We start from the raw sequence: 144,179 nt of genomic DNA, 5'->3' as shown, positions 1-144,179 counted from the left end.
GTTGTTCCAGTCCCGTATAGTACTGAGTTACGAGGGGAATGCTTCTATGTAGGTGGACTGTGGGACTTTGGGAGGTGGTGGGAGACTGGAAAGATAAGGCACAGGAGATTTTTTTTTTTTTTGTTTGTACAAGGTTGGGAGTATAATTATGGTTAGTGAAGGCTTCAGTGAGACCCTCACTATATTTTCAGAGGGACTGCTCATCACTGCAGATGCAACAACCATGGATGGCTAGGCTGTATGGAAGGGACTTATTTGTATAGAATAGGTGGCACCTGTCGAAGTGGAGGTGTTTCTGGTGGTTAGTAGTTTGATATGGATGGAGGTATGGATGTAGCCATCTCTGAGGTAGAGGTCAACATCTAGGAAGGTGGCTTGTTGGGTTGAGTAGAACCAGGTGAAGCAAATGGGAGAGAAGTTGTGAGGTTCTGGTGGAATGTGGATAGGGTATCCTCACCTTCAATCCAGATAGCAAAGATGTCATCAGTGAATCTGAACCAGGTGAGGGGTTTAGGATTCTGGGTTTTTAGGAAGGATTCCTCTAGATGGCCCATGAATAGGCTGGCATAGGATGGTGCCATGCGGGTACCCATAGCCATAGACCGGATTTGTTTGCAGGTAATGCCTTCAAAAGAGAAGTTCAAAATGGCTCTGAGCACAATGGGACTTAACATCTGAGCTCATCACTCCCCTAGAACTTAGAACTACTTAAACCTAACTAACCGAAGGACATCACACACATCCATGCCCAAGGCAGGATTCGAACCTGCGACCGTAGCAGTCACGCAGTTATGGACTGAAGCCCCTAGAACTGCTTGGCCAAAGGAGAAGTATTTGTGGGTGAGGATATAGTTGGTCATTGTGACTAAGAAGGAGGTTGTTGGTTTGGAATACATAGGGCATCTGGAAAGGTAGTGTTCAATAGCAGTAAAGCCATGGGCATTAGGAATGTTAGTGTACAGGGAGGTGGCATCAACAGTGATGAGCAGGCCACCGTGTGGTAAAGGGACAGGAACTGTGGAGAGTCAGTGGTGGAAATGGTTGTTATCTTTTAAATAGGAGGATAGGTTCCGGGTAATAGGTTGAAGGTGTTGGTCTACGAGAGCAGAGATTCTCTCAGTTGGGGCACAGTAACCGGCCATAATGGCTTGTCCTGGGTGGTTGGGTTTTTGGACTTTAGGAAGTATGTAGAAGGTGGGGGTGTGGGGAGTGGTAGGGGTAAGTAGAGAGATGGATTCTGGGAAGAAATTCTGGGATGGTCCTAAGAATTTGAGTAGTGACTGGAGATCCTTCTGGATTACAGGAATGGGGTCACTATGGCAAGGTTTGTAGGTGGAAGCATCTCCGACAGCTGACAGAGTCCTTCCACCAGGTAATCCTTGCAGTTCAAAGCAACAGCGGTGAAGCCTTTTTCTGCAGGTGGGATTATAAGGTTGGGATCAGTTTTTAGATGGTGGACTGTGGTTCTTTCTGTGGATGTAAGGTTAGCTTGCATTTTGAGGTATTTGGGGAATGAAGGTGAGGCAAGGTTTGAGGTTAAGAAACTCTGGAAAGTTAACAGGGGGTGGTTTGGAGGAAGTGGGAGTGGTTCACGCTTGGATAGAGGAGTGAACTGAGTTAGGCAAGGTTCAATATTGGTCTTTGGTTGAGTCTGGCTGGTTGGGTGGATGGTGAAAAGTGAAGGTCATGCCAATTGTGACTCAGTATCTTCACTATATGGTGTGTAGCAACTTTCCTTCTCTAATATTGTTACATTCCATCCTGGATTTTCCATTGTTCAAGATTTTGAAAGATGAAGGTGGTAATTACATTTAGTTGAGTGGCAATATATGACAAGCAAAAAGGTAAGATTGTGAAATGTTAAGGTGGTTTTTACATTTAGTTGAGTGATTGTAAAAAGGAAGCACTAATGACACTGAAGAAGTAAACCATTCAGTGACACAAAAATCTAGGACATCTGAATTTCAGTTATCTGAAGAAACAACCAGAACTGTGTGATGTTATGGAAAAAATTGTATCAGAAGAGGACATGCTGTGTTGTTAAACTTGTATTGTGGCAAAGTATGTAGGAAAGCCATTCAACACTATATGGCACAGAGCAGCAAGACCTCTCGAGATTATTCACACTGATGAAAATGACAAATTAAGCCGAAAAGCCTACCAGTTCATCTCAGTGAAGAATATTATTTAATGTGTCTTGATGATTGCACACATTTCTTGGAAGTGTATCTTTTATGCACAAAAGCTAAGACAGGACACCACATCAAGGAATACATAACTAAAAGTGACGCTCAATTCAATTGCTTCTTTGGTTGAATAGAGGGAGGGGACCAAACAGTGAGGTCATTGGTCCCATCGGATTGGGGAAGGATGGGAGAGGAAGTCAGCCATGCCCTTTCAAAGGATCCATCCTGGAATTTGCCTGAAGCAATTTAGGGAAATCATGAAAAACCTAAATCAGGATGGCCCCCCCAAATGCGAGTCCAATGTGCTAACCATTCCACCAACTCACTTGGTGTCATTTCAGTGTGACTGGACCATGTAATTCTTCATGAAATATTGCTCTACTAATAATTTTGATATTTTACATAAATTTGACACATCCACTATCAGTATATGAGGGAAAAGAGAAAAAAAATTATCTAGGGGTAGAGTAGTAACAAATGGAGTTATACCACTTGCTACATTTCAGATTTACAATTTAATTCATAATTTACGTCATTCATTGCATAGTATTTTATTATATTTATTTATTTTATTTTGTTTTATTTTTTTATCTTTTTTTTTTTACAAATTTCATAAGTTTACCATGCATAAATATTTTGAAAACACAGTAGGAAATTGTAATTTGTCTCTCCCACATTTTTTTATAAATGGGATTTATCTTAAGGCATTTTCAATAGCTTCATCAGGGAAAGTACATGCTTGGTGTGAACAATTGCTTAAGTCTAGGTAGTTCAACTAAGTTTAGAGCACTCTTTGTTAAGATGTAGGGACATCATCAATGCCTGCAAAGTTGGCATTTTCTACTCCTTTTATTGCATTTGGTACTTTACTTTATGTGACAATGCTGATGTACAGTGACCTACTACATGTAGTTATTTTATATTTATTGGACTGAGGATTCTTATTTATTGATGCTTATTTATGCTTGATTTCATCACATTGTCAAGTCATATATTTTATATAGTAGTCTCTTCTTCTGGTTTGTGGCCTTATTCTCCTGGAGTTGTTGACAGAACCTGCAAATTTTCTAAGTGGATATGGTTAGAGGCTGTAGAAGCATGTGTATTAGGAGAAAGATACATGCCATGTAAAGGAAAATTAGAGACCTTCAGAGAAAAGAGAGATCAGCTTTATGATTATCAGTAGCTCAGATGACAAGCCAGTACTATGCAAGGAAAGGAATACTGAAACATGGAAGGAATATGTAGAAGGGAAATTAGCTTGAAGACAGTATTATAGAAGGAGAAGATGAGTTGGGAGATGTGATACTATGAGATAAATTAGACAAAGCACTGAAATACCTAAGTCGATACAAGACCCAAGGAGTAGATAATATTTCCTCAGAATCATTGAGATCCTTGGGAAAGCCATAAATTATAACATTATTCCACAGTGTATGCAAGATATATGAAACAAGCTGAATGCACTCAGAATGCAATGCTAATACTGCAAAGAAGGCAGGTGGTGACTGGTGTGAATATTACTGAAGTATCAGTTTAATAAAATTTGATTGTAAAATATCGACTCAAATCATTTACAGAAGAATGGAGAAACTGGTAGAAGCTGACTCCAGGATGGCCTGTATGGTTTTGGAAGAAATGCAGCAAAATGCAAGGAAATACTGACCCTATGACTTAATGTTAGAAGATAGGCTGAGGAAAGGTAAACCTATGAGTGTGTGTTGAAAAATAATGCCTCCAATTTTTTTATGTGAAAGCTCTTAAAAGTTTTTAAATAAAACATACTTTATTAACATTCTAAATCTTTATTCTTCATATCTATGTATTTATTTCTCACCATTGTCATCCTGCAATGAACGCATTTCCCCCAGACCATTTTGTTGATACCATCATTGTAGAATGTTAGAGTTTGTTGACTGAGCCATAACCTCACCTCTGCTTCTAAGGCTTCATCACTATCAAAGTTAAGTCACTGAATGTGCACTTTAGTTTTGGAAACAGATGAAAGTCCAATGGGGCCAAGTCAGGATGGTACAGAGGATGATTGCTGACAGTGAAACCAAGGCATCAATTGTTGCAGATGTTGCAGCATTTGGTTGTGGTCTGGCATTGTTGTGCTGAAGAAGAGGGTTCTCTATGCTTGGACAAACTCTCTGCATTCATGTTTTCAGTTTTCTGGGGGTCTCTCATACACTGACATAGTTACTTTATACACTGCCACGTCACTACAATTCAGAGCCCTCTCGTGGCAGAGGGTTGCAACTTGCATCAGCAAAGTGGTAAAGTTGGCCAAGTAATATGCATGACATTTAATACCTCAACCAGTTCTGAGAACAGAATAAATAATTTGGAGGCATTACTTTTCTCATGCAGAACTTCCCAGAAGTGTTTGCCTCTTTGCCAGTTCTTGATTCTATTTTGTCATCTAGAGAAAGATCTGACATTTGCAAACCAAGGTTACAGAATTTTACAGCTGCATTCAACAAGGAGCCATCTAATCTCATGACAGGCATATCTTTGTACCTTTGCACCATAAGCAAAGTCTTCACAGACATGGAAAAAAGCTTGGAGGCAGGAGCAAAATTGCCTATAAGTTTTTGAAGGTCATCTTGAGAATGTGCTAGGAGGTGTTCATCCAGGCCATGTATAGGCTCACCCTTTTTTGGCATATTCTTTATGTTACTTCTCAAAGTTACTTTCAGTGAAACAAACCTGGGCATCCATCTACATACCAGGGCTGACAGGAAAATTAAAACGTTCTCATTACTCAGTTAGAAGCACTATTGCGAGGATTTACTTGTAAGCAACCTATTAATCATTGATGATGCAGCGATTTAGAATACATTTCACCCAGCTGAAGGGCTTACTCATTATTATTTAGGTCTCATAACAGAATATACACAATAGTAAACTTCCACACAGCCACAAAAACACCAACTGCAGTGACTTAGTAAAAGTAAGCCACTTCTGGAGTACTTTAGAAAGAACACTAGACTATATTCAACCTTACGATTTCATCACATTTCTTTTTTAAAATAATGCTTCACTATTACTTCTCTGACTGGACAGTTTCCCATGGAGATGCACTATTTACTATTTGCAGGTGATACATAAGTTGTAACCAAATGAAAAGTGGCAAAAAATTCCAGAGAGTGTTGAAACATTTTTAAAATTTTGGATCTTGGAATAAAACTGAAAGCCACAAAAACTTAAATTGTGTGGTCGCCACTGTAGCATTATAATTGAGATATGTAGCTTGCAATGACCAGGAGATCACAGAAACAAAGCATGTTAAGTTTTTAAGACTAAATCTTGGCAAAAATCTAAATTTGAAGGGACACATAGACTATAAGGCCATTAAATTGAATAGTTTAGCTTTTGCAAATGTATTTGGTATGGTGCCGCAAACACAGGTGCCTAAACATGGTCTATCACTGTTACTTTGAATCAGTTGTTCACTATGGCATAATGTTCTGGGCTGAATTAAACAAATGTAACAAGGCTCTTTGTTAAAAGAACACCTAATTTGATTACCTATATGACATGCAACCAAACATACCATAAATTACAGGCATTACTCACCATTATTCACTAATATCATCATTACTCCTTCCTTGGAGAAGTCTGCATCAGAGACAGACTCATTTCATCATACCCCATAATCCTCAGTGTCATTCCAGAGCACACCATCTTCACTGCCATTCAGAGTATTTGAAATACACCATTTCTTGAATGATTTTATGATCATTGGTACTTTGATGGTTTTCCAGGCAGCCAAACCCCAGTGTGCTGTAATGTGGTATGCAGCACACTTAATTTTTCCTTTTAGAGTCAGTTCACAAAATCACTTTGTTTTGCAAAATCATTTTTCATACTGTTCCTTAATGTAACCTTTGGAAGGTTCATTTTTACTAACATCCAGGGGTTGTAACACAGAAGTCATTCTTCCAGGAATAACAACAATGATAATGGATGGACTGTGGATTTCCTTTATTGTGTTATCAGTGAGATGAATATGAAATGCATCAAGAGAAAGCATCGATGGTAGTTTGGAAAGCCCACCAGGATGGAGGTCTCATAATTCAGAACCAGTCAAGCATTAAAGTTTCAGTCATCCATCGCTTCTCTTGATCTCAAACAATGACATCTTCAGGAAATAGCTTTTCATGTTTAGGGGTCTTGAGGCTTATTTTCCACTTGAAGATTAAGATAGGGCAAAATTTGAGCCCATCTAACCCACTGTGATTGCCAACATTACAGTTACACATTGTTTTCCATACACTGGTTTTCTGAAGGTAACTTCTTTTGTCCTCTTCTCATCAGTTGTGAAGTTACATAGCATATCAGACCAGACTAGCATTTCATCAGCATTGCCTATTTGGCCCATTGACAAATTCTTCTACTTCTGAAACAGGATAACACACCACTGAAATTCTTGAAGTTTTTTCTCAAAATCGTGTGGAAGCTTTTGGCATACTGTTTTATGATGTCACAGAGATAAGCTCATCATTTCATAAAGTGATCAACCCACCCACAGCTAGTCTTAAATTCTTCCCTCATTATATTAAGTATTCCAGCCACCTCTCCTGTTTTTATGTCACTAGTCAAAGGTTGCTCATTCTTCCTCCTCTTATGGATGAATTCCAAAACTTTTACGTCAAAGTCAGGATGTCTTCCTTTGCAAGAGCCATTGAATTTCTTTCTAATAGAGGCAACTGCAAGTAATGCCAATTTCTGTTTCTTTTGTAAGCTACACTGAACTCTCATCCTGCCCTCCTATTGCCATAATTTTCATCATAAAGAATTACTTTATGCTTGAAAGTAGCATCATATGAAGTTCTTCTCCACTTGCCTCAAATTTTGTGACTACCTAATGCAAAAGTACTACATGTTAATAGGGCAACAATAATGTAACAAAGTTGAGAATTACAACAATGCGTTTTGACACAAGGAATAATATCTAAATTTCAGTGACATTGCTGGGGAATGGCAGATTCAACTTGGTAGTCAAATGTAATTTACCACTGAATCTAATGCTCACCCCAATTGTGAATACTGTTGTCACGTGAAAGTTGAGCTTCAAAGGTCATTGTGGCCAGCAAGCTGTTAACACATGAAAGTGATTCATGCATTGCCACTAAATCAGCAACATCACAATCACCACAGCTGGAATCTAATTGTACATTCAGCAGGGAAAAAGACTACTTGCAAAACTTATTACCAAAAGCATTGTGTACAAGCACAACAGGACCTGACCAATCCCAGTAATAGTCTACACTCGAAGAAGACCTGTTTTTAATGTGAAGAACAAAGCTATCCACAAAGTAAATTTGAGAGTTTTTGATAATAATTTACCCAATGTGAAATGGAAAAGTAAGGAATCTGTCAATAGGAAAAACATATCATCAGAATATAAGAAGTCTCTTTAATAAAATAGAGGGGCTACTACTTTCTCTTCAAGAAACAGGAGACATAAACGCACAACTGCTGATATGCTCTGCTTAACTGAACACTACCTAAAAACAGTCTACAAGGTACCAGCAGAAACGCACCAAAATTCCCTTCCACACTAGACATAGTTTTTTATAAAACTTTATAGAGCCAGCAGCCAGATTGCAGTATGTGGAGCTTTTAACATTTGTTTTCTTTCAAATAATAGCAATCATTAACAGCTGGAATCATTATTGTTAACTTTCAACTTACTGCCTATGATTTCAGTCCCAACAAGAGTAGACCGAACCCAGTAAGATGATTATTGACAATCTGTTACTGGACTCTAATTGTTCTAATGAAGTAAAAACACAGCCTGTACTAATAGCCTCTCTAATCACAATGATCAAATGACCAATTTAAACCTTTCCAGCAGGAAAACAGCCAAAGATAACAAACAAAATACTCATACTAGGACAATGACTACTGACTAGTAGTATGTTTAATAACAATTTACAACAAAAACAAGGAAGGGAACTTTGCCAAAAAGATGCAATTTCATTCTTAATCTTATTTCTCAAACACTTTTACGACTGCTGCAAAATCTTTAAAAAAGCAAAGCCTATTATGCATTAAAAATACAATTCTAAAATAGTAAAAAACCACATGGAATCTCATAAGTGGGAAGAATAGGCACACAAACACAGAACAAGCAGGGATGTTATAGTTCTCTTCTAATAAAACAGACCATAATAATCAAAGTGTTGGCCTCAGGACTCAATTAATTTTTCCTCACTGTACTGAAAAAAGTCTCAATAAATGTTCTCCCTCAGAAACAATGTAGTTCATTGTGTAATTATATAGCTTATGGTTAGCTGCACCCAGTACTGACTCATCCTTCATTCAGTATACAAAGTAATATGACAGTCAGTTGGCCTTACACAAACTTCTGTATCAGTCTGAATGTCAGTTCACTAGTTGAAGTGTTTAGCTAAAGTGAGCATCGCAGTCAAAGGCATATTATTTAATTAATTGTTATGTTATGAATTACTACTTGTCAAAATTTGCTAGGCTGCTTAGACTATATGCAAGCTGTTACCTATGTTGTTCTATACTGTATGTTTGCTTAAGCCATTGACTTGAAGTTGAACATTGTGTGTTTTTAAAAAAAAGTTTGAATGAACGAAAAAGTGAACTTGACAGTATTGTGTTGAATCATTATTAACTGTTTGAATCTCCTAATAATCAACAGAACAATGCTTGCCAATGTAGAAATCTTTGTAGCAGAGGAGAAGTGGGTTTCAGTGTGTCAGGTGAAATGGTCAGACAACACATGGAATGAGTTTATTCGAGCCTGCTTAGACATCATCACTATTGCTGCCCTGACAGAGAAAACCAAAAGCTAGTAAAATATTGCCAAAGTGTAAGTCATCTTAGCCTGAGACTTGCACTAACAAGGGAAAGCCCCATCGCACCCCTCTCAGATTCAGTGTAAAATGGCCTGTCAAAAACTGAACACAGATCAAGCATAAAAACAGGAAGAAGTTGTACTGTACTGTGAAACAAGAAGCAAAATAGAAACGTGAATGGTCAAAGCCTAATATGTGCAACATCGAGAAAATTGTAAGAACTACAGTGTTGTGGTTGTATGGTCACGTGTTATTGGACTGCAAAGCAAAAGATTTCAGTTCAAATTTCCCTCATGGTCCACTTTTTTTTCTCTTTTATTTTCTTTTTACCCACAGAATTATGAGCTTTCTGTCCAGCCATTGATTTGTCTGTTCTCTTTCTGTAGTCTTGACGATTGTCATGCTATACATTGGTTATAGAATATGAGTCATGTGGTAAGTGTGTATTACTGTTGCTAGTAAATGTAATGATTGGTGAGAGCATGCGAGATGACACATAGTCCTCTCACAGAAATGAAAACAACAAATAAATGGGTGTGAACTATGTTACAACAAATGAATTGAAGAGTCAGTACTTCCTAAATGGAATGCAAAAATTATAACAAATAGGCAGTACATACATATGTACGTCTCTTCCTTACATCTTGATGTTGCAAACGGATGTTACACCTCAGCACAGACACAAGTTTGTCAAACATTGCAACAACATAACCATCACACACTATGGCTATTCAATCCACTCAATATGGCTTATCTTCAGGTTGGGCCATTTCCTGTTTATATTTAGCTTCTTTTTCACAGCTCGGTACAGCTTCTTCCTGTTTTCATGCTTGATCTGTGTTCAGTTTTTGATGGGCTATCCACTGGGCAATCTTACCACTGAATACAAGGAGGGTGCAATGGGGAGTTTCCCTTGTAAGTATGTTTGGGCAGAGAGAACAGTTGGATGCATCCTTTCTGTAATGCTACAAGTATTACGAAGGCAAGAGGTTTTGAGATTTCTTCTAGGCGCACCTTCATAATTGCACTGAAGATGACATCCCATCCAGATGAATATTTTTTTTTCTTTAGCAAGCATATTAAATTGCATACTTCCTACTCATTCTCCTCTACAAATTCTTTTCTGAGGTGACATGAGGTCTTTACTTGTACATTTATAATAGAAAAATTTATGATAAAGAAAGCGTTGAGTCATAGACAGACACAATGAAAACAAATAGTAGAAATATATTTGGTATTCTATTTCATTTTGCGTATCTGCACCTCAACATCTCCTCTATGTGGTGAGTAGCAGTCTATCCTTTCCATATGGTCATCATCCCAACCTGGACTTTCCATTGTTTTATTAATATTTGGGCTTTTCACACCTCAAATGCAAAATGATTCTGCAGTCAATTTCTTGGGAGCCTTACAATAATTGTCAGTTTACTTTCAGGATGCTTTACCTACATTGTTAAATTGGTCTATTGCTTTGATGTTAGTCTGTTTCCGAAGATAAGCAGTTTTAGTTTTATAATTTTCCTAGGCTGAAGTGTATTTTTTCTGAAAAAACTGTAGGTTATGAAGCAATACAGACCAATTCTCATTAGGGTCTTCCTTGGTAGCACCATTCTTTATTACCATACTACAAAGCCAATAGTCTGCATGAATGTGGGATGATGTTTGTTCAAAAATTAACACACACATTCAATCTTCACTAAGTTCAACTATTAAGAATGGTGACCAGTTTATCAACTGTAAAAAGTTACTAGCACACAACCAAATCTGCACCTACATTTACCGTTTTGAAATAATCTATCAGAGAAAAATACAATGCTCTACTTCTACCAATTCAGTCCCCAATGAGAGTCACCATGTCCAACAGTCACTAGTTTTGATGATAATAACAATTCACACAATTAGTAATCACAAAGTAGTTTAGCTAATATGTTACATAATTTGAGATACTGTAATCACTCAAAAGTCTTTAAGCATTAATATTAATGAGTCTCACAGTTGTTGGAATAAGTATATTTATGAACAAAACATGCATAATTGTGGTATGAGCTAACACCAAAAAAGTGCACCTGACATTGACCTTACTCATGTGCTGACTAACTGTAAACTGCCAGTTCTGCCAATTTTGAGGAGGTGGAGCAGGAGATTAGTGTTTAACAACCTGTCGACAACAAGGTCATTAGAGATGGAGCACAAGCTCGGATTAGGGAAGGATGGGGAAGGAAATTGGCCATGCCCTTTCACAGGAACCATCCTGGCATTTGCCTGAAGTGATACAGAGAAATTGTGGAAAACCTAAATCAGTATGGCCAGATGTGGATTTCAACTGTCGTCCTCCCCAATGCGCTGCCAATTTTGGATGACTTCAAGCTACTTATAGATGGGCACAAGAATAAACTGTTTTTATGAAACTAAATTATTCTTTGAAAATTGGGTAGGGTGGATTTTCCTGTTTGTGCTGAACTACAAAAACTAATACAAGGTCAGTTAAAAGATTCCAGAATATTCGTAATTTCACACAAATGATGTGTTGGAGCAAAATGTGGTTGGCATCCCTGCACGCACCTGTGCTTAATGTGCAACTGCCAGAAGTTTCAATGTAAAATATTAACTTCCAAGGCCTGAAATGTCACAATTAATAAAGTGTTCTGGACCATTATGCCATGATCGAATGTATTTCGCTTTAAAACATGATGTGCTTTCCCCATCTGTGGAGGACATTTTCAAGGGGTATCGTAGCTTTGTTGAATGTCCAATTCACACTCTGTCTCACTACTGACTACAGTAAAATTCTGCTTTGGCAAACTTCAGTGCAGTGGTGTGACGTTACATGTTTTGAATACGCGAATGCAATTGGCTGTTGTTGATTGCTGTCATCCTCTATTGCTATCATCCCATTGTGGAAGACTGGTCACATCTTCTTCAGCACTGGAATCCAATGTCATTCAATTTCATGCCCTTCTCTGTCTTACAGAAATTCCTGGGGTGTTTTGCACTCTCTACGGTCTCTCTGTATAGCCTTTCATGGTATCCGTTTGTGAGTACCAGTACTTGAGTCCTATCAAAATGATTGTGGTGGTCTTCTGGCTGTAAGGCATGTTCAATAACAGCTGATCAGTCAATCTCCCCTCCTCTGCAATTGCTCTTGTGATCTGTCATTTTTTGACAGTTCTTTTTGTGGTACCCAAGTACATCTCCTGACAACTACATGGAATCCTATAAATTACAGCTTTTTCCAGTGGTTGGTGGGCACCCTTGGCTGATTTTAGGTCTTCTTGTATCTTCCATATAGGTGCATAGATTACTGCAATGTTCCACTTTTTCAGGATTTTTTCCTATGCGGTCAGTCATATCCTTAATAAATGGCAGGAAAACTTTTGATTTCACCAGCATTTGAGCATTGCTATAATTTCTATATAGTGGTCTTATCGCCATTTTCACCTCAGTGAATGAATAACCATTCTTGAGCAATGCATTGGTGAGATATTTTAATTCTGTGTCAAGCACCTCTGGTTTGCGGATTTTCCTTGCTCTACCTGCCAGCGTTTTTTTATGATGCCTCACTTTTGTTCTGGGTGATGGTTCAAATCCCGGTGTAGGTCTGTATGTGTGGGTTTTTGGTAAACCATGTGGCCCAAGCTACCATCTTCTTTCTTGAAAACTAGTACATCAACAACATTTATCTTCCTCCTGCCTCCTCCTTCCTAGGTAAACTGAATCTTTGGAGTGATCCTGTTCAGATGTTTGTGGAAACAATCCAGTTCCTCCCTGCCATGCCACCACAGAATGAATGTATCATCCATTTAATAGAACCAGATATTCAGTTTCTTGTTCACAGTTTCCAATGTGTACTCCTTGAAATTTTCCATAAAATAGTTTGCTATAACCGGGATTAAGGGGTGTCCCGTAGTGACATCCTCTGTCTGTTCATAGAACTCTTCATTCTATTTGAAATACATAGTTGTGAGGCAATATTTAAACAGTTCTCCAACATTGGCAGGAAAAATCCAATTTGGTTGTTGTAACACTTCATTGAGGGACCATACTGAATAGTGACACCACATCAAAAAACACTAATATGTACTCCAGCTGTACCACTATGCCATTCAATTTACTGATAAAGTGTGCTGAATTCTTGATATATGAAACCAATTGGCCCAAATACAATGGTAATAATGTTGTCAAGAACTTGACAATCAAATAGGTGGTGGTTTGGGGGTCAGTGCAATGCACAGTATAGAGCATCTGCTCAGAGCTGTCTTTGAAATAACCAATTTGTAACAGTTCATTGTGTCAGTGTGTTGCCAACCGCTGCTCACTTTGCTGCTGCAGATGCAGCACAATGCTCCAGAGCCATACGTTGAACATGATGGTCTTCCCTTTCGGTAGTGTCATGTGGCCATCCAGAGCCAAGTCTTTATGAGACCGTACATTCCTGTGACCACTGCTGCCAGCAATCTTGTACAGTGGTTTCACTCCTGCCAGGTCTGTTTGCAATGTTGTGAAAGGAACATCCAGCTTCTCATGGCCCTATTGCATGGCATCGTTCAAACTCAGTGATGTACTGAAAATGGCATCTTTGTCACCTTAAAGACATTCTTAACAAACATCAACTTACCACATTCAACCTCAAAGGTAACTTACACTCACTGATGTTGCAATGTGTATTTTAAGCAAACCTGGTTTGCATCCTCATTGTGGCATTATTAGCACCATCCTTATGGGACTGGTTTGAAATTTGAATAGACATCATCTTTCAGATGTAGATACACGCCTACCAACTTTCATTAATGTTGCACAGCTCCTTCTTGGTGTTGCAGTTTTTTTCTGTCAATATATATAATTAAGGTGAGGGTGGCCAGTGATCCCTTCAGTGCAGATGCACACCAAGCTTGAACCCTTGAGAGAATCAATGAAATCCTATGAGTAACAAGAATAATGAGCAAGGAACACTACATCAATAGTGGGGAGATAAGTTGAGAATTTGGATCTGACAGAAAGCATGCTAAGGTAGTCCAAGTAGTTGGGATGACCATTGTGTCCGAATAGTATAGTGGTCAGAGCATCTGCCTAGTAAACAGGACACGATTATCGCACAAATTTTCAACTTTCTTCATTAATTTAAATCAGTGACCACTGGCAGCTAATGTATTTAATTCATTGTGTCTTGGTATATAGTGGCTGCAAGATCAAAATGGTGTTTGTTCTTTCAGACATGTACAAAAGAACAGACACCACATATATACCATACTTAAATTTTTGTTTATATATTATTTTTCCTTAAAATGTTAGTACTAATAACAAATTTTTCTTCATGGATAGCTACTTTTTTTATATAAGGGCTGGTATTAGCTTGAAGCATGTAGTTACTGTTCAGTAGTTTGTTGTGTTGTTGTCACTGAGTTGTTGTGGTGAGTGGTGGATCTAAGAATTTGCAGTTTGTTGTTGTTGTCATCATTGTTGTTTTTGTCATTGTCGTCATTATCTTTGAGTTGATGTGGTGAGTGATGGGTGTAAAAAGTTGTGGTTTGTTTAGTACATCTTGAGTGAAAGCGGGGACAAATGTAAACACTTATAGCAAAAGTGTTCTTTATCTTGTTGAAAAATCAATATAAACATCAGCTACATTTGCATCACACAGAATGAGCTGAACACCCTTTTGCATCACACTGGCATAATGTACCATAGTACTAGATATTAGGTATAAATGATAAGGTCAAACAAAATAAGTTTGACTGGAGAGGCTGGAGATAGTGGCCATGTGTGTGCATGATGTTATCTTGCTTCTGTGTATGTTTGTGTATTTCCCCTTCTGAAGAAGGCTTTTGCCAAAAGCTCAGTGTGTAACAATTTTTTTGTCGTGTCTGTCTGCAGCCCAACATCATCATCTTTATGGTGAGTAGCAGTCCATCATTTTCATAATATTGTTGATAAGTTAATATAATTATTTACAGCATTCATACTCAAGTTAAAATTTAAGTTCTAACAATCGCCTCTTTTCTTCAACAATTAAAGCACCTGAAGAACAAGGGTCAAACCATTTCTCAAATGGGGAAGAGAGGTTTGAAATAAACACTGTAAATTTCAAAATCAATTTTAGAAGATAGAGTTGTATAATTGGATTAGAACCTGAATGTAACTTCATAATACTATTGTTTGATTATTAGTGATTGGAAGATAATTTAATTCATAATGATTATGAGTGAAACACAAAGGTGAAGAAAAATGAGTGATATTGAGGAAAGGAGTAATAATGATTTGGAGGAAGGAAGTAATGGAAATTGTGAAAATGGTGATGTGAAGCTTAGGGGACAAGACAGCCAAATATATGACTCAGTAACTGAAGTATATGTAGTTAGTATTCTGCATTTTTTTAAAAAAGGAAATAGAGGCTATTCATTAACCTGAATATTAAGGAGACACTGAGGAGGAAGGTATCCCAAATCTACCCACGATGAGCATGAAAGGAACTGGAACAAGGAATCTCAGGTAATGAAAGGAAGAAAAAAGAAAGAGGCACTTGAGTTGCTGATCAACTAGTAGCACTGTGGAGAGATGCAGGTGGGAGATGGGATGTTTTTGCAGGACATGTTGTAGTGATAAGCACAGTTCCTTGGGAAACTATCTGATGGACTTTGCAGGTGTCATGAATACTATAGTACATGAGAGCACTGGGTTTGTGTTGTATGAAGTAATGAACAGGGATCAAGTGCCAAATTTGTTAACTGAGAAAGTTCAGTTTCCACCTAGAGACAGCTTCAATGGTGGAAAGAAACAATAGAGAAGAGTCATGATCAAAGAATATGACCTTTTGAGTTTGAAACTGGAGACCATGCTTTGGTTAAAATGATGGAAAAGTCTAAGGAGACTAATTCCAAAATATCAAAGTTATTTGGAAAACAAACCTGAATGCCTACTGTCTGCCCAAAGTCTAGATTGAAATTTGACAACAGCCATATAGCAGAGGTGACACTGTACAAGAATCCTGTAAATACTACTTGAAATATGATATAATACTATTTTTTATGATTTTTCCAAGTAAATGTGTTTTTATTACTATTGGTATAAGACAAATTTTTTGAGAGTAATGTCATATCTAATGGTTAGATTCTCATAATGGGAAAGTGAGGAATTTGCAAGTGAATTGACATACAGGGCAAAATATTTTATGAATATATTTCATGTGCAGCCAAATGTCAATTTCAAAATTTGTAAACTTTCTTTTGTGTGCTATTAGGTGTTTTAATTTTTTATGAAATTTGATATTTGGCCAGTATACTAATATTGTTGTGTCATCTTCATCATCATCATTCATCCCCATTACGGTTGAAGGAAGGTAATGGCAAACCACCTCCACAAGGACCTTGCCTAGTACAGTGGTGTGGGTTTCTCGCATTGTCACCTATGCTCCTCAGATTATGAGACCTCATCATCATCATCTCTCCTTCTTACTCTGTTAGAAAAACTCAAGTTTTACTGAAGTGACAGCTTTACACTGGTTTGAATTGTACTTGACAAAGAGAATTCAAAAGATTGAGCTGAATAATTCAGACAATGTCAGAAGGGTAAAGAATTTTAGTGACTGAGGAAATTAAAAAAAAAAAATCACAAAAGGAGTGCACAGGGTTCAATTTTGGGTCCACCCCTATTTCTTACAATTATGTGTGAAAGTTCTTCTGCTTAACATTCAGCAATCAAAATTGATACTTTTTGCAGACACTGCTAGTGTTATAATAAATCCCATTACACAGAAAGCAACAGAATAGTTGGTAAATGATATTTTCCAAAGAATTATAAAGTGGTTCTTCAAAAATGAACTCTCCTTAAATTTTGTTAAAACATGCTATATTCAGTTCTGTACAACAAATAGTCATACCAGCAATTGACATAGCACATGAGCAGGTGCCAGTAAGTAAGGGAGAATGCTTTAAATTTTTTGGTGTACACAATGAAAACCTGAAAAGGAAGAAGTATATTACTGAGATACTTAAAGAATTAAGTTCAGCTACTTGTGTTCTCCATGTAATTACTAACCATCCAAACATATGTGTCCAAAGCGAGGAGTAAGAACAATACATAGTGTTCACCCACAGACATCATGTAGGTACCTCTTCAAGGACTAGGCATTTTAATTGCACCATCACAATACATATATGTTCTCTAATGAAATTCATCATGAATAATCCATCACAATTTGAGAAGAACAATGATGTACTTACCTACAACACTAGAAGGGAAGAAGTAACATTTATTAGCCATTATTTAAGCTGGGAGTTACTCAGAGAGGAGTTCTCTGTATAGCAACAAAAATTTTTGATCATTTGCCCCATAACATAAAATACCTGAAGGTAGTGGAGTGAGTTTTAAGTATAATTTAAAAATCATTTCTTCTGGACAACTCCTTCTATTCCATTAATGAATTTCTTATTAAAACTGGTTTTTGTTGTGGTCCTCAGTCCAGAGATTGCTTTGATGCACCTCTCCATGCTACTCTAACCTGTGCAGCTTCTTCATCTCTAAGTAACTACTGTAACCTACATCCTTCTGAATCTGCTTAGTGTATTCATCCCTTGGTATCCCTCTACAATTTTTTCCCTCCACACTTCCCTCCAATACTAAATTGGTGATCCCTTGATGCCTCAGAACATGTCCTACCAGCTGATCCTTCTTCTAGTCAAGTTATGACACAAATTGCTCTTCTTCCCAATTCTATTCTGTACCTCCTCATTATTTACATGAGTGACCCATCTAATCTTGATCATTTTGAAAGCTTCTATAGTCTTCTTGTCTAAACTGTTCATCATCCCTGTTTCACATACATACATGGCTACATTCCATACAAATACTTTCAGAAATGACTTCCTGACACCAAAATTTATACTTGATGTTAAAAAATTTCTCTTCTTCAGAAACACTTTCCTTGCCATAGGCAGTCTACATTTTATATCCTCTCTACTTCGACCATCATCAGTTATTTTGGTCCCCAACAAGCAAAACTCATTTACTACTTTAAGTGTCTCATTTCCTAATTTAATTCCCTCAGCATCACCAGATTTAATTTGACTGCATTCCATTATCACCATTTTGCTTTTGTTGATGTTTGTCTTGTATCCTCCTTTCAAGACACTGACCATTCTGTTCAACTACTGTTCCAGGTCCTTTTCTGTCTCTGACAGAATTACAATGTCAGCAGCAAACCTCAAAGTTTTTATTTCTTCCTACTCCAAATTTTTCTTTTGTTTCCTTTACTGCTTGCTCAATACATAGATTCAATAACATTGTGGATATCCTATAACCCTGTCTCACTCCCTTCCCAACCACTGCTTCCCTTTCATGCCGCTCAAGTATTATAACTGCCATCTGGTTTCTGTACAAATCGTAAATAGCCTTTCACTCCTGTATTTGACCCCTACCACCTTTAAAATTTGAAAGAGAGTATTGTAGTCAACATTGTCAAAAGCTTTCTATAAGTCTACAAATTCCATAAACATAGGTTTGCCTTTGCTTAATCTATCTTCTAAGATAAGTCGTAGGGTCAGTATAGCGTCGAATGTTCTAACATTTCTATGGAATCCAAATCGATCTTCCCAGACATCTTCTTCCATCAGTTTCTCCATTTGTCCCTAAGGAATTTGCATTATTATTTTGCAGCTGTGACCTATTAAACTGATAGTTCGTTAATTTTCACACCTGTCAACACCTGCTTTCTTTGGGATTGGAATTATTATATTCTTCTTGAACTATGAGAGTATTTTGCCCATCTCATGCATCTTGCTGAGCAGATGGTAGAGTTTTGTCCTGGCTGGATCTCCCAGGGCAATCAGTAGTTCTAATGGAATGTTGTCTTCTCCCACTGCCTTTTCTTGACTTAGGTCTTTCAGTTTTCTGTCAAATTCTTCACGCAGTATCATATCTCCCGTTTAATCTCCATCTACATCCTCTTCCATTTCCATAATATTGTCCTCAACTACATCGCCCTTGTATAGACCCTCTATACAATCCTTCATCCTTTCTGCTTTCCTTTCTTTGCTCAGAACTGGGTTTTCATCTGAGCTCTTGATTTTCATACAGATGGTTTTCTTTTCTCAAAAGGTCTCTTTAATTTTCCTGTAGGCAGTATCTATCTTCCCCCTAGTGAGAGAAGCCTCTACATCCTTACATTTGTCTTCTAGCCATCCCTACTTAGCCATTTTGCACTTCCTGGCGATCTCATTTTTGAGACGTTTATATTCCTTTTTGCCCGTTTCATTTACTGCATTTTTATTTTTTCTCTTTTCATCAATTAAATTCACTATCTCCCTGGGCCTTGTTTTGACTTGAGTCTTTCAGTCCTCTGTCAAACTCTTCATACAGTATCATATCTCCCATTTCATCTTCATCTACATCCTCTTTCATCTCCATACTATTGCCCTCAAGTACATTGCCCTTGTATAGACCCTCTATATACTCCTTCCACCTTTCTGCCTTCCCTTCTTTGCTTATAATTGGTTTTCCATCTGAGCTCTTGATATTCATATAGGTGGTTCTCTTTTCAACAACGATATCTTAAATTTTCCTGTAGGCAGTATGTATCTTACCCCTAGTGATATATGCCTCTACATCCTTACATTTGTACTCTATTCATCCCTGCTTAGTCATTTTGCACTTCCTGTTGATCTCATTTTTGAGGTGCTTCTATTCCTTTCGCCTGCTTCATTTACCGCATTTTTATAGGACGAGGAATTCCGCCTTATGCAAGATACCTTTTCCGATTTGTTTTACCCAGACATGTTTCAGCACTTTTTGTGCTATCTTCAGTGGGTTATTTTTTATTTTCTTGCTGTAAAATTGTTGTTGCATATCAACATTTAGCAAAAATTTTGGTACATTATATTTATAATTCTGAAGGAATAATTGTAAAATATTATACATCATTTGTTCATAGTTCACTGTTGAGCTGTGTATTAATGACTTCATGCACTGTGTGTTGCTTATAACATTGTGTCTTAAGTTCTGGTTATAGCTTAATTGGCAACAAAGTAGATGAATCTATCAGTTTATGTACCTTACATGATGCTGTTGGACGTTTATCTTGGTAGCTAGTCTGCTATACAGTCTACAACTTCTCATCTGCAAACAGCAAAACATAATTTTTATTTTTCTGTTTATAATGGATTTACAAACAGAAGTGAGTATATATATGTATATCACATTTTTTGTATGTATCGTATGGGTTTGATGTTGTAGTACCTTCTCGTATGTTGTTGGTGAGGTGGATAGGCTGATTTCCTGACCTATGGTCACTTGACGCTACACTTTCTCTGGTTTTTCAAAATATAGGCTCTGAATATTGAACTATGCAGATTGCATATAGAACTAGCAAATCGTATAAAGCATCCGCCATTTTTTGATGAATTAATGTATAGTGTTAGAACATACACATATACAATAATAGGCATAAACATACACTCCAACAAAAAACTCATCAAACTGAATTCACAATCTACAGAAAATCCACAATCACCAGCACCATTATTCATAACCAATCCAATCCCCCATAACTCACAAAGAAGTCAGCTTTGGATATTTGCTACACAGACTGAACAAAATACCCATGAACAAACATGATTACACACAAGAACTGAACACAATAAAACAAATTGCACAGAGAATGGATATGATGCAAAGAGAGTAGACAAAGTAAACCACAAATTACAAAAACAAACAACACATAACCATGAAACACAAACACAAACAAATACAACACAACACACAACAAATCAGCAGACAGTAAGCAACAAATGGCACATAATGACTTACAACAACAAAGTCACACACAGGGTGGGTAATATACTAAAGAAACAAGGACTCAACATAGCATACAGAACCAACAACACAATACAAAGCAGACTTGGAAGAAACACCACTAACATTGACAAGTACCGCCAGTCCAGTATATACCAACTTACTTGCAGCTGTTGTCAATCTGTATGTGTGGGTCAAACATACAGGAATTTCAGAACAAGGTATAAAGAACATCTCAGAGCACTGAAAAGCAATAGGTCACACTCAACATTTGCAGACCACCTGATAGCACACCATCACCACCCAACAAACACTGAAACTGACTTACACATCCTTAAAAGCAGTTTACACCAAATGCTCTTCAAACTCGCATGCCTCACCCAATCAAAAACGCCACAAAACAAATGAATACTACACAGCCACAAAAACACGTAATGAGAGCAAAAACTCAGCCTATGTTTTGAAAAATTGGAGGAAGTGCAGTGTCAAGCGACCATACATCATGAAATCTGCGTGACCACCTCCCAAACAACATATGAGAAAGTACTACAACATCAAACCCATACATTACACACAAAAAACATGATATATATTGTGGTGTGCGTACTGTAAGACCTTCAGTACACACACCATCAGATTATTTGACTTGTCGCTCTAACAAAGTAGGCGAGTGTCAGCAATATGTCTCGTGGTCTTATCTTCTGCCGTTAGGTCAGATGATAGAAATGCCACTTGCACGGTTAGAGTAGCAGATTGACGGTGACCAACTTTAAACAGAACTTGATTAATTTTCACACACATTTATTAAAATAATAAAAAGGCATAGATATTATGTAACTTGATTCTGGATGCTGTTTACAATGGACAATCTGAAGTTCCTTTGGTCTTGGTACGTTAATCTTATTCTCACATATCTCTGATACTTGACAAAGCATCTATACATTTCTCTTCATGGCTATGTACTGGAATATGATAATCTTATTAGGCGCAGACTGAAACTTGACTATAGACTGGTACAGACAAATGCAGACTAATGCAGACTGACTAATCGGAGGTCTGTACACTCGTTATAATACCTCGCGCGTTCAGGTATCACTGCTCGAGTGTGATCCGCAAGGAGAAAAGGTTCTACGTTAGCAGCGATCTCATTGCCTGCGTTACATATTAATACATGGATCGGCGGAAGCAGAATTTGGTCCGTCTCTAAGACAGCGCCATCTCGTAGTGCGGAGACAGACGAGCGCTGCGCCTGCTCTGTTGTGCTTAGCGGGGCGCACTCTAGTGGGAAAGTTGTGTACTTGCTGACTAAGTGGAACTATATACACAACATATATACCCATTCCTGTTTGTAAGTCCATAATAAACAGAAAAATAAAAATTATGTTTTGCTGTTTGCAGAAGAGAAGTTGTAGATTGTGTAGCAGACTAGCTACCAACATAAATGTCCAGCACTACCATATAAGGTATGTAAACTAATGTATGCATCCACTCTGTTGCCAATTAAGCTCTAACTAGAACTTAAGACATAATGTTATAAACAACACACAGTGCATGGTCATTAATTCATATCTCAACTGTGAACTATGAACAAATGATGTACAATATTTTACAGCAATTATTCATTCACAGTTGTAAATATTATGTATCAAAAGTTTTGCTAAATGTTAATATGTAACAACAGTTTTACACTAAGAATATAAAAAATAACCCACTGAAGATAGCACAAAAAGTGCTGAAACATGTCTGGGTAAAACAAAACTGAAAAGCTGTCATGCATAAGGCGAAATTCCTTGTCCTATTTTCATAGCAAGCACAGACATATGAAGAAGAACTGCAACACCACAAGATGATTATGCATTTTTATATCTTTCCTTTCATCAATTAAATTCAGTATGTCTTCTGTCACTCAAGGATTTCTACTAGCCCTTTTTTTTTTTACCTACTTGATCCTCTTCTGCCTTCGCTATTTCATCTTTCAAAGCTACCCTTTCTTCTTCTACTTTATTTCTTTCCCCTGTTCTGGTCAATCATTCCCTAATGCTTTCTCTGAGACTTTGTACAACCCTGGTTCTTTCAGTTTATCCAGGTCCGATCTCCTTAAATTTCCACCTTTTTGCAGTTTCTTCAGTTTTAATCTACCGTTCATAGCCAATACATTGTGGTCATAGACCACATCTGCTCCTGGAGATGTCTTACAATTTAAAACCTGTTTCCTAAATCTCTGTCTTACCATTATATAATCTATCTGAAACCTTCCCGTGTCTCCAGGCCTCTTCCACATATACAACCTTCTTTCATGATTCTTAAACCAAGTATTAGCTGTGATTAAATTATGCTCCGTGTAAAATTCTACCAGGCAGCTTCCTCTTTCATTCCTTACCCCCATGCCATATTCACCTACTACTTATCCTTCTCTTCCTTTTGCTACTATAGAATTCCATTTCCCCATCACTATTAAATTTTTTTCTGCCTTCACTATCTGAATAATTTCTTTTATTCCATCATACATTTCATGTCTCGTAATCATCTGAGGAGCTAGTTGGCTTACAAACTTGTACTACTGTGGTAGGCATGGGCTTCATGTCTGTCTTGGCTACAATAATGCATTCACTATGCTCTTCATAGCAGCTTACCCATGCTCCTATTTTTTTATTCATTATTAAACCTACTCCTGCATTACCCCTATTTGACTTTGTTTTTATAAACCTGTATTCACCTGACCAGAAGTCTTGTTCCTCCTGCCACCAAACTTTACTCATTCCCACTATGTCTAACTTTAACATATCCATTTCCCTTTTTAAATTTTCTAACCTACCTGGCAGATTAAAGGATCTGACATTCCACACTCCGATCTGTAGAATACCAGTTTTCTTTGTCCTGATAACGATGTCCTCCTGAGTAGTCCCCACCTGGAGATCCGGGAAAAATTACGACTGTAGTTTTGCCTTGCTTTCAGCCGTTTGCAGTACCAGCACAGCAAGGCTGTTTTGGTTAATGTTACAAGGTCAGGTCAGTCAATTATCCAGACTGTTGCCCCACCAACTACTAAAAAGGCTGCTGCCCCTCTTCAGGAACCACATATTTATCTGGCCTTTCAACAGATACCCCTCCAACACAGTTGCACCTACGGTACAGCTATCTGTATCTCTGAGGCACACAAGCGTGCCAATGGCAAGGTCCATGGTTAATTGGGGAGGGTAGTTAAAAGCTGGTAGCCAGTAAAATAATAATAATAATAATAATAATAATAGCTACTACTACTACTACTACTACTACTACTACTACTGCTATTATTATTATTATTATTATTCTTTACTTTCTCAGACGTTTTTAAGTCTGGTTAAAAATGAAAAGTGACGCGGACCTTGATCAGGCGTCACTTCCTTTTAACTGTATGGTATGTGTTATATTGCATTTAGGAACTTTCGGGTAATTGAACATGTATCAATAATTACTGATTTCTGTAGTTGTATATATACGTTTGGATGTAGCTCTATTGCATTGATGTACTGGTGGATATTCTGTGGTATGACTCCTGTAGTTGATAGTATAATTGGTATTATGTCAACTTTATCCTGATGCCACATGTCTTTGACTTCCTCAGCCAGTTGGATGTATTTTTCAATTTTTTCTCCTGTTTTCTTTTGTATATTTGTTGTATTGGGTATGGATATTTCGATTAATTGTGTTAATTTCTTCTTTTTATTGGTGAGTATGATGTCAGGTTTGTTATGTGGCGTTGTTTTATCTGTTATAATGGTTCTGTTCCAGTATAATTTGTATTCATCATTCTCCAGTACATTTTGTGGTGCATACTTGTATGTAGGAACTTGTTGTTTTAAAAGTTTATGTTGTAAGGCAAGCTGTTGATGTATTATTTTTGCGACATTGTCATGTCTTCTGGGGTATTCTGTATTTGCTAGTATTGTACATCCGCTTGTGATGTGATCTACTGTTTCTATTTGTTTTTTACAAAGTCTGCATTTATCTGTTGTGGTATTGGGATCTTTAATAATATGCTTGCTGTAATACCTGGTGTTTATTGTTTGATCCTGTATTGCAATCATGAATCCTTCTGTCTCACTGTATATATTGCCTTTTCTTAGCCATGTGTTGGATGCGTCTTGATCGATGTGTGGCTGTGTTAGATGATACGGGTGCTTGCCATGAAGTGTTTTCTTTTTCCAATTTACTTTCTTCGTATCTGTTGATGTTATGTGGTCTAACGGGTTGTAGAGGTGGTTATGAAATTTTAGTGGTGTAGCCGATGTATTTATATGAGTGATTGCTTTGTGTATTTTGCTAGTTTCTGCTCGTTCTATAAAGAATTTTCTTAAATTGTCTACCTGTCCATAATGTAGGTTTTTTATATCGATAAATCCCCTTCCTCCTTCCTTTCTGCTTAATGTGAATCTTTCTGTTGCTGAATGTATGTGATGTATTCTATATTTATGGCATTGTGATCGTGTAAGTGTATTGAGTGCTTCTAGGTCTGTGTTACTCCATTTCACTACTCCAAATGAGTAGGTCAATATTGGTATGGCATAAGTATTTATAGCTTTGGTCTTGTTTCTTGCTGTCAATTCTGTTTTCAGTATTTTTGTTAGTCTTTGTCTATATTTTTCTTTTAGTTCTTCTTTAATATTTGTATTATCTATTCCTATTTTTTGTCTGTATCCTAGATATTTATAGGCATCCGTTTTTTCCATCGCTTCTATGCAGTCGCTGTGGTTATCCAATATGTAATCTTCTTGTTTAGTGTGTTTTCCCTTGACTATGCTATTTTTCTTACATTTGTCTGTTCCAAACGCCATACTTATATCATTGCTGAATACTTCTGTTATCTTTAGTAATTGGTTGAGTTGTTGATTTGTTGCTGCCAGTAGTTTTAGATCATCTATGTATAGCAAATGTGTGATTTTGTGTGGGTATGTTCCAGTAATATTGTATCCATAATTTGTATTATTTAGCATGTTGGATAGTGGGTTCAGAGCAAGGCAGAACCAGAAAGGACTTAATGAGTCTCCTTGGTATATTCCACGCTTAATCTGTATTGGCTGTGATGTGATATTATCTGAATTTGTTTGGATATTAAGTGTGGTTTTCCAGTTTTTCATTACTATGTTTAGGAACTGTATCAATTTAGGATCTACTTTGTATATTTCCAATATTTGTAGTAACCATGAGTGGGGTACACTATCAAAAGCTTTTTGGTAATCAATGTATGCGTAGTGTAGAGACCTTTGTTTAGTTTTAGCTTGATATGTCACCTCTGCATCTATTATCAGTTGCTCCTTACATCCTCGCGCTCCTTTGCAGCAACCTTTTTGTTCTTCATTTATAATTTTGTTCTGTGTTGTATGTGTCATTAATTTCTGTGTAATGACTGAAGTTAATATTTTGTAGATTGTTGGTAGGCATGTTATGGGGCGATATTTAGCTGGGTTTGCTGTGTCTGCTTGATCTTTAGGTTTCAGATAAGTTATTCCATGTGTAAGTGTATCAGGGAATATGTATGGGTCTGCAATGTAACTGTTAAATAATTTAGTTAGATGTGAATGTGTTGAGGTGAACTTCTTTAGCCAGAAATTTGCTATTTTATCATTTCCAGGGGCTTTCCAATTGTGCGTAGAATTAATTGCTCGGGTGACTTCATGTTGCAAAATTATCACTTCAGGCATTTGTGGTATCATCTTGTATGTATCTGTTTCTGCTTGTATCCACCGTGCATGCCTGTTATGTTGTACCGGGTTTGACCATATGCTGCTCCAGAAGTGTTCCATGTCTCTTATGTTTGGTGGATTGTCTATTTTTCTGTGTGTGTTATCTATTGTTTGGTAAAATTTCTTTTGGTTTGTGTTGAATGTTTGGTTTTGTTTCCTTCTATTTTCACTTTTTTTGTATCTTCTAAGTCGTTTCGCCAAAGCTTGTAATTTTTGCTTCTTTTCATCTAATTGCTCTATTGCTTCTTGTTGTGAGATTTTACCTAACCTTTTTCGTTTTTTGTCTGATATTTCATTTCTTATAAATTGTGTTAACTGTCCGATGTCTTTTCTCAGTTTTTCTATTCTGATCTGTAGCCTGTGTTGCCATGCTGGTTTTGTGGGTTTCTTCTGTGTGTTGGTTGGTTCTGATATCTGCCTAGTGTGTATATTTAGTGTAGTGAGTGCTCCTACATAAACCAGTAGTTGTAACTCTTCCATAGTTGTGTATTCATTTATTTTGTTGTGTATGATTGTGTTGATAGTTTTTATTGTTGTTTCGACTTGTGGGCTATTTGGTGGTCTATGCAAGAATGGTCTAATGTCTGTATTTGTGTCTTTGTATTCTATATATGTCAACTGAAATTTTTCTTCTATATCTAACATGTGTGTCACTTCGTGTTCTATTTGTGCTTGTGCTGGTGGCTGTCTTAAAATTTCATTTTCCTCTGATTGTTTAATTGATGCGTGTTGTTCTTTGTTTGTTTGCTCTGGGATGTTTGAGTCCATTACTGTATTTTCTTCTTCTTCTAGTTGCACATTATTTTGTTCCAGTATTTGTTGTACTTGTTGTTTGATGTTTTCTAATTCTGACTGGGGTATCCTGTTATTTTTTATTATTACACGAATCTGATCAGCTAGACGTTGTTCTGTTAAAAATTTTAATTCTGGGTATCTGGTAATAAATGTTGTGTATACTTGTGATCTGTATCCAGTTGTGTTGGTTCCTAGGTTTGTTGCTTGGTAATAACAGAACATGAGGTGTCGATTAACTTCATCTGACCATCTCATCCTCTGTCTTTGTTTTCCTTCTAGGGTGGTTGCAGGAAGCATATCCTGCAAAACACCTCTATTTGGATTTAGATCATTTTCCAGTTGGCTAGCAGTGTCATTACCATTGTGGGCGGGCATAGGGTTCAAGCGCCGTCCCCGACCATGACGGCGCTTGTCCGAGGCTTCTTTAGTTCTGTCCTGAACCAAGTAATCACACTAAAAGGGGGGTTAGCCCTATTAGTGGTTTGTTCTTTTCGTCGCCTTTTACGACTGGCAGAACATACCGGAGGCCTATTCTTTTCCCGGGCCTCCACGGGGTTTATTATTATTATTATTATTATTATTATTATTAAGTGTAGATGGTTGAGTAGGAATAAAAGTAATAATATGTTTAATAATGTGTTTACTGTTCATGCATACATATCCTGTATACTAACTCATTCCACTTCATTTCAATAAAAGAATCATTCAAATGATCTATGGAACACATAAATAGCTAACTGACTAATCTATAAATTCATGTTGAATGTAACAATGTGACTTAAGATGATGAATGACACTTTAATTCTGAGTTCCGTGAAACATGTGGCATAAAATACTTAGAATTGTGAATCTATGCAAAATATGTAGATGGTGGGTAGATGATATTAAAAGGCATGTAATAACAAAGTATGTACTGTAAACAGGAATGCCTGGAGAAGACGGGGGGAGGTGAATATCAAGTAGTTGATGTCTGACTTGTAGCCAGAGTGAATCAGTCCCCCAGAAGCATGCATCATAACACACAGTGCCACCCATGTGACAGAAAACTACCACATCATTCACTAGGGCTGTGACTACATCTCACCATACCCTGAGGTGAAGGCTATCCTACCCATCTCAACATCCAATGATGTATTAAATTACCTATCCAACTTATACAGTATATTAGTCTATCCCTACACCATCATTGTTCTGAAATTTGTGTTACATAGGTCAGTCTTGTGTGGATAATCCAGGTGCAAGTCACGTTCATTATACCCACTCATCATTTCCTATAGTGAACCAGTCATTTGCTTCATATAAAAGGCAGGGTAACATGAAAAGCAAGCTTCCCACATACCATCTGCATAGCACTTAACATGAGTATGAAATCTAACCAGCTAGACTTCTACACTTCCCATCCCATTTTCTTAACCATAACTCCATTTTTCCTCTTATGCTTACCCCTTATTACCATGAACCTTCCCATCCCCCCCAGTCCTGTTTCTGAAGTAATTTGTAAACAATGCAGACACCTTTTTGTGTGTATCACTCGTCAATAGTGGCTGTTTATGACGATTTCAGTTACACTTGAAAAAACGAAGCCTAAATTTTTATGGAAGATTTACTACTTTTGTGGCCTACCTATCTTAACAAAGTAGTGATTTTGAGTTATCTCAATCCTCAGTGTCCATAATTTTTTGTTTTTTTCTGCCTCCTCCTTTCCCCTTTCCTATTCTCTTCTGTGTTTGGTTGAGCATTATTACTGTTATTCTTCTGACAGTATACATAGCATGTTTCTCATTCTTGTATTTCAAAAGTTATTGAGCCCCTGATTCTAATGTGATGTGACAGTATTTCACATGTAGTGATTATAATCAGAAAATTCTCACTTTTTTTTACAAGTAGGGATAGTTATTGTGCATCACTACTTTTAGTTTAAAATGGAACTATTTCATTAAGAAACCAGAATGAAAATAACACATCTATGAGGTGCTATCCAAAATTTTTGGGAGTGGTGCTGCCATCTGTTGAAAATCTTACCTTTGGTCTAATGGTCACCATCACTCTCGAAGTAGTTCACATCCGCATGTACACACTGGTCCCAGCACTTCTGCCACTGCTCAAACATTTTCTGGAAGTCCTGTTCTTTGAGGGTGTTTATCACCACCAGCAATGCTTCTTGAATCCTCTCTAGGATGTGGAACCGATGGCCTTGCAACTTGAGGTTCAGTTTGGGGAAAGCACTAAGTCTCAAGCTGCCAAATCTGGTGAGAACGGTGGGTGGGGTACAACCGCCATGTTGTTTTTTGCCAAAAAGGTCCTGGTGAGCAAGGACATGTGACGGGGCATGTTGTCATGATGCAGCAGCCAGTTTCCTTGATGCCAAAGTTCAGGCCGTCGTCAACGCATGTTTTCGTGAAGCAAAACATCACAGTAGTATGTGGAGTTCACTGTTTGGTTGGGTGGCACAAGGTCTTTGTGCACAATTCTCTAGGTATCAAAGAAAATGATGATTATGCTCTTCACTTTGCTCTTCACTTGTCTTGCTTTTTTGGGTCTTGGAGAGCCCAGGCTCTTCCACTGGGGCGATTGTTGCTTTGTCTCTGTGTCACAACCATAAATCCACCTCTTGTTGCCAGAGATAACCCGAGACAAGAATATTGGATCATCAGATGCAGTCTGATGAAGGTCCGTGCACACTTCAACATGCTGTGCCTTCTGATTGGCAGTGAAGATCCTTGGCAAAATTTTGTGGCGACACAATGTATGCCCAATTCATTGGTCAACATTCATTGACAGGTCCCATAACCAATACCCACATCATCTGCAAGGTCTTGACTGGTTTGACGTCGATCTGCATGAACCAATTGTTGAAGTTTGGCAACAACGTCTGGCGTTAAGCGGCTAACGGGCTTTCCAGTGTGAGCATCACCTTCGATGTCTCTGTGGCCAGCCCTGAACTAAGCATGCCACTCAAACACACGCATATGGCTCATGCTCTGTCCCCCAAACACTTGTTGAATCATTGCAAGGGTCTCTGTAGCACTTTTCCCAAGATTCGCACAGAATTTGATACACACGCGCTGTTCTGTTCACGGATCCACCATAAAATCGCCACACACCAAACAAAGAGTATTACTGAATGCCACTGTGCACACTGACTCATCAGATATGCAGCTCTTGCCACCTAGTGGTGGAGTAGTAGTACTCCTACTTTCCAGATGGTAGCACCAGTCCCAAAAAGTTTGGATCCCAACTCATATGTTCTACAAATATACTATATCTTTTATAAAAAGTAATAAAGTTCATTCGTGTGCAACTAAGCATATTTAAAATTATCATTAGCCATCTATAAAAAATTACAACGAAGGAACAGAAAGACGTCAAACACATGAAATGTAATTTTGCATAGAGTATGCTAGACAATGTTGTTACTTTTCAGTGTATATTTTGAAGGAAGTGTATACAAATGGAAAATAAGGGCATATAAAATTTACAGTATGGTGTTCTTCAAGAATAAGAAGTTAATGTAATGGCTTTTTGTTTTACATCTGCTGATTAGATTGTAGAAAATGTCCCATTTTTACATAAAGAGGTTATTTATTGTGCATCACTGCAGTTAGTTTAAACATGAACTACAGGGTGATTCAAGAAGATTCAGCAGATTTTACAAGATTAACTGATGCAGTAAAAGTTCCACAGGATCAGCAACCACTGGAAAAGTAAAAGTATCTTCTGCATGACAAGCATCCGGTGATGCCATTGGTAGAGGATGACACAGCAGTCCATCAATACTGATGGGCCCTCCAGGGCCTATGGACAGAGTTTACATTACATCTTCTACATGAATAAATGTATAAACATTACACATTGAAATTAATAAAAGTTTATCTTGATACCAGCTGTAAGTTGCTGGCTCTTGTGGTCAGTGGTAGGGGTCTGTCTGGGCAGCTGACTCACTCATTCTCTAGCTCACTCACTTTCTCATCACTCATTCATTATCCGATGTGTTTCATTCATCAATTCATTCATAATGTTCTGCAGATCCCATCAAAAAGGAGAACGTCCATGAATATGGAATAAGTCAAGGTATACATTAACAAGCAATTGCTATACTGATTAATGCTATTTAAACTTAAAGCATACAAATTTACTTCAGTAAAATGAATAAGAAAGCTGCTACTCTGAAAAAAATGCTGCCTTCTGAGTTTTATTATACAGGTTGATTTTTCTACATGGGTACAAACTGCAAGAAACAATCCCTGAGAGGAAAGGAAGCAAACAGGTGAAGTGATCATATGGCCAAAAATGCATTTGAAGGGAGGTACACCCACATGAAGGTGGAAATAGAAGCACCATGGTGGTCTGTGCAACATACCAGAGACATAACCATTGCAACGGAGGTAGGTCCGTAGGTATTGAAGCCTGTACACTTTGTAAGTGATACGGATAGTGGCAGTTGCTGTGGAAAATGTTCAAAATTTCATTCATTGTGCTCCATCCATTGTATTCATTGGCAGGGATTCCCACTTTCTACTTCTGGTGCTAAAAGACCATTAGTGAAATTGAGAGGTTGGGATGTTGATAGCACAGCAACAAATGGCATTTTGCATTCTCTATTTCAACATGTGCAATTCAGTTACAACTGTACAGCATGACTCCTGTTGAAAGTACAGCATAAACCTCATCCAACTTAAAGCATTTGACAAAGGCACCAGCAGCATCAAATTACTGCTTGTCTCCCTTAGGGGAAATCCTTGCATATTCTCATGTGCTGTTCAGATTATAAAGCACATTCAGCAGAGCTTTCCATGTAGTCACACAAGTCTACTGGCCATGTCATCTGAGAGTTAGTCATTCCTCACGTCTAACTGGCATATTTTGTGGTGACAGTAGTATTTTTCAGCCAAATAGGACTCAGCTGCTACAATCTTTTCATGTTGGTTATAAACACCAATTTTCAGAATTTTGTGGGTTCATTGGGGGCATGGAAAAGGAAGTTAACTGTTTCCTTTCATGTTTAGTCTTCAGCAATGAGGCAACATTTCAGTCTAGAGATGGAAACATGAACCACTGGAATGGAAGAATGTGATGATCACAACACCCACACATCACAATCAAGCTTGAGGGAGATTCTCTTAAGTTCTCTCTGTGTTGAAGGTTGAAATATCAACAATGTAACGAAAAGGACAGATTGCTATACATCATAAAGATGACACACTGAGATACAGACAGGCATAATGAAAAGACTGTCACAATTTAGCTTCAGAAAAGAAAACAACCACACATACATTCATGCAAACCAACACATCACATGCACGTATGACTGCTATCTCTGGCAGCTCGGATCGAAAGGATGGCATACTGGTCTGAGCTGCCAGAGGTGGCAGTCGTGTGTGTGTGTGTGTGTGTGTGTGTGTGTGTGTGTTGCCCTTGAAATGCTAAGGAAGAAGTATTGCTGCCATGTTCTGTTAGTTGATATCAGCAATTGATGATAATGAAAACCATTGAAACATTCAGAAGAGGACTTACTTGCTAGTTGCTATAAGGTGGTTGGTCCAAGTGTGGGAAGAGATTCCAGACATGTCACTTGTAAGTTGTTAGAAAAATTTTTATTCCATGAAGGTGGACATTTTAACTTTGAATCCATGTATGAAACAGAAGTCAAAGATGCAATTGATGATATCGGATCATTGCTCAAAGATTTACCGGGCAGTCAGGGTGTCAATGCAGAGGTTGTCGTATAATGTATGGCAAATGATGTAAGTTGATGAACTAATTGAAAATCAGGGTGTGGAAATAGTGACACAGGATGAAGTGACACAAAAGCAAGAGGCAATACTTAGATGACAGGAGAAATCTCATCCCATATTCAGGAGGATTCAAGATGATTGAGTCACTGTTCCAGTACATATGAGCAGGAGGAAGAAAGGCCAACTGGTGTAATATGTTTGTGTAAGTGTTTTTTGTTAAGCATGGTTTTATGGTTTTTCACATAAGTAGCATGTATTACATAAGAAGTGAGAAAATGCTAATAGAAATGGGTTTTGGTATGAAAAAAAAAGGGTGTTTTGAATTGTACGACTGGGGGCGATAGAGAAAATTTATAGAACTCCAGCTTGCCTTGCCTTTTTATTATCCTGCTTGACCTAGTGCCACATTAGGCTGGATAGTAAAGAGTCTACTGCATATAGAGATGGTTGTGTGCATTCTTTAAGAAGTGTGGGAGGGACTGAAAGATTTTAAAGAGAATATGACTGAGTACTTTTTTTTTCCTCTTGCACTGACATATGGTGTGCAGCAGGTATCATTGTTTCAGTGCCTCCATGCATGCTGTAATTAAACTACTCTTGGCCTCGTGACCTCTAGTGGAGCAGTATTTATGGGGATGTAGTGTATTCTTAGTCATCATTTAAAGTTGGTTCTTGCAACTTTGAAAGTAATGTTTCTCAGGATAGTTTATGTCTGTTTTCTAGAGTCTGCCAGTTCAGTTTCTTCAGCATCTCTGTAATACTCTCCATGGATTAAACAAACTTGTCACCATTTGTGTTTCTCTTCTCTGTATACACACATATCCCTTGTTAGTCCTATCCAGTAAGGGTCCCACACACATGAGCAATATCCTAGAACGGGTAGCATGAGTGATTTTTAAGCAATTTCCTTTGAGGACTGATTGTATTTCCCAGTATTCTACCCATAAATTGAAATGTACCAGTTGATTCACCCACAACTGAGCCCATGTACTCATTCTGTTTCATAGCCCTTCAAAGTGTTACATCCAGGTTCATATTATGAGTTAACTGAATCCAACTATGGCTCACTGATTCTGTAGCTGTACCGTACTATGTTTTTACATTTTGTGAAGTGTACAATCTTACATTTCTGAACATTCAAACCAAGTTACCAATATTTGCAGCACTTTTAAACCTTATCAAGATCTGACTGAATATTTAAGCAGCTTCATTCAAACAGTACTTCATTACAGATAACTGCACCATTTGCAAAACTTCTGTGGTTACTATTAATATTGTCTGCAAGGTCATTAATATGCAACAAGAACAGCAAGGGCCCCAAAATATATACTTGGGACACACTCAAAGTTATTTGTACATGTGTTGATGACTCTTCCGACCTAACCTTGTTCTGTTGACATCAGTAATCAAAGTACTAAAGAAATAAGCAAGTTTTATAAGGTACTAACAGTACATTTATTTGCATGGCAACTGGAATTTGGTATGGGAAAAAAGATATTGAACAATAATTGTTCATAATTATTTACTTAACTTTGTGCTCATTGATGATGATTTTCTTGTTTGGTTGTTTGTCTAGTTCATAGATTCTGCTTGCTGTGAAATGGTTGGGTTGTTACTTGGTAATATGTACATTGAAATTATATGATTAAGCAGGTTACTTTCTTCAAGACAACATTTTGTTGACCATAATATCCATACTCCATAATGAAACAACAAATTGCTTCCAACAGTATTTTACTTCGTAAATGCACAATAGACACACTTCAAATATGTGTTATGTGTTACGTCATAATAAACATTTGCAAATGGCAAATCGGTTTAAATGTTCATAAATGTGAAACTGTACACTTCACAAAATGAAAAAACAGAATATCCTATGGCTGCAAAATCAGTGAACCACACTTGGGATCAGTTAACTCACACAAGTACCCGGGTGTAAAACTTTGTAGGGGTATGAAACAGAATGGGTACATAGGCTCAGTTGTGAGTAAAGCAACTGGTAGATTTCAGTTTATAAGTAGAATACTGGGGAAATACAATCAGTCCTCAAAGGAAGTTGCTTACAAGTCACTCGTGCTACCCAGTCTAAAACATTGCTCATTTGTATGGGACCCATACCGGATACAACCAACAGGGATACTGCATGTATACAGAGAACGGAAACACAAATTGTGACAAGTTTGTTTGACTCATAGAGAGCATTACAGAGATGCTAAAGAAACTGAACTGGAAATCTCTAGAAAAAAAAATATAAACTACCCTGAGAAACCCTACTCACAAAGTTTCAAGAACCAACTTCAAATGATGATTCAAGGAATATACTACAAGCCCCTAAATACTGCTCCACTAGGGATCATGAGGAGAAGACTAGATTAATTACAGTATGCATTGAGGCATTTAAACATTGACTCTTGCCACACACCATACATCAGTGCAAGGGGGAAAAAGACTCTAATAACTGGTACAATCAGACATACCCTCTTTAAAATCTTTTTGTTCCTTTGATTTCTCTTGAGGAATGCTTACAGCCATTTTTATATACAGCAGACTCTTAACTATCCAGCCTAATGTGGCACAAGGTCAAGCAGAATCACAAGTTTTATAAATTATCACTATCGACCCCAGCCATACCATTCAAAACACCCTTTTTTCGTACCAAAATCCAATTTTATTAACACTTTCTCACGTCTTACATAATAAATTATAGTTATAACTGTTTCTTATGTGCATACTTCACGGTCTAAAAATTATTACAGGAAATATAAAACAATATACACTGTAAAGTATGAATATATGATAGTACCCTTGTGAAAAACTATGCCTAAAAAATGATGAAACCTACAGGTTTGAGGTTTTAAAAAAGTATTTGATAGATGACTGTTTCCCTTCATCAGCCCTCTTCTATGCTGCAATATCCTTCCACTTACACAAACAGGTTATATTGGTTGGCATTGCTTCCTTCTACTCATCATGGTACTGCAACAGTGACTCAATCGTTCTTGAAGCCTCCTGAACGTGGGATGAGATTTCTCCTGTCATCTAAGTCCCCAACCCCCTTTTGTGTTACTTCCCTCTGTGTCACTATTTCCACAATATCATTGTCAGTTAGTTCATCAACTTGCATCATTTGCCATCCATTCTGTCACAACCTCTGCAGCAATGTCCTCACTGCCTGGTAAATCTTTGAGCAATGAACTGATATCATCATTTCCATATTTGACTTCTGTTTCACCCATGGACTCGGAACTAAAATGACCACCTTCATGGGCTAAAGAATTTTTCAGCAACTTACAAGTGATATGTTCAGACTCTCTTCTCGTACTTTGGCCAACCACCTTATGACATCTAGCAAGTCAGACCTCTTCAGAATGTTTGCACAGTCCTCATTATTATCAGCTGCTGATATCAATGAACTGACGAGATGGCAGCAATACTTCTTCTTTAGTATTTCTAGGATGCCCTGGTCCACTGGCTGATAAAGTGCCATCACATTTGGTGGTAGAAATAATGTTTTGATATCACCATCTGTGAGTTTGTCTCTGGTGGGACGCAAAGGTGTATTATTAAGAAGGAACAGAGCTTTCCTCAGAAAACTGTTGTCTTTTAAATATTTTTCTATAACTGTTATGAATTCATTTTTGAACCAGGTTTTAATGATTTTTGAATTCAACCATGCTTTCTTTTGATGTGTGTAATGTAGTGCCAGTGACATCTGATTTTTCAGGTTTTCGAAAGCTCTTGGTTTCCACCATTTCCCTATGTTTCCATCATTTCCCCATTAATATAAGCCTAAGCTTTCAGTCACCAGCTGCTTTACTGCAAGATAGTATGGTAACTCATTCCTTACTTTCCTTGTATCCAAGTACTGCCACTTTCTTTTTTGAAGTAAGCATTTTTGTAGGAAACATCTTGCAATTTAAAGTACTCTCATTGCAGTTGTACAACTGTTCACCAGAAATTCTCTCCTTGTCAATTAACTTTGAGAGTCAGTCTTTAAACAATGGTACAGCCTCTTCGTCAGTGAATGAAACCTCTCCACTAATAGTAATATGGCAAATACAGAAACGTTTTTTCTACTCGACCAACAATCCATCACTGACAGTAAGTTCTGAATCTTCACTCATTTTTTGCCACTGAAACTCCTTATTTTTATTCGACTTCCACTAGCTTGAGAAGTACACCAACTTTCAATTTCTGCCCAATTTTTCTTCCAGTCTCGATCAGTACTTTTCCTTATCCCTGGCTCCAAAGCAATGAGTATGGCCACTACCCCAGAATCCATTTGTATTACAGCACATATATACTGATCCATGAGTAATACAGACTGTTTTTCATTTAATACCCATTTCAGACTCTTTAATTAAAACACAAAGGACTGCACAAAACAACAGTTTGGACATCTGATATGCAACTGAAGAAACAAAGAACACAGGATTGCCAATGGAGCTGCTCTCTACTTGTATTTATAGTTGTTTCTGATCACTGGAAGAGGGCTTCTATGTATCATTTGTTGAAGAGTGGTTCCAGTAATATAACTGTGACTACAGATGTGCTAGTGTGCTAACAGATGTGCTAGAAACACAAAGGATGCATAAAATGTTTTGAAAGGCCTCATAGAACTGTGGCCAGTACCCACTTGCCAGAGCTTTGGAGAAGTACATTACGTGTAATAAAGTAATACTCATTTTGTCATGGAGAAGTGTTATTATGATATTAATTAAATAGGCTAGATAGTGTGGATCCCTCATAGCTACAAGACAGATAGTTAAGAGTCTCCTGTATGTTGCATTTAGTTGCATGCCACTCAATTTCTTTTTATTATTATTTTAGAAAAGGTGGTCTTTTTATGGAATGATTATTATGATTTCTTCCAAATCTGTGAAATCCAAGGTGTTTCATAAAGTGTGTAGCTGATTCTTCCATCGCATCTTGGTAGAACGACATCATAATAAATGAGAAGCACTGTATTGTGTATCTTCTATAAGATTAATTTAATCAGTTTAACTGGTTTTTGGCTTACAAGGTTTTGATCAGACTTACACTACCTATCGTCATCAAGGAAGTTACAATGTTTGTGAACAACACTCATCTAGATAGGTATAAACACACAGTAAATGTCATTTTTAACAATGTGGTGGTAATGCAACTTAAAAGGTAAAAAGCTGAACAGTATATAAATATAAAGGGGCAAACCAGGAGAAACATTAACACTAAACTCTAAAAACAGATACAACAGTTTACATTAAATAAACAAACCCAGTAAAATAAAATTACTATTTGACAAGACTACAAGAGGTATTACACATGGAAACTGTACAGAGACCATGTAAAAGAAAGAATAAACAGCTGTAACAATAGAATATATGAAATACATAGGGAATCACAACAAAATAAAAAGAAATTAATATATAAAGGAAAATGGAGGAATAGGAAGTAACAGATAGTGTGGGGAAATAATGGAAAATAGAGAGTATTACTTGAAGTATTAAGCTGTGTCTGGTCATGTTAGATTAAATCAGGACAGTGGGCTAAATGTTTTTTGATTTTCAGTGCTCACAGCAGGATGAGTTTTTGGTCTTTGTTTGCTAAGTGAAGAACATGGAACTGTGGGTGGTGGTTGTGGTCCTCACACATGAAAGAAGTTGCTAGTGGTGGTTTATGGAATTACGTACTTTCAGTGCTATGTCTATGGCCAAAAGTTCAGATTAGTAACAGACCACACATTGCTAAACTAGTTAGTAGGATTACAGGACCCTTCTAGCAGATTAAGAAGTTGGGCACTCAAACTGAGAGAATTCAATTATGAAGTAGTTCATAAACCAGGAAAGGAGCATTAAACTCAGACACATTAAGCTGAAAAATTGGAGTTCTTAAAAAAAAAGGCAAAAGCATAGCTGGATGGCAGAAGACACAAGTGAGTGGCATAGAGTGCAAGGTATTTGAACTGCAACCACAGTTCATGATGCACGATGGCTCCCTCTGCCAACTGATGAAGCGTAGTCTACGTGCAGTGGTTCCACCAGCATTCAGGGACAAAATTTTGCAACACACACGTGATTATATGTTAGCAGGTCATGAACATCACACAACTATGGAAAGGAGAATTTCCAAGAAAGACTAATGGGAAATAGGAAACTTGATGTAGAAAAGCATGTAAACAGTTGTATACTTTGTGCACAAAGGCGTGGCTTAGCCACCAAAATGTTACATTGCAACAATTGTCACAAGCAAACAAACCTTTTGAAATGTTCAGATTGGGCAATTTAAGACATTTTAATAAAATCTCTGCAGGGAATATGTACATATCAAAAATAATAGTTCACTTTTCCCAGTACATCGAAATGGTAGCAATCCCAGACCAACAAGTTAACCGAGGAGCACAAACCTCAGTAAATAATTGTGTGCTCAAGTTCAGGAACCTGATACCATAGTAACAGACCAAGGTACAAAGTTTGTATTAGACTTAGTTAAATAGTTGTGTTTTTTGCTTCACGTCCACAAGTTAAGAGTAAATCCTTCCTGTCCTCAAGCAAATGGATGAACAGAAAGAATTCACAGATCAATTTCCAAAATTTACATCCATTACATTAACAACCACGTGGTAATTGGGACACATACCTAGCATTAACAGTTTCAGCACACCGTTCTAAAAGTTCACAACACTACCAATATTTTATCATGCATGGTTGTATACAGCAGAAAAATTCCATCCACTTTTGAAACTAACAGCAAGTTAGTAATGGAATTTGCAAAATATTTATGTGAAGACTGGCAAAGGGTAAAGCAGCCAACACAAAAGCATTAGAACATCAGAAACAGACAAAGCAATGGATAGGGAAACAAATGAAGTACAAAATTTGCCAGTGGGCCATATACATCAAAAGGCAAAACAAGAAGTTTTCCCCAAGGTATCATGAATCAGACCAACTTGTGGAAATGGCATCGCCGATAAATATTAAATTGCAGTTGCCAATGAAACATCTGTTGTTCAGATAAGCAGAGTGGAACCATGTAAAAGAGCTGTTGATGCCTTACCACGAGTTCCTTCAGTTGCATCAGTCACAAAAAAAGTGTCCAAAAATTATAGGAAACAAGTATCTGTTGCCAAGAAAGAGATAAACAATATGGTTTGTGCACTCAGAGCAAGAAATAAGAAGTTATGATCATATTCTTTAAATATTGTTTTAGAGTATGCTGTATATTTGTTATCTAAGTGTTATATGTATTTATTGATGCATAATCTACGATAGAGTTCAGAAGTTTATGTTGAGTGGGTTAGAGTTTATTTTCTTTCCGTTACATGAACACATTTTCTGAAAGGAGAGGAATTGATGAGATATTCCTTTCTCTTAAATAGTGTCCTACTATGTATTTACAGGAAGGTTGTCATAGTCCTGCTAACACTTCACATTGAAAAGGAAGGAGTACCAAACACAGTTTGGAACCAGCTGCTCAATTCTGGGATATTGTTCTCCAGTCAGCCAGATGTACCACTAACTAGTCATTGGTGGACATTAAGATTAATATTCGACATATGGGAAATATGGAATGAAGTACACAGATTACACAAGATATTCACAGAATTACTGGAATAAATGCAGAGAGAGAATGTTTTGCAGGAAATACAAAATAAATATCATAAGCTAAGACTTATGGTAGAAGCGGACCTTGGGGAAGATCAGTTTGGATTCCGTAGAAATGTTGGAACACGTGAGGCAATACTAACCTTACGACTTATCTTAGAAGAAAGATTAAGAAAAGGCAAACCTACGTTTCTAGCATTTGTAGACTTAGAGAAAGCTTTTAACAATGTTAACTGGAATACTCTCTTTCCAAATCTGAAGGTGGCAGGGGTAAAATACAAGGAGCAAAAGGCTATTTACAATTTGTACAGAAACCAGATGGCAGTTGTAAGAGTCGAGGGGCATAAAATGGAAGCAGTGGTTGGGAAAGGAGTGAGACAGGGTTGTAGCCTCTCCCCAATGTTATTCAATCTGTATATTGAGCAAGCAGTAAAGGAAACAAAAGACAAATTCCGAGTAGGCATTAAAATTCATGGAGAAGAAGTAAAAACTTTGAGGTTCGCCGATGACATTGTAATTCTGTCAGAGACAGCAAAGGACTTGGAAGAGCAGTTGAACGGAATGGACAGTGTCTTGAAAGGAGGATATAAGATGAACATCAACAAAAGCAAAATGAGGATAATGGAATGTAGTCAAATTAAATCGGGTGATGCTGAGGGAATTAGATTAGGAAATTAAACACTTAAAGTAGTAAAGGAGTTTTGCTATGTAGGGAGTAAAATAAATAATGATGGTCGAATTAGAGAGGATATAAAATGTAGACTGGCAATGGCAAGGAAAGCGTTTGTAAAGAAGAGAAATTTGTTAACATCGAGTATAGATTTAAAGTGTCAGGAAGTCGTTTCTGAAAGTATTTGTATGGAGCGTAGCCATGTATGGAAGTGAAACATGGACGATAACTAGTGTGGACAAGAAGAGAATAGAAGCTTTTGAAATGTGGTGCTACAGTAGAATGCTGAAGATAAGGTGGGTAGATCACGTAACTAATGAGGAGGTATTGAATAGGATTGGGGAGAAGAGAAGTTTGTGGCACAACTTGACTAGAAGAAGGGATTGGTTGGTAGGACATGTTTTGAGGCATCAAGGGATCACAAATTTAGCATTGGAGGGCAGTGTGGAGGGTAAAAATCGTAGAGGGAGACCAAGAAATGAATACACTAAGCAGATTCAGAAGGATGTTGGTTGCAGTAGGTACTGGGAGATGAAGAAGCTTGCACAGTATAGAGTAGCATGGAGAGCTGCATCAAACCAGTCTCAGGACTGAAGACCACAACAACAACAACAAGAAGACTTTTGTATGAGAGATAAGGATTCAGATAAACCAATTGACAGATATAATACCACAAATGTTAGTCAGGAAGAAAAGATGATGGTTAAATGCAGGAGGGAAGTTACTGAAAACCACATTTGGCATGGCATACAATTCCTGAAATTGTGCATATAAGTAAGTACACTACTGGCCATTAAAACTGCTACACCATGAAGATGACATGCTACAGACATGAAATTTAACCGACAGGAAGAAGATGCTGTGATATGCAAATGATTAGCTTTTCAGAGCTTTCACTCAAGGTTGGAGCTGGTGGCGACACCTACAGTATGCTGACATGAGGAAAGTCTCCAACCGATTTATCATACACAAACAGCAGTTGACCAGCATTGTCTGGTGAAACATTGTTGTGATGCCTTGTGTAAGGAGGAGAAATGTGTACTATCATGTTCCCGACTTTGATAAAGGTCGTATTGTAGCCTATCGTGATTGTGGTTTATCGTATCGTGACATTGCTGCTCGCGTTGGTTGAGATCCAATGACTGTTAGCAGAATATGGAATCAGTGGGTTCAGGAGGGTAATACGGAACACAGTGCTGGATCCCAATGACCTTGTATCACTAGCAGTCGAGATGACAGACATCTTATCCGCATGGCTGTAATGGATCGTGCAGAAACGTCACTGAGTCAAGGGATGGGGACATTCGCAAGACAACAACCATCTGCACGAACAGTTCGACGACCTTTGCAGCAGCATGGACTATCAGCTAGAAGACCCTGGCTGCGGTTACCCTTGATGCTGCATCATAGACAGGAGCACCTGCGATGGTGTACTCAACGACAAACCTGGGTGCACAAACGGCAAAACGTCATTTCTTCAGATGAATCCAGGTTCTGTTTACAGCATCATGATGGTCACATCTATGTTTGGTGACATCGTGGTGAACACACATTGGAAGTGTGTATTCGTCATCGCCATACTGGCGTATCACCCAGCGTGATGGTATGGGATGCTATTGGTTACACGTCTCGGTCACCTCTTGTTCGCAATGACGGCACTTTGAACAGTGGATGTTACATTTCAGATGTATTACAACCCGTGGCTCCACCCTTCATCCGATCCTTTCGAAACCCTACATTTCAACAGGATAATGCACGACCGCATGTTGCAGGTCCTGCACGGGCCTTTCTCGATACAGAAAATGTTCGACTGTTGCCCTGGCCAGCACATTCTCCATGTCTCTCACCAATTGAAAATGTCTGGTCAATGGTGGCCGAGGAACTGGCTCGTACAATACGCCAGTCACTACTGTTGATGAACTGTGGTATCGTGTTGAAGCTGCATGGGCAGCTGTACCTGTACACGCCATCCAAGCTCTGTTTGACTCAATGCCCAGGCATATCAAGGCTGTTATTATGGCTATAGGTGGTTGTTCTGGGTCCTGATTTCTCAGGATCTATGCACCCAAATTGCGTGAAAATGTAACCACATGTCAGTTTTAGCGTAATATATTTGCCCAATGAATACCTGTTTATCATCTGCATTTCTTCTTGGTGTAGCAATTTTAATGGCCAGTAGTATATATTGATATTATGTATAACAGAAGAAGCTCCTCAACATCACACAGATAGACATGTGTCAATATTAGAGAAGGAAAGTTGCTACTCACCATATAGCGGAGATGCTGAATGGCAATAGGCACAACAAAAAGATTCACATAATTATAGCTTTTGGCCATTAAGCAATAGACACACACACACACACACACACACACACACACACACACAAATGCAACTTGCACACACATCTGCAGTCTCAGGCAACTGAAACCACACTGCAAGCAACAGCACCAGTGCATGATGGGAGTTGCAACTGGGTGGGGCTAAGGAGGAGGCAGGGGTGGGGAGAGGGAGGGATAGTATGGTGGGGCTGGTGGACAGTGAAGTGCTACAGTTTAGATGGAGGGCTGGGTGGGGGGGAGGGGGTACAATAAGTAGCAGAAAGAAGAGAAATAAAAGAAATTAAAAGACTGCGTGTGGCGCTGAAATGATGGCTGTGTAGTGCTGGAATGGGAACAGGGAGGGGGCCGGGTGGGTGAGGGCATTGACTACCAAAGGCTGAGGCCAGGAGGGGTAGGGGAACGTAGGATGCATTGCAGGAAATGTTCCCACCTGGATGATTCAGAAAAGCTGGTGTTGGTGGGAAGGATCCATATGGCACAGGCTGTGAAGCAGTCATTGAGATGAGGGATATCATATTTGACAGTGTGTTCAGCAACAGTTCGGTTCACTTATTTCTTGGCCACAGTTTGTCGATGGCCATTCATGTGAACAGACAGCTTGTTGGTTGTCATACCTACATAGAATGCAGCATGGTGGTTGCAGCTTAGCTTGTAAATCACATGACTGGTTTTACAGGTAGCCCTGCCTTTGATGGGATAGTTGATGTTAGTGACTGGACTGGAGTAGGTGGTGGTAGGAGGATGTATGGGACAGGTCTTGCATCTAGGTCTATTACAGGGGTATGAGCCATGAGGTAAGGGATTGGGAGCAGGGATTGTGTAATGATGGATGAGTATATTATGTAGGTTAGGTGGATGGTGGAATACCACTGTAGGTGGGATGGGAAGGAGAGTGGGCAGGACATTTCTCATTTCAAGGCACAATGAGAGGTAATCAAAACCCTGGCAGAGAACATAATTCAGTTGCTCCAGTCACAGATGGTACTGAGTTACAAGGGGAATGCCAGACTATGGGGCTTTGGGAGGTGGTAGGAGACTGGAAAGGTAAGGCATGGGAGATTTGTTTTTGTACAAGGTCGGGGAAATAATTATGGTCAGTGAAGGCTTCAGAGAGGCCCTTGGTATATTTTGAGAGGGACTGCTTGTCACTGCAGATGTGACAACCATAGGTGGCTAGGCTGTACGGAAGGGACTTCTTGGTATGGAATGGGTGACAACTGTCGAAGTGGAGGTATTGCTGGTGGTTAGTAGGTTTGATATGGACAGTGGTACTGATGTAGCCATCTCTGAGGTGGAGGTCAACATCTAGGAAGGTAGCTTTTGGGTTGAGTAGGACCAGGTGAAGCAAATCGGGGAGAAGTTGTTGAGGTTCTGGAGGAATGTGGATAGGGTGTCTTCACCTTCAGGTCAGATAGAAAAGATGTCATCAATGTGTGCTGTCTGTGGGCAAGCATTGTCCTGTCAAAAAATAGCACCAACACTATCACATGAGAGGTAACAGATGACAAGCAGGATGTCCCTGCTATATCTTTGTGTCATCAGAGATCCCTCAATTATTACTAGCCATGACATAAAGTGGTACCTGATTGTTCTCTGTACGTTGATATTTGGAGTAACGCCACTATGCCTCCCCAAAATATTGGAAGACTGGAATCTCTCCCCAAGTCACCACCATACTCCTTATTGACGGTGGTCATTTGAGATAATGCAGAACTGAGATTCATCACTGAGAACAATGTGATGCTGTTCATAAGCAGTCCATGTTTTCTAGTCATGGGCTCACTCCAAAGTCAGGTATTTGTGTTGTGTTAATGGCATTTTATGCATGGAACAGTAATTCTTTAATCTGACTGCTGTTTGCCTCTGACCAATGGTGTGGGATGACACAGAATATTTCAAGGAGTCTATTACTTGCCCCTGGGTGGCAGGCACAGAGTGATGCAAAGTGGTCAGGATGTACTTGCGCAAAATATGGTGATGCTCCCTCATGGTGCTCAGACATAGTCAACTGAACCTCACACTCCCATACAATTCAGTATTGGGCCACTGTCATATCCAAATGCTCCACAAATCTGGATACTGCACTATTCAACCAGCAGCCAAATGGAGACCCAAAATGAGGTCCAGGTGCTGATAATGCTGTCTCCAACAAATCCGGGCATCTGCATGTTCATACTGCTCACTTACCTTTTATACCCTACAAGGTCTAGTAACAACACTAAACATGATCAACACTAATGCATTCTCTAGCTGTCCCAGAGAATTGCATTTCTAATCATCTACCTATCTGCTAATGGTGTGTGTTTTTGACTGCTAAGTTTTTCTAGCAGGGACACTTTTCACCTACAGTGAGCTATCAAAACTGACCACAACACCAGTTTGATTTTTAAAATATCTGTCCAAACATTGCTGAGACAATAGTTTATCATTCCAACATTTTCTTTCAGTCAGTAATCAACACATATTTCATGAAGGTTTCACATGTGTCTTCATGCAATTTACTCAAGGGCACCCATACCTAGAAGAGAGGGGGCACCCCAATATGGGGTAGGTAGATGTTTTTCTTCCAAGAAAATGATTTAAAAGTCAGTATTGTGCAGGTTTTTAACAGGGTTGGAACTTATTATGGCTACTTGCAAGTTGCCTTTCGTCTTCTAAAATATTAAAAATACTTCATACACCCCAGTTTGGTCTCCCCCCCCCCCCCTCCCCCTACAAAGTATGTTATCGGCACTCTTGACCAGACTCCTTCTTCTGAAAAACCTATAGTTCAGTTCTTTGTTCATGTGTATCATCTTCTAAGGAAGATAGGAAGGTTGCACTTTATCATCAATGATGATGTAATCAGAGCCCAAGCTCAGATGATGAACAAATTGATCATGTTATTTTCAGATGAACCATCCCAGTACTTGTGATTTAAGAAAACTAAGGAAAACTTAAATTAGGATGGCCAAATGGGGATTTGAACCACCATTCTCCATACTGGGAGTCCTATGTCTTACCACTTTGCCAACCCTTCGATCTATCAAAGGAAGTAAACATTTGCAATCTGTCACTTTTTGTTAAAGTGTTGATAATGAAAGAGTAGATTTCTCATATACCTTCATGTATGTTGTATGAATTACAATTCAAAACAAATAATTTCATGGCAGCACAACATTCCAATGTACACTGGTATGCAAAACATAAGAACAAAAGTAGTTTTCGCATAATATACCACTGTCATGTAACATAGCTCTATGGAACATAGACCATACATAGAAAGTACTGCTGTGGTGTTGTACAAGAGGTGACTGAAAGAATTACACAATGAGGCTAACAACATTGACACTTTTATCCAAAGACAATAATCCGCTGAAATCGCCATCGTTTATAATAGTCCACTGGTTGTTGCAAAAGGTGGGGCATGGTTCTCAATAGTGTGTGTGATCATCACAGATGGCAATGCATGCTCTGCAATGTGCTTCCCTGCCAGCCAAAAGGTTGGTAAGAAATTCTTGTAGTATGATGTTCCATTCCTACACCAGCATAAGTGACAACTGCTGGACTGTCATTGGTGTATCTGGATGAGCTGCAATACATCTCCCCAATGCATCCCACTCACGCTCAGTGGGTTTTATGTCAGGAGAAGGGGCAGGCACTCCATTTCCCAAATATTCTCTTGTTCCAAGAGCTTCACCTGCACTGTTCAATGATGTTGTGCATTGCCGTCCCTAAAACTGAAGTCAGGGCTGAATGCACCCCTTTAAAGATACATATGGAGAAGGAGTATAATGTCCCAATAACGATGACCAGTGAGTGTGCCGTGTTCAATGAGTTGGAGGTCAATACACCTATGTGTTATTATGATCCCCCACACCATAACTCCTGGACCACCAAAACCATCATGTTCGATAATGTTCCCGGGGGCTACTGAGACTGAATTTGCTCTCATCCGAGTGCATGACACCATACGTCATTCTTCCAGTCCCTACACTCTTTGCAGCATTACAAACTCTGCAGTCTTGTTAAATATGTTTACAACTGTACCCACTGTTGGTCATTGGTCCCTTCTTGCCTGTTGCACAATGTAGGTGTCATCTGCTGCAATCGCTAACAGTGTCACTCATCTGCATGGGGGTGGTCTTTTTGCCCAAAAACCAGTACACTGTGTTGTCTAATATCCAGCTGGGAGATCTCTGACAATATGCTCTTGCAGTCCATCAAGTAGTTAATGTATTCTGGTACTGAATGTATCACGTCCTTAAGTTTTGCAGAGTAGAGTATTTGAACAAACAGCCCAATTAATTTTTGTTAGAAACGTTGTGATTATGCAGGAATTGGTTTAAATATATATTGTGTATGTCTTACTGTTTAATGTTAGTGCACACGTGTGGATGCACCTGCATTGTGTTAGTGCTGTTACAAGTTATTGTGTTTGAATTACATATTCAGAGTGCCAGTATTGTTAGCAAATGTATTTTGAGGGAATACTGTGTACAAGAAGCACACATTTGTAAATGTTTCAGCATGTTCTCAGTATCAGTTCAGAACTGTCTGTGATAAGTATTTCAGTGAGATAAGACACTGTGTTTTCTGTCTAACCACATTTTCTGGTAATAGGATGCAGTCATTGGATTCCCCCTACATTACTTTTGTAAATCTAAATAACCAGATGCTTAGCAATAGCATGTGTCTAAAACAGGTCAAGTTCTCATTAATTTTAATTTCAAAGTTTACTTGAACGAATTGATTTAATCATACTAGTATCATACTTCATTGTGTTTTCAATCCTATTGCACTATAATATTTTTATTAGGCTGTGCCAAATGCAGTAAACATGGGTGTCCACAGAAATTTACTCATTTTTGGGGAGGGGGGAGGGCGATAAGATTCTAAAATTGCCATTTTTTATGTAAATGAGTTGATCAGTTTCGAGACTGTCTCACCACAAGAACTAAGGTAGCAAATGTAATGCTACTATTGACTGAATGAGACGTTTAGTGGAATCTCAGGAAATCATTTCTAAAAGTGTCTGATAATTCTCTAATGAATAAAATCTCTGTACTCCAGATTTCATAAGAAGGGGAAGTTCTCACTTTTGTCCCTCCCCACCCCAACCACCACTGCAAATGCTAATGGAGGTCACCGTCTGTCATATAGTTATTTCAATCTCACCCAAATACAAGGTCAATTGTTTATCCACATGTTTATAGTTGAGTTGGCGTTAAGTTGATCCCTTGACAGCTCTCGTGCCTGTCTTAACCAATAATGTAATGTGATTTTGTAAACTTCTTTGTGGTAGCACTTAAGTGTTGACACTTCTCTATAGATGGCTACTCCTCCACCTGCAGCTATTAACGCTTCGCAGGTTGAATGTTGGCAACAGAGCTATGAACTGTCAGGGATCGTGTTACCGGTACAGGGTCGTGACTAGGGTTATGTGTTCAAGGTCAGTGGAACAGCAATAACAGGCACCAATGGAACATTACATGTATATCACTTGTAGCAGGGCAGGACTTTAGGAATACAGTATCCTCACACGTGGTTCGTTTCAAGCATTTGTATGGCATGTCTGACTACACTTTTGATTCATTAATCTAACAATGTTACCATTTATTAATCCAGTTTCGAAAGTCAATTATATTTCTAATTTAGTGAACCATTTTATTTAAGCTTTTCAATATAAGGAACCAATTACTAGTCTTCACACCAGGTTGGTAATTGATCCAGATCGGAGTATATATTAATACCATTTGCTAGAGAATAACATTTCTCCACGTGAAGCTGCAAAATCTGCAAATAGTCTGATATTGCAAGCAATACAGTCCGCTAAATGCTTGAACAACATGAACAGTAATGGCCTTCCACACTTATATGGGGCAAACCAGAGACTTCTATGAACGACTCTCAGAATCAGAAAATGTACTGAGTTATGTACCGATAGACATGAAATTGAAATTGTAGTCGAGAAGGAAGTGAGACAGAGTTTCAGCTTAACATCTGTATTATTCAATCTGTATGCCTATGCCAAAAATATTTAATGGAAACCAAGGAGAAATTTCGAAAAGGAATTAAATCGTAATTGAAGAGATGACGTCCGCAGGGCATTCTGACCACTTCACACGTACATCCTCAGAGTCATTAATTACTAAAAAGAAAAGGTAAGATCCAAACATGGTCGCAAAGTAACAATAAACAGTAGTCGTTGTATGAAACATGAAAATAAAACAGTAAGCAAATCATTCCGAACTACTGCAAAGTGCTGGTCATCAGTTAAAACTACTTAGGCCTAAGTTACAGAAGTGTTGCTGGTGTAGATTTTACAAACCAATTGATCTCTCGATTACGTTCCATAAATGTTCGTTGGGAATTATGTCAGGCGAATTGGATGGCCAAATCATTCACTCGAACTGTCCAGAATGTTCCTCAAACCAATCGTGAACAATTGTGGCCTGATGAAATCGTTGTTTGGGAACATGAAGTCCATGAATGGCTGCAAATGCTCTCTAAATAGCGAAATATAATTATTTCCCGTCAATGGTCGGTTCAGCTGGATCAAAAAACCCAGCCCATTCCATGTATACACGGTCCACACCATTATGGAGCCACCACCAGCTTGAAGAGTTCCTTGTTGGTAACTTGAGTCCATGGCGTTGTGGAGTCTGCGCCGCACTCGAACCCTACCATCAGCCCTGAACTACTGAAATCAGGACTCATCAAACCAGGTCATGGTTTTCCAGTCGTCTAGGGTCCAACCGATAACGGTCACGAACTCAGGGAGAGTCGCTACAGGCTATGGCGTGCTGTTAGGAAAGGCAATCGCGTCGGTCGTCTGCTGCCATAGCCCATTAACGCCAAATTTCGCCGCACTGTCCTAACGAATACCTTCGTCGTACGTCCCACATTGATGTCGGCGGTTATTTCCCACAGTGTTGCTTGTTTATTAACACTGACAAATATTCGCAAAAGCTACATAAGCCACAGCTCACGGTCGGAAAGTGAAGGCCGTCAGCCACTGCGTTGTGCGTGGTGAGTTGTAATGCCTGAAATTCGGTATTTTCGACTCACTCTTGACACTGTGGATCTCCGAATACTGAATTCCCTTACGATTTCCAAAATGGAATGTTCCATGCTTTCAGCTCCAACAACCATTCCGCATTAAAGGTCTATCGATTCCGGTCATACAAACATAATCACGACCCTGGAAACCTTTTCTCACCTGAGTACAAATGTCAGATCCGCACATGCACTCCAAAACTCCCTTTTTATATCTTGTGTACACGAGGCTACTGCCATCGGTATATGTGCAAATCGTTGTCCCATAATTTTTGACACCTCAGTTCAAAAACGGTTCAAATGGCTCTAAGCACTGTGGACGTAACATCTGAGGTCATCAGTCCCCTAGAACTTAGAACTACTTAAACCTAACTAACCTAAGGACATCACACACATCCATGCCCGAGGCAGGATTCGAACCTGCGAGCGTAGCAGCCGAATGGTTCCGGACTGAAGCGCCTAGAACCGCTCGGCCACGGCAGTCGGCTTGAGACCTCAGTGCATCGTCACATGGATAATAACTTACTTCATAATAAGGTAATATTTTAAAGTAGAAACCTAAACAAAATAAAGGTTAAAATTACATACACTTAAAAGATTAGAATAATATATAATTATTTTTGTACAAAAAATTTAAGACGCACAGTCTCACGGATGAGTAAATGAAGGTAGTCACAAGAGGGTAACAGCCACAGCATCAAGCATGGGAGGATGTTCATATATGCATACAGCTGCTATCCGGTCGCACAGACCACATAAGCAGGTATTTTCACGTTTATGACAAATCCTACCTTGCACCGAGGGAGGTGACGCAGTGGTTAGCACATTGGACTCGCATTCGGCAGGCCGACGGTTCAAACCTACGTCCGGCAATCCTGTTTTATGTTTTCCGTGGTTTCCTTGAATCGCTTCGGGCAAATGCCGGGATGGTTCCTTTGAAACGGCACGGCCGACTTTGTTCCGCAATCCGGTAGGATCGATGACATCGCTGTTTGGTCCCTTCCCCAAATCAACCAAGTCTCTAAACAAAACAGTCGCATCTATTATATAAAACGAACAAAGACGTAGAAGTGTAAAACTGAGTTGTCATTAATGGTACAAAAGCATAATGAAGGCTTGCAATAAACGTGAATGTAGCATATTTACTGTGCAAAAACATTAAAACACAGTTTGAACTCGGGTGTATATTTCGTCATTATTCTGCTTCAGTCTAACAGTAATTTTAGCAGTTGCCATTCTGTAGATCATTTATTAACGGAAAAAATATTGTTGCAGACATCAATCCACAAATTCGTTAAAAAATCCGCTGACCGCCAAATGCAAAAGTTCACCTGCTGACAGTGTGTAAAATCTGTCAAATTTATAGGAAATTCCGCTAACTCGGCAACCCTGCTCTCAGCATAGCAGTTCTTCTTGACACATGCACTAACCACAACTCTATAACAGTGTGCTAAAATCGGGCTGTCGCGTGGCGTTCGATTGTTAGCCATCTGCCTACTTGCCATCTCTCCTACAAATTTATTTTCAGCAAAGCCAGGCAGATTCGTGCTGCTCAACCAGCCTCCTTTATCAGTCTTAGTTGTTCCAACACAGCTCATTAAAACTTGGAACATTGTCTTTTTAGTGAATAACATAACTGGATTTGACTAACTGGCATTTAGTAAATCCTGCAAACCATTACTTCTTACAGCACAAGAGCTTTTACTATGTGTAATTAGTTAAGCCTTGGATATATTCTTTCAACAATATCACTTTTTGCAAAAAACAATCATCGGCGAGACACGCCGCCTCTGTTCTCCCCGGCGGTGACGCACATGCTTTCAATCATAATCTGCCGTAAACCTCTCGAACAAAAAACCGTGCTCAGTGTTTAGAAAAAAACGCAAGTCACAAAAATCTACGAAAGGGGCAGCAGAAATGATCACAAAACTACTGTCCAATATCATTAACATCCAATCTTTATAGAGTCTCAAACTATATTCTGATCTCAAACGTAACGAGAATTGTCCAGCAAATTATCTCCGATAAAGAGTCATCGACAGAAGTAAAAGCAACTTCAGCTGTGGCCCAGGGAAGTGTGTTGGGACTCTTCTTGTTCATGTTGTGTATCAATGGCGTGGAAGACAATATTAATAGTAACCTCAGGTGTTTTGGTACGGTTTCAAAGTGCTGCAAAGACTGTCAAATTGTTTTAAAAGGTCAGGATTCCACAAAAGCAAAAATGTTGTATCGTATAATAACAATATCAGTGAGCCACTCTGATCAGTCAACTCATACAAGTATCTGGATGGAACACTTTGTGAGGATATGAAATAGAATGATGAATTATGCTCAGTTGTAGGTAAAGTAAGTGAAAGACTTAAGTTAATTTGTAAGATTCTGCGGAAACGCACTCTACAAAGGAGACTGCTTACAAATCATCTGTGTGTCCTGTCTTAGAATTTTGCTCAAGTGTGTGGGACTTATACCAAATGGGACAAACAGGACGTATTAAATCTCTGGAATCTGCAGTAGAGTTTTTATCCGTCACGTGATTCTTATACATTTCTAGAGGTAATTTACCACGATTCCGCTAAACCTCTCATATAGCCAGTTGTTCTTGTGGCATGACACGGTTCGAAACTGCTCCATAATGTCAGCTACGCAGTCCAAAAACATCGATAGTAAACCGAGGATTCTCTCGCCTCACGCGTTTTGGCGGCCTACAGGCCAGTAGGTGACTTTGATATGCATCCACGTATTTAACGTATAGAGTAACTGTACCAGCATTACGGTAAGTTTGTTGTTACTTAACATTAGATTGCAACAACACAACACTCGAAACTCATTTAGCATACCTTCAGTGCACGTTAAACTGCGCATGTAAATATAACATTACGAGTTATGGTATCGCGAGCAAAAGTTCATTTAAGGGACGTTTGAAGACACGAGGGCTGCAATTACTTCCTCCTTGTAGTTCAAGGTTCCAGACAGATCTAAACTCTAAATATAGTAGTTTTTCACTCATACTAGGTTTTTTGTCCCTTCTAAAAAACCTTGTTGAGCAACTTAAGGTATGGCTTCCTGGAGATAGACACATTTCAAGATTTTTTAAACAAGACACAAAATATCTCACTCAGGGAGATTCACTTTTACTGAAGACCATTTATTATTACATTTTATTGTAATTAACTTTTAATTATGCAAAGTTTAATTTACAGATTACATAAAATAATATACTTCTTTGTAAGTTATGCTATTTAAAATAAATTCTTAATGTTCAAAACCATTGTGTACATTGATTCTTAGAAGCTGATAACGAACAAGGGATAATAAATTAACATTGGTAAATAATGTAAGTAAGTGTCGGCTAGATCATGTGGGTTTACAATCCAAAACATTTTAGCATTGCCCTGGTATTTCATTTTTACCTGCTAATCATTTTTCTGGTTCATCTGAAGAAGTAATGTGAAGTACGAGTAGGAGCCGTTCAACAACTGGAAAGCAGAGAGAAGTATCAACATGCGTACAGAAATCTGTCACAGAAAATGTGTGTTAATGAGTTATAGAGATAGGATTATTATGAACTAAATCATGTTTTTCTATACTGTAATTCTGACACTTTGGAACATATTTTCCTGAACTTAATGATCAAAGCTATCGTAGTTGTGTAGCTGATGGATAAAGGAATTATTTAAAGAGTCTTGGAAAGGGCATTGAACATAATCAACAGAATAAAACTCGCAGGTGTTTAATATAGTGCAGACAGTTTTCTCGTGCTCTAGAGTGTAACGACATGAAGGCGTAATATCACAGCTTCTGTCTATGGTAAAGCGTTACACTCCACTTACCTGAACAGTAGACCGTGCAAAGACTCATTCAAGCAAACAGATCATATCCATTTTCACTGCTAAAGGAACATATACTTTAAGGGGAAAAAGATTGCAAGACCAAAAATTAATTATTGTAGAGTAATGAAATTTCAGGAATACGTTAGTCTGTGTCAAAATATGTAAGTAATTAACATTGCAGAATCACAGATTAATGTAAGCGTGAGATGAACCATTGAAAAGGTGAAATACTCATACATTAATAACGGGTATAACCGCCTGAATGTCGAATGCAAGCATGCAAACTTCCATGCTTTGTGTCGTACAGGTGCCAGATGTCAGTTCGTTGGATCGAGTTCCATGCCTGTTGCAGTTGGTCGGTCATTTCAGGGACGATTAATGCTGGTTGTGGATGACGCTGGCGTTGCGGTCCGATGATGTCCCATGTGTGCTCTATTGGAGACAGATATTGTGATCAAACAGGCCAAGGCAACATGTCGACACTCTGTAGAGCATGTTGGGTTACAACAACGGTATGTAGGCGAGCGTTATTCAGTTCGAGAACACCCCCTCGAATGCTGTTTGTGAATGGCAGCACAACAAGTTTAATAACCAGACTGACGTACAGATTTTCGGTCAGGGTCCATGGGATAACCACGAGGATGCTATTGCTGTCACACGAAATCGCAATCCAGACCATAACTCCAGGTTATGTGCAGCTGGTCCTGGCGGAGGTTTGAGTCCTCCCTCGGGCATGGGTGTGTGCGTTTGGCCTTAGGATAATTTAGGTTAAGTAATGTGTAAGCTTAGGGACTGATGACCTTAGCAGTTAAGTCCCATAAGATTTCACACACATTCGAACATTTTTTTAGTGCCATGTAGCCATCGGGAGCCCGGTCTTCTTGCGACCGTACATGCTCGTGATCACCGCTGCCAGAGACCATGTACAGTGGCTACATCCCTGTCAAGTCATTCTGCAATATCGCATAAGTAACATTCAGCTTCTCGTAGCCGTATTACACAAACTCATTCAAACTCAGTGAGGAGTTGAGAACGGCGTCTTTCTCGCCTTAAAGACATTCTTGAATAATGTAAACTCACTACGTCCAATCTCAAAGGTAACTAACGCCCCCCCCCCCCCGACCATTGCAGGGCGTATTAGTAAACCTGATTTTCACGCTTATAGCGGCTCTACTACCGCTACTCTTTGTAATCTCCCCACAAAACTATTTTTCAAATAAAAATATGAACCAGATGTAAACTCCCCACGGAAATAATAATAAAAAATGAATTTTTAAATATTGTTACTTCTGAACAAAATTGGCTTCCATTTATAATCTCTGTGCAGAAATGCATTCACATTTGATGTACTCACAAAATTCAATTCCTAAACCCGGAAATAATAAAAAAAATTCAGTAACCTGGTAAATTTTATGACGACAGCAGCGCTGCGCCACGGCCCTGTACTCTGTATAAAAAAAGCAAAAATTCTTACCTCAATAAAAAAAACTGCGAATATATCTGCTCTTACCTAAAAATTTTTTCGGCACAGCTTCGTGCAATGCTGGCCTATGCTTTTTGATTCGTGAAAGGAATAATTATCCATTGGATGAAATCTTTAAATTGAAATGAATGCTTTTTTTAAAAAAAAATTACTTTATATTATAAAAATTATTATTGGGGCATTTTTTAAAAGAAATTGATGATAGTTAACATACATTACTAGATATGCGCAAGGCTGCTTCTTTACCTTCTACAATAATACTCATCCTCCAGAGTCCTGACCAGAGCAGACTGCCGACACGCGCAGACATGCGCAGACTACCGCCGACTCACGCAGAATACTCAAGACTACTGCCCACTACTGCCGACTCACGCAGACAAGCAACAACTAACAACATACTGCTCTCTGGTCAGAGACTCTCCTAAGTCTTGCCTGTTGCAGGCAGCACATACATCGCATACCTCTTACATAACACTCCACTGGGGGGGGGGGGGGGGGGGGGCAAAAATTTGGCAGCAATTGTGAGTCAATTGGACTTGCCATGAGCAACAAATTTTTCCTAATTAACTCAGTTTACAATCACAGAATATATACATATATATAAGTGCAGAACATGAAATAAAATATAGTGCACATGCACTGAGTACAGACCATATCAAGCAAAGACAAAATGTGTACACAATGAGTACAAAACATATTAACAAATGGCAAAAGTGCACACGCACTGCAGTACAGAACATACAGCAAATCACAAAATGTATACGCAATGAATACAAATCATATTAACAAATGACATAAAGTGCACACGCACTGTAGTACAGAACATATCAGCAAATCACAAAATGTATACGCAATGAATACAAATCATATTAACAAATGACATAAACTGCACACGCACTGTAGTTCAGAATATACTAGCAAATCACAAAATGTATACGCAATGGATACAAACCATATTAACAAATGACATAAGTGCACACGCACTGTAGTGCAGAATATCAGAAAATCACAAAAAGTATACACAATGAGTACAAATCATATTAACAAATGACATAAAGTGCACACACACTGTAGTTTTTTTTTACTATTTTACAAGAACTAGGATAGGAAAAGGAAGGATTGTATCATGGTTGTAGCACATTAGGTTGCACGCAGCTGCACTGAAAGTCCATATCTTTCTACAGAAGCACAACACCAAGTGAGTCAATCTGAAGTTCTTTTCCCTGAAGTATTAATCAGTGTAGCCAAGACACTGAAATGTTGTAGTAATATTCGATGTTATCATTTTGGTAGTACATTAGGTACACCAAACAGTGGGACCATAATAACATCTCCATCGCTCAAGGTGGTGGACAGCATGTCGTGTCAACACCATGTTCTTGTAAGGTACACCAACGTAGAATTAGTGCAAAAACCAAATATAGTGCTCCATGAGCATGAGGATAGACAGGACAAACGGATATTACTGTAATTTCTGGTAATTAGATCAGAAGGTGAAGGATATTAAGTCTTATGCCAGTCATCATGGATAATTACCAGTCTATCAACTGATTTGATTAATTGGAGGCACTCATCGCCCAGTTACTGAACATTTCTGTACCATGTATGAAGTATTACAGAATAATGTTCATAATTTATCTATTTACAGAGAACATTGGCACTCATTGACCAGTTACAAACCATCAGAAGTCATCATTCAAAACAGGAGCTAATGAGTGTAGCATCAAGCTACTAGTATTCATATATATAGCATAAAAGTGACATAAGACAAATTTACAATATAAGAAACAGTAGCATTCGTTGGCCTACAAGTATTGAGTATTACACAACATTTTTCATCATTCAAGTGACATATGACATATTTAAAAATAATTATTGGCACTCAGTGGTCAGTTACAAATCATCAGAAGTCATCATTCAAAACAGGAGTTAAAGAGTGTAGAGCATGCATGCATTATTACAAAATATCATTCACTATTACTTAGAACTCATCATTTAAGTGACATAAGACATAATTAAAATGTAACATACTTAACTAATACTCAAGTCTGTGGTTGAAAAAAAAATCATTCAGGATTACTCATAACTCATTTAAATTGGTATCATTATTTGGGACTGGCAATACATTTTCTTTTTTTTTTTTGTGATAGCAATGCATTGCGTTGGGATCGATAATTAATTGCTGGGGGCATAACAATATTTGCATTTGACTTATTGCTGCAAATGAAGATGTGTAACATCATTCGTAATGAGTCAGCTGTAGCAAGGTTATGAAACAAATAGAGTATATGTGATCACATTCATGAATGACACAGGTTTAATGACCAACTGTTTATAGCACATTAATTTCATGAATAATTTCTCTTGCAAAAAATACAAAATTGATTATTAAGCTGGGAAGAAGAAGCGCATATTATGCTGAAAAGTAATGAACTTCGAATTAACAGGTAATGAAATGTGTATTAAATACACTCCTGGAAATTGAAATAAGAACACCGTGAATTCATTGTCCCAGGAAGGGGAAACTTTATTGACACATTCCTGGGGTCAGATACATCACATGATCACACTGACAGAACCACAGGCACATAGACACAGGCAACAGAGCATGCACAATGTCGGCACTAGTACAGTGTATATCCACCTTTCGAAGCAATGCAGGCTGCTGTTCTCCCATGGAGACGATCGTAGAGATGCTGGATGTAGTCCTGTGGAACGGCTTGCCATGCCATTTCCACCTGACGCCTCAGTTGGACCAGCGTTCGTGCTGGACGTGCAGACCGCGTGAGACGACGCTTCATCCAGTCCCAAACATGCTCAATGGGGGACAGATCCGGAGATCTTGCTGGCCAGGGTAGTTGACTTACACCTTCTAGAGCACGTTGGGTGGCACGGGATACATGCGGACGTGCATTGTCCTGTTGGAACAGCAAGTTCCCTTGCCGGTCTAGTAATGGTAGAACGATGGGTTCGATGACGGTTTGGATGTACCGTGCACTATTCAGTGTCCCCTCGACGATCACCAGTGGTGTACGGCCAGTGTAGGAGATCGCTCCCCACACCATGATGCCGGGTGTTGGCCCTGTGTGCCTCGGTCGTATGCAGTCCTGATTGTGGCGCTCACCTGCACGGCGCCAAACACGCATACGACCATCATTGGCACCAAGGCAGAAGCGACTCTCATCGCTGAAGACGACACGTCTCCATTCGTCCCTCCATTCACGCCTGTCGCGACACCACTGGAGGCGGGCTGCACGATGTTGGGGCGTGAGCGGAAGACGGCCTAACGGTGTGCGGGACCGTAGCCCAGCTTCATGGAGACGGTTGCGAATGGTCCTCGCCGATACCCCAGGAGCAACAGTGTCCCTAATTTGCTGGGAAGTGGCGGTGCGGTCCCCTACGGCACTGCGTAGGATCCTACGGTCTTGGCGTGCATCCGTGCGTCGCTGCGGTCCGGTCCCAGGTCGACGGGCACGTGCACCTTCCGCCGACCACTGGCGACAACATCGATGTACTGTGGAGACCTCACGCCCCACGTGTTGAGCAATTCGGCGGTACGTCCACCCGGCCTCCCGCATGCCCACTATACGCCCTCGCTCAAAGTCCGTCAACTGCACATACGGTTCACGTCCACGCTGTCGCGGCATGCTACCAGTGTTAAAGACTGCGATGGAGCTCCGTATGCCACGGCAAACTGGCTGACACTGACGGCGGCGGTGCACAAATGCTGTGCAGCTAGCGCCATTCGACGGCCAACACCGCGGTTCCTGGTGTGTCCGCTGTGCCGTGCGTGTGATCATTGCTTGTACAGCCCTCTCGCAGTGTCCGGAGCAAGTATGGTGGGTCTGACACACCGGTGTCAATGTGTTCTTTTTTCCATTTCCAGGAGTGTATATATGTTCTCTAGCTGTCCTTTCCAAAACCTTCAGTCATCATACAATGCGACATAAGACATACTGTCAAAACGAACTGCAACAAATACTTAAATAACTACATAGCATTAATACATAAACTTCAACATTATCCTCATCTACAAAGAAAAACTTCATTATCATTACTATCATCACCTGCAAAAAAAAAAAAAAACTTCATTATCCATATCAACAAAATTCCATTATTATCATCACCTGTAAAGAAAAACTTCATTATCCGTAGTAGCATATTCGTCATCACTATTCATCATCATTCATTATCATCTGCAAAAAAGTCACTTCATTATACAACTATTCATAGTATAAAGTTCCTTATTTCTAGCATATTTCATCACTAAAACTAGGATGTGTAGTTCTGTCTGACAGCCTGCATCAATCGCCTCGTATTCTGAGAGAAAAAATTAGTTAAGACTGCTATCATACGATGTGTATAGTAAATTCTTGTTAATGCTTGTTAATTCTGATCCATTTACTCTTCGTGATGAGGTATAGCATCTTCTTTCGTTCATTCCGAAGGTGAAATTCCCATTTCATAGTAATCCACTGTGGTTTGTTTAATTTATTTCTTTTACACGTCATTGCTTTCTGAAAATGATGAACAATGATTAATGTCTTGCCTTTAAATCATATACCCATTAAATAAAAGCTGGTTTCTAGTGATATAATTAAGCATACAGCGTAGCATGACAGAAAACGTAATATGTCAAAAAAACATACACAGTGTTCAGATGCAAAAATGTACACAGAGTATCACAGTGTAGCAGCACAAAAAAAATATGTAAAAATAGTCACGATGTTGAGATATCATAAGGCAAAAGGTCAAAGTCAACTGGTGTTTGTTATATCTTAAAAACAGGAAAACGATCATATATACATGAAGAATGGAAAAAGTGCACGGTCTGATGTGTAACGACAAGAAAAGCGACCTGCTAACCTTACCTTGCCGGGCACTTGCCAAGAAAAAATACGATAATCATAAGTAAGTGTTCATGTGAATATAATTGCATAAGTGATCATTAAAAAAATCAGGAAATGGCATTACAGTGTGATAAATTATAAAGTATGTTCATTCAATAAAGGGTTTGATGTTGGAAACATGGTGATTCCCTTTGGTTTTTCTGGTTCTCAAAGTTTCGACGTGTACTACATTGGGGTGAGGAATGCTGCGAATTCGATATGGACCTGCATATAGAAGCTCAAATTTACTACATCTATTTTTTTCCTCTGTTAGATAAATAATGTGTGCGTACTAATATCTTCTGTCCAATTTGAAAGTCACGGCGTGTACAAACCTGTTTTTGCTGTCTTCTCCGGCGCTCTGCTGCACGTTTGATGTTGTTCAGCGCAATGTCAATTATTTCATGGTGTCGTAGTCGACGACATGTAGGAAAGGTTACTAATTCTTTAATTTTGTTAGGTGGTTCAACATTTTTCAGTATAACAGACGGAGATAGCATAGTAGTTTCATTTGGTATGGAATTAATTACATCCTGGAATGAGAGTATATGTGTGTCCCAATCAATATGTTTTTTATGACAGTATATTCTACACAGTTTACCAATTTCTTTCATTAATCGTTCACAAGGGTTCGAAGAAGCATGGTACCTCGATATATACGTAGATCGGAGAAATGTTTCTAGCTCGTAACATACATGTCCATATAGCAGATCGAAACTGTGATCCATTGTCGGAAATTACTTTCAATACATGCCCTGCATGAAATAGAAAATGTTTTACAAATGCTTTCGAAACAGTTTTAGCAGTAGCTTTGCGTAACGGAGTGAAGGTAACAAATTTCGAAGTGAGTTCAACAACGACAAAGATGTAGCAAAACCCTATATTAGTTCTGGGAATCGGACCAAAAATGTCTACAGCGGCCATGTGTCTCAGTTTAACAGGTACAATGGGATGTAATGGAGGAATATGTGAAGTCGTATCTGACTTAGCTTTCTGGCAGATTTTACATGACGCTAAAACTCGTCGAATACGTTTCTCCATGTTGGTAAAATAACAGTTCTGTCTCAGTATAAGAAAACATTTTGTGGCTCCGTAATGTGTGTAACTTAAATGAGTTTACCAGATTAATTTGTTAACAAGTTCGTCAGGAATGCGTAATAACCAGTTGTTGCTGTCAGGGTGAGAGCGGCGAAACAGAATGTCATTGCGTACAGTGTAATGGTTTCTAATGGTAACATTATTCCTATCTTGCCAAAGGTGTTTAATTTCTTTCCATACGTTGTCTTTACTCTGCTCTTGTGCTATGTCTTGTAATGACGACGAAATGAAATTCTCAAATGCAACTTGAATGTACATGACGCTGAAATTTGCTTTGCAGAAGTTGGTTGCGATGTCTTGCTGATTGTTGCTGAGAGAACGGGATAGTGCGTCTGCTACAATATTTTGTGTACCGGGAATGTGAACAATTGTAAAATTAAATTCCTGCAAATAAAGTTTCCATCTACTTAATCTGTCGAGTGTAAATTTAGCGGAAAGTAAAAACTGTATCGCTCTATGATCTGTGTAAACGATCGTATGTCTTCCATAAAGGAAATGCCGAAATCTCGTAAATGCCCAAACAACACATAGTGTTTTAAGTTCTGTAACTGAATAATTGCGTTCAGCAGGTGACAGAATGCGACTCGCAAAGACAATGTTTTTATTTACTGTAGTCCCATCTTCTTCAATTTCCTGTAAAATGTGTACTCCTAAAGCGGTGTTAGAGCTGTCGGTGGCAATGGAAAAATTTCTAGTAAGATCTGGGTGCGATAAAAGCGGTGCATTCAACAAAGCATGTTTCAGGTTCATAAATTCAGAATGTGCTTGCTTATCCCAGGACCAAATAGTGTTTTTACCTGTCAATTGACACAATCTAGGGGTGTCTAAAGCAGAGTAATGAATGAATTTACGAAAAAAGTTAACTAAACCCAAAAAGCTGCGTAGTTGTTTCTTAGTCGTAGGAACAGTAATGTCAAGTAAAGCTTGAAGTTTTTCCGGGTCAGGCGCAATGCCTTCTGCTGAAATTACATGTCCAAGAAATTTTATAGAAGTTTTGCCAAAGTGCGATTTACTGAGATTAACTGTGAGTCCTTGTGCACGAAAAGTTCGTAACAGTTGTTCAAGAATTAGATTGTGTTCAGACCAGTTAGCTTCTGCAATAAGAATGTCGTCTATATACGTTGTGATTCTGTCTTTAAGTTCTGTCGGAAGTATTGTATTCAAACCGCAAATAAATGCTGCTGAAGAAATAGTTAAACCGAACGGTAATTTACAAAATTGATAACAGTCAGCAAAACAGAGAAAAGCCGTGTACTTTCTGCAGTCCGGATGGAGTTGAATTTGCCAAAATCCCGATTTCAAATCTAATGTGGAATAAATAGCAGTACCATGAAATTTCTGTAGTAGTTCTTCTAGTGTCTGTGGGCGATCCGTTTCATTAATAATAATGTCGTTGATGTGACGCGAATCAAGTACGAGGCGAAGGGAACCATCCTTTTTCTTAACAATATGGAGCGGGTTTATGTACGGACTAACTGCCGTTTCAATAATTCCTTGGTCAAGCATATCTTGCAATTCTTTCTTAACATGTTCTCTATGAATATACGGAATGGGATAATGATATAGTACCAGGAACGTTGTCAAAAACTGGAGCTTGCTGTAAAAGAATTTTGCCTAGTTGCGTGCATTCGTCGTCTGTATTTGTTTAACTTCATCAGAAATCATCTGTATAACGTCATAGTCGGCTTCGTCTGGAACATTATAGTTGTGTACGTACGTATTTGTGAACAATGTGGAATGACAGTCTGTGTTACGTGATGCGGAAATGACCTCTGTACGATTAATTGTTTGTTCTTCTGCAGATAAAGAGTGCTGAAATTCTAAAGCCAGTTGTACATTTTCATCCTTTAACATTAAGGAGTTTTGAAAGTCAATAATTGCGTCGTGTTGTACCAGAAAATTCGTACCTAAAATAACGTCTGTCGTCAATAAGGGAACAATCCAAAAATTTGAGTGAAATGTATGACCTGCAATACAAAATGATAAATGTGTCTGTAATTTAACATCTACTCCTTTACCAGATACTGCTCCTTTTACTTTCGTTTTGCCTAATGGTAACGTAGGATAGCTATTCTCTTTGTTACATTCGTTGAAAGTTTCCTCATTTATAACTGACATAGGAGATCCAGAATCGATTACTGCTGAAAATTTGGATGATCCAATTTTTACTTCGATGACAGGGTGTGAAATGGTTTTTTGAATAACTGGTCTTTCCTGCAAAAGAGTGTCTCGGATGTCGTCAAAAGTAATAACATTTTCGTGAACAAGATTCTCTGTGTCAAAAGTATTGCTTGCGTTACTGGAAGATGCAACCTGTACTGTATTTAGTCAAATTCTATCTGACGTGCTATTATTTTCGGGAGGATGCTGTGACATTTCAACTATTTGTACTGTTCTGTTATTTATTCCTGACGTATTACGTTCGGGATGATATCTACTGTCTGGTTCATTCATGATAATATGTTGTTGCGGATGATTTTGCTGCTGGTAAGACCGACTGTTATTAAACGTTCGCTGAAAATTGTGCTCATTACTTTTACGTCTCTCATGATAGTCATTTCTACACGCTGCACTGCGATAGGAATTGAAATATTGTGTCTTCTGTACGTAATGATTCCCTTGTTGCTGTGCGTTACTATTTGTTGGAGCTGATGCTATACGTGCACGCGGCGAAACATTAAAGCTTGGTTGACCTTGTACATTACATTGTTGGTTAGGTATGCTAACCGGCTGGTTTTGTTGCTGTTGTTGGGAAAAACCTCTATTGTTACCAAAATGTGGTTCCTGTTGTTGATAATTTTGACGATACTGATAATTAAAATTTTGTCTGTTATTAAAATTATGCTGGTAGTTCTTGCCATTTCGGGAGTGTCTAAAGAGAACTGTCACTTTCGGTAAAATTTGTCATATCAGGTTTTCTTTACACGTTCATAATTATAGATAGACCGATAGTTGAAGAGCTGTTTTGATAGATATAAAGGATAGTAGAAGAGAATGCAGCAGTGCAGAAAACTAAAGATGAAACAGCACTACTACGGCTCGGGGCCCTGTGCATGGTACGGCACATATTCATCGAAGTGTAATGAATCCCCTGAGGTTAATTACGCGCTGCAAATAAATTTTAGTTTCTGTGTTACAGGCAATGCCGGTGAAAATTCGAAAGAAAATTGTTGTATCCATGCTAATTCTAGTTTCTGCATTACAGGCCAAGCTGGTGAAAGTACAAAAATAAATTGTCGTATACAGTTCAAAGCGTGTACCTGTGCTCTGTCATTTTTAAATACCTTAGATTTTTTACGGATAAAAATTGCTTATAATCAACGTTATCGTCTCTGAATGTGTGAACAGGTTCAGGATTACGTAAGAATCTGTTTGTCTGTGTCACTTCGGATTCTAAGTCGTGTGGTCTCTGTAAATTACCTAAGTTACACTGGCTGTGTGAGTGTGACAAATGTTCGGAATGTGGTTTATGCTGTGACGTGTTAGTGACTGAAACATTTTCCATTTCTGTCACTTTAATATGTTCGTCAATTTGGCTGATCTGTCTTATCGACTTCCGTATTCAGAGAGCGTGAAAGTTCTGGTGACTTTAAATTAAACTCGTCGCGTAACTGTGTTGCGTTTTCTGAACATTGTTCAGTGACTACATTAATTTCATCTCTAAATGATTCTGTTGTGCCTGCATGTCTATTACCTAATTCTTGTGCAACAGATCTAATTTCTTCACTACTGTTATTAGCAAAAGCCTTAATTTCGTCACGTAATTGTTCTTTAGACATTGCGCGGTAACGGCTGTAATCTGTTCACTAAGTTGTTCGTTCTGTTCATTAAGGTTGTCGTGTTTTTCATTCGACTGTTTGAAATGGTTATCTAGTATTTCATTCCGCAGTTTGAAACTTTCATTTAATTGTTTGCACGATTCATTAGGTATGTCGTATTTTTCATTAACTTGTTTGAAAACGTTATCGAAACTTTCATTACGTTGTTTGTACGATTCCTTAAGTTGTTTGAAATATTCATTCCGTTGTAGCAATACTGCCATAATTTGATCCAAGCCAATATTACCTACTCTATTCTCTGTGCTGTTTGATGGCGTACCTGCAATTGTCACGTTTTGTGTAACCGTTTGGTCATTCTGTGATTCTCGAAAAGGTTTCCCAATCGGATGTGCACTGTTAGTCACTACCTCGGAATCAAATAAATCTGTCGTATTTTGAGTATGCTGTTCATTTTCGTTAAAAAAATTCATCTGTTCACAATTCAAATTTTGCATATCGGGCGTGTCGAACTGGGCACCGTTCATTGTAACAGAACGTCCCGCGTCATCAATTGTCGTTAAATTAACATGGGACACAATTGAATTTATTTGTTCATCATTAGGGTCAAAATCATTACTAGTGGTCGGTACGCATTGATTGTCTGTAAATGGAGGACTATCATTAAGACACTGAGTGTCGCAAGTGTTATCGGTCAAATTATTTGAGTCGGCTATTTCACTCATTACACATCGCGATGTACTGTTAACAATTTTTCGCGGCATTTTTCACAAATCAAAATTGAGCACAAATGAAACAAGGACAATGCAAAATGCAACAAACACAATTACAACAAAGAGCAACAAATTTCCGATGTTGTGTGAAGAAAAGAGTGACAAATTAGTAAATGCGTTGTGCCAGATGCAAACTACATTTAAGTAAATAAGAGCAGATATATGACTACTTATCAGAAGATTCACAAAGAAATACGATCCTGGCCGGATGTCGCCAAGTGTAACCTCCCCACAAAAATATTAAAAATTAAAATATGAACCAAGTGTAACCTCCCCACAAAAATACTCGTATTTAAAAAAAAATGAACCAGATGTAAACTCCCCACGGAAATAATAATAAAAAATGAATTTTTAAATATTGTTACTTCTGCACAAAATTGGCTTCCATTTATAATCTCTGTGCAGAAATGCATTCACATTTGATGTACTCACAAAATTCAATTCCTAAACCCGGAAATAATAAAAAAAAATTCAGTAACCTGGTAAATTTTATGACGACAATAGCGCTGCGCCACGGCCCTGTATTCTGAATAAAAAAAGCAAAAATTCTTACCTCAATAAAAAAACTGCGAATATATCTGCTCTTACCTAAAAATTTTTTCGGCACAGCTTCGTGCAATGCTGGCCTATGCTTTGTGATTCGTGAAAGGAATAATTATCCATTGGATGAAATCTTCAAATTGAAATGAATGCTTTTTTTAAAAAAAATTACTTTATATTATAAAAATTATTATTGGGGCATTTTTTAAAAGAAATTGATGACAGTTAACATACATTACTAGATATGCGCAAGGCTGCTTCTTTACCTTCTACAATAATACTCATCCTCCAGAGTCCCGACCAGAGCAGACTGCCGACACGCGCAGACATGCGCAGACTACCGCCGACTCACGCAGAATACTCAAGACTACTGCCCACTACTGCCGACTCACGCAGACAAGCAACAACTAACTACATACTGCTCTCTGGTCAGAGACTCTCCTAAGTCTTGCCTGTTGCAGGCAGCGCATCCATCGCATGCCTCTTACATCTTATACGACTGGCGCGAAATTTTAGTAAAAAAAGTCTTGTAGATGAAGAAATAAGCCTACTAACTTTTTTTCACACAGGTTTTTCTTGGTGTTTTTTTCCGTCAGTGTGAAAAAACATCAGCTAGTTTGTGTCCCCGTATATCAACATTGTAAGATACAACGCTTTCAGATAACTGAGATTTCAGTACATTAATCTTAAAAATGTTTCTATGGTGTCCCACGAGTTGTTGATACTACCGCTTATAATACAGCCTCAATGATAAACAATATGAGTAGGATCGGTACTTAGTAATTATCCACTGATAGCATTCTAATTTTGTAGCATCATAAAATTCGTGATGGTAGTGTACCCACTGACAGCTAGAAATGTACAAGCTATTATGATATAATACGCTCCATGCCTTAGCTTTTTTTTTTTCTTTTTTTGCAGAGGAGGGATGATGTTTGGGAAATTTCAATGAACCCTTTGCAGAAAAACATATCTGTTCTTTATTACATTCATTTTACTTGAAATTAAGTACGTTGGTAATTGTTCGGTGTTATTATTTTTTACTGTCAGTCTAATTGTACTTAGAAACAATGTGTAGGGCAGCATGGGGTATAGGAGCAAGCTGCTCGTATACGTACCAAGTTTAGAGAAAAACAAGGAGAAACTGTTGTATGCATACTGAGGTGACAATAGTCATGGGAGACCTCCTAATATCGTGTCGGACTTCCCATTTCTCAGCGTAGTGCAGCAGCTCAACGTGGCGTGGCTGTAGAAATATTGAGCCATGCTGCCTTTATAGCAATCCACAATTGCGAAACTGTTCCCTGTGCAGGATTTTGTGCACGAAGTGACCTCTAGACTATGTCCCATAAATTTTCCAATATAGGATTCACGTCAAGCGATCTGGATGGCCAAATAGTTCTCTCGAATTGTCTAGAAAGTTCTTCAAACCAACCGCGAATAATTGTGGTTCCCAAGTAGCGAAACATAACCATTTAGTCAATGATCGGTTCAGTTGGACCAGAGGACCCAGTCCATTCCATGTAAGCCGGCCGGAGTGGCCGAGCGGTTCTAGGCGCTACAGTCTGAAACCGCGCAACCGCTACGGCCGCCGGTTCGAATCCTGCCTTGGGCATAGATGTGTGTAATGTCCTTAGGTTAGTTAGGTTTAAGTGGTTCTAAGTTCTAGGGGACTGATGACTTCAGCAGTTAAGTTCCATAGTGCTCAGAGCCATTTGAACCAGCCATTCCATATAAACACAACCACACCATTATGGAGCCACCACCAGGTTGCGCAGCGCCTTGTTGACAACTTGAGTCCATGGCTTCGTGCGGTCTGTGCCACACTCTAGCTCTACAATCACCTCGAGTCTCATCTGACCAGGCCACGGTTTTCCAGTTGTCTAGGGTCCAACCGATGTGGTCACTTGCGCAGGAGACGCGCCGCAGGCGATGTCGTTCTGTTATCAAAGACACTCCCATCGGTCGTCTTCTATTATAGGCCATTAACGCCAAATATCCTCCGCACTGTCCTACGTTGATTTCTGCGATTGTTTCATATAGTGTTGCTCGTCTGTAAGCACTGACAACTGTACGCAAACGCCGCTGCTCTCGGTCGTTAAGTGAAGGCCATCGCCCACTGCGTTGTCTGTGATGAGAAGTAATGCTTGAAAGCTGGTATTCTCGGCACACTCTTGACACTGTGGACCTGGGAATATTGAATTCCCTAACGATTTCCGAATGGAATATCCTATGCATCTAGCTCCAACTACCATTCCGCGTTCAAAATCTGTTAATTGCCGTCTTGCAACCGTAATCATTCCGGAAGGCTTTCCACACGAATCACCTGAGTACAAATGACAGCTCCGTCAATGCACTTTTATACCCCGTGTACGCGACGCTATCGCCATCTGTATATGTGCATATCGCTATCCCATGTCTTTTGCCACCTCAGTGTATGCACACCGGACAAATAATAACTAGCCAAACCCCAGGAGGCATCATGCAAATACCTTGTAACATCCTATGTAGCGTTGACAATAGTATTAGTCCAGCAAGATAAGAATACACAAGTTTCTTCAGGTATGCCAGATCAGCAACGTATTCTTGCAGTCCTTCGGTCATGGCTGCTGTCACATTAGAAGAAGTGAGTGTCCACAGAATACTCATTAGGAAAATGTAGGAGAAAGGATGGCACTTGTAACGATATAGCTATGGGGAGCGTATTAATTTTATTCCTTTCCTTTTTTATTTTATAATGTTTAGTCGTGAATGTCACTGTTTCCCCTTATTACAAATGTGTATGTCAGACTATAGCACGGTACTGGATTCAAATGTGTTGACAACACATGGAACACCTCCTTCAGTAGGTACGAGTTTATAGTAAACTGTGACATGTAACGTGTTGAAGCAGTATTATATTATTTGCTAAGGTTGTATTACTATCTAAGGTTGGCCGTGGGTGAAATAGGAACCTGATTAGATGGGGACTTATTGGAAAAATCGTCATTTCAAATATTTTTATACTAACTAGGTCAACATTTCATACTGAATTTAGTGGTAGCTCACTTACGTTATATCACATTACATCAATACTTGTTCCATAGATCATGAATACGACATTTCGTTATGATGTGGAACATGTCAGGTTAACGTAAGTTTTCTTTAGACAATATAATTATTTTTTAAATTTTTTTCGCAGTTACTACTTCATATTTAAAAATTCACCTATTGCGTAGAAGGATTTGCCATTCAGAAATCCTTTTAATTTGTTTCTAAATGTTAGTTGGCTATCTGTCAGTCTTTTTGGCAAATGACCAAACATTTTTGTGGCAGCATAATTCACCCCTCTTTGTGCCAAAGTCAGATTTAACCCAGAAAGGCGAAGCTCATCCGTTCTTCTACTGTTGTAGCTATGCACTTCGCTATTATTTCTGAATTGGGATGGGTTATTAATAACAAATTTCATAAGTGAATATATGTATTGTGAAGGTACTGTGAGTATCCAGAGTTCTTTAAGTAAATGTCTGCAAGGTGATCTTTGGTGGGTTCCAGCTATTACTATACACACTTTTGTGCAATGAATACCAAAATTTGCAATAACCCTAATATCATAGGTAGTTGAACCTAACTCTCGTCAGGCCTGATAGTTTATTGACAGACCACAGGGTTCAAAATTATTTGGTTCAGTACCCGTAAATTGTGTTTACGATAAAGGCATAAATTTAATAAATACCCCTGGTCTAGGAGCAGTGTCTTTGATTAGTAATCAATACGTTCTCGATCCCGGTTTCGAAACCCTCCAGTACTTTAATTTTGATTAATAATCAGCATTGGTGGCCGGAGACTTCCGGCGTAAGAAGTAATCCTCATTCTGCCAACGGCCTTGTCAAAGAGTGAGGAGGCGCGGGTAGAGGTTCAGGGCACTCTCTTGTCCTTGGGGTGGGAAACTGCCCCTAAAGGCGGAAGAATCAGCAGTGATAAATAGCATCAGGATGTAGAAGGAAATGGAAACAACTGCATCAAAGAAACATAACGTGTATCCATAGCACATGTGATCTGTACTTGAAAGAGTGTCATGATGATCTCTGCAATGGTAAAAGATTCCGGAATAGTTCCCTTCTCGGATGTCCGGGAGGGGACTGCCAAGGGGGAGATGACCATGAGAAAAAGACTGAATTACCAACGAGTCGGGGCGTGGAATGTCAGAAGCTTGAACGTGGTAAGGAAGTCAGAAAATCTGAAAAGGGAAATGCAAAGGCTCAATCTAGACATAGTAGGGGGCAGTGAGGAGAAATGGAAAGAAAACAAGAATTTCTGGTCAGATGAGTATAGTGTAATATCAACACCAGCAGAAAATGGTATAACAGGTGTAGGATTCGTTATGAATAGGAAGGTAGGGCAGAGGGTGTGTTACTGTGAACAGTTGTTCCTATCAGAATCGATAGCAAATCAACGTCGACAACGATAGTTCATGTGAAAATGAAGAGATAGTGAAAGTATATTAGGATATTGAAAGGGTAATACAGTGTGTAAAGGGAGACGAAAATCTAATAATCATGGGGGACTGGAATGCAGTTGTACGGGAAGGAATAGAAAAAAAAAAAAAAAAAAAGCTCCGTCTTTAGGCCACAAGTGGCCCTTCCGGGACCGTCCGGCCGCCGTGTCATCTTCCGAGGAGGATGCGGATAAGGAGGGGCGTGTGGTCAGCACACCGCACTCCCGACCGTTAGGACGGTATTCTTTGACCGAAGCCGCTACTAATCGGTCGAGTAGCTCCTCAATTGGCATCACGAGGCTGAGTGCACCCCGAAAAATGGCAACAGCACGTGGCGGCGGGATGGTGACCCATCCCAGCGCCGGCCACGCCCGACAGCGCTTAACTTCGGTGATCTCACGGGAACCGGTGTAGCCACTGCGGCAAGGCCGTTGCCTAATAGAAGAAAAGGTTACAGGAGAATATGGGCTTGGGACCAGTAATGAGAAAGAAGAAAGACTAATTGCGTTCAGTAATAAATTTCAGCTAGTAATAATGCGTACTCTGCTCAGGAGTAACAAGAGGAAGAGGTATACTTGGAAAAGGTCGAGTGATGTGGGAAGATTTCAGTTAGATTACACCATGGTCAGACAGAGTCCGAAATCAGATACTGGATTGTAAGGCCTACCCAGGAGCAGATATAGACACAAATCACAATGTAGTAGTGATGAAGAGTATGCTGAATTTTAAGAGATTAGTCAGGAGGAATCAATGCGCAAAGAAGTAGGTACCAAAGTACTAAGGAATAACGGTATACGCCTGAAGTTCTCTAAGGCTGTAGATACAGCAATAAGGAATAGCTCAGTAGGCAGTACAGTTGAAGAGGAATGGACATCTCTAAAAAAGGCAATCATAGAAGATGGAAGGAAATACATAGGTACAAAGAAGGTAATTGCGAAGAAACTATGGGTAACAGAAGAAATACTTCAGTTTATCGATGAAAGAAGGAAGTATAAAAATGTTCAGGAAAACTCAGGAATACAGAAATACAATTCACTGAGGAATGAAATAAACAGGAAGTGTAGGAAAGTTAAGACGAAATTCTTGCATGAAAAATGTGAAGAAATCAGAAAAGAAATGATTGTCAGAAAGACTAACTCAGTTTACAGGAAAGTCAAAACAGACTTTGGTGAAATTAAACGCAAGGGTGGTAACTATTTAGGCCTCACGAATAATCTGAGCTAAAGGGTGAACACTGAAGTTGAAGAACTCTGTTTTTCATGTTAATTTGTACGTTTACAGGGACTGCAAGTAGATAAAGGTATGTTATGTAGACACGGGCAGCAAATGAACGTGCTGATGCCATTCTGCTGTGTTCAGCGATGACAGCGAGAAACTACTGTATTGACCATGGGGGGGGCAAGTCTTGCATACCTTAAGCCACGACACACGGCAAGAGGAACATTATTGTCTCAGCAATGCTGAACAATTCCAATGCCAAGTGTTTGCTGCTCGCTTCTGACGGCATTCTTATTTAAATGGCACTGATCGCTTTTCCCATTTTCTGTAACAACGCAACATTTCAAACCAATGCAGGCCATACCAATCTCTTACACCGCTCGGCAAAAACAAACACCTATATTTTTCTGTGCGAGCTCTGATTTCCCTTATTTTATTATGATGATAATTTCTCCTATGTTGGTCGGCGTCAATAAAATATTTTCGCATTCGGAGGAGAAAGCTGGTGACTGAAATTTCTTGAGAAGATTCCGACGCAACGAAAAAGCCTTTGTTTTAATGATGTATCATACCAGTGACACCAGTGACACACTCTAGCCTATTTCGCCATAATACAAAACGTGACGCTCTTCTTTGAACTTATGTTATGTTAACCGGGGACCTAGAAACGACGGAGAGGCTCCATCCCCGCCGCAGCCGCAGTGGTCCACAACCCCACGACGACTACCGCAGTCCACTCCTCCGTCGCCCACACCGAACCCCGAACCCAGGGTTATTGTGCGGTTGTGCGGTTCGGCCCCCAGTGCTCCCCCCTCCCCCCCCCCACCCCCCCAGGAGGGAACGTCTCACACCCACCAGACGAGTGTAGCCCCAAAGTACGTGGAGAACTTGTTTGCGCAGAAATCGCCGACATAGGCGGAATAAGGGGAACCAGCCCGCATTCGCCGAGGCAGATGGAAAACCGCCTAAAAACCATCCACAGACTGGCCGGCTCACCGGACCTCGATACAGGTCCGCCGGGCGGATTCGTGCCGGGGACCAGGCACTCCTTCGCGCTCCGTTAGACCGCTCGGCTAACCGGGCGGGCTTCTTTGAACTTACTCAATGTACTCCGTTAAGCCTATCTGATAAGGGTCCCAGACCGCTTAGCAGTACTCCAAAAGAGGACTTACAAGCGTAGTAACCGAGCGAGGTGGCGCAGTGGTAGCACACTGGACTCGCATTCGGGAGGACGACGGCTCAATCCCGTCTCCAGCCCGTTTCAGGCAAATGCCGGGATGGCTCCTTGGAAAGGGCACGGCCGATTTCCTTCCCAATCCTTCCCTAACCCGAGCTTGCGCTCCGTCTCTAATGACCTCGTTGTCGACGGGACGTTAAGCACTAACCTAACCTAACCTAACAAGCGTAGTGTAGGCAGTCTCTTTTGTAGACCTGTTGCATCTTCCAAGTGTTGTGCCAGTGAAACGCAGTCTTTGGTTTGCCTTCCCCGCAACATTTTCAGTGTGTTCTTTCCTATTTCAGTTGTTCATAATCGCAATTCCTTGATATTTAGTTGAATTTACGGCCTTTCGATTTGACTGATTTATTGCGTAACCAAAGTTTGAAGGATACCTTTTAGCACTCATGTGGATGATCTCACACTTTTTGATCTTATGATGACTTTACTAGACGATAAACGACAGCATCATTTGCGAGCAATCTAAGACAGCTGCTCGATTGTCTCCTAAATCTTATATATATATATATATATATATATATATATATATATATATATATATATATAAGGAACAGCAGAAGGTGTATAACACCTCATTGGGGAATGCCAGAAATCACTTCTGTTTTACTCGATGATTTTTCATCAGTTATTACGAGTTGTGTACTCTCTGACAGGAAATCACGAATCTAGTCACATAATTGAGACGATATTCGAGAAGCACGCAATTTGATTACAAGCCACTTTCGTTTTTTTCACTGGGTTATTAGTTTGGTAATAGAAAAAAAGTTATGGAAAATGGAATTCAGTTAAACTGCGTTTGGGTGTAAAGGTATATCTAAATGGGGATCAGGGATTAAATGAATATGCATTTATATAATATGTACCTAAGCGGACAACCGAAAGGTATGCTGAAAATGAAAACAGAAATGCAAATGCGGACATGAAATTTTTTGGCTGCAGGAAAGTGTTTCCCAACCAACTTGAAAACGAAATGGCAGAGCATTTTCTTAAACTTTAAGAGATGATGTTCGGCTAATACATGTCGAACGTAAATTCCCTTCGATATTGCATAGAGAAATAAATTGATTCCTAATTTCAGTGCAGCAGAAGCCATGGCAGGCAAAAAGTGGCCTAAATGTGTCGACCCAAAAAATATCACCGAAACGGAAGCAAATTACCCTCCTGGAAATGGAAAAAAGAACACATTGACACCGGTGTGTCAGACCCACCATAGTTGCTCCGGACACTGCGAGAGGGCTGTACAAGCAATGATCACACGCACGGCACAGCGGACACACCAGGAACCGCGGTGTTGGCCGTCGAATGGCGCTAGCTGCGCAGCATTTCTGCACCGCCGCCGTCAGTGTCAGCCAGTTTGCCGTGGCATACGGAGCTCCATCGCAGTCTTTAACACTGGTAGCATGCCGCGACAGCGTGGACGTGAACCGTATGTGCAGTTGACGGACTTTGAGCGAGGGCGTATAGTGGGCATGCGGGAGGCCGGGTGGACGTACCGCCGAATTGCTCAACACGTGGGGCGTGAGGTCTCCACAGTACATCGATGTTGTCGCCAGTGGTCGGCGGAAGGTGCACGTGCCCGTCGACCTGGGACCGGACCGCAGCAACGCACGGATGCACGCCAAGACCGTAGGATCCTACGCAGTGCCGTAGGGGACCGCACCGCCACTTCCCAGCAAATTAGGGACACTGTTGCTCCTGGGGTATCGGCGAGGACCATTCGCAACCGTCTCCATGAAGCTGGGCTACGGTCCCGCACACCGTTAGGCCGTCTTCCGCTCACGCCCCAACATCGTGCAGCCCGCCTCCAGTGGTGTCGCGACAGGCGTGAATGGAGGGACGAATGGAGACGTGTCGTCTTCAGCGATGAGAGTCGCTTCTGCCTTGGTGCCAATGATGGTCGTATGCGTGTTTGGCGCTGTGCAGGTGAGCGCCACAATCAGGACTGCATACGACCGAGGCACACAGGGCCAACACCCGGCATCATGGTGTGGGGAGCGATCTCCTACACTGGCCGTACACCACTGGTGATCGTCGAGGGGACACTGAATAGTGCACGGTACATCCAAACCGTCATCGAACCCATCGTTCTACCATTCCTAGACCGGCAAGGGAACTTGCTGTTCCAACAGGACAATGCACGTCCGCATGTATCCCGTGCCACCCAACGTGCTCTAGAAGGTGTAAGTCAACTACCCTGGCCAGCAAGATCTCCGGATCTGTCCCCCATTGAGCATGTTTGGGACTGGATGAAGCGTCGTCTCACGCGGTCTGCACGTCCAGCACGAACGCTGGTCCAACTGAGGCGCCAGGTGGAAATGGCATGGCAAGCCGTTCCACAGGACTACATCCAGCATCTCTACGATCGTCTCCATGGGAGAATAGCAGCCTGCATTGCTGCGAAAGGTGGATATACACTGTACTAGTGCCGACATTGTGCATGCTCTGTTGCCTGTGTCTATGTGCCTGTGGTTCTGTCAGTGTGATCATGTGATGTATCCGACCCCAGGAATGTGTCAATAAAGTTTCCCCTTCCTGGGACAATGAATTCACGGTGTTCTTATTTCAATTTCCAGGAGTGTATAAATGTACCCCGTACTGTAAAAATGAAGTGTTTGGAGACTCTGCGGGGGAGCCGCTACAAAAACTCAATCTGTAAACAAAACAATGATATAGAGAGTTGTGAGAGGAAGAGCGAATGGACTAAATGATCAGATGTATGACTTGAAAATTGTATATCCACGAAAAATGTGCAGTGGTTGGGAGAAGAGTGAAAAGCGCTATTGCAATGCCTGCAAATACACTCCTGGAAATTGAAATAAGAACACCGTGAATTCATTGTCCCAGGAAGGGGAACCTTTATTGACACATTCCTGGGGTCAGATACATCACATGATCACACTGACAGAACCACAGGCACATAGACACAGGCAACAGAGCATGCACAATGTCGGCACTAGTACAGTGTATATCCACCTTTCGCAGCAATGCAGGCTGCTATTCTCCCATGGAGACGATCGTAGAGATGCTGGATGTAGTCCTGTGGAACGGCTTGCCATGCCATTTCCACCTGGCGCCTCAGTTGGACCAGCGTTCGTGCTGGACGTGCAGACCGCGTGAGACGACGCTTCATCCAGTCCCAAACATGCTCAATGGGGGACAGATCCGGAGATCTTGCTGGCCAGGGTAGTTGACTTACACCTTCTAGAGCACGTTGAGTGGCACGGGATACATGCGGACGTGCATTGTCCTGTTGGAACAGCAAGTTCCCTTGCCGGTCTAGGAATGGTACAACGATGGGTTCGATGACGGTTTGGATGTACCGTGTACTATTCAGTGTCCCCTCGACGATCACCAGTGGTGTACGGCCAGTGTAGGAGATCGCTCCCCACACCATGATGCCGGGTGTTGGCCCTGTGTGCCTCGGTCGTATGCAGTCCTGATTGTGGCGCTCACCTGCACAGCGCCAAACACGCATACGACCATCATTGGCACCAAGGCAGAAGCGACTCTCATCGCTGAAGACGACACGTCTCCATTCGTCCCTCCATTCACGCCTGTCGCGACACCACTGGAGGCGGGCTGCACGATGTTGGGGCGTGAGCGGAAGACGGCCTAACGGTGTGCGGGACCGTAGCCCAGCTTCATGGAGACGGTTGCGAATGGTCCTCGCCGATACCCCAGGAGCAACAGTGTCCCTAATTTGCTGGGAAGTGGCGGTGCGGTCCCCTACGGCACTGCGTAGGATCCTACGGTCTTGGCGTGCATCCGTGCGTCGCTGCGGTCCGGTCCCAGGTCGACGGGCACGTGCACCTTCCGCCGACCACTGGCGACAACATCGATGTACTGTGGAGACCTCACGCCCCACGTGTTGAGCAATTCGGCGGTACGTCCACCCGGCCTCCCGCATGCCCACTATACGCCCTCGCTCAAAGTCCGTCAACTGCACATACGGTTCACGTCCACGCTGTCGCGGCATGCTACCAGTGTTAAAGACTGCGATGGAGCTCCGTATGCCACGGCAAACTGGCTGACACTGACGGCGGCGGTGCACAAATGCTGCGCAGCTAGCGCCATTCGACGGCCAACACCGCGGTTCCTGGTGTGTCCGCTGTGCCGTGCGTGTGATCATTGCTTGTACAGCCCTCTCGCAGTGTCCGGAGCAAGTATGGTGGGTCTGACACACCGGTGTCAATGTGTTCTTTTTTCCATTTCCAGGAGTGTAGTTGTGTGAGACCTAAAACATGGAATATTTTCTTCGTCTTGGACTAGTACCTGTCTTTAAGCTCAGGGATATAGTTTATTAGAGCGGTAAAATTTAGGCACCCACTATTAAAGACCAATTTCTAATTTGTACCATTTGTACTTTTTACGAAATTAAATGTATTGTGTTTATTTTTTCTCAGGATTTCCTTTTCTTAAATCATACACCAGGACCAACATCCTGCCGGTGAAGGTGGCATTGTTTAAAGACACCGCCGGAAAAAGTAGCACATCTGGAAAAACAACGTCGATTTTGCTCTGACGACGGTATATGCCAGCTGGAGGATGGGAGATGTACTGATAATGGTTTCAAAGTCATCCTCCAAGAGATAACGTAATGGCGTGCTATCAGAGCGCCATCTCTGTCTACCTTTTAACAGTCAGAAGGCACATTGTGGTGCAAACGTGTTAAGCAACCAGGCAACCACGCCACGGAGACGCACTCGCGCTTCCTACAGCCAACTGAGGGCGTTTGAAAGGGGCCAGATTGTAGTCTTCTGAATGGCGGGATCGTTCTTTCGGAGAGTTTCCACACAAGTTGGACGCGTCGCGTCCGTCTTCCAACGATGCTGGTATCAGTGGTCACGTAAACATCTTACACCAGCAGACGATGTTCTGGACCCCGCCACGATCGTCATATTGTAAGAGCAGCTGTGGCAGATCGTACAGATATCACAGCACACAGAAGAGGACTTGTGATCCCAGACGTGTCGACACAAACTGTTCCGAACCAGTTATTAGTAGAGGTCCCGAGTTCGAGTCTCGGTCCGGCACACAGGAAGTTTCAGTTATTAGTAGTGGGACTACGGGCACGCACACCTCTAGTCCATCTTCCACTCGCTCTACAGCATCGACGTGCACGGCTCGCCTGGTGCCGTCAGAAGATCTCGTGGAAGAGGGAATGGTGCGCCGTGGTCTTCAGCGATGAAAAGAGATTCTGCATAGGCACAAGTGATGGTCATTTGCGCGTACGACATAGACCTGGTGAGCTCTGTCTCGTAGAGTGCATTCGTCCAAGAAACACAGGCCTTATGTCCTGGGGTGCGATAAACTACAACTCTCGTTCACATTTGCTGCTGCTTCTGGAGAGGACGTTAACGAGCTTTCGGTACACGCAGAATGTTTTTACACCCATTATTTTGGCGTTCCTACAACAGGAAGGTGATGTGTTGTTCCAACAGGATAATGCTCACCGACACACTCCCCGTAAAGTTCAACGTCCCCTACAAGACTTGCAGCAAATTCCGTGGCGATCCCCGGACTTGAACCCAGTGGAGCACGTGTGGGATTTGATGTAATGACAAGTGACTCGGGCGATTCGTCAGCCAACAACTCTTACATAGTTATGTGAACTGGACGATCAGGCGTGGCATAATGTATCCCAGGACAGTATTTGCTATCTGTACGATCAACTGGATACCAGAGTCAGCACTTGTATCGCCGACCGTTAAGACTACGCCACGTACAATATGGGTGTTCCAGCGTCGCTCGATACCTGGTACCTCAGAACCGCTTGTGTTATTGATCTATAAACATAATCATTTCATGTACTCTATATGCACTGTTGCAGGAATTAATCTTGTGTGAACTGGAAATCTCTAAAAGGGTTTACTAACGTTTAATTTCAAATGGTTCTAATGGTTCTGAGCACTATGGGACTTAACATCTTAGGTCATCAGTCCCCTAGAACTCAGAACTACTTAAACCTAACTAACCTAAGGACATCACACACATCCATGCCCGAGGCAGGATTCGAACCTGCGACCGTAGCAGTCGCACGGTTCCGGACTGAGCGCCTAGAACCGCGAGACCACCGCGGCCGGCACTAACGTTTAATGGCAGTGTAATTTTTTTAACTTACTGTTTAGGCTACAATAAATAAAATGTCCAAAGTGGTACAACTTAGGCATCGCTCCGCTACAACATTAACAAAAAATACTTTCATGCTATCTATTCGCATCAACAGTGGTTACTGCCCACACTACACTCAAACACACTACATTGCTGTACTGGTGGACAGGGACCTGATCGGGATAGCGGGGATGTGGGTATCTGAAAAGCGTTTTTTCAATGAAAGAGCTCGTTCAAAGTAAATAAACTCTCTGTATTCAGTAGATGGAATACAAATTGGTGCACCTGTGCCAGTCTATGAGGCTGTTAGTTAGTCATAATTCATGAAAAATATTAATTTCTGTGTCGGGACAAAGTCCGAGGGAAAAGGTGTAGAAGAGAATTCACGTCATTACCAGTTGGATGCCGGTTCCAGGAAGAGCTCCCAGCCGAGATCCGACGCTCCAGATGGCAACCAGCAGTTAATATAAGATCTGTCTTCGGCGGTGCCTAGTGTCTATGCATAGCAATCCATAGTGGGCTTGTTGTTAGCACGTTCCACAGGAACAAACTTGGTGAAGCGACGGTCCTACTTGGCACGTAGGCCACAATGAATTGTACATTGCAGGAAAATATTAATAGAGAAAATAAAATAAAAACTTTAGCTCATACAATGAAGATTTTCAGGACCGGATGTCATAGATGCTGATGAGTCTTCGGGGTTGTATAGTCGTGATCGAAGAAACTTTTCGGTTCCTGGCGTTTCGTCCAGAGCTGTGTTGGACATCTTCGGAGGTGCTCCTGGCGACGTTGAGTCTTGCCGACTGATGAATCGGACGTCGGAGAGCGAAATAAATGCTGTGTAAATTATTTTAGACACACCACGTACACACTCACACACACACACACACACACACACACACACACAGCTGGCGATACTACACTCTCTTGAATTCTCCGTGTTGTGCTCTTGGCCCGTCTGAAAAAGCTGAGTCATCACCTAACGAGAATGAATGAGATGTAGTGCTGAAGAAAATGGAAAAAGCTTAGAATCTCTCACAGATCCTAGACTTAGGATTTTGCTGTAATAATCATTAAACAACGACAGTTTACTCTAGAATGACATTTGTTTACCGTTAAAATATGCCCAAACAGGATCTTAGACACAGCATACAGTTACGTCGTCGACGGGACGTTAAACCGTCACCCTGCAACTTTCCTTCCTTTCTTCCTTCCTTTCTTCCTTCCTTCCTGCGAACCACTGATCATTCGAGAACTCATATCGCCAGAAATATTCGTGACGACCATAGTTTTCTTATCCGAAGGGACTCACTGTAGGAGACACTGTCGTTCACATAATTCTGTCCGCAAGATTTGTTACACACTGTACATGTTCCCCTAGAGACCGTTATGCGTTCTACGCGAAAATAATCTTCACAGATTTTCGTTTAGGTTATGCTACTAAATGATAAGGTACATTGTGTCGCTCAAGTTGACACTCTGTCACGTCACCCACCAGAGGAAATCTTTGCAGTCCCCTCACACACATGCTGGCGTAATCGTCGTCGGTACTCACCAACAGAAAAGTTTCTCGAGACAGCTTGTAAAATTTACAGGCCGTGAGGCTGATGGGTCTCTGCATGCGTGCCAAACAGATTCTGAGCGTCTTCCTGAATCTAGCGTCTGTTTCTGGCCAGTTGCAACTGTATGCCGAGAACTGGAGGCTCTCGCTCTGAAACATGAACAAACAGAGCTGCAAATAGGGAGCCGCCAGTGAAGGTTGTCATACACTGAGATTTCCAAATAACCTACGACTCAAGTTGCAATAAAACGAGGACATTCGCAGACTGGAAACATGTTTTCGTAAAACATAGGTTTATTGGGGTAATATGAAATTTCAACATTGACTGCAAATAAAGCAAAATGCTTCTGTGAGATATTTGATAATACAGTCTCTGAGAAAACTAACAAGACAAGTATGTAAGAGAGTAATTAAGAATGAATAAGAAATTAATCTAGAAAAAGCGTAGAAACGGAAACGGAAGAACATATCTGACAAACGTAAATGGTTAAAAGTTTTAGAACACTTTAAACTAGATACGGTTTTGTGACATAGTGTGGAAATATTTCTGTAGCGGGCATTCGGATGCGCAGAACTGATTTCATGTTGTCAACTTACATTGCCAACGTGATCACATGATCTCGGGACGGATGAAGTTTGTTCCTAATGCGTCCTACAAATTTTGAATGTCACTCTATCGCTAGTACAGACAGACCCCGTTCGCAGGAGCTGTGAATGTGGCACAGGCGTTTTATAGACACCATAAAAATTTTCAACTTGATACCTGGAATAATTCTGAAGAGGAAAATGAAGCGGCATCACGTAACGGCACCGTCAAGTCATCGTGCGTTCATACCGTCCTTCACGTCACATCAAGTCAGTTTGCTTAGCACAGTACCGATTGGCAAAAGTGATGTGACAAAAGTCAGAGTACAGCATTGGAATTGAGGAACAAACAACTACAACGTTTAATAATGGACAAAGAAAATTTTATAGTGGATGTTCTTGATCAGTTTTGTTTGTTAAAATGTTGAGAAGTAAACAACATTTCAAAATCTCGACATTCATTTGCAAGGAAAACTGTATAATTACAATCACCTCAAACAATAGCCAGAAAGAAAGAAATGGAGCCTGTGTACCTTATCCATGCTGTTTTTTTTTTCCTCGTATAATTAGTAATGTCGTAAACAACTGTATTTTGCCCTTTATTAAAGGTGACCTTTTCACTTAAAACGTTATTTAATTAAAATAGCTTCCTTAACTTACGTTCTATACATTGTGGCTGTCAGCATTATTCCGTTATTGTGAAACCTAAATATATTTTTTTTATTTCAGATATCTGACAGTGAATGGGAATGGACATTGAATGGGAAAATATGCAAAAGATTAAAAAGACACAACAGCTCGAAATCCACTTCTATAACAAGAGTGAGCGTAGCGAAAATAGGTTAACTTATGTTATTGACAGACGACTACAACGTCAAAATTTTCTTCCCGAGAAACTTCGACGTACCACGATGTGACGTGACGGACCGTTGACAGCCTGTGTGAATGGCGCCATTTTAAATGCATTATTACATATTTTGGCGTGACGTGAACCGGTGCAACGTGAATTGATGGCCAGTATGAAATGGGCTTAAACAAAACAGCGTCGTCCCGAGATCATATGACAATTCCAGTCTGCTGTTGACAACATGCAGCGAAAGCAAAGCTCACTCCAGAGATATTTCTGCTCTGTGGTTTGTGACAGATACTGTTGCAATATCAGCTTCAGGCAGGCCTTTGTAACTGCCCAAGAGGTATGCGGGCCAGCCACTCACGTAATTCTGCAGCTGGATGCTGCGTTAGTGCTGGTACTGCAGTCTGCAACGTGGCGTTTTGCCTTCAGTGGTTGACTGGCCCGCTACATGCTGTAACACAAAACAGCGTTTCCACAGGTGACCACGTGACAGGAGCCTGCCTCTTGTCAAGCCACACTCAGCTTCGGAGTACAAATGCTCCCAGCCCAGACGATAGAGCTCGTAAACGATTACTTGGCCCGTGAGCACAAATACATTTTCGTTCTTAATGCCGAGTGAGTTTACCCCTCTGTTCCGAACGGGCGGCTGCCTCAGTTATCTGTCGCCTATTCAGCTGTGAGCTTCGTCTGTTGTGAAAGAAACAAACTCACCTGCCTTGGCTACACAGTAAGAACAGATATGTGCACACATTGGTTGCATCAGAACTTTTCTCAAACGATTTCAAAGAAAATATTTGCTAAAAAAATTGATTCTCATACATCTCATAGCCTCATTCGTTAGCATCATGATGAACTGACTATCATTTCCTTAATGGTCATAGTTATTGTGATATTTCTATATTTATTAAGATATTGTGCGAAATGCGAATAGTTTTCACTGAAAACAGGGGACACTATGCGTCAGGTCACATACTGCTGCATACTAAATGGAGATAATATATTTATTTTTTCTTTAAACTTGAGGTGAGATCTATATCTGTCACCACTCTCGGGAGGTGGATTGTTGGAAGTGCACTCACTTCCGATCATGTGTGCAAATGATAGGGTGGAGGTGAAATATCCCTCATATCTCATAAATGGTATGACATACCGCGACGAATTTTTGGCAAATAATAGCATTCAAACTGGACGGTATTTTGCTACATAGCTAATATGCAAAACTTTCTTATCTGCTGTGATATGTGAGTGACTTTGACATACAAATTTCTGTAAATCTTTACAGTTTGATGTCAGCCACTTAGGCAATCTACTCCAAATGTCTTATCGTTGTCCAGAAACACATTACTGTTCCCCTGAAACTCTCCTTGCCATGAAGAAGTCATGGTTTGACATTAAGTAGTCGCATATCTCCATTTTCTTAAAAATTCCGGAAGAATCTTGCTTTATGTCCAAATCCAAAAGGTAATAGTCGTCTATACGTAGCTGCTGCATTATTCCAGCCGGCCGGGGTGGCCGAGCGGTTCTAGGCGCTACAGTCTGGAACCGCGCGACCGCTACGGTCGCAGGTTCGAATCCTGCCTCGGGCATGGATGTGTGTGATGTCCTTTAGTTAGGTTTAAGTAGGGGACTGATGACCTCCGAAGTTAAATCCCATAGTGCTCAGAGCCATTTTTTTGCATTATTCCTCGGAGCTCTTCCATTAGAGCATCCAATTTAACGTTGCCTAATTCAACTTTACATGGTATAGCCACAGGAAGTTTACTTTTCTCGAAACGGTTTCCAGTGCTCCCTTGCCGACTTTTTCTAGAATTCCTCTCGCTGTTTCACTGCCGTTACTGTTACGAGAAAAGGTAGCTCTGCTCTGATACTGTGTCTCACTGTAACGAACTTGGAGGATTTGCTACGTAGATAATAGTTACATGATCCACACATTTCCTTAGTTAACATTACAGACCGTAAGGATGTAGAGGCTTATCTTACTAGGGGTAAGATAGATACTGCCTACAGGAAAATTAAAGAGACCTTTGGAGATAAGAGAACCACTTGTATGAACATCAAGAGCTCAGATGGAAACCCAGTTCTAAGCAAAGAAGGGAAAGCAGAAAGGTGGAAGGAGTATATAGAGGGTCTATACAAGGGCGATGTACTTGAGGACAATATTATGGAAATGGAAGAGGATGTAGATGAAGATGAAATGGGAGATACGATACTGCGTGAAGAGTTTGACAGAGCACTGAAAGACCTGAGTCGAAACAAGGCCCCCGGAGTAGACAACATTCCATTGGAACTACTGACGGCCTTGGGAGAGCCAGTCCTGACAAAACTCTACCATCTGGTGAGCAAGATGTATGAAACAGGCGAAATACCCTCAGACTTCAAGAAGAATATAATAATTCCAATCCCAAAGAAAGCAGGTGTTGACAGATGTGAAAATTACCGAACAATCAGTTTAATAAGCCACAGCTGCAAAATACTAACACGAATTCTTTACAGACGAATGGAAAAACTAGTAGAAGCCGACCTCGGGGAAGATCAGTTTGGATTCCGTAGAAATACTGGGACACGTGAGGCAATACTGACCTTACGACTTATCTTAGAAGAAAGATTAAGGAAAGGCAAACCTACGTTTCTAGCATTTGTAGACTTAGAGAAAGCTTTTGACAATGTTGACTGGAATACTCTCTTTCAAATTCTAAAGGTGGCAGGGGTAAAATACAGGGAGCGAAAGGCTATTTACAATTTGTACAGAAACCAGATGGCAGTTATAAGAGTCGAGGGACATGAAAGGGAAGCAGTGGTTGGGAAGGGAGTAAGACAGGGTTGTAGCCTCTCCCCGATGTTATTCAATCTGTATATTGAGCAAGCAGTAAAGGAAACAAAAGAAAAATTCGGAGTAGGTATTAAAATCCATGGAGAAGAAATAAAAACTTTGAGGTTCGCCGATGACATTGTAATTCTGTCAGAGACAGCAAAGGACTTGGAAGAGCAGTTGAATGGAATGGATGGTGTCTTGAAGGGAGGATATAAGATGAACATCAACAAAAGCAAAACGAGGATAATGGAATGTAGTCGAATTAAGTCGGGTGATGTTGAGGGTATTAGATTAGGAAATGAGACACTTAAAGTAGTAAAGGAGTTTTGCTATTTGGGGAGCAAAATAACTGATGATGGTCGATGTAGAGAGGATATAAAATGTAGACTGGCAATGGCAAGGAAAGCGTTTCTGAAGAAGAGAAATTTGTTAACATCGAGTATAGATTTAAGTGTCAGGAAGTCTTTTCTGAAAGTATTTGTATGGAGTGTAGCCATGTATGGAAGTGAAACATGGACGATAAATAGTTTGGACAAGAAGAGAATAGAAGCTTTCGAAATGTGGTGCTACAGAAGAATGCTGAAGATTAGATGGGTAGATCACATAACTAATGAGGAGGTACTGAACAGGATTGGGGAGAAGAGGAGTTTGTGGCACAACTTGACCAGAAGAAGGGATCGGTTGGTAGGACATGTTCTGAGGCATCAATGGATCACCAATTTAGTATTGGAGGGCAGCGTGGAGGGTAAAAATCGTAGGGGGAGACCAAGAGATGCATACACTAAGCAGATTCAGAAGGATGTAGGTTGCAGTAGGTACTGGGAGATGAAGCAGCTTGCACAGGATAGAGTAGCATGGAGAGCTGCATCAAACCAGTCTCAGGACTGAAGACCACAACAACAACACCGTTCTTTCTCTAACAGCTCCTTAGACGACATTTGATTTTAACAGCCATAATGTTATAGCAAAGCGATTCTGTAATGGGTGTAATTATTCTTGCTAAGGTGTGTGCCGTATTCGGTATAATTATTACTACCAATATCAGTAATAAGATCGTCTACGTTTTCCAGTAATAACCGCAAACCAAAGCGTTCGTTAGTTGGTTTTGTCTTCCTCCCTACTAACTGAGGGATGTTTAGCGCCTGGGAGGAATCGATGTTGACACTTCCAGATACCTCGGAATACTGATCAGTTGCAATTACCATGCATCCTTTTGTACTCAAAACATACAAGATGGTGCCACTTCCGTTCACGTAATCTTCTGGGCATGCCTACTAAGTTTGGTCGTATTTGCAATCTATGGATACCAATAACTCCATTTAGTGTCTCGCTTTCTCACGGGGGCCTCCTTTGCACGGAGTAGGTTTGGAGGCAGAGGTTCAGTCGTCGTTCGAAGGAGAATCCACATTCGGACGCTACCTAAGATCATACGTGGGTGGATCTACATGCATTACGTTTAGGATGTGTCCTAACATGTATCCACATTCGGATGCTACTCGAGACTTAACACAGTGATAAAGGGAATAACATGATCACACTAAATAAAAATGACTATATACACTCCTGGAAATGGAAAAAAGAACACATTGACACCGGTGTGTCAGACCCACCATACTTGCTCCGGACACTGCGAGAGGGCTGTACAAGCAATGATCACACGCACGGCACAGCGGACACACCAGGAACCGCGGTATTGGCCGTCGAATGGCGCTAGCTGCGCAGCATTTGTGCACCGCCGCCGTCAGTGTCAGCCAGTTTGCCGTGGCATACGGAGCTCCATCGCAGTCTTTAACACTGGTAGCATGCCGCGACAGCGTGGACGTGAACCGTATGTGCAGTTGACGGACTTTGAGCGAGGGCGTATAGTGGGCATGCGGGAGGCCGGGTGGACGTACCGCCGAATTGCTCAACACGTGGGGCGTGAGGTCTCCACAGTACATCGATGTTGTCGCCAGTGGTCGGCGGAAGGTGCACGTGCCCGTCGACCTGGGACCGGACCGCAGCGACGCACGGATGCACGCCAAGACCGTAGGATCCTACGCAGTGCCGTAGGGGACCGCACCGCCACTTCCCAGCAAATTAGGGACACTGTTGCTCCTGGGGTATCGGCGAGGACCATTCGCAACCGTCTCCATGAAGCTGGGCTACGGTCCCGCACACCGTTAGGCCGTCTTCCGCTCACGCCCCAACATCGTGCAGCCCGCCTCCAGTGGTGTCGCGACAGGCGTGAATGGAGGGACGAATGGAGACGTGTCGTCTTCAGCGATGAGAGTCGCTTCTGCCTTGGTGCCAATGATGGTCGTATGCGTGTTTGGCGCCGTGCAGGTGAGCGCCACAATCAGGACTGCATACGACTGAGGCACACAGGGCCAACACCCGGCATCATGGTGTGGGGAGCGATCTCCTACACTGGCCGTACACCACTGGTGATCGTCGAGGGGACACTGAATAGTGCACGGTACATCCAAACCGTCATCGAACCCATCGTTCTACCATTCCTAGACCGGCAAGGGAACTTGCTGTTCCAACAGGACAATGCACGTCCGCATGTATCCCGTGCCACCCAACGTGCTCTAGAAGGTGTAAGTCAACTACCCTGGCCAGCAAGATCTCCGGATCTGTCCCCCATTGAGCATGTTTGGGACTGGATGAAGCGTCGTCTCACGCGGTCTGCACGTCCAGCACGAACGCTGGTCCAACTGAGGCGCCAGGTGGAAATGGCATGGCAAGCCGTTCCACAGGACTACATCCAGCATCTCTACGATCGTCTCCATGGGAGAATAGCAGCCTGCATTTCTGCGAAAGGTGGATATACACTGTACTAGTGCCGACATTGTGCATGCTCTGTTGCCTGTGTCTATGTGCCTGTGGTTCTGTCAGTGTGATCATGTGATGTATCTGACCCCAGGAATGTGTCAATAAAGTTTCCCCTTCCTGGGACAATGAATTCACGGTGTTCTTATTTCAATTTCCAGGAGTGTAGATAAGATCGTGTCCTTCTTTAAATCTAATAATATCACAGAATTGCCTCACAGCCTTACCAATAGATTTTCAGCTAAAATAAAAAAACCATTAAAATTGTAATGCCACTCTCTCTGAACATAAAAAGAACATATATAGTAATGAATCCAAATACACCAAAATTACGAACCTAATCAAGGACACATAAACAGAACTTGCACTGTAATTAACTTCATTAATACCCATCATATTTGATAAGCAAAAAACTAAACACACTAACAAACTTAATTCTTTCAACAAAAAGTTGTTGTTGTTGTGGTCTTAAGTCCTGAGACTGGTTTGATGCAGCTCTCCATGCTACTCTATCCTGTGCAAGCTTCTTCATCTCCCGGTACCTATTGCAACCTACATCCTTCTGAATCTGCTTAGTGTATTGATCTCTTGGTCTCCCTCTACGATTTTTACCCTCCACGCTGCCCTCCAATGCTAAATTTGTGATTCCTTGATGCCTCAGAACATGTCCTATCAACCGATCCCTTCTTCTAGTCAAGTTGTGCGACAAACTTCTCTTCTCCCCAATCCTATTCAATACCTCCTCATTAGTTACGTGATCTACCCACCTTATCTTCAGCATTCTTCTGTAGCACCACATTTCGAAAGCTTCTATTCTCTTCTTGTCCAAACTATTTATCGTCCATGTTTCACTTCCATACATGGCTACACTCCATACAAATACTTTCAGAAACGACTTCCTGACACTTAAATCTATACTCGATGTTAACAAATTTCTCTTCTTCAGAAACGATTTCCTTGCCATTGCCAGTCTACATTTTATATCCTCTCTACTTCGACCATCATCAGTTAGTTTACTCCCTAAATAGCAAAACTCCTTTACTACTTTAAGTGTCTCACTTCCTAATCTAATCCCCTCAGCGTCACCCGATTTAATTAGACTACATTCCATTATCCTCGTTTTGCTTTTGTTGATGTTCATCTTATATCCTCCTTTCAAGACACTGTCCATTCCGTTCAACTGCTCTTCCAAGTCCTTTGCTGTCTCTGACAGAATTACAATGTCATCGGCGAACCTCAAAGTTTTTACTTCTTCTCCATGAATTTTAATACCTACTCCGAATTTTTCTTTTGTTTCCTTTACTGCTTGCTCAATATACAGATTGAATAACATCGGGGAGAGGCTACAACCCTGTCTCACTCCTTTCCCAACCACTGCTTCCCTTTCATGTCCCTCGACTCTTATAACTGCCATCTGGTTTCTGTACAAATTGTAAATAGCGGAGAGGCTACAACCCTGTCTCACTCCTTTCCCAACCACTGCTTCCCTTTCATGTCCCTCGACTCTTATAACTGCCATCTGGTTTCTGTACAAATTGTAAATAGCCTTTCGCTCCCTGTATTTTACCCCTGCCACCTTCAGAATTTGAAAGAGAGTATTCCAGTTAACGTTGTCAAAAGCTTTCTCTAAGTCTACAAATGCTAGAAACGTAGGTTTGCCTTTTCTTAATCTTTCTTCTAAGATAAGTCGTAAGGTTAGTATTGCCTCACGTGTTCTAACATTTCTACGGAATCCAAACTGATCTTCCCCGAGGTCCGCTTCTACCAGTTTTTCCATTCGTCTGTAAAGAATTCGCGTTAGTATTTTGCAGCTGTGACTTATTAAACTGATAGTACGGTAATTTTCACATCTGTCAACACCTGCTTTCTTTGGTATTGGAATTATTATATTCTTCTTGAAGTCTGTGGGTATTTCGCCTGTCTCATACATCTTGCTCACCAGATGGTGGAGTTTTGTCATGACTGGCTCTCCCAAGGCCATCAGTAGTTCTAATGGAATGTTGTCTACTCCCGGGGCCTTGTTTCCACTCAGGTCTTTCAGTGCTCTGTCAAACTCTTCCCGCAGTATCGTATCTCCCATTTCATCTTCATCTACATCCTCTTCCATTTCCATAATATTGTCCTCAAGTATATCGCCCTTGTATAAACCCTCTATATACTCCTTCCACCTTTCTGCCTTCCCTTCTTTGCTTAGAACTGGGTTGCCATCTGAGCTCTTGATATTCATACAAGTGGTTCTCTTCTCTCCAAAGGTCTCTTTAATTTTCCTGTAGGCAGTATCTATCTTACCCCTAGTGAGACAAGCCTCTACATCCTTACATTTGTCCTCTAGCCATCCCTGCTTAGCCATTTTGCACTTTCTGTCGATCTCATTTTTGAGACGTTTGTGTTCCCTTTTGCCTGCTTCATTTACTGCATTTTTATATTTTCTCCTTTCATCAATTAAATTCAATATTTCTTCTGTTACCCAAGGATTTCTATTAGCCCTCGTCTTTTTACCCACTTGATCCTCTGCTGCCTTCACTACTTCATCCCTCAGAGCTACCCATTCTTCTTTCCCCCATTCCTGTCAATTGTTCCCTTATGCTCTCCCTGAAACTCTGTACAACCTCTGGTTCTTTCAGTTTATCCAGGTCCCATCTCCTTAAATTCCCACCTTTTTGCAGTTTCTTCAGTTTCAATCTGCAGTTCATAACCAATAGATTGTGGTCAGAATCCACATCTGCCCCTGGAAATGTCTTACAATTTAAAACCTGGTTCCTAAATCTCTGTCTTACCATTATATAATCTATCTGATACCTATTAGTATCTCCAGGATTCTTCCAGGTATACAACCTTCTTTTATGATTCTTGAACCAAGTGTTAGCTATGATTAAGTTATGCTCTGTGCAAAATTCTACAAGGCGGCTTCCTCTTTCATTTCTTCCCCCCAATCCATATTCACCTACTATGTTTCCTTCTCTCCCTTTTCCTACTGGCGAATTCCAGTCACCCATGACTATTAAATTTTCGTCTCCCTTCACTACCTGAATAATTTCTTTTATCTCGTCATACATTTCATCAATTTCTTCATCATCTGTAGAGCTAGTTGGCATATAAACTTGTACTACTGTAGTAGGCATGGGCTTTGTGTCTATCTTAGCCACAATAATGCGTTCACTATGCTGTTTGTAGTAGCTAACCCGCACTCCTATTTTTTATTCATTATTAAACCTACTCCTGCATTACCCCTATTTGATTTTGTATTTATAACCCTGTAATCACCTGACCAAAAGTCTTGTTCCTCCTGCCACCGAACTTCACTAATTCCCACTATATATAACTTTAACCTATCCATTTCCCTTTTTAAATTTTCTAACCTACCTGCCCGATTAAGGGATCTGATATTCCACGCTCCGATCCGTAGAATGCCAGTTTTCTTTCTCCTGATAACGACGTCCTCATGAGTAGTCCCCGCCCGGAGATCCGAATGGGGGACTATTTTACCTCCGGAATATTTTACCCAAGAGGACGCCATCATCATTTAATCATACAGTAAAGCTGCATGTCCTCGGGAAAAATTACGGCTGTAGTTTCCCCTTGCTTTCAGCCGTTCGCAGTACCAGCACAGCAAGGCCGTTTTGGTTAATGTTACAGGGCCAGATCAGTCAATCATCCAGACTGTTGCCCCTGCAACTACTGAAAAGGCTGCTGCCCCTCTTCAGGAACCACATGTTTGTCTGGCCTCTCAACAGATACCCCTCCGTTGTGGTAGCACCTACGGTACGGCCATCTGTATCGCTGAGGCGCGCAAGCCTCCCCACCAACGGCAAGGTCCATGGTTCATGGGGGAAGCAACAAAAAGTACAGAATCAAAATTTCGCATAATACGTGATATAAAAGATGAATTTATTTCATTTGATACCACAAATGTATACGTCACTGTTCCGGTACAGGAAACTATCCAAATCATAAAATATAGCCTCTTACGATATAGGAAAGTATCAATGACTTGAACACTTCAGATTATGAATCTTTTGGAAATAGCACTACCACAAAATCATTTTGAATTTAACGGCAAAGTTTATACCCAAGCGTATGGAGAAACCATGAGTAATAATGTAGCAGTCACATTAGCCGACATTTCCATAAATTCTCTGGAAGAGAAATTCTTTAACTCAAATTAGCCTCCTGTTAACGAGTTTTTATACTATTTTATGGATGTAGATGACACCCACACAATTATACCACAAATTTAAAACACTAAAGCAGAACACAGTACATTTCGAGATACTAACTTGAGAAATATCACCTCAAAAAATAAGAAACATACCAACAGTCTAGCCTGTTAGATCTCCAACAGAGTTAATACAGGTTTTTTCAAGGCACTTATATTCAGCTAGCCTTTCGCACTAGTAACAACCTTTCAATAAAATTATGTTCCAGCGCCAATAGACCACCCGAACATGAAACCCAGGCATGAATAAAATCCCATGTAGTACTGTACTAACTTTAAAACTGACCAGACAGGAAGAAATTTTAACGTCAGATATAAAGAACACATTAGAAACAGCAAGGCTAATCAGTTGAGCTTTTTTCTGCATTTGAAAAATGAAAACCACATTGCTGATATAATCGAAAATACACTCCGATCCTGCATATAATACCAAAAGGTCTTGAAAAATTAGTAATCTATACACACACGAGAAAATGCCTCAAGAAATATGAAACGAGCATACAGAATTTAGACACAAATACCACGTCAAATACTCTATTGAAATCTTTGAACACCGAAAAGGATGACTCGGAAATAGCATAAGTAACAATGAAAGACACTCGTGAAAAAATTGTAGTTAGGAAAATAAGAAAGCTGTTCATATGTATAAAATTATAAACATACGACGTCGTAAGTGTAGAACTGTCAAACTTTAATTAAAGTATTATTTTCAATATATTTACGTCAGTGACTGTCTAATCAAAACATTGACAGTGATAAGACCGTTCACTAATGGCGTTTTTGGATGTCATATCATTGTGGACATGAGTACAAGTCACTTTAATGCAAATGACACTGATCTTTACATACAGACTCACCAGAATCATATAAGCAGGTATTTGACAATGGCGATAATTGGGGAAACAGTCTTTTAATAAAGATTAATTTATATAAGCAACTATTCTGGTGCATCTTTTTAATAGTCGTCACTTTATACTTCTTGACGTCACAAAATTTGCTTCTTCAGGTATTGTATTATTCCCTCGCTACCCGAAGGAGAAGGAATGGAAACAGTCGCAGCAAACACCACTGACGTTATTAAATTTTTATTAGTCGCAAATTCGAACAATGAAAGAATGCTGGCTGAATCATCCATACATCAAAGGTTAGTCTTCGATTTGGTAGTTTATAGTGTTTCCAGTTCGATAAACATCGTGTCTGTAGTATCTAATACATAAATAGTCTGTAATATGAAATCAGTGTGTTAGTATACCTCTTATAATAATAATAATAATAATAATTATTATTATTTACCTCCAAATAAACTTCGCCTCCATACCAACAGTAGATGAACAGCTGGTAGAACATTGTAGCAAGATATGCTGCATAAGTAGGGAGGTACGCCGTTTCTGTCTGAAATAAGCACAAGAAAGACAAAGGTAATGATTAGTTAGGAAAAATGATGAATACTAAGATTTGCAGACAATTTATGTGTGCTCCGATGAAGTCTTTTGCAAAGAGAAACTGAGTACTTTCCTATCTTCTGCGTACGCCGTCGTTGTGATTAAAAATTACACTTTTACCTGGAGCAGAGTGATATGGATGAGAAAGAAAGGCTGAATTTTTATTGTATATTTGATGGGGGAAATAACTGACAAAACGTTTGAAGTTAAGCAATAGGAATCAATAGCTTGTGGTGGACACTCTTCTACAACATCAAAAGAAGAAATTAGGATTGGAATATAGTGGGAGGCATTGAAAGATATAAACTGGGATACAATAAGGTTCAATATTAGTTAAAAAATTAAAAATTGTAAAAATGGATTGCAGAGCATCCCCATGTTCTGATTGCTCACAACCTAAGAGCACGTGGTAAGTTGAAATTATTCGAAGTAACGAAGATCTCAAAAAAACTGAGGCAGGCAAAGAAACTGTTTTCCACAAAGATCTGCAGCCAAACCAATGAGGTAGAAGCTTCTGAAATTGTGAATTTAGAGCGTGACATTACACGGAAGTGAATAGCATAGTGTGAGGACACCCGAGAGGAGGAAACCGGCAGCGTTTGATTTTACCCGAGAAAAGTTAAGGACGAAGAGGTACTAGAAACAATAATAGAGGGAAGAAGGCTGCGAAAGACGTATATCAAAAGCAGAAATAAGTTAGTGGAATGTCTGCTAACGCATCAAAGAACAGAAAGACCAATTTCAAGGGATGAAACGTGTTAGTGGGATATCTACTGCCACATCCAAGAACAGAAATTCGTAGAGCAATGTAGAAGAGAAACTACAGATGCCAATAGAGATTAGATATCTGAAACAGAACATTCAGAATACATTCTAAAATTCTATTATAGATGTATGTCGAGATATTCAAATGGTTCAAATGGCTCTGAGCACTATGGGACTCAACTGCTGTGGTCATCAGTCCCCTAGAACTTAGAACTACTTAAACCTAACTAACCTAAGGACATCACACACATCCATGCCCGAGGCAGGATTCGAACCTGCGACCGTAGCAGTCGCTCGGTTCCGGACTGCGCGCCTAGAACCGCGAGACCACCGCGGCCGGCGTGTCAAGATATTGTACGGTATTTTTGAGAACCACCTCTGCTATCCTTATATTAGAAGCCTTCTGTACTATCGTTTGTGCATTGTAACTAAAGGAATGAATGGCCACAACAATCGAAACTCGAGGAATGTGGAGAACAGTAAACAGGCAACAAGTAATGAAGCTTGTAAACAGATAATGTGCCTAGCAGCCTCCTTCTATTTGTAACCAGAAATATCAGTGAAGAACGGTAAAGAAATAGTAAGCTGCGCTTAGTTATTACAAGAAAGCACAGCTCATATCCGCCTATTAGGAGGAAGGCAAAAGAGGCGTCCGAAACTATTGTGTAACATCTCTGATATCCACCTCTCGCAGAACCTTATACCATATTCTGAACTCACACGGAGTGGCGGCCGATGATCATGTACTAATATGCTATGCACACTATAAATACAGCACAAAATTTATGCAATTTAGAATGCAAGCTGGAAATTCACAAAAATTACGCCATTTTTCCTCGAATGCGAGCAGAGAATCGCACTAAAATTATGCCATTTATCTTCTAATTATACTGGCATGCAAATAAAATAGACGAAAACACCTTTTACAGCGCTCTCTCCGCAACAACTACAAACCAGTGTCAAGTGCTAAAATTACAGTTAGCCACACTACGATCATCTCAGAGATGCGACGCTACTGTCTGTTTTCGATTGCACGCTCTCTGATGTAATGTCATCCCTAACGGCGCTGATGTTGCCACGTTGCTCACAGCACAGGTCATTAATATTGTGCAAACATTGAGTAAGAGGGATCTTCGAGTAGCTCTTGTTATAATGGCGCTATGGCTGAGTGGTTTGTATCCCGCAGCTACCAACTTGCTTTCTTATTTTATTTTATTCGTATCAACATTAAACCATTAAACTATTAATCATAAAATTTGATGCAGTCTTTTTTTTCCTTTTTTTCCAGATGTGGTCTCTACAGTCCGTGCTGATGAGAACAGTTTTCTTGTCGCTGTACTACTCACCTAGTACTTGTGCTGGCCACTATCAAATATCCGATTTTAAGAAAATTGTTTATTGAAAAATTTTGATTTTTTCATATCTTGCAGTCTACATGGGGCGTTCAATAAGTAATGCAACGAATCTTGTTCCTGAAAGTAGATTGGTTTTATTCAGGATTCCAATACACCATATTATTCCCCAGTCTTTGGGCTACAAAACCCTGTTTTTCAACATAATCTCCGCTCAGTGCGACGGCCTCAAGCCTCCTTACTCGGAGGGCCTGTATTCCCACACAACACCACTCTAAAGGTTGACGTCGGAGCCAACATATTGCTGCTTCAATAACCACCCCATCATCCATGTACTGCTTCCCACGGAGTGCATCCTTCATTGGGCCACACCGATGGAAATTGGAAGGTGCGAGATCCGGGCTGTAGGGAAGATGAGGGTCCAGTGAAGTTCTGTGCGCTTCTCTAGGGTGCACAGACTTCTGTGAGGCCTTGCAGTGTCACTGAAAAGAAGAAGTTCGTATACATTTTTTTGGCGACGAACACATTGCAGGAGTCACCGCTAAGTACGGCCGACCGACGCGCGGTAGCTGGGACAGGTTTGCGTGAACTTGTTGCGATGATGACTGCCATCTCACCCAACGACTCGCCGTGCTTTTGTTCACTGCTAGGTCTCAACAGACATTCTGCAAGCCCCTACTAATGTCTGAGATGCTCTGTTCACCGCCAAAAGACAGTCATGGCTCCGTGGTTGGAACGTACCTCCGTTACAGGCGACATATTGATGGCTATGTATCGCGCTGCCATCTGTCGGAACTTCATGAAACTATAGAGGCTGAAGCAGGAATATTCCCCGATGTCCCACAACAAATTTCTCGTGTTTTCGATCGAAACTGCCCGAGAAAAAAATGTGTTGCATTGCTTATTGAAAACCCCTCGCAATATCTTCACTCGATAAAGGACTGAATTTCGTTTCGTCATTCGTCATAGTGTTAATGCGCTAGATCAAGTTGTACAAAGCACAACACGAAATTGTAAAAGAGTTTGCAGAATTAAAAGTGCATCTTATAAACTTTGCGTGTAGTCGATTTCAGCGCAAACATTGCTGTGTATGAAACGAAATGTAGAATAGATATCGAAATTTTATTTAAAGCTGAGAGAAAAACGCTGTCTGGTTTCGCTCTCTAGGTATTGGTCTTTCTATCTATCGCACGATCGGGAGCGATGCGCCCATTTCTGCCCCTACGAATCTAGAATCACGTGGTCATAACAGTCGTCATGATTCATAAACAGCTCAGTACATCGAAACGAGGTGTTTATGCAAGTGACAGCACGCAAAGAGACGCGTATGTTTTATGATAAATATTCTAGCAGTGAGAGGGCCGGCGAAATAGGACGCATAAACACGCCAATAACGCTTGAGATCTCAAGCGTAAAACATGAAGGATTTTCCAGTAGCGGCACATCTATCAGTTCCGTAGCCTACTGGTTAAGTGCGACTTGGGTTGTTTGATTCCCGCTGCAGCTAATTTTTTTTTTCTTTATTTTATTTTCGCTTTATTAAAGGATTAACTACGAAATTGAAATCTATTTGACCAGTTCAGTTTGTATACATAAAATTAATGTATTCAATTTAGTTACGATTACTACCCTTGTAAGTCAGAAAGCTATAGGGCACCATATTGTAGTACAGTTATAAAATTTTACACGAGCCGCGACTGCAGAAACGTAATGATGTATCCCGAACAGAACGACTACCTCCTCGTCAACGAGGACCGAAAATGTCGGTCATGCGAACCCAACTCGCGCTTTTCTCACATGACATCCTGAAAGCCATGGAGAGTGGCAGCCACATAGATGCAGTGTTTCTCGACTTCCAAAAAGTGACTGTATTGTATTGTATTGTATGTTAACCGGGGGCCAAGAACGACGGAGAGGCTCCGTCCCCGCCGCAGCCGCAGTGTTCCACAACCCCACGACAACTACCGCAGTCCACTTCACCCCTCCTCCACCCCACACCGAACCACTCTTGTGCGGTTCGGCCCCCGGTGGACACCCCCCCCCCCCCCCCCATTCTTCTCCAGGGAACGTCTCACACCAGACGAGTGTAACCCTTACGTTTGCGTGATAGAGTAATGGTGGTGTGCGCGTACGTGGAGAACTTGTTCGCTGAGGCAGAATAAGGGGAACCAGCCTGTATTCGCCGAGACAAATGTAAAACCGCCTAAAAATCATCCACAGACTGGCTGGCTCACCGGACCTCGACACAAGTCCGCCGGGCGGATTCGTGCAGGGGACCAGGCGCTCCTTCCCAATGCGGAAAGCCATGCGTTAGACCACACGGCTAATCGGGCGGGCAAAATATGGTTGAGTACCATACCAATACAAAATAACTAAAAATATGGCCCAAGTCTTTCTATTTTCGGCATTTCGACGACTTGCGCTTCGATAAATATGAGATGAAATGATGAGGACAACACAAGCACTCAGCCCGAAGCAAACAAAATGGTCGGCCCGATCGGGAATCGATCCTTGAACACCGCGATCTAGAGCCATTGGCGCTGTCCACCAAGCAACGAGCTCAGGTACGAAATAACGGAAGTACGATCGTACGGAGTTTATTTTTGACTGGGAGGCCAATTTAGCAGTTGACACTGTAGCGTCGGCTTCTGCTGACATGCCTATTAGCGTGTGCAACTTCCCTGGTGCGCGGATGGTACTTACCTGTGGTGGCCTTTGAAACACTCCTTTCGACCGTTCTTGAGAGTTCCATGGTGTCGGATGAAATCCCTGTCACGGCTGCTTTTAGTAGCTACCCACACAGTCTATGATGTGTGCAGTTTGTAAGGTGAATTACGTGTTATACGGCTCCTCGGACTTAATCGGTAACGATTATTGACGGACCCGGATAAATTATGTGCTCCGCAGTACTATAAGATCAGTCTAAATACTGGCCAACAACATCGCTTTGACCCTCGAGACACTGTTTCACATCTCACTACTCCAATGTCAAGTATTAAGAGTGCTGGAACTATAGGTGTTGGACAAAAATATGGAAACACCAAAAACACGACACATTACTGCCTAAAGCGGTGTAGGAAATTCATTGGGTTCAAAACAGTTTCAAGTCGTCTCGGTATGGATCAACAAAGATCCTGAACGGTTGTAAGTAGGCTGTTTAGGTTTTTTTATTGGTAACGCCACCTCTGTATGAAAATCACTGGCTGTGCGGTGTGCAGTCTGTGGCTGCTTTGCATTGTTGTAATACTCGCCATTGTAGTGCTAGGCAGCTGGCTGTGAACAGCGCGTAGCGTTGCGCAGTTGGAGGTGAGCCGCCAGCAGTGGTGGATGTGGGGAGAGAGATGGCGGAGTTTTGTAATTTGTCATGAACTGCTATATATATTATGACTATTAAGGTAAATACATTGTTTGTTCTCTATTAAAATCTTTCATTTGCTAACTATGCCTATCAGTAGTTAGTGCCTTCCGTAGTTTGAATCTTTTATTTAGCTGGCAGTAGTGGCGCTCGCTGTATTGCAGTAGCTTGAGTAGCGAAGATTTTTGTGAGGTAAGTGATTTGTGAAAGGTATAGTTTAATGTTAGTCAGGGCCATTCTTTTGTAGGGATTTTTTGAAAGTCAGATTGCGTTGCGCTAAAAATATTGTGTGTCAGATCAAGCACTGTCGTGTATAATTCTTCAAAGGGGACGTTTCATATGTCGACCCTTAGCCGAGGATACCTCACTGGAATCTTCTGATTTTTTTCTTGTAGTTTGTGTAATTAGTGTAGATTTTGTTTATTGCTAGCGCGTAATTGTAGAGAGAATCTCCTTTGTAGTTGCAGTCTTTCATTGTTGTACAGTAAAACAGGTGTGGCACGCATGTAGATTTGCACCAAGTATTTCGCAGCTGCAATTAACTAGATATTATTTTCAGTGCTATGTTAATGTGTTCCCCTATTTTTGCTCTTAAAATTGTGTTTTTCTGTGTCGTCGTGTGAAATATTGTGACAATAATGGCGTGTGAAAAACGTAACACTAGGCTCCAAAGTAAATTGAGAAATGACAGCGAAGACGAAAGCAGTGTGTTAGCGCCACCGTGTAATGAATTAACTAATATTCAAAGTAGTAATTTGGTAATTGTGCATAGGGAAATGGAGCGGGCTGCAAACAATGGCGTAGGCAGTGAAACAATTGGTGAACAGGGAAGCATTATCGATCGATCGCTCGGCAACAGCTCGCCTCAGGAATCCGAAATGACAGGACACAATTTCGCAAATACTGTAGATTCAGGTTTTGGATCCTCACCGTTTTCTCAAATAAGTCAAGACACATTTTCTGCTTGTCAAAATGTGAATGTTGCCGGTGCAAATTCACTGCCGAAAAGCACTGAGGAACATGTTTCAGACACCAGTGCATTGTTATTACAATTAATGCAACAAATGGGACAAAAGCTTGAAAAGTTAGACACAATGGAACAACACCAGAGACAAACACAGCAACAGTTAGACACAGTGGAACAAAATCTCAAAAAGTTAGACACAATGGAACAAAATCAGAGACAAACACAGCAACAGTTAGACACAATGGAACAAAATCAGAGACAAACACAGCAAACGCTTCAAAAGTTAGACTCATTGGAACAAACTCTTGAACAAACACGTGAAGATTTAACTACTGAGTTACATAACATTGAATCGAAATGTCAAAAAGTCTGTAATGACGTAAAAACACAAATTTGTGAGCATTTTCAACCTATTTTTTCGCGGCATGAAAATGCATTACAGAATCACGAAGCAGCCATAAAAGAACTGCAAACCATTGTTCATGAAAATCATGAGACCTTGTCGGCTAAAATTGACTCAGTTGCATCTACCGATTCGGTTACGCAACTTGCAAAAACTCAGGAAAACTTAAAGGACACAGTAGATACTCTGAAACTTGGTTCAGAAAAACACACTGAGGAAATGTGTTCACTATCAGAGAAAGTAACCGAACTTTCGGATCAGTTCACTAACTTATCTACGAAGGTAGATGATAATCTGAATGACACAAAACCGGTAGTCTTTAATGACACAGAAGAGAGCGAACAAATTAGGAAACTGAAACAAAATCTGAATCAAATTAATACGCAACACCAAAGAGAAATCCGCGAAGTACAAGATCAGCTGACACAGGTAATACAAGAATTACGTATTTCAGAGGACACTCGCGCCCCAATACGGGAAGAGGGACATAGAAATACGGAACAACCACAAAATAATAACACAGGACGATTCGGAAATCATGAAAGAAATTGGCAAGGCACACCGAATTTTGAGATGGAACCGCCGACACGACGTAACAATGAACGATATGCTACTCGCCGACACGATCATTTTGACTATAAGCTGTTCATTACTACACGTAAATTCAAAACGTTTAAGAATTCTGCCAACGACATTCATCCACAAGCGTGGCTCCATCAACTCTCTCATTGTTTTCCCCCCAACTGGTCATTGGAGCACAGGTTAGAATTTATGTGTGGCTACTTGGAGAATGAACCAGCTGTAAGAATGCGATCGGTCATTCACGATTGTCACAGTGAAGGAGATTTTTATCATGCCTTCCTCACAGCATATTGGTCTCAAGCTACACAAGATCGAGTAAAACATAGCATCATGATGATGAAACACTTTGAACAATCTGAATTTTCCAGTCTTGTCAAATATTTTGAAGACATGTTGCATAAGAATCAATATCTTTCAAACCCATACAGCTCTTCAGAATTCATCCGCATTTGCTTAATGAAATTGCCTGAACATTTAAGAAATATTATTTTAGCAGGACGTTGCAGAGACGACATTGAAGCTTTTCAGGGACTCCTACAAGAATTAGAAATTGACACAGACAGTCGCCGGATGCGAAAACAGGAATACAACAATTACAGGTCACATCCGTCGCAATTCCGCGATGAAAGAAATAATAAGTGGACGCGACAAGGCTATTCTTACAACGTAAATCGTGACCAAAACAGACACCAGCCATATGACAACCACTGGCAGAGTAATAACAGTTACAGAGAAAGCTCGCATTTCCGTAGTAATGAATATGACAGAGATTACCTTAGAAACAGACAATATGGGTACCAAAACAATTATTATCAAGGGAGACAGAATAACTTCAGACGCAACGGTCCACCGCGCAGTTACGATTCCGGGAGAAATTCTCCACCACATGACAGACAGAAAAGAAACTATGTAAACTACCGATATAACGACAGACCTGAATTTCATCAGAACTGGCGGGATTTTAACAGAGCTGGGCCCTCTCGGCAAGGCGAATTTGTAGAAGTTAGGTCTCCTAATCCCAATAACGACGCACGCCAACAAAGAGACAGACAATGACTCGCACCGCAGGCAGCCGCTTGCGCCGGCTGGCTCAGGGAAAAATAGCATACACGCTAACCTTGAGAAAAATTCCAGTATTCTTTACCGACATATACCACATGATAATTGTGTTAAAGTTGAAACTCTGTGTACTAGGAAGAGTAAAGGATTGCACTACACTTCGCATTTAAAACCGCTTATTGGGAGATAATCTGCTTTTTAACTTTGTCTTTGCCATAAAACTTTTCACTTCACATTTCTAGTATGCTTTGTCAGACTTAGAATCTGTTAACATACAACAATGTTTGAAGTTAAATATCCAATCAAGAACCAAGAGAACTTATTTAAACAGAAATTACGAATGCATTGTTATTGTGAACAGACGACACAGTGTTATTGTGTGTGTGCATTCTTGCTTGTTTGTTGCTCGATTACGTAACGACTATAAGGCTCACATACTTAGAACATTTACCAGTACTGTAAATGAGATTTTCATGTAACATTTTGGTTTACTTGAAAAGACATTCTTTATTTGAAGTACTTTCTGTGGGATTAAAGATGACTTAGCACTTGGTTTCTTTGACAGCTACACAATTATATCACGACGCTACTAATGTGTGACACAATTTACATTGTTGCTTCTGTGCTGTATCTGCTTTATATCTGCACAATTTTTTTGAATTCTTCTGGAAAATAAAATACGTTTTAGTAGTAACTTTTGTGGTATAGCTACAATGAGACAGTCTTTTCCGTAGCACAACAATACGCTATAGCACAGTAGTTTCTTCTTCACGGCAATAAGCGTAATAACTAAAGATATATATACACGAAGCATTTCACTTTTGTTTATCATGAGGTAAGCACATCGACTTCTGCAGAACTTAGCTTTCGGAGGACGATAACTACGAGAATACCACAGAGATTATCTTACAACATGACGCACAGTTTAGCGCTACAGTACACGTATTTGAGTGATTAATCTTATACTTAAAACATTTATTTTTAAAGATTTTTGAATTACAAAGAAAGTTTTCGGTGATACATTTCATTCCATTGCTGTAATCTGTAACACCTGAGGGTATAATTACATTAATCCTCAGGGGGGTACACACCTACTTTGTGTACCATGTGTTTGGCAAGCACAAGGAGCCCTAGCTAATATGGTATTTGCTTATACAACTTTACACATCGGTACCATATTTCTATAACACAGAATTACACAGCTATCTGATTATTTGACAGAGATAAACATTTATTTTACTACATCTGTGACAGACGTTTACATAATTACACCGTTGGATAACTTCACACTTACGAAATTGTATGTTGTTTGTACTTTGTGAACTGTTCATATTTTTTCAGAACCATTGTGATACTATGAGAGCTTTGAATGATGTATTTGGTATGGGATCATGATTTTTAAAGTACGTTTGAGGTAGATGACACTATTGAAATGAGCAGAGAATTTTTTTTGGTTTCTTAATTATTGCAGAAAGCTACGACGTTTTCAAGATTTGACTGAGGTGTTATGATGTTATTATTACGATGACGATGTGTATTATGCTATTGAGGTATGTTTATGATCAATAAGCTGATGCTATATAAGGAATGTGATTACGTGTTTATATGTATATGATTAATGAATAGAAGTTAGGGACTATGGTTTGTGAAGAAGGTTGTTGGAAACCAAGAATCGTACTTTAAGAGTTATGAAATGTGTGTATATGGGTGAATGTATCACAATGCTGGCGAATATTTTTTGGACGCTGTTATATTTATAGGATTTTGTTTCTACAGATTTGTAACCTGTGAAATATTTTTATATGAGACTGTCACTGTAGCAGAAACTGGTGTCGTAAATATTTCGGTAAGAAAGTTCAGTGACCACCTGCACGTAATGCGTCGTGGGCACCCAGCTGAGCGGCCAGGTGTGCCAGACGCCTGGAGAAAAAGCCATTATTGCGAGCCCTTTTCAGCGGCACAGGTAGAAAAAAAAAGGAGGCCATTAACCTCGCTTCTGACATTCCTTTGTAGAAAGCATCGCAAAAACGACATGGTCGAACTTGAAAACAAATGATTACACTGTGGAGCTCTTAATTTACGATATTTACTGAAATGCCTAATGAAATGACGAGAAATATTTTACATCTGCACACCTGATTATGACAAGCATCTTTCTACGAGAATTGAGAGAATTTCTACTAACTTATGAAATGTCACATGACTATTGAATGATATTTTTATGCTTCGCTTTTCATAGTTGCTTATTTCATTTGATATCTAGTTTCGAGCTGTGTTGCAGCATTGTTTTTATAAAATAAAATGCATTTGCTAATGTGAACACTTTCTGTCAACAGATCTATTAAATAATAATTTTGTAATCCACATTCTTAAAAAAAAGGAGCACTTGGAAAGGAAAGAACAATAAGAAGGGACTAGTAATAGTAACTGCACACATAATTTTCTTTTCAAGTATATGGTAATATTTTTTTTACAATAAGTTGTTGTGGTGCACCACTTTAATTACATAGTCATTAAGATGTGAATAGACATTTCCCTTATATGCATTGTTGTCTTTAGTGTACTATTTTTTTCTGTTTGATCTTTGCCATGCTTAGGTATTAATTATAGCATTTGCTGCTGCTGTTTGCCATGCATAGTGCTACTAAATTTCACTTTGTATTATTCTGTTAAGCTAGTTTTACTACTGATTTATTTTTCTTGTTTGCTGCTCATTGCCTTATATTAGTTGTAATTTATGCTGCTTGCTTTGCCTTTTGTATTTTTTATCATTGCTGTTTGTGTTAATTGTTTTCTGCTGCTGCATTGCCTCGTTCCTTAGTTTGGCATCTGAGCTCAGTAGATTTAAGTTAGCTTAAGAGGGGGTAGACTATATAAGAGAACAAGTTGTGATGAATTGGAAGAAATACATTGAAAATCTATAAGAAAATGGTTTGGCCAAAACAGTATTTTGAAAGAGGATATGAACCAAAAAGAGTAGGGTTTAGGGACAACAGGTTTAGGTAGGATTTTCTTGGAAATAAATGATGAAATAAGATAATGGAAAATAAATAATGAGGTAAGAAATATGTGAACATATATATACAGAAAGCATGCTTGAATAGGATTTTTTTGGTGGAAACAAATGTGGAAATAAGACGAAAGATCTATGGAATGAAGTTTTGGGTTGGACTGCAGCACCAAATATCACACTGAAAACAAACCCTGTCCTGTATTTTTGTGTTATTACACTATGTGTATTTGTGTTTTTCCTGTCTTAATGTGTTTAGCTAATAAGAGTTATGTTGTAGAATTTTTCTGATAATATGTTATTTTCTTTGTAAAGATATTTAGACATTATTTATTCTGTTTTGTTTTAATGCTCATGTGTAAAGTTGATGTTTCAAAAGTTATTCTGATCTTTTATGTATTTACTTATGTCATAATTCCTGTAACACTGTTGTATATGTTATTTTGATTCTTTTGTAAAGCCTGTACTACAAATGTTATCTGTATTGTTATGTTCTTTAATGATGTATTTTGTACCTTCGTAATTGTATTCTTATGTTATAAAATTGTAATTGACACCAGGTCATCAAATTAAGTAACTTGTAAGTTCCATTTCACTGCACATGTTTCTGTTGGTCATAGTATATGGACAATATGTGAGAAGTAGGGACTGTTAGTGTTTGCACATGTGTTAATAATTCAGCAAGGGACTGGATAACAGCATTGCTGGTTCTAAGGACAATTCCAAAAACTCTGTGAGTGCACAAGTGGTGGTTATGGACTTGCTATATTATCCGCAAGACTCTTCAATGGTGATTGTGCACCTGCACAGTCACAACAGATGGCTGCTGGCCATCTCTACAAGGACTGCAGTGGGTCTGCACCTCTGGTGGCCCACCAGTACCATTATCTCTACAAGGACTACAGTGGGTCTGCATCTTTGATGACTCACCAGTACCATTATTTCTGCAAGGACTGCAGTGGGTCTGCGCCTCTGGTGGCACACCAATACCGTAATCTCTACCAGGACTACAGTGGGTCTGCTCTGTGATGACCTACCAAACGATATTCTTCAAAACTTCGATTGACTCCGCTGTGGGTTTGCTCTGTTGTGGCCCATGACCTGTCTGCATGTCGAGGTCAGTACTGTCTTTCCGTTGGAAGGACAACGCTACTTCTTCAAGATTGCATGGAAATCCACTACTTCCGTGTGCATTTTCTTTTACTGCTCAGACTTTGAGAAAAACACTGCAATGTGATGAATGATGAGGACTGTCTTTATGGACTGTGAGAAAATTTTAGCTTTTGACCAACATTGTATCAATAAGTGTGTGCATTTGATTTCTTTGTTATTGTAATTATGAAAAATTTTTTCAAATCTGTATTGGCCACTGCCCAAACCAATTTGTAAAATTTTTTTGTGGGGAGCATGGGGGCTATGTAAGTAGGCTGTTTAGGTTTTTTATTGGTAACGCCACCTCTGTATGAAAATCACTGGCTGTGCGGTGTGCAGTCTGTGGCTGCTTTACATTGTTGTAATACTCGCCATTGTAGTGCTAGGCAGCTGGCTGTGAACAGCGTGTAGCGTTGCGCAGTTGGAGGTGAGCCGCCAGCAGTGGTGGATGTGGGGAGAGAGATGGCGGAGTTTTGTAATTTGTCATGAACTGCTATATATATTATGACTATTAAGGTAAATACATTGTTTGTTCTCTATTAAAATCTTTCATTTGCTAACTATGCCTATCAGTAGTTAGTGCCTTCCGTAGTTTGAATCTTTTATTTAGCTGGCAGTAGTGGCGCTCGCTGTATTGCAGTAGCTTGAGTAGCGAAGATTTTTGTGAGGTAAGTGATTTGTGAAAGGTATAGTTTAATGTTAGTCAGGGCCATTCTTTTGTAGGGATTTTTTGAAAGTCAGATTGCGTTGCGCTAAAAATATTGTGTGTCAGTTTAAGCACAGTAGTGTACTATTATTGAAAGGGGACGTTTCACGGTTTTCAAGTGAAGCTTATATAATTCCTCCCCCCAAAAGTGGCAAATTCGGGTAACGATGACACAGGTGGAAAGCGATCATGCACACTTCTCTGCAAAGAAGACCACAAGCGCCCAATGGCATTGTGATCTCGTGATTGTGATGGTCAGGGGATATGCGACAGTTCATCTCCGTGCTCACGAAACCAGTCCTGGACGATGCGAGCTGGGTGAACAGGGGCTTTGTCGTCTTTGAACAAAGCATCACAACTGACGAACAATCACTGTATCATCGGTTAAATTTGGCCAACCAAAGTGAACACATAAGCCTTGGAAGTAATGCGAACTTGCAGCACAGCAATTGTTCGCGTGCAATACCACAATACCGGTGCCCAAATCATAACCAAACCCTTGCCAAGTTTCACTCCTGGGGCGTAAATTTGTCCATGTTCAAATTCACTATTTTCAAACATAATGCACTCACAACTACACAAGGGGCATAATAAACTGCTGAAAATCGAATTGGCAAGTGCTCTGTGTAAACATTTTCTGTATTCGTTTCTAGTCAGTGAGGTCCAAGTGGATACAATACTCAAAAAATCAAGAGAAATTACACCGAAATATATATAGCGAAACATTAAAGCATATGAGTATATATTATAAATCTTACAGAAACACGAATTGACACAATATACCATTAAAACAAACATTCTCTCGACTCATCTCAAATCGTTCAGGAGAAAACAGATTGATAAGAAAAGGGAGACACGCAGAAGGGGAGGAGGAAACCAAATGAAACTTTATGGATTAGGAGCGTACGTGATGTTATTTCAATGACTACAAAATTGAGTCAAATTTGCAAAAAACTTGGCAGTATGCTCCCACTTATTGGTATGATGTTGCACCTTCCTCTGGCTTGAATGCAAACGATGGTTCGGTTGGGAAGGGTTGTATGAATGTGTGGTGTCATTTGGACATATCCGAAAGAACAGACACCACGCATTCATATAACCGATAAGCATAACTGGGCAATGGATGCACGTTCTTCAGTGTGGCTGCACAAATACGTCCGACCTTCTATGGGAATCTCAGCGTAGCGAACTTGCAGAAAATGGAAAGGAACTGCTCGATGGGAACGTGGATGGTCCGTGAGACGCGCCGCGATAGTCCGCGCAGTTGCAATAACGCTGTCTCCTGGATGGCACAGTCGTTAACGCTCCTGCCTAGTACGCAGGAGATCCCGGGTTCGAATCGTGGTCCGGTACACATTTTCACTAGTCGCTACTGATCCCGCGTAACGTCTCCATGCAGCTGACACCAGTGATCCCCTCTCTTTCCTTTCCTTCCTTCACCTCTCCAATGTAATTTACGTATAATGGAACTAGTACTTCATGTCCCGGATGCTGGCACTGGGATGCAGTTGATGTCCGATCTGACTCGACATCTGATCTGTGTGGGACAGGTCTGTGGATTGTGCTCGATATAGGGGCACTTCAACGTGATGGAGGCAGTTCACATAGCCTCGTGCCTGTGTCGGCGAGGATCGGTGCTCATATACAAGCTCTGGAAACACATGTCAGAGCGTCAATACAAGACGTACTAGAATGTCATGATTTACCAAAAATTATCGAGAATAGACCAAATTACGTATACATCATCTGTATACCAGTACTTATACACTGAAACGCCAAAGAAACTGGTTTAGGTATGCGTATTCAAATACGCATACCTAAATTGATCAATTCAATATGTAAACAAGCACAACATGGCACTGCGGTTGGCAATGCCTATATAAGACAAGTGTCTGGAGAAGTTGTTAGATCGGTTACTGCTGCTACAGTGGCAGATTACCAAGATTTAAGTGAGTTTGATCGTGGTGTTATAGTAGGCGCACAAGCGATGAGACACAGCACCTCCGAGGCAGCGATGAAGTGGGTATTTTCCCATACGACCATTCCACGAGTGTACCATGAATATCAGGAATCCGGTAAAACATCAGATCTCCGATATCGCTGCGGCGAGGAAAATATCATGCAAGAAAGGGACCAACGACGACTGAAGAGAGTCGTTCAACGTGACAGAAGTGCAAGTCTTCCACAAATTCCTGCAGATTTCATTGCTGGGACACCACCAAGCATCAGCGTGCGAACTGTTCAACGAAACATCATCGATATGGGCTTTCGGAGCGGAAGGCCCACCCGTGTACCCTTGATGACTGAACGAACAAAGCTTTACGCATCCCCTGGGCTCGTTGACACCGACATTGGACTGTTGATGACTGGAAACATGTTGCCTGGTCGGAAGAGTCTCGTTTCAAATTGTATCGAGCGTATGGACGTGTACGGGTATGTAGACAACCTATTGAATCCATGGACCCTGCATGTCAGCAGGGGACTGTTCAAGGAGGTGGAGGCTCTGTAATAGTGTGGGATGTGCGCAGTTGGAGTGATGTGGGACTCATGATACATCTGGATACGACTCTGACAAGTGACACGCACGTAAGCATCCTGTCTGATCACCTGCATCCATTCATGTGCATTGTGCATTCCGACGGACTTGGACAATTCCAGTGGGACAATGTGACATCCACGATTGCTACAGAGTGGCTCCAGGAACACTCTTCTGAATTTAAACACTTCCGCTGGCCAACAGACTTCCCAGACATGAACGTTATTGAGTATATCTGAGATTCGTTGTAACGAACTGCTCAGAAGAGATCTGCACTTCCTCGTACTCTTACGGATTTATGGACAGCCCTGCAGGACGCATGGTGTCATTTCCCTCCAGCACTACTTCAGATATTAGTTGAGTCCATGCCACGTCGTGTTGCGGCACATCTGCGTGCTAGCGGGGACCCTACACGATATAAGGCAGATGTGCCAGTTTCTTTTGCTCTTCAGTGTATTTTTTAAACATACGACATCGTAACTGTACAATTGTGAAACTACTGTGGTAACAAATTAATTACTTCCTTAGTGCAGCAAAGATAGAACGGCAGTCAAAATACAGTTGCCACGATGTTATATATGCCGCAATCGATGTATACAATATACACTATGTGATCAAAAGTACCCAGACATCCCCAAAAACATACATTTTTCATATAAGGTGCATTGTGCTGCCACCTACTGCCACGTACTCCACGTCAGCGGTCTCAGTAGTCATTTCACATCGTGAGGGAGCAGAATGGGGCGCTCCGCGGAATTCACGGACTTCGAAAGTGGTCGGGCGACTGGGTGTCGCTTGTGTCATACGTTTGTACGCGAGATTTCCACACTCTTAAGCATCCCTAGGTCCACTGTCTCCGATGTAATAGTGAAGTGGAAACGTGAAGGGACACGTACAGCACAAAAGCGTTCAGGCCGACCTCGCCTCTTGACTGACAGAGACCGCCGACATTTGAAGAGGGTCGTAATGTGTAATAGGCACTGCATCAGGATCCGCTGCAAGTACTTTGACAGTTAAGCGGGAGGTGAAAAAACTTGGATTTCATGGTCGAGCGGCTGCTCATAAGTCACAAATCACTCCGGTAAATGCCAAACGACGCCTCGCTTCGTGTAAGGGGTGTAAACATTGGACGACTGAACAGTGGAAAAACTTTGTGTGGAGTGACGAATCACGTACACAATGTGGCGATCCGATGGCAGGGTGTGGGTATGGCGGATGCCCGGTGAACGTCATCTGCCATCGTGTCTAACGCCAACAGTAAAATTCGGAGGCGTTGATGTTACGGTGTGGTCGTGTTTTTCATGGATTGGCCTTGCACCCCTTACTGTTTTGCGTGAAACTATCACGGCAGAGGCCTACATTGATGTTTTAATCATCTTCTTGCTTCCCACTGTTGAAGAGCAATTTGAGGATGGCGATTGCATCTTTCAGCACGATCGAGCACCTGTTCATAATGCACGGCCTGTTGCGGAGTGGTTACACGACAATAACATCGCTGTAATGGAATGGCCTGCGCAGAGTCCTGACCTGAAGTCTACAGAACACTTTTGGGATGTTTCGGAACGCCGACTTCGTGCCAGGCCTTACAGACCGACATCGATACCTCTCCTCAGTGCAGCACTCAGTGAAGAATGGGCTGCCATTTCCCAAGAAACCTTCCAGAACCTGATTGAACGTAGGCCTGCGAGAGTGGAAGCTGTCATCAAGGCTAACAAGGGGAGGCCGCCAATTATGAAATTCAGATTCGATTCATACTGCGCATAATAAAAGCTCATGGCCAGAGGTGTAATGTGGCAAAGCACCAAGATGCACTTCTCAGCCGTTGTCGAGAAAATCGACAGTTAAAAGAAACCGTTGCGGTGAAATACTCTCTACGATTAACAATTTTCTACAGCGTCGTGGCGCAGCGGTAAGTGCTCGGGTTCGTAATCCAAAGGTTGCCGGATCGAATCTCGCGCCATGAAACTTTTTTTTTTAGTATTTGTTTATTGTAATTCAAATATTTGTATACACACAAACACACACACACACACACACAAACACACACACACACACACACACACACACACACACACACATATATATATATATATATATATATATATATATATATATATATATATATATATATATATATAATTCCTGGCAATCAGTTGCAACAATTATGCATATAATAAGTTGTTGAAAGTCGTTTGTCGTGGAAAAACTGGCGACTTCGAACATCATTATGTTTTCCGCAAACAAAGTTGTATTTCACAAATGTTATTAATTGTCTTCATAATGTTAACCACGTATAGTTAACGGAAGACATAGAAACGATATTAGCCGGCCGTGGTGCCGGAGCGGTTCTAGGCGCTACAGTCTGGAACCGCGCGACCGCTACGGTCGCAGGTTCGAATCCTGCCTCGGGCATGGATGTGTGTGATGTCCTTAGGTTAGTTAGGTTTAAGTAGTTCTAAGTTCTAGGGGACTGATGACCTCAGATGTTAAGTCCCATAGTGCTCAGAGCCAGAAACGATATTCCGAAACGAATACGTATAGCGTAAGTCAAACGTTCGAATTAGAATAGAAACCCCACGAACACAAATTTGCTGTGGCAGGTATGAAATATAAACTCCGTTACTCGCTCGTTACACTTGAAGGACAGATGTTGAATGGGCCGAAACGAGCCGCCGCATAACAGCGTAGTTGTCTGCTAACTTCGAAAGAAGGTAGATGCGGTCCCTAGCGCAACTTATAACATCGTCGAAAATCAGTGCGGACGTGAGAGCTTTGGTAAATACAACCTGTTAAACAAACGGAAAAATGGAGGCGGTACAATTGGAGAGCGATCCGCCTTCACCAACATGCATAAGCAATTCATTAATACTGTAGAATGAGATTTTCACTCTGCAGCGGAGTGTGCGCTGATATGAAACTTCCTGGCAGATTAAAACTGTGTGCCCGACCGAGACTCGAACGCGGGACCTTTGCCTTTCGCGGGCAAGTGCTCTACCAACTGAGCTACCGAAGCACGACTCACGCCCGGTACTCACAGCTTTACTTCTACCAGTACCTCGTCTCCTACCTTCCAAACTTTACAGAAGCTCTCCTGCGAACCTTGCAGTCGTGCTTCGGTAGCTCAGTTGGTAGAGCACTTGCCCGCGAAAGGCAAAGGTCCCGAGTTCGAGTCTCGGTCGGGCACACAGTTTTAATCTGCCAGGAAGTTTCAATTCATTAATAGTTTATATATATATATATATATATATATATATATATATATATATATATATATATATATATATGAATTACAAAAAACTAATAATAAAAAAAATGTTTCATGGCGCGAGTTTCGATCCGGCAACCTTCGGATTACAAACCCGAGCACTTACCGCTGCGCCACGACGCTGTAGAAAATTATTAATCGTAGAGAGTATTTCACCGCAACGGTTTCTTTTAACTGTCGATTTTCTCGACAACGGCTGAGAAGTGCATCTTGGTGTTTTGCCACATTACACCTCTGGCCATGAGCTTTTATTATGTGCAGTATGAATCGAATCTGAATTTCACAATTGGCGGCCTCCCCTTGTAAGCGTGGGCCAATCACCGTATTGAATTCCAGCATTACCGTTGGAGGGCGCCACCAACTTGTAAGTCGTTTTCAACCAGGTGTCCGGATACTTTTGATCACATAGTGTACCTGCAAGTAAATAGCATTTCATTCTCAATTTTCTACTGTAACATACAAATACATAATTAAAAATAATGTTTGCCACGTTGCACCGCATGTCACTCGATAACTGCAGTTTAGCCGAAACGGATCGATAGTGAAAGTTAAAGAAGTAAAAATTAATGTAAGGAGCAGTGAGTTGCTTGGTTGTGAAGCACATGGCGCACAACTGTGATCCTCCCTTTTGTTGTTTGGACGTGATCGATAGGAACCTTGACGACGAGTACGCCTTACCCCACGTTCCCATACAGTCCAACACTGGGCCACTGCCACATCTGAATACCCCACCACTCAGGACATAGCATGATTCTATCAGACGGTCAAATAGAGACCCACAATGGGAGCCTTTCGAACTCTGCCTCACATGAGTAAGCGGCTTCTCCGCATTTCTAGCAGTGATCGTTCAACGTGTGACACTGTTCACACCCCTTACAAACCATATCAGGCCTGGTAACAACACTAAACACGAACAACACTAACGCATTGTGGTGGTCCTTCTAATGACTGTCACAGAGAGTTGCAATCATTTACATACCTGGCGATTGTCGTCCGATCACTCAGTATTCAGAATCAGAGCTCGACAGCTTCAGTGTCATCTATGCCCTTCCTGTGCGTTAATCGCAACATCGTATCTACTGGTCTCTAGAGCTCGCTTTGCGTTATGCTTTACCATTCTTCAACGGACAGTCCGTGAAGAATTTACGGCGCAGTAGGACAACCACGAACACTCTACACATGCCCTGTGGGACTGAAGACTGGTCTGATCGCTGACCATTCTAATCTCCCCTAGCCATCCCAGGTCATGCTCAGTACGTACAGGGTGTTTCAGAAATGATGGTCAATATTCAGGGATATACCAGGAATGATCATTCGAAACATGGGATCTAAAACGCATACCTTAAGAGCTAGGAGCAATTCTCGATCCTCGATACTGTGAAAAAAATCTCTTCTACTGCAGGCTCTTTGCTTTCCATATTTTTGGAAGTGGTAGTATGGACCAAAACAAGAAAAAAGTCCGGTAAACATGTGATCGAAAATGCATACCTTAAAAGTTATGAGCACTTGTTCATTAGAAGAATTGTGTTTCAAAACAGCGAAGATGAGCAGATCCTCATAGCTCTGAAGTTATGCGTTTTAGGGCACATGTTTACTGGACTATTTTTCTTGTTTTAGTCCATACTACCACTTCCTAAAATATGGAAAGCAAAGAACTTGCAGTGGAAGAGATTTGTTTCACAGCATTGAAGATCAAGACTTGCTCATAGCTCTGAAGATATGCGTTTTAGACCCCATATTTACATGACTTTTTTGTTTCGAATGATTATTCCTGTCACATCCTTGAATACTGACCATTACTTCTGAAACACCCCGTATAAATTGTCAGTATCGTGCGGGAAATGGAACTAACGACCGACAGCATTTGCAGCACCCACCAAATAGTCTACCAGGATCTGCTCGATTTACTTCCTGACGTATGCCACGCATAGCGACAAAGTTCGCACAGCCGTCGGTATTAATGCTATTTCAGACCATCACAGAACCGTCTGCAAATATGTGGATTTGCTGGACACCATATGGAGCATTAAGTTCACCGCTTCGCCTCACACACTTACACACACCTCACCTCACGCCACGAAAAATATCGAACCGTAAACAACATACGTCTCTAATGGTACATTGCCAATGGAAGTGGCTAGTCAGAACACGAGGTGAGGAACGTGAAGTCTCTGCCTTACCGATGTAGCCTGATAGAACTTTCGGATTGTAACATGAACGGTATGAACAGGCACTGTCGATTCAGTGGCCCTTTTGAGGTCCTACTGCGCTGATCCTGAAATTCCGCCATGCAGATATTCCCAGATAACTATCATCCTTTGGGCTATATATGAGTCTATGACTTGATCTAGCCTGCCATGTGCCCTGACTGGTCTCACGGCAACGATTCCATTTCCGACGACTGGCACACTGGAATACACTGAAATTTTTGTGCTCTACGGCGAAAGGTAAAGCTTTTCTGGATCAAGGTGACTGCCCACGTAATTTGTTAAAATGTCAGATGGCATGTGCTTGATAGAAAACAATGTCGCTAGGTTAATTTCCTTCGATATGACTACATTTAAAAACAGGTACTTTGTATTGAAGTGTAATATGACACAGGTACGTACGATCAGTCCTCGTATGCAGTAACATGCGAGTGATAAGTGTACTGAGTAACCGAGGTTGCAGCCTTTCTATGTAATTGTGCGACTTGCAGCCCCAGTGCCAGAACAGAGATAAATAACAGATATTAAGAAACACATTCTGCTAATTCTTTTAACAATGAATGATATGTTGACAAAGGCCATGCGACGAACACAAGGGTGATATCTATATCTACATCATTACTCCGGAAGCCACCTGACGGTGTGTGGCTGAGGGTACTTATGGTACAACCAATTGATTGGCCCCCCCCCTCCCCCCCCCCTCTTTCCCCTCTTACACCCGAGAATGCTGCTTGGGAAGAACGATTATTGGTAAGGCTCCGTATTAGCTCCTATTTCTCGAATTTTCTCGTCGTGGTCATTTCGCGAGATGTGTGTGGGAGAAAGCAACAGGTTGTCCGACTCTTCCCAGAAAGTACTCTCCAGAAATTTCAATACAAAACCTCTCCGAGATGCACAACGCATCTTTTGCAGTGTCTGCCACTGGATTTGGCTGAGCATCGCGTCGACCAAACGATCCCGTGACGAAACACATCGCTGTTTCCCTATCTCGTCTAACAGTCCTACCTGACAAGAGTCCCAGAATGATGAACAATACTCAAGAACTGGTCGAACAAGCGCCTTGTTAGCCACTTATTTTGTGGGTGAGTTACATTTTCTTAAGATTATTCCTATAAATCTCAGTCTGGCTTCTGATTTTCTTACTATTTGTTTTATGCGTCCTTTACACTTTCAGTTTATCACCCAATAGCATCATTGGGACTCTACATAATCGAGAAATAGCCCCTTTGCTTTTAAATGTATAATTGCTGTTCCGTTACAAATAAATAGAAAAGAAAGGGCTTCTTTTTGTAAGTTTTCACAGTCACGTGGTGCGTCGGCAAGTTCTTGAGTTAATTCGTAAATTATATGAGCATGAATACGTGCTCGACATGTGAAGTTCTCCTGTTTATTGTTCAAAATGACCTAACTCATGTGATGTGTCATTTAGGTGATCTCAACTCAATCTTGGTGCACAAAATCACAGAAAATAACCATCATAAGTATGGTCCTACTTGTTAAACATATAGCCGGCCGAAGTGGCCGTGCGGTTAAAGGCGCTGCAGTCTGGAACCGCAAGACCGCTACGGTCGCAGGTTCGAATCCTGCCTCGGGCATGGATGTTTGTGATGTCCTTAGGTTAGTTAGGTTTAACTAGTTCTAAGTTCTAGGGGACTCATGACCTCAGCAGTTGAGTCCCATAGTGCTCAGGGCCATTTGAACCATTTTTTTTGTTAAACATAGCCTCTTCACGTAATCATATGTTTGAAAGCTGTGTCCTTGGCCGTGTGTTAACTGTCAAAACAAGAAATACACTTTATAAATAGCCACAAAAGTCTTGGGGAACGGTTCCTGTTTCTCATATAATCATCGAAATTTAAATTTTCCGTATTTATTTTCCACTGATTAAGACGAACACCAGGATGATTTCTTAAAATAAGCTAATAGAACTTTAAAATCAAATCTCCTGCCTTTCATTCCCAACTTGAGACACTCACCGAAATCACAGTGATGGCTGTCAAACAAATGACGAGCGTACTGGTGAAGAACTGAATGAGAACTGTAACGCTCAGCACTGATTCCATCTCGTCTACACACCTGAAACATATATACACTGGTGGAACAAAATAGCAACACCAAAAAATAATTAATGCAGTGAAATGAAATTTCTCTAATACGTTTGTCTAGGTGACTTAATAAGTGATTAACATTGGAAGATGCAGGATAGTATAAGCGAGAGGTAAACCATTGAAAATGTGAAATGGTGGTACATTAATAACCGGTGTAACCACCACAATGTTGAACGCAAGCATGCAAACGTGCATGCATTGTGTTGTACAGGTGTCGAATGTCAGTTTTGGGGTGGAGTTCCCTTCCTGTTGCAGTTGTTCTGTCAATATAGTGGCCCTTAATGTCCCATATGTGCTCCATTGGAGACGGATATGGTGATGGAGCAGGCAAAGCCAAAAATGTCGACACTCTGAAGAGCATGTTGGGTTACAACAGTGGTACGTGGGGGAGCGTTATCCAGTTGGAAAACATCCCCCGGAATGCTGTTCATGAATGGCAACACAACAGGTCTAATCACCAGACTGACGTCAGAGTGAGTGGGACAACCACGAGACTACTACTGTTGTCCTACGAAGTCGCACCCCAGACCATAACTCCAGGTTGTAGGACCATTGTGTCTAGCACGCACACAGGTTGGTTGCAGGCCTTCAACTTCTTATGGAACACCTTTGGGAATGTTTTGGAACGTCTACTTCATGCCAGGCCTCACCGACCAACATCGAAACCTCTCCTCAGTGCAGCACTCCTTGAGGAATGGGCTGCCATTCCCCAAGACACCTTCCAGCAGCTGACTGAACGTATGCCTGCCAGAGTAGAAGCTGTCAGCAAGGCTAAAGGGTGGGCCAACACCATATTGAATTCAAACTTTACCGATGGAGGGCTCACGAGCTTGTAAGTCATTTTCAGCCAGGTGTCCGGATACTTCTGATCACATACACTCCCACACATATATACGTGTGTGTGTGTGTGTGTGTGTAACAATAGCGCGTTTTGCATGTGACAGATTTCAATTTTTTTCATACGAACAATAAGCAAAAACAAAAAATTATGATTTAGTATTTGTTAATAAATATTTCCACTTCAGAATAGTTACAGAATTTCACTAAAAGTAAAACACTTGATATCAACAAGAATCAGAACAGTAACCTCACGAATCCTGCCTCGGGCATGGATGTGTATGATGTCCTAAGGTTAGTTAGATTTAAGTAGTTCTAAGTTCTAGGGGACTGATGACCTCAGATGTTAAGTCCCATAGCGCTCAGAGCCAGTAACCTCACGATTGCAAAATTTGTACCTGACAAATTCAGCTATTGGCATTTATGTTAATGCTCTCGAAATGTGTACCTAACTGCGTACGAAATTCTCATAATCTTCAAAGGTGAATTTTTTCGATCTTCTTTGATTGTTCCGTCGTACCACTTTAGGAAACTGATGTCTGTGCACTTAGTTTCAAATCCTGTAAGTATGAAGGAAATAGAATATGGCAAGTCTGTAAGGTTTCCTTTTTAGTGAAAATGGGTAGAGTTTGCACAGTTTACGAATAGACCTCATGGTACAAGTACTTCTTGACCACCGTACACTGAAAACTGAAGGAAATGGATGAAAAATATAGGATATCTACACCAAACCAACACTTAGTGGTCCTAATAATGATTTGCAGCATATAATTTGCTACGTATTCGTCAGCTCACTGTACTGTAAGCGAAGTAAACTAAAATCGAATGAAACTATACACTGCTTGAAAATTGCTAAGGAGTAGAGACAGCGTTGTACATGAATAATCGCAGGCAATGATGGACGAGATGAAACAAGGTACATACATAATAGAGGTGGAGGGATATATTTATAACGGAAAATGGTATAGACTTCACCCCAAGGGAAAGCAGTAGAACAGCTATAAATGAAGTTCGTATTTGACACGCGTCAGACTCCTAACACAAAGGTCCATAACGGACTCTCTATAAGAATATGCCCTCCTCGGGCACTAATGCGCATTTAGCAACTGTTACTCAAGCTGGATACAAAACTGAAGAGGAGTCCTTAATTAGGTGTTTCAAAATAAAACACCTGTTACCTGATGTTTTAAAACGGGTCGTACATCTTACAGTTTTCATTTGTCATTTTTTTGTAGTTTTTTCTTTTTCTTTGTTATTATCTACAACATTTGACAAAGAATAGTACTTTTTAAAACAACAATAATTTAAGACAGAAATACAAATAAATGTTGTTGTTCTAAGAAAGATGTAAAAAGCTGATAGAATAAAGGAGGGATTTGTTAGCGCCGTCGCCGATTGTCAATGGCAGTGAATGCCACGAAATGGTTTCTTCGAGTTATTGATCACCAGTGACAACAAAAAAGTTTTAGTAAATTAATGGTATTGCTAATCGTATGCATTGACATTAGGTGCTCATCCATGTACAACATTTGGTGCTTTCTTGGATAGATAATCAGCAGCATACACTTATTTACTGTTACGTCTCTATGTTCCTCCCCCTCCTGTTCTTATCCATTATCACCGTTTTCATTTCACTGTGAGTGTCGGTGTCCACCTCTGGAGATAGATGTTACGTTGCATGTAGGCATGTCTGTTGTGTCCGCAGATACTATTCATGTGTTGTTTTTGAAACACTGTTTGTCAATACATTTAGTTGCGCCCATTGTTCCTCGTCTCTTATTGTTGTGTATGTATGTATACCTACTTCTGTGTAGCCTTTAAGTGCGGTGTATGGCCGGCAGCGGTGGCCGAGCGGTTCTAGGCGCTTCAGTCCGGAACCACGCGACTACTACGGTCACAGGTTCGAATCCTGCCTCAGGCATGGATGTATGTGATGTCCTTAGGTCAGTTAGGTTTAAGTAGTTCTAAGTCTATGGTACTGATGAACTCAGATGTTAAGACCCATAGTGCTTAGAGCCATTTGAACCACTCTTTTGTGGTGTATGTCTATTGTTCGCTTACTGCCCGCAGAGGAAGACAGTGTGTTCTGGGGCACCTTCTTCCCCGCATGTGCATGTAGGTGTCTGTCTCACATTCACATGGTTTTTGTGAGTGGAATAAGGTCCATGTCCAGTTAAGACAAATACCACACCGCGGCTGGGATCGATTTATTTCATTCTCAATCGCTCACTTATGTCATGGAGGAAGTCGTGCAGTCTACGTCCCTTTTCACTTACATCCCTCTCACCTTGTCATGTATCCAACCGCCAACTTTTAAGGCGACGTCTCGTCTGTATCGGTACACCAGTTGCCGTGTGTCCTTATCTTGTCTTCCTGTCTTTAACCAGTACCTTGCATCTCTGTATTTGATCGTGATATCTATGAGGCAAATTCCCAGCACCACACAAAATGCATCCACTGAGGTCGTGCCGAAGGCTCCAAATAGCCTAAGTAGGACAATTCTCTGCCCTCGTCTGAGTGAAGCCTTTTTGGTGACCAAGTGACACTGAGTATTGATTCGAAGAGCGTACAGTGGTGTGACCGTATTACTGGTAGAGGTAGTCTGTAATGTTTTGAATATAGTTTATGTAGTATTTTTTCTGCTTTGTCTGTTGTTAGCCGGCCGGCCGCGGTGGTCTAGCGGTTCTGGCGCTGTAGTCCGGAACAGCGGGACTGCTACGGTCGCAGGTTCGAATCCTGCCTCGGGCATGGGTGTGTGTGATGTCCTTAGGTTAGTTAGGTTTAAGTAGTTCTAAGTTCTAGGGGACTTATGACCTAAGATGTTGAGTCCCATAGTGCTCAGAGCCATTTGAACCATTTTTTTGTTGTTAGCCTTATGTGTTCAAGGGAATTCAATTTCTCATCTCTCTCCAAGATAGCGCTTAATATGTGCTCGTTTGATGTTTCGGTCCCCTATTTTAACTTAACGGTTCCTTTGGAGTGATCCTTTCAGAAATGTATATGTTATTTTGTTTTAGGCTCTCTCAAGGCGGTTTTCAGTTGTTGCACGGTTCGAGGAGGAGATTTTTGTTGAGAAACATGTCTACCAAGAACATTCCATGCGTGTTCTACAGGGTTTTGATGTGTAACGTTTCCCCTCTCTCCACATATTAACTGTTGGGCAGAATCACTTGCCACAGTGAAGCGGGATTCGTCGGAGAACATCACTCTGGACCACTGTTGCTCACCCCAACAACTCTTTCCCTACACTAACGAACTCTCTGTCGGCGATGGCGTGGTTGAAATGGAGTGCATTTAACAGGCTTTCGAACATACAAACCAGCCTGTTTCAATCCCCGCGAAATGGCTCTGGCAGAGGCAAGTATACCGGTAACGGTTGCAGGGTCTGTATTGATCTGACTAGCAGTGAGACGTCTATTCCTTTCCACCACAAGAGTTATGTATCGATCCTTTTGCGGTTTGGTGATTCGTCTACGACCATTGGCATGTTTTTGCATAGGATTTCCACCTTCAGTGGCCCTTTTTAATTGCGAGATGACACTTCTGTACACACCTAATACTGTGACCACCGCAGTGACATTGTGGCCAGCTTAGAACAGTCCGACTGGTTGTCCACAATCGCACTCAAATGATGTCTTGCGGACATCTTGCCATACCACATATAACGTGGAACTAATCAGTTCCACTGCAAACTTTAGTCAAACATCGTACTGCATGAGCAATCGAATGCATACAGAGCGTTCGTGCACAGGCATCGCAGCAATTAACATGTCCAAGCCTCGACAATTCATTTTACTATGATTGGTCGGGTGTTCCTTAGGAATTGTCGGTTGTTCCATAGCAACTGGCAATTGTTCCTTAGCAGGTTCGAGTTTTTCTTTAGCAATTGCCAAGCAGTGTATTTACGAAAGACAATGTGCTAATCAATACACGTCAAAATAAATTGCTGTAGTACTTAACTCCATGAAAAGTAGATGACTTAAAGGTGGTGCTAACACAGGAAATTCGTCTGAAATAAGACGTTGAGCCGTAACTTCACCGATCAGTGTAGTTTTTGGATGAGTCGTTCAAAATGCACAGAGTAGCCACAGCTCTTTAAAATGTTTTTTTTTTTTTTAACAATTGATATCGTCTCGAGACAATATTTAAAAATAGTGTCGTACTCTCCATAGTAATTAATGTAGTATCTATAGCCACAGTGTTGTAGAGACCAGTGATTGGACGTTCCGGATGTGGATGCTCATTCTTTTGTAGAAGGGTATTTACTAATCATAGTGAAGAAATTTCGCAAGAACTACCATACATGTTATGTATACATAACTGTAAAAATTAATAGTAATACTAGTATAAGGATTTCCATGTAAAGCAGGTGCTGACAGGTGTGAATATACAGACCTATCACTTTAATACTTCATGTTTGCAAAATACTGACGTGAATTATTAACAGAAGAATGGTTTAACAGCTAGAAACTGGCCTCGGGGAAGGTCAGTTTGATTTCCAGACAAATACAGGAATATTTGAATCAATACGGGTCCTACGACTAGAAGATAGGTTAAACAATGGCAAACCTATTTTTATTGCATTTGCATATTTAAAGAAAGGTTTTGACATTGCTGACTGGACAAAACACTCTGAATTTCGAAGGTACCAGGGAGAGAATAAAAGGAGTGAAACGTTATCTGCAACTTGTACAGAATCCAGATTGCCATTAGAAGAGTCCAAGACTGTGAAAGGGAAGCAGTGGCTGAAAAGGGACTGAGACAACATTATAGCCTGTCGTTCTGTGCATTGAGCAAACGCTACTGGAAAACAAGGCAAAATTTGAAAACGGAATTAAAGTTCAGTGCAAGAAATAAAAATGTTGGCTGTTGTTGATGACTTTCTAATTTTGCCGGGGATGGTAAAGAATTTGCAAAAACAGTTGAATTGGAATAGACAGTGTCTTGAAAGAGGATGTAAGAAGAATATCAACGAAAATAAAACAATATTAAAGGAATGTAGTCGAATTAAATCAGACTATGCTGATAGAATTAGTTTAGGAGATGCTAGTAAATGATAAAGTAGTTTCGCTACTTGGGCGACACAATAACGGGTGTTGGTTGAAGTAGAGAGGATATAAAAGGCATACAGGCAACAGCAAGAAAATAGTTTTGGAATAAGATAAATTTATTAACATCTGATATAAATTTAAGTGTTAGGAAGTCTTTTCTGAAGGTGTTTGTCTGGAGTTTAGCCTTGTACGGAAGTGAAAGGAAAACGATGAGCTGTCCAAACAAGAAGACAGTAGAAGATTTTGGAATGTGGTGCTACAGAAGAATGTTGAAGATTAATGATGGGCTACTGAATCAAACCGGAAAAAAAAAGAAATTTATGACATAACACGACTAAAAGAAGGAATCGATTGATAGGACACGTCTTGAGACACCATGGAATAATCAGTTTGATGATGGAGGGGGAGGGGGGAGGGCAGAGTGTGAGGGTTGTAGATGAACACTAACGGATAAATACAGTAAACAAGTTCAAATGGATGTAGGTTACCATGATTATTCAGAGATAAGGAGGACCACACAGGAAGTATTAGCAGCGTTCGCGCTAAAGACCACAACAACAACGTAAAGATTATAAAACAGTTTACGCAACTTCATAATCTCCTGGTGAAATCGAATGCACTCCACCAGCCTGGCGTACACTCTATCCTGGATGACATCCTGGGCCCCAGCGTCGGCCGGAACATCAGCCTTGATGGTGAGTCCGTAAGTGTGGGCGAGTTTCTCTTGCAGCACGGCGTCTGGCTCCAGGGTCGCCATCTTGGGCAGAGCGATGTGGAGCAGCCTGAGCTGCGCGGTGATGTAGTTGATGAGCCCCACGTAGTAGGCGTCGGGCACGTTGGTGCAGATGTACATGAGCACCAGCCAGTAGCACATGATGATGTAGGTCGCCTCGTAGCCGGGCGAGCTCACCGGCAGCCCGCCGAACCACCACATCAGCATCGGGTAGTTGTGGCCCAGGCGGCGATCCAGCGTCGCATTGTCTGAACGACAGCCAAAACTCCGTAACTCAAACCTTGTTCTTCCTAAGTGTGTAAAAATTAAATAGAACCTTGGTTCAACATCAGTGAGCGACGGTTTTAAGACTTTTGGCAGAAGACTGATTGGGAGGAAAATTTCTCATCTTGAATTATACACTGAGCTACAGAATTAAACGGTAAGATAAATCCCGTAATTGTCTTGCGTTTGCAACGCAGAAATTTGAAATTTGTGTGGAAGATGCCTTCGACTTTCCTCTGTAATGGTGCAAAAGCGTGGTGCCCTAGGATGTCACTCTCAGGCTCGGGGACGCTTAGGACAGCAAGGTGTCAACATATGCGGAAAAAAAAGATCAGAGCTCAGAAGTTCATGCGACATGCAAGGTGTGTTAATGATGTCACATTGGCACCAGACTTCACCACAACGCCACTGTGCACGTCTCACGCGATAGGAAGACACACACCCCCTCTCTTACATTTCGCCCCCTTCTTTTGACACCTCTGCGATGGAGGTCAGAACGGTGACACCCAGCGTTGAAATCACGCGGTGGTCTTATGGGTGGCTAAGGCATACATTTTGGGCGCACTGCCTCTCACAACCTTCACGATAAGGCTTCAGGGGGCGGCATAAGATGCGTCAATGAAACCATCCATTTCCTTGGGGTGTCGATTCCCACACATTTCGGGGCCAAAAACGACAGTTCACATTGGGCTGAGCAACAAAACGACGTTCTTGACGACCTTTGACGCCTCTGAAGCCCTGGACATTTCAATCCCTCTCTATGGACATTGTGGGGCTGCATTCCTATTGCACATAATTGAACCGTAATCTTTGCTCTTGTGTACAGGTTGGATAGTCCAAAGGTATTCAACGAAGTTAGAACATGATCAGAAGCAGCTAAGAGTGCTTGTGCTTTTTCTGTCCTCCAGTTGCTATCTCCTGTGGTGTAAGCATGGATGAGCGCGACATTGGCACATGCATAGCTACAATGGTATAGAGTCCATCTAGGATCCTCCAATTCGGAAATACTCTCAGTGGCTCTCGCCCACACTGATGGAGAATTTAAAAAATGTGCCTTTGCAGAGAAAACCTGGGAAGTATCCCTAGGTACCTGCAGGGAGGCAACCACTTTCTCTGATGCAGCTCCGCAGTGTCTTAGAGGGGGGTTGAAACTTCTGGGGGTATTGTTGTTGTTGTTGTTGTGGTCTTCAGTCCTGAGACTGGTTTGATGCAGCTCTCCATGTTACTCTATCCTGTGCAAGCTTCTTCATCTCCCAGTACCTACTGCAACCTACATCCTTCTGAATCTGCTTAGTGCATTCATCTCTTGGTCTCCCTCTACGATTTTTATCCTCCACGCTGCCCTCTAATGCTAAATTTGTGATCCCTTGATGCCTCTAAACATGTCCTACCAACCGATCCCTTCTTCTAGTCAAGTTGTGCCACAAACTTCTCTTCTCCCAAATCCTATTCAATACCTCCTCATTAGTTGCGTGATCTACCCACCTTATCTTCAGCATTCTTCTGTAGCACCACATTTCGAAAGCTTCTATTCTCTTCTTGTCCAAACTGGTTATCGTCCATGTTTCACTTCCATACATGGCTACACTCCATACAAATACTTTCAGAAACGACTTCCTGACACTTAAATCTATACTCGATGTTAACAAATTTCTCTTCTTCAGAAACGATTTCCTTGCCATTGCCAGTCTACATTTTATATCCTCTCTACTTCGACCATCTACAGTTATTTTACTCCCTAAATAGCAAAACTCCTTTACTACTTTAAGTGTCTCATTTCCTAATCTAATCCCCTCAGCATCATCCGATTTAATTTGACTACATTCCATTATCCTCGTTTTGCTTTTGATGATGTTCATCTTATATCCTCCTTTCAAGACACTGTCCATTCCGTTCAACTGCTCTTCCAAGTCCTTTGCTGTCTCTGACAGAATTACAATGTCATCGGCGAACCTCAAAGTTTTTACTTCTTTTCCATAAATTTTAATACCTACTCCGAATTTTTCTTTTGATTTCCTTTACTGCTTGCTCAATATACAGATTGAATAACATCGGGGAGAGGCTACAACCCTGTCTCACTCCTTTCCCAACCACTGCTTCCCTTTCATGCCCCTCGACTCTTATAACTGCCATCTGGTTTCTGTACAAATTGTAAATAGCCTTTCGCTCCCTGTATTTTACCCCTGCCACCTTCAGAATTTGAAAGAGAGTATTCCAGTTAACGTTGTCAAAAGCTTTCTCTAAGTCTACAAATGCTAGAAACGTAGGTTTGCCTTTTCTTAATCTTTCTTCTAAGATAAGTCGTAAGGTTAGTATTGCCTCACGTGTTCCAACACTTCTACGGAATCCAAACTGATATTCCCCGAGGTCCGCTTCTACCAGTTTTTCCATTCGTCTGTAAAGAATTCGCGTTAGTATTTTGCAGCTGTGACTTATTAAACTGATAGTTCGGTAATTTTCACATCTGTCAACACCTGCTTTCTTTGGGATTGGAATTACTATATTCTTCTTGAAGTCTGTGGGTATTTCGCCTGTCTCATACATCTTGCTCACCAGATGGTAGAGTTTTGTCATGACTGGCTCTCCCAAGGCCATCAGTAGTTCTAATGGAATGTTGTCTACTCCCGGGGCCTTGTTTTGACTCAGGTCTTTCAGTGCTCTGTCAAACTCTTCACGCAGTATCTTATCTCCCATTTCATCTTCATCTACATTCTCTTCCATTTCCATAATATTGTCCTCAAGTACATTGCCCTTGTATAAACCCTCTATATACTCCTTCCACCTTTCTGCCTTCCCTTCTTTGCTTAGAACTGGGTTTCCATCTGAGCTCTTGATATTCATACATGTGGTTCTCTTCTCTCCAAAGGTCTCTTTAATTTTCCTGTAGGCAGTATCTATCTTACCACTAGTGAGATAAGCCTCTACATCCTTACATTTGTCCTCTAGCCATCCCTGCATAGCCATTTTGCACTTCCTGTCGATCTCATTTTTGAGACGTTTGTATTCCTTTTTGCCTGCTTCATTTACTGCATTTTTATATTTTCTCCTTTCATCAATTAAATTCAATATTTCTTCTGTTACCCAAGGATTTCTATTAGCCCTCGTCTTTTTGCCTACTTGATCCTCCGCTGCCTTCACTACTTCATCCCTCAGAGCTACCCATTCTTCTTCTACTGTATTTTTCCCCCCATTCCTGTCAATTGTTCCCTTATGCTCTCCCTGAAACTCTCTACAACCTCTGGTTCTTTCAGTTTATCCAGGTCCCATCTCCTTAAATTCCCACCTTTTTGCAGTTTCTTCAGTTTCAATCTGCAGGTCATAACCAATAGATTGTGGTCAGAATCCACATCTGCCCCTGGAAATGTCTTACAATTTAAAACCTGGTTCCTAAATCTCTGTCTTACCATTATATAATCTATCTGATACCTATTAGTATCTCCAGGATTCTTCCAGGTATACAACCTTCTTTTATGATTCGTGAACCAAGTGTTAGCTATGATTAAGTTATGCTCTGTGCAAAATTCTACAAGGCGGCTTCCTCTTTCATTTCTTCCCCCCAATCCATATTCACCTACTATGTTTCCTTCTCTACCTTTTCCTACTGACGAATTCCAGTCACCCATGACTATTAAATTTTCGTCTCCCTTCACTACCTGAATGATTTCTTTTATCTCGTCATACATTTCATCAATTTCTTCATCATCTGTAGAGCTAGCTGGCATATAAACTTGTACTACTGTAGTAGGCATGGGCTTTGTGTCTATCTTGGCCACAATAATGCGTTCACTATGCTGTTTGTAGTAGCTAACCCGCACTCCTATTTTTTTATTCATTATTAAACCTACTCCTGCATTACCCCTATTTGATGTTGTATTTATAACCCTGTATTCACCTGACCAAAAGTCTTGTTCCTCCTGCCACCGAACTTCACTAATTCCCACTATATCTAACTTTAACCTATCCATTTCCCTTTTTAAATTTTCTAACCTACCTGCCCGATTAAGGGATCTGACATTCCACGCTCCGATCCGTAGAACGCCAGTTTTCTTTCTCCTGATAACGACGTCCTCTTGAGTAGTCCCCGCCCGGAGATCCGAATGGGGGACTATTTTACCCAAGAGGACGCCATCATCATTTAATCATACAGTAAAGCTGCATGTCCTCGGGAAAAATTACGGCTGTAGTTTCCCCTTGCTTTCAGCCGTTCGCAGTACCAGCACAGCAAGGCCGTTTTGGTTAATGTTACAAGACCAGATCAGTCAATCATCCAGACTGTTGCCCCTGCAACTACTGAAAAGGCTGCTGCCCCTCTTCAGGAACCACATGTTTGTCTGGCCTCTCAACAGATACCCCTCCGTTGTGGTTGCACCTACGGTACGGCCATCTGTATCGCTGAGGCACGCAAGCCTCCCCACCAACGGCAAGGTCCATGGTTCATGGGGGTATTAGCAGCACGAAACGTTGTCCAAAACGGCGTCCAGTTGCTCATCGCACTGAGAACTGTTGTTCCCGACAGCGAAATGAGCGGGGATCAACACCCTAAGGAAAAGATTTGTTTCACTAACGAAATTATGCCACCCCCTGCCGCAGTTGCGAGTCCATTGTGAGCGGTAGTGAGTCTGAAATCTTTGCCTCGTCCACCCATAAGAAAACCACGTGATTTCAGCACTGGGTGTCGCTGTTCTGACCTCCATCCAACAGGCGTGAAAAGAAGGGGTTACATGTGGGTTAAAAGGGGTGTGGTGACCTCATTGTGTCCATGGTGCCCTTAGACTGAATTTTGGTGAAATTTGGTGCCAAAATCTCATCATTAACCCATCTTACTCGTCACACGAACTTCTGAGTTCTGGCCTTTTTCCGCATGTGTCGACGCCTTCCTGTTTGAAGCGTCGGCGAGCCCGGGGGTGACGTCACAGGATGCCATGCTTTTGTATCGTTAGGTACCTTTGAGCCAGATTTCAAACATCTACATCACAGTGGAATACAGTTACGGGATTTCGAAAAAGTGGTCCTTTAATTGTGTTGCGCAGTGTATATGGCGTCCATATCGACACACTGTTCTTTTTGCTTTGCTACAACCTGTTGTGGTCTGACGGAAGTCAAGCGACAACCTACTGCACGCAATGGGTTTGTTTATACGTCTTTTAAAAGCAGCTTCGTTGTACTGGTGTCGTTCACATTCAAATCGATAAATTGGAATACCGATCAGTCATTTTTTTTTTCGACAGTGAAAATTCATCCTAAGTTGGTGCATTCTTACGAAGAATCCATTATTTTATTGTCAGCAGCTAAGAAATGAGTAGCTCAATTTAAACGTAATCTTTCTTCTCCTCTAGATGATCCTACGTGAAGAACATTTCAGAACCGTAACCACATATGAACGTATTAAGAAAGCGTGCAATACGCTATTCCAGGGTTGGTGACTGAAGGTACGCAAAATAATTTATGTCGTAGGTACATTAGAAGAAAGAGTGAGGTGCATATTACATGAAGAATTCAGGACAATAGCTCTTTATGTAAGATGCTTACCACATATGTTGATTGCTGACCAAATGCAAATGAGAAATCGTAATTGTTTGGATTCTTTCCTCCACAATTCCTCCGTTGAATGAGACATCGGCCCACCACTTCAAACATGAAGAGAATCACCAATCAAAACCATGATTGAGAAAAATACTTCGCTGAAAAAGGTGAAATCGGATTTCAACTATCAGAAAGGTTATGACGAGTGTTTTTTGAGCTGTAAAAGGGCGTCTTCTCACTAGTTATCTTGGTGACGATAAAATAATTACTGACGAGCACTGCTGAAATCTATTGGGCGACTTGGATGGAGAAATTGTTGGAGAACAGGTCAGGATAAAGCACCGACTGACATACACGATTTCACTGTGGGATAGTTGAGAGATGTCAAGTAGGTATTGTTAGAATATCTACTCTTTTCACTAGATATGACGCCCTATGTCTTCCACCAGTCATCACATCTTAAAATATTAGTTAGTGGAAAAAGATTTGATTCCAACGAAACGAGAACGAAATTCATCACCCTAATAAGGGACATCCAAAAAACATGAATTTTTTGCCTAAAAATATAAGTGCCATTTACATCGTAATGGTGGAACAATGGTCTCACTGTGGGATGTGTCCGCAGCTCGTGGTCTAGTGGCTAGCGTGGTCTAGTGGCGAGTCCGATTCCTGGGTGGGTTGGGGATATTCTCTGCCTGGGGATTGGGTGTTTATGTTGTCCTCATCATTTGATTGTCATCATTCGCGACAGTGTCTAGATTGGCCTGTGTAAAAATTGGGACCATGTACGAGTGCTGATGACTGCGCAGTTGAGCGTTCCACAAACCAAACATCATCATCACCATCACTGTGGAATGTGGGCTTATTGATATTTATAATTAAGACATCCAAACGGCATTTCTGCATTTATTGTACAGAGATTGTGAGAAACCACTCTGGAGTTACAATTTTCACTTTAACAGTAGCCAACTTACTTTTGAATTAAAAAAAAATTAAAACCAATCTGTATTTATAATTTGAGGAAAACCACTTTTTTTTACTTTCACCAGAACCAGACATCACCCCATTTTCTTACAGTCTAATTTAGATGTCGCACAGAAGCTACAAAATTACATAAGACCCAACACAAAGTTATGCTACAAAATCCTCTCATTTCAGTACGGTGATTTAACAGTAACCAGTCCATTTGGTGACCCAACTCATCATTAGTGTGAGCGGTCGTAGAACTAAGAACGAGCAGTCAGTAACAAATGCAACACGCGCACAAATTGACCAAGAGCCTGCTTGAACGTATCGCTCCTCATTTGTGAAACACTCTGGTTCACTCCCAGCACTAGCTGTACCAGCTCATGGAAGGCCAGTCTATGGCTTGTAGATTCGACACAGTAGATACATATAATGTATCACATTGCTGTCGCTCACCCCTGATGTAGCACTACCAGCACGTTATATGGATGTGGGTGCCTGTTCTATGGGATTTGCCTGGAAGAACAGACGTCACACAGCCATGTAACTGATTCTTTCGATGGAAAATGAATCTATAATATTCAGTGTGGATGCACAATTACATTCGACCTCCTGCGGGAACCCAAAATTAGCGAACACTAAAAACATGGATGGGGACTGCAAACAGGTGGCGCCAGATGAGACTGCCAGGGAGTGTGCCGAGATAGTCCGAAAATGTTAACGCAACTCCCCAATAAGCAGGAGATCCCTGGTTCAAGTCCTGGTCTGGCTCTTCACCAGTGATATCGTATAAAGTCCCGATGCCACTTGATAACATTAGTTCCTTCCCCTTCCTTTCCCTTTTACCCACTCCACCTTCAGTTTATATAACTATCAGTAAACACACGACTCGTGTATCTTCTAGGCAGTTGAAACGCCACCACTCAGCTGGCGCTAGCTGTCTGCACCTGCAGTTCCACTGCGCTACCTCGTGAGTTCTCGGGAGATGTGCAATACACATCACGGCATACCTGTACCATGAAGGCAATTTGTCCTTGTCCGAGAGACAGAATGAGGTTCTTATAAATAGTTATACAATGCAACCTGATATTGATGGAGAGTATCCAGAACTCTGAATGTGAACATTTTAGGCTAAGATTTACCATGACTGTTATTGATATCAAGTGAAACAAATATTTCACTCTTACCAGCCACTGTTTATTTATATCCACGACTCGTTTCGAAGTTTTAAAACCCCCAGCCCATTGCTGCGCCTTTACCATTGTGTCCTGCCCTCTCTCCAACTCCACACCCTCCACCTTCTTTCCCAACGCAACTTCCCGCACCTACCCCTCCCGGATGATGAATTTCGCCCTGACGCCTACCCCTCCTACCAATTCAAACCCCACCTTCCTCCTGTCTCCTCCTCAGGGCTCCCTCTCTTCCTCCTCCCTTCTCCTGAGCAGCTTTCCGCCTCCTACACCCCCTCCCTCTTCCATGCTCCCCTTCAGTGTCTCTGCACTCTTTCCTGCCTTGTCTTCCCTCTTCATCTCCCACCCTGCTCATCTCCTGCCCCCTTTTTCCTCTTTCTCCCGCCTCCCTATCCCTCTACCCTCTTTTCCTCTCCTCTACAACCTCCAGTCCCTCAGCAGGTCCCTACCAGTGGTCTTTTTTTATTCTTTGTGTTTCGTCGTTTCCAGTGGTTTTGTTTTTTTAAGTGTCTCACTTTGCGTGAATTTTGTACTGTGGCCAACTTTTACCTTTTGTTTGACTCCAGTGATTTTAAGTACACAATGAATTGCTAGCTTTGTTCTTTTAACTTTATATCAACTTTTTTATTGTCCCCAAGCGCTCCCATATTGGTGTATATATTAACTCCCATCATCTCCATTTACTGTATTTTTGTGTCCCCCTTTTTACCCCTGTTTTTTATCTAAGAGTTCCCCTTGTATATTTGTTAAAGCCATTTCCCTGAAGAGTGGTGGACTGTGCCACTGCCACTGAAATTACAATAAAGGAAAAAAAAACGAAGGTTTAAACCTCCATCATTTGGTGGATTTTCATGAGTTAGTATTACATATGTGTGTGTTGTGTTACGATTTTGGGGTAACTTGTGGCACACACAGGTTCCCTTCTCTGTTGTAAAGTATCACATGTAAACCTTCGTATCTTGTAAACAAAGATGGTATCTGGAAATTGTTTCTAAAAGTCCCAACCTACAGTTTGCAGACACCATCTTTGTTTACAAAATATGACGGTCTACATGTGATGTGTTACGACAGAGGAAGGAGCCTGTGACCACTGGAGACAGTGCCACAAGTTATTCCAAAATCGTAACACAATGCACACATATCTCATACTAATGCAGGTAAATCCACCAAGAGATGGAGATTTAAACTTTCGAAATGCATCGTGGATATAAATAAATAGTGTCTGGTAACAGTAAACTTGTTGTTTCATTTGGTATCCAGAACTGTCAAACCAGAGCCAAGCACAGTGGCCAGATATCAAAACAACATGAATAAATAAGTGATACGAAGCATGAAAGAGACATGTCAACCAGGCTTAAGACAACTTCATAAATGCAAAAGCACAAAATCAACTCAGGACAAAATGAGTGTAGCAACTGCAAGAAAAAATCACATCATATGGCCGCAAATGACAACTATAAAAGAATAATGATAAATAGTAAAATAATATTTAATCATAGTGAAAGAAAGACTAGTAAGGAAAGTTAAAAGGGTATTTCTAAAGGTCCCAAGTTACATCAATGGAAGGTAACTTCATAATAATTATTCTGAAATCTATATCAAATCTATACCAAATATTCCCATTGTTAAAATGGTAGACTTGGCTTAAATAATGGTGATGAATATGAAATGGTTACCAAACACTTCGATAAGCTTCTGAATGTACCAAAACCATACCATTAATTAATATTTCACGGCATTCATAAAAATATAAAAATTTTACTCCACCCAATGTAAATAAAATTAGGGATGTGACTAAGACTCTAAACAATAATAGAACTAAGGGAGAAGCTTATAAAGGGTGTTCATAAAAGAATATCCCAGTTATAAATTTTAATATTATGAACTGTAAGCGTTGTAGAAAGTTGGTTGAAGGTCATAATTGAAGAGTAATTCAAATAGTTTTAGATTATAGCACTTGTGAGTACTACTTTGCTGTTTTCCGTTTTTCAGCGCCATATATACAAAGCTGGCGACCTGAACATAAAGCGTATTGCATTCTACAGCTCGTTAAGAGTGAATCTGTAATTTCAGTACAACATGCGTTTCGTTTAAAGTTTATCTGTGATCCCCATGGTGTAAAAGCCTCCGCAATATGGTATAGTCAGTTTGAAGCGACAATATATATGTGTAAAGGGAAAACAACGAGATGACCAAAATTGTCTGAATAGAATTTTGACAGTGTCAGAGCTTCGTACATTCACCGTTCTAAGAAGACTGTTCGGAAACAAGTCTTGAACTTCAGTTGCCAAAGACGACAGTGTGGAAAGTTTTAAGAAGAGGTTTACATATGAGCCCATATCGGTTACAGTCGGTACGTACTGTAAAGCCAGATGACTATGGCGTAAGTTATAACCTTGCAAGTGAAGTGTTGAGAAATGACTTTCGTGAGCGTGTAGTGTTCAGTGATAAGACAACTTTTCATCTAAGTAGGGAGGTATATAGCCATAATGTTCGTGTCTGCGGTCAGGACATCCTTACAAACTTGTAAAACGTCAAAGAGATTCCCCAAAGTTAAACGTTTTCTGCGCTGTGTCCCAGCATCAAGTTTGAGGTGAATTTTTATTTCCTGGAGCTATTGAAACAGACATCTGGATATGTTGCAGGAATAGCTCTTTCACCAATTAGTAGGTGAATCTGAAAACTTTATTTGGCAGGAAGATGGAACACCTCTCCATTCACATCTCTCTGTACAAGAATTATTGAACATCAAAATCCCTGAACGTTGGAGTCGTTTTAATGCTCAATATGAAGTAGCTCTTTTCTGCTAGCTTTCGCATTCACCTGGACTCGTGCCATGCGATTTTTTGGTTTGGGGTTCTATAAAAGATCATTTCTACATTCTGCAACTACCTAATAATTCTCCAGAGCTGAGACACAGAACTGAGGAGGCTATTTCTTCCATTACTCTGGACTTGTTAACAGAATTGTGAGAAGAAATGAATTATAGGTAGGATATGCACCATATAATAAAAGGTGTTCTTACCTAATATTTATAAGAAAATGTACATTACCTACCATTTGATGTATAATTTCTTTAAACAGTCTAAATTAAACTGTTGTAATATATTACTGAAATATTCTTTTATGGACACATTGTACAATTGCTGAGCTTTCAAAATAGTCTCACCCAAAACCATAAGAATCTGGATAACAAAAGTCTCAAAGAATGAAAGTAGCATTAATTCACCGATTGCCTAAGAAAGATGAGAAACAAAATGTCAGTAGCTGTAGAGAGATATATTCCTTTTTCCACTTAGTTATATAATGTTCTCAAAAATTGACTGTAAAAGTTTGAGTCAACACTCGAAAGTTATTTAGATGAATACAAATTAGAAAGGGCTCATATTCAACTTAAAACCACTAATTCACTACTTACTAATCTCTAATATCATATAACTTTGAAATTTTTTACAGATCTTTTGACTATTTACATGAAAATCTTAGATAAAATAATTCAGGAACTTGGAGCTAAAGATAAAGTTAGAAACCGACTATATCAGTCACTCTCAGACAAAGCATTAAAAATAAAATATGCTCGCCGAGTATCAAAACTAATCTATATAATTACAGGAGGAAGACAAAATGATGAGTTATCTTCAGTCCCCCTGAGCTGAGTTTCGAAGAAGTGACAACAATCTAGAATGATCAATATTATCAGAATACAAATTACCTCCAATAATGGTGGAAGAGAGCAAAAATATGTTTAACTACCTGAACTTATACAAAGATTTTGCTGTATGTCCTGAAAGTCTACATATGTAATGATGTAATTCTATATTTGGAGGAGATAGGTAATAACTACAGACTGGTCAGAAAAAGCCTGCAAAAACGTTGTTGTAGGCTAGGTTTCTCTGAGAAATAAATGTTCACAAAAAACGTCGATAACTTGCGCCATCTCTAAGTTAATTAGCATTGAAGTTAGCCAATCAGGCATTTGCGTGCATAAATTCGAGCAGCACACCAGATACAATTAGTGTTAGTTCTCATGTCATAGATGATAGCACACGAGACTGCTCAGCCTTTGGTTGTGTTCGATCCTTACTACTGTCCAATGTCCAATTTTTGTATTGCTCTCTTGTCTGGGTTTAGTAAACCAAGTGAGGAACACATTTGGTGACATCGTCTCTGTTTGGCCAAGTCTGCTCAGGGAATGACCTGACTGGATAACTTCCATGCTAATTAACTCATAAATGGCCCCCATAACCTCCCAAGCAACACTCATACTAGCATTTCAGATTGATTCTAAGAATATCTCTATACAAAACAATAAAGTTAATACAAACATAAATGTTCCCTAATTATTTGTAAAAATAATTTGAAAAAAATTGTTGAAATAACTGCTGTAAAGGAAAGAATGTAGAAAGCCTGTCATAGCACAAGGAAGTTTGTAACAAAACTTGTAGTTGTTGTTGTAGTTGTTATTGTTGTCATGGTAGTGGTCTGAAGTCCAAAGGCTGGTTTGATGCAGCTGTCTTTCACGTCTATCCTGTGCAAGCCTCTTCATCTCTGAATAATTACTGGAATATAACAGCGACTTTATACCAGTCATAAAAATGAAACAATTGATCACAGTGTAGTATTTTACTGGTCATCAAGACGAACGCCACCGTGAAATACTGGACTTCGCGATCTTCTATGTGATGTCATACAGTCAAGGTCAATGACTAACTCATGCCACCATGATGACATCATAGTAAAGGTGCATCGCAGCACTCTATAAACAGTTCATCATTGCTCCCTGTCAGCCTGACGGTCATTGAACCATTTGTGTTTGGGATAAAGGTAGCCACCATATGTCAACTAATCATCATTTCCACACCCTGTGCCACCTTGGCAACTGACCATTATTGCCCCTTCCTCCCCCCACCCCGTGTTTGGGGTAATGGTAGCCACCATGTGTCAACTAGTCTGACCATCATTGCTCCAGTTCTTTACAATTTTGTGTAACAAAACAAAGGTAGTGTATGGAGGTAATTTGTTAGTTTTGGTGTAACCGGTCTTAGTAGGTTTTTGCTGTTTTTAGACGGTTTTTGAGAAATAATCTGATCATCACTGCCCCTGTTTGTTGTAACATGACGACAAAGGAGGCATTTTGTTACAATTCATGACGTACGGAGCGAAGATATGTCAATATGTGCAATAGCAGAAGATGACAAACCTTTTGTACTGTGAGATAAAATTACGATGGGGTCACTATAATGTTTGGGTGGCTTTGCAAAGTTGTTGTAAAGCATAGTAATCATCGTTTCTTACCTCTTAGAATGTGTGTTAGTACTGCCCATTGAAGCGTCGTGAATTCTCAGTATAAGTTAGCACTGTCCGCAGAAGATGACAAATGTTTTGTTATCTTTTATTTTTTAATTTTTATTTCTTATTTTTTATAATTTCATGCTAGCTGCAGCTGGTATAGTCCCTCTATCTCACTCAGTGAATTTTCCACTGCCGCATTCACGTATTTTTAAAATTCCCATCTGCACTATTTCAGATTTTTGAATTTCCCATTAGTGCCATCTTGGATTTAGCGATTACAGTGCTACAAGTGCAGTGTCAGTTAGCGTCAAGCATTTAAACTGTGTTCCAGGTAGTTGATAACCATACTCCTCATACTCATGAACAAGGTTTCGGTCAACCATGTATGACCACCACAACGGATCTATCATGTGTGAAATCAGGTTATGGCCGATAGTGATTGGTGCAACTCTGACAGCAACGCAGTAACTCACTGACATCATGTGCTCCCATGTGCTACGTCTCGTGCAACAATTGTGTGGTGCTACTGCTGCTAGACAATACATTTCTATTGCAATAAAAGGTACTGTCACTTCGGTTGTAAGTAGGCTGTTTAGGTTTTTTTATTGGTAACGCCACCTCTGTATGAAAATCACTGGCTGTGCTGTGTGCAGTCTGTGGCTGCTTTGCATTGTTGTAATACTCGCCATTGTAGTGCTAGGCAGCTGGCTGCGAACAGCGCGTAGCGTTGGGCAGTTGGAGGTGAGCCGCCAGCAGTGGTGGATGTGGGGAGAGAGATGGCGGAGTTTTGTAATTTGTCATGAACTGCTATATATATGATGATATCAAGGTAAATACATTGTTTGTTCTCTATTAATATCTTTCATTTGCTAACTATCCCTATCAGTAGTTAGTGCCTTCCATAGTTTGAATCTTTTATTTAGCTGGCAGTAGTGGCGCTCGCTGTATTGCAGTAGCTTGAGCAGCTAAGATTTTTGTGAGGTAAGTGATTTGTGAAAGGTATAGTTTAATGTTAGTCAGGGCCATTCTTTCGTAGGGATTTTTTTTGAAAGTCAGATTGCGTTGCGCTAACAAAATATTGTGTGTCAGTATAAGCACAGTCGTGTAAAATTGTTCAAAGGGGACGTTTCACGGTTTGGCGACTGTTTCTTCCAGGACCCCAACATAAGTAGTGAATTTCTCTTCTCTGACTGCCATGAGGAAGAAACCATGCGCTTCTGTGATACAGTCAGCATCTGGGCCACATAGGCCGACATTTTACGCACCACTTATAGCAGTACTCCTGACTACTGAATCTCAAGAAGTATAAGGAATGCTGCCAGTTTCCGACCAGCAAATCATTTAAGAATTTGATTGTTCACTAGATGTTAATAGATATTACTACGGTAGTTAGAAAGAACAGCCACCCCTGAACCACCAAATTATCCATGCTGTCCCTCAGGTAAAGCTAAGTGTCTTGCTGCCGTCCGATCATTATTGATAGAATCTCTCTTGTACGTCCCTTCATTTTCTCGTGTATTTCCATACTTCCTGCATGCACTTTGATTCTGGTTATCAAACAGCGACAATCAGTCTAATAACCTACACAAGTTGGACAGTTTGAGCACGTTAATTTCAGGGCTATCTCGTTAATTCATTAAGAGCTTCTAGTATCTGCAGTTGAGGCTTCATTCGGTGCATAGGTTTATTTGTGCCTATCTACAACTAATGTGCAGAGCCTTGTTATCTATAATTTGCCCGTAATTTATTTTAGTAGCTTGTTCTTAATGACACTGACGAAATTGAGTCTCCAGGTTAATTCCGCCTATACGGTACGATGTCTGGGTCAGGTTCAGGAGAGGAAACTGTGGCGCAGATGTCCATTTTAGTATAAACTGACAGCACCAGGTGTAGTCAGACCGCATGCAAATGGACAAACATTAAACATATTTTGGAATTAAGACATATACAGATCACGGAAATTTCATAACCATAGAAGAGGCACTGTCATCTGACAAAAGAAAATGATATTCTATAGCTGATGGGGAACATTACTCACTACATTACAATTGAAAGTGACATAAAACTGAAAATCATAAAATGAAGGCTTTCATGGCGAGATGTATTACCTGCTGGTAAGTCTTCCCCGTTGTATTGTCATGGCTTGTGGCTCTTTTCCGTTCCTAATGTTTTCCCTACAGCTGAGCTGCCATCTTCAAAGGCAAGACTCAGCGGAACCCTCTAAGTTGTCTAGTGCAATTCTTGACGAAATGTTGAGAACGGAAAAGTTTCAGGGATAGCGAAGATACGTCACGGAAGATGTACTAGCAGGTAAAGTAATAGGAGAGTTTTGTTTAGTTTTTAAGAACAGAGTAGCAAAGAATAAGAGAATTTAAAAATTACAATTCCGTATATCAAAGACGAATGGAAAAACTGGTAGAAGTCGACCTCGGGGAAGATCAGTTTGGATTCCGTAGAAATGTTAGAACACTTGAGGCAATAATGACCTTACGACTTATCTTAGAGGAAAGATTAAGGAAAGGCAAACCTACGTTTCTATCATTTGTAGACTTAGAGAAAGCTTTTGAGAATGTTGACTGGAATACTCTCTTTCAAATTCTGAAGGTGGCAGGGGTAAAATACAGGGAGCGAAAGGCTATTTACAATTTGTACAGAAATCAGATGGCAGTTATAAGAGTTGAGGGACATGAAAGGGAAGCAGTGGTTGGGAAGGGAGTGAGACAGGGTTGTAGCCTCTCCCCGATGGTATTCAATCTGTATATTGAACAAGCAGTAAAGGAAACAAAAGAGTAGGTATTAAAATCCATGGAGAAGAAATAAAAACTTTGAGGTTCGCCGATGACATTATAATTCTGTCACGGCCAGCAAAGGACTTGGAAGAGCAGTTGAACGGAATGGACAGTGTCTTGAAAGGAGGGTATAAGAAGAACATCAACAAAAGCAAAAAAAGGATAATGGAATGTAGTCTAATTAAGTCGGCTGATGCTGAGGGAATTAGATTAGGAAATGAGACACTTAAAGTAGTAAAGGAGGTTTGCTATTTGGGGAGCAAAATAACTGACGATGGTCGAAGTAGAGAGGATATAATATGTAGACTGACAATGGCAAGGAAAGCGTTTCTGAAGAAGAGACATTTGTTAACATCGAGTATAGATTTAAGTGTCAGGAAGCCGTTTCTGAAAGTATACGTATGGAGTGTAGCCATGTATGGAAGTGAAACATGGACGATAACTAGTGTGGACAAGAAGAGAATAGAAACTTTTGAAGTGTGGTGCTAGAGAAGAATGCTGAAGATTATATGGGTAGATCACATAACTAATGAGGAGGTATTGAATAGAATTAGGGAGAAGAGGAGTTTGTGGCACAACTTGACCAGAAGAAGGGATCGGTTGGTAGGACATGTTCTGAGGCATCAAGGGATCACCAATTTAGTATTGGAGGGCAGCGTGGAGGGTAAAAATCGTAGAGGGAGACCAAGAGATGAATACACTAAGCAGATTCAGAAGGATGTAGGCCGCAGTAGGTACTGGGAGATGAAGAAGCTTGCACAGGATAGAATAGCATGGAGAGCTGCATCAAACCAGTCTCAGGACTGAAGACCACAACAACAACAACATATCAATTGTACTTATAAGTTATTTTCAATAAAAAAATTACTAAACAAAAATAATTTCGAAACTGTATACGTTTTCCTTTCCGTTTACACGATTTTTAAATTATTTCTATTATTGGTTTAAGTCAAGTAACAGCAGTTTACTATTTTTATGTACGAGGGGGCGTTCAGTATGTAATGAAGCGTATTTTTCTTCTGAAAGTGTTAGTTTCATTCAGGATTCCAATACACCATATTATTCCCGAGTCTTGACTACAAAACCATATTTTTCGAAATAATCCCCTTCCACTGCGACGACTTTACGTCACCTTACTGAGAGGACCTATATGCTAACGGCTTGCTACATCAATAACCTCCCCATCACCCACGTACTGCATCTCGCGGAATGGATCCGTCATTGGGCCAAACACTTGGAAGTCGGAAGGTGCGAGGTACAGATTGTAAGGTGGACGAGGAAGTACAGTGCAATGAAATATTTTGAACTCGACGGGGCCCAGACTTGTGTGAGGCCTTGCGTCGTCACGGAGAAGAAGTTCGTTTGCATTTTTGTGGCGACGAACACGGTGAAATCGTTTCTTCCATTTCCTGAGGATAGCACTGTTCATTTCAGAGTTAATCATCGCGCCACAAGGGAGGACATCAAACAGAAGAATCCCTTCAGAGTCTCAGAAGACCTTCGTCATGACTTTACCCACCGAGAGTGAAGTTTTAAGCGTTTACTTCAGAGGAGAGTTGGTGTGGCACCACATCATGGATTGCCATTTTGTTTCCGGTTCGACATGATAAACCCTTGTTTCATCTCCTGTGACATTGCTCGCCAAAAATTGTCACTATCATCCCCGTAAGGCACAAGCTGTTCCGCATGGATGCTCCTTCGTTGCTCTTTATGATCTTCTGTTATAGTTGAATTCTTTTATCTTGGCGGCTCGCGCATGCCCGCCCAGACGCGGGAGATTGCTGTGTTGCCAGTTGCACACGACGCACGCGCCAAGAGAAACAGCGCCATAGTACAGTATAGTTCGCAAGCTTACGTTTAGGGGGGAGCGCGCAGTTTATGAAGTAAAGCCACCACGGCCGCATTAACCCTTTCGCTGCTACAGAGACGTGCTCCCCGCATTCCGCGCTGTGCGCGATTTTGTCACTGCACTGATCGCCTGTGCTGACACATGGTGTTTCCGACTGCTTTGACACACTTATCGTTCGATTCCACAACAACTATTTGGCCCAAAAATTAGATTTTTACACATCTTCTTGACTGATTGATACCTTCCCCCCACTTCCTTTGACTGACTGAAGTGCTTTAAAATAAAGCCAAACGTGCCCGGTGTAAATAAAACTTTTATTACAGTTGCGAAAGACGGAATATTTCTCAATATTACATACGACACCTATGTGGTACTTAAATTAAATGAGATATTGTTATACAGTAAATTTTATATGAAATTTAGGTACCTTGTCCACATTTCATTCTCAACATTGTGGCAACTAAAATCGACCATACGGAAAGTATACGCTATGGACTTTTACCTCTGCAAACTCTTCAAAATTTCGTGCAATGGTTTACTACATTTAATGCTGCACAATAACTGGGTTGAACATCGAAACAAAATTAAGTCATTTATGGAGGGAAGGTATCAGTCAAGAAGATGTGTAAAAATCTAATTTTTGGGCCAAATAGTTTTTGTGAAATCGAATGATAAGTGTGTCAAAGCAGTGGAAACACCATGTGTCTGCACAGGCGAGCAGTGCAGTGATGACAAAATCGCGCACAGCGCGGAATGCGGGGAGCACGTGACTGCAGCAGCGAAAGGGTTAATGAAGAGACAAAGCACTAGAAATTTCAAAAAACTGCATTCAAACGAAAAAAATTCGTGAAGTAAGACACTTCGATATTGTTTTAAAATAAAAAAAAATATTTAGCATCGCACAAGTTTGAACTCGTTACCTATCGCCTTCTAATCCAACACATTAACCATTACGCTAACGCAGCTCGTCCTGCAAAACCTCTCCTTAAGGACTCTAACATGTCACGCAAAATTCTGACAAACACTGTTGGAATGCCTGTGAATTACTCGCACTTCGTCGAAGTACAATAGGAAATAAACAATTACCGCTGTTCTTTATTGCGAAAAAGAGGTTCGTGAAATTGATACAAACACCTTTCCTTGCTATCGCCTGAATTAAGAGTCTTATTGCTTGTTTGGTTTAATTAATTAATAGAAAATGAAGCAATTGGCATAAAGAATGGTTTTTCCAAACTTTCAAAAAACAAAGTCTGCTATCAAGACATTGCTTTTGTTCTATTACTTTATTTATGACTGAACGTTTCTAAAACTGAAGACACTCGTCCCTGCTCTGTACTACAGTCGAGATCTGGCAACGTCGTTCTCTGTTCATTGGCTGACTGTATGTTTTGACGTCAGATGCGCAGAACGAACCTAAACTCGGCCGCCAAGATATATGACGCGCACTTTAGCCAGCTACGAAGCCTACAGGCACACACTTTTGAGTTCACCAACTGGTGGCCGGGTGTGTCATCGCAAACAATAGAGAAATCCAGTTGTGCAGTGAGGTGTTTTTGACCCGTCGATCACCTATGATGAGAGTGTCCACACGTTCCAACACTGCAGCAGTCACAGCTGTGTATGGCCGGCTGGCACGCGGGAGATAACACAGATTTGTGCGATCTTATTGAGATGATGATAGCTGCCTCGCCCTTCGACTCACCGTACTTTTGTTTATTGCCAGGTCTCCTTCGTATACATACAGTTTTAAGTTGTAAAATTTAGTCAAGAACGGAAACCGAAGACGTTAAAGAGCTTAGTTATTGGACAGA

At 40.6% G+C, this 144,179-nt stretch overlaps 1 protein-coding gene across 2 annotated transcripts; it reads right to left on the bottom strand.

The window, feature by feature from the left end:
* Positions 1 to 53,971: 53,971 nt before the first annotated feature.
* LOC126203921 (odorant receptor Or2-like) lies at positions 53,972 to 124,641 on the bottom strand. 2 transcript variants are annotated; one of them, XM_049938318.1, is made up of 5 exons: positions 124,353 to 124,641; positions 117,743 to 117,842; positions 94,259 to 94,357; positions 81,680 to 81,835; positions 53,972 to 54,168 (listed from the first exon to the last, which is right to left on the bottom strand). In XM_049938318.1, the coding sequence occupies exons 1-5, from the start codon at positions 124,634 to 124,636 to the stop codon at positions 54,106 to 54,108; spliced, it is 702 nt and encodes a 233-aa protein (XP_049794275.1). In that variant the 5' UTR covers positions 124,637 to 124,641; the 3' UTR covers positions 53,972 to 54,105. The 2 variants fall into 2 exon arrangements, with proteins under 2 accessions (XP_049794275.1, XP_049794276.1); XM_049938319.1 differs by lacking the exon at positions 94,259 to 94,357.
* Positions 124,642 to 144,179: the final 19,538 nt, after the last annotated feature.

The sequence above is a fragment of the Schistocerca nitens genome, chromosome 9 (genome assembly GCF_023898315.1).
Source record: "Schistocerca nitens isolate TAMUIC-IGC-003100 chromosome 9, iqSchNite1.1, whole genome shotgun sequence".
Taxonomy (NCBI): domain Eukaryota; kingdom Metazoa; phylum Arthropoda; class Insecta; order Orthoptera; family Acrididae; genus Schistocerca; species Schistocerca nitens.
Note: the sequence above shows the minus strand (reverse complement) of the source record. Positions and strands in the feature narration are given on the sequence as shown.

What these genes read in the sequence shown, in the direction of transcription:
- LOC126203921 (XM_049938318.1), bottom strand. Translation starts at nt 124,636, where the DNA reads ATGTGCTACTGGCTGGTGCTCATGTACATCTGCACCAACGTGCCCGAC. An exon ending in TTTCACCAGGAGATTATGAA is followed by an intron (nt 117,843 to 124,352) that starts GTTGCGTAAACT and finishes TATATGTTTCAG; the next exon opens with GTGTGTAGACGAGATGGAAT. An exon ending in CAGCCATCACTGTGATTTCG is followed by an intron (nt 94,358 to 117,742) that starts GTGAGTGTCTCA and finishes TGCTTATTTCAG; the next exon opens with ACAGAAACGGCGTACCTCCC.